This window comes from Lutra lutra, chromosome 5, assembly GCF_902655055.1.
Source record: "Lutra lutra chromosome 5, mLutLut1.2, whole genome shotgun sequence".
Taxonomy (NCBI): Eukaryota; Metazoa; Chordata; class Mammalia; order Carnivora; family Mustelidae; genus Lutra; species Lutra lutra.
Genome location: NC_062282.1, coordinates 151725625 through 151867814, shown reverse-complemented (window position 1 = coordinate 151867814; position 142190 = coordinate 151725625). Strand labels below are relative to the sequence as shown.

Here is a 142190-nt window from a genome sequence, read left to right as displayed (position 1 = left end):
AAAAAGAGAGCAACTCCTTCCAAACCCAAGCCCTCAGGGATGACTATAATTTGTCTGGCTTGGGTTTGGGTCATATATTTGTCAGAGTGGGCTAGACTTTGCCGTGGTAACACGTAAATCCTGAATCTCTTCCTGCTTACTCACATCACACTCCAATGTGTTTGGGACATGGAGGTTTTGCTCCAAGTGGTCACCAAGGTGTCCAGGCCCCTCCCATTCTGTGACTGTCTTCAACGCGAAGCTTCATGGTCATCAGGGCAAGGAAAAAGAACTTTCCACATAGAACCCATGTTAAGTTACAGACCTGAAAGTAACACTACCACTTCTGCCCATATTCCACCAGCCGGACTGGTGCAGAAGAATAAAGTGCTTTGTAAAATTGTAGTATTGTAGCTTGCTGGGATTTTTATGATTCTCTGGGCTAATCACAGAGACCAGGAAGTCTCACTGCTCTGATTGGCGAGGCCTGGGTTGCATGTACACCCCTAAAATGTTGGGGGAGTGGGTCAGCCTTCACCCTTCCTTTGCTTCCTCTGCGAGAGGCCTGCTTCCCTGGGGGGAAACCAGGGTGCTATCACCAGAAGGGGAGGTGGGTGTTGGGCAAGCACAATTAATATCAACCTCTAAGCCCTGGGTATTGCTTCCTGACCCTCCTCCCAGGACCAGCAGATTCTGAGCATTCCTCTGCAGGGCCAGGCTGGCAAAGGGGCCCCAAACAACTTGGATTTTACTTAAATGACTCTCAAATTCTAATTTAGTGAGAATATTCAAGCCTTCTTTTTTTCTAACAGACTCTGGGCAGATAAAAAGATTTAGTAAATACCTAGAGAGTTATATGTATTTTAATACATTTTAGTAACTGATTCTAAAACTTATGCCTATTGCTTGTAGAAAACTTGGAAAATAGGGCACCTGGGTGGCTCAGTGGGTTGGGCCTCTGCCTTCGGCTCAGGTCATGATCTCAGGGTCCTGGGATCGAGCCCCTGCATTGGGCTCTCTGCTCAGCTGGGAGTCTGCTTCCCCCTCTCTCTCTGCCTGCCTCTCTCTGCCTACTTGTGATCTGTCTGTCAAATCAATAAATAAAATCTTAAAAAAAAAAAAAAAAAAAAAAACCCCGAAAAGAAAACTTGGAAAATAAAGAAAAGTACTAGTCAGCTTCCACTGAGCTGTGCTACAAATTATCCCCCCTGGCTTATAGCAACCAAGGTTTATTTCTCTGTCCTGTTTTATGCTGGCCGTGGATCAGCCGGGCTCCCCTCTGTGCCTCCACTCTAAGACACAGGCTGCGGAATCGGCCCCATTGGGATGTGCTATTCTCGAAGCCAGGAAAATGGAACTGCCTGAACTTATGATGGTTTTTATGGCTTCCACTCCAACATCATATATACCACATCTGCCCACATCCTGTTGTCTGAGCACGCCGATGGCCAAGTCCAATGTCAGTGGAACAGGGCGGTATGCTCCTTTCAGAGGGAGGCCCTCCGCGTCACAGGCAAGGGGTAGAGAGGCCTCACAGGACGGGGAGAGCAAAAATGAAAAACAAAACCATACCCATGACAAGGATGAGAGAATAAAATATAATTACCACAATCCCGTCAACAATCCCAGAGATAACCACTGTCACCCCCTCAGGGTATGTTCCTAAGCATGTGTGAACTGACATTCCGGTCTAATCGCTATTTACATGAATCACTCAAAATGGTGAAGCAAAGGTAATCAAACCCAGGTCCTCTAGCAATCGGTACATCAAACCCCAACTGAATGATTCAGTCAGCTTCCCCCAGCCAAACCCAGACTCGCAAACCGAGTGCCCAGCCCGGTTAATTGATTTGGCTGGACAACCCGATTAATTCGCACCACACTGGTGGAGTGCTGACTGTATGCCAGATGTTGGTATTGGTTGACTGAATCATGTTGATTGGATTATGTAAATTTAGCCCAACTGACTCTATATGTGCAATATTGTAACTTACAAGAAATATGAACCATAGAGAACTGGTGGTTACCAGAGGGGAGGTGGGAGGGATGGCTGAACAGGGGATTAAGAGTGGACTTACCATGATGAGCGCAGGGTAACGTTTGGAATTTTTGAATCACTATATTGTACACCTGAAACTAATATAACAGCGTATGGTAACTCTACTGAAATCAAAATTTTTAAAAATTTTTTAAAAAAATAAATATATATTCGGTCATTCAGATGACCAAACTGTATTTGCCCATAGTTCCTGGCTCACAGCTCTCAAAACCCTTGGAAGTTTTTGAGTGATAAGAGCAATGGGAACCTATTTTGTTACACTGGGTCACCTGTCCTCCGTTCTTAAGAACTCTTCACTGCCAGAAAGGTGAAATGGGTATTGTGGTTTCAAGGTCCTTCCCACCACAACTGGGTTTATGTTTATGAGGTGGCTTTGGAAAGCACCAAAGGGTGGGGCTGGTTGCCAAGGGAACCAACCGTGAATAGAAGGTTGGAACTTTCAGTCCCGCCCCCTTGATTTCCACAGAGGAGAGAGGGGCTGGAGGCTGACTAGGTCACCAATGGACAATGATTGAATCAGTTATACATAGGAAATGAAGCCTCCATAAATACCCAGAACATCGGGGTTCGGAGAACTTCCAGGCTGGTAAACCAGAATGCCTCCACGTGCCACCATGCTGGGCCCAAACTCCACGGCAACAGGAGTTTATGGGGGAACCTCACCCTATATATCTACTTCATTTGGCTCTTGGTCCATCTCCTTTAATATCCTTTGGATAAATCAGTAACCTAGGGAGTAAATGACCTTCCTGAGTTCTGTGAGCCACTCTAGCAAATTGATTGAACCCAAGGACTGGGTTGTGGGAATGTCTGATTTATGCCCATTAGAAATCCAGAATCCCTCTACTTGGGACTGGCATCTGCAGTGGAGGGCAGTCTCGTAGGACTGAGCCCTCAACCAGGAGATTCTGATGCTGGCTCCCAAGTCCAGTGTCAGAACTGAATTGTAGGACACCAGCTGGTGTCGAACAGCGTGGTGGTGGGGAAAACACCTGCCCTCCACATGTTGGAAACGGAACCAAATCCTAATATTTAAGTGTGAATTTTTTAAATGAATATCTATTTTCTGTTTTATACTTATTGATTAAAGATTTTTGTGGGTATTGCTAAAATTCTACAAGCATAATTTTAATGACCCCATAAAGGTTGATTGTCTGGCTGTATCATAAATACTCACCCCCAGTCTTGACCATTTTTAATGCTGTTAATTTGTGCTATTTAACTGCTGCAATTTACATACATTCATAAAATAATGTCTCAATACAAAAATAACTCATTTCCATCAAAAGATACAAAGATGTGTAGATAAAGAAAAATTAAATTTTTCCACAATTCTCCTTCCTAGAGATAATCATATGGTTATGCCTAAGTATACACGTTTATTTATAAACAACAGTGGGATCATTTAAAATATATACAGTTGTATGACGTTCTGATTTGTCCTCCTGCTCAAGACTCATAGAAGGGGAATCAACAGGACCAAGGGAATGATCGTGTTTAAGTCTCTTGATACTTTGTGCCATCCGAAAATGTTGTGTTTGTGTGTGCATCCCACCCCACTACAGTAACTGTTGTGATTGTTACTTGCTTCCATCTTGCTGGAAGAGACCTTGGCTTGCATCCCAGGGACATCCCAACTAGACCTTGTGTCTAAGTGGCAGACCAGCCTCCCAAAGGCAGAGTGCTTTGGGACTGTGTCAGCCTCTACCATACTACTCTGTTTTGGAATCATCTCTGACTCAGTTTCCCTTCTCTGAAAGGGCATTGGCGACTCACTGCTGCCACCTTTGATTTTTGCTTTGAGCTACAGCTCACCTCATGAGATGGCTGGACATGAGTGATTGTTCCTAACATATGGAACACGGCAGCGGTGAGGGATAGCGCCTCTGAGCTCAGGCTGAGAGAGACAGTAACTATCTCACTCGCACCCACTCTCTTGCTGGCGCTCTCTCACTTGCTGTCTTTGAGGAAGACAGCTGCTCTGTAGTGAGCGGCTCTATAGAGAGGCCGATGTGCTAGGCAGTTAAGGATGGCTTTGGACCAACGGCCATTGAGGAACAGAAGCCCTCAGTCTAACAGTCCACGAGTTCTGCCAACAGCCATGTGTATGAGCATGGAGGTGGAGCCTTTTCCAGTGGAGCCTTCAGACACCTTGACTGCTGCTTCATAAGGGGTCACCCCCAGCTAAGCTGCACTTGATTCTTGACCCACAATAACTATGGAAAAATAATAGGTGTTGTCTTAAGCCACTGAACTTTGGGCTGATTTGTTACACAGCAACAGATAACTAAGAAGAGCTCCTACTACTCGGTGAGTATAAAATCCTTGTTATTCTTTTTATAATGAAAATACTTTCTAATAGTAAAAGTGTTGAGCTGCCTTGCTCTAGGTGAGAGGTTACAAAATGATAAACTACAAGCTAAAATTAGCTTGAATATTTTGCTTTCTGTCCCCCCCCCCTTTTGTGGGGAGGGGAGGTATCTACACATTGTTTAAAAAAACATTTTGAGGGTGTCTGGGTGGCTCAGTGGGTTAAGCCTCTGCCTTCGGCTCAGGTCATGGTCCTAGGGTCCTGGGATTGAGTCCCCGCATCGGGCTCTCTGCTCAGCGGGGAGCCTGCTTCTCCCTCTCTCTCTGCCTGCCCCTCTGCCTACTTGTGATCTCTCTCTCTGTCAAATAAATAAATAAAATCTTTTTAAAAATTAAAAAAATTTTTGAGTCAGTGTTTAAAACTTGGTAAATTTCACATGCACATCACTGACCTCTCTCAACAGATTGGAAGCTCAGTAGCTGTGCTTCTCAGGGCACGGAGGAGACAGTCATAAAATGTACAACTCCTTACCGTCCCCATTTCTCAGTCCAACTGCCAGCTGTAATTTGCCACTGCGTTTCCACTATTTTTTAAAGATGTTATTTATCTGAGAAGAGAGAGAGAGCATGAGCAGGGAGAGGGGTGGAGGGACAAGCAGACTCCCCCTCGAGCGTGGAGCCTAACACAGGGCTCAGTGCAGGACTTGATCCCAGGATCCGGAGATCAGGAGCCAAGCCAAAGACATAGGTTTAACTGACTGAGCCACCCGGGCGCCCACGCATTTCCACCCTTTCTTATGGTAGAGTAAGAGGAAGTTAAGAGAATGTTAAGACACAGGAAAATGTTGTTCCTACATCTTCATCAAAGGGAAGTCAAGGTGAAGAGGGTCAGCGGTTCAAACCGAGCGCAGCGGACGTCTTGTGTCTCCTCCACGTGACAGCGGCCAACGCCCGATGTCCAGAATGTCTTCTTCTTTCATCTGCTGATGCTGCAGTTAGAATGGTTCCAACAGCCACGGACTTTAGAAGTGTGAGGGCAGCCGAGCCAGACGGCGGGTCAGCGCTCCCGTCCGGGGAACACAGCTTATCACCCCTCAAGGGTGGGCCGGACCGCGGAATTGACTCAACTTGCCCATCAGGTCATGCATGAGTCAGCCCCTTCTTTAGTGTTCCCAGCCAGGGACAGAGCCCAGGCTAATCTGGGATACTCTGGGAGGAGGGCAGCTCTGAAGAAGCCGGGGGCAAATGAATGCTAACTCCAGTTAGGAAGACAAAAAGCAGAACTGAGGGTCAGTGTCAAGCACCTCTCCCCACCCCTACACACACACCGGTCAGGAGGGAGGATGGGTCTGCGGGGAAAAGCCAGCAACAAGCGGGAGCCCTAGAAGTGGTAATGCTGGTCACTACTGCTGACGCCCACTCCACGTGCCAGCCACGGGCAGAAACTTTATATCATTCCTCTCTAAGCTGCTGTTTTGGGGAGGGGGGTCTCAAGACCATCCTCAAGCTGGGTGATTTCACTAGAACTCACAACACTCAATGCCACGTTATATCGACGGCTAAGGTTTGTTATAGGAAAGGGCACAGAGTAAAAGCAACAGGAAAAAGATATGTATTGGGTGAGGTCTGGAAAGGTCAGGCACAGACTGCCAAGTCCTTCCCTCACAGGGGCCACGCAGGACACGCTGTTCTCTGCAGCAGAGAACTACGGGGACACATGCAAAATGTCTGTCCAGGGAAGCCTACCCGAGTCCCAGGATCTCAGGTTCTCCTAGATGGCCGGTCACATAGGCACGTCCTGCAAATCTCGGGATCCCAAGAGTGAAACCAGAACTAGACAGATCAGCAGTCTGGATGTTTGCAGGAAATAATCCTGACAAATCCTGGGAAGCTCCCACTTCTCAGCAATGCCCCACTGACCGGGTGTCATCAATCAGCAACAAAGAGACTCTGGGGGTCACAATCCCAGGAACTGGCCAGGCATCAGTCTTGGTTCTAGGCTCCCTGGGGGAGACATAAACAATGGGGCAACCAGACCAACTATGTTATCTCTTTCCTCCCAGCCTCATAACCAGCTTGCATGTGGCATTGCTAACCTACTCACAGATGAGGAAACCATGGTTCAGGGATACAAAGTGACAGATTGGGGCAGGGACTTGAACCCAGGACTGTGGAGGAAGGAAGCCACACACTGATTAAAACCAAGGACTCCCATGGGTGCCTGGGTGGCTCAGGGGGTTGAGTGTCTGACTCTTGGTTTAGGCTCAAGTCCTGGTCTCAGGGTCGTGTGATCGAGCCCCACGTCAGGCTCCATGCTCAGCGGGGAGTCTGCTTGAGATTCTCTCTCCCTCTCCCCCCTGCCCCTCTTTCTCTCTCTCGAATAAATCTATTCTTTTTAAAAAAAAAAAGAAAAAAGGCAGGGGCGCCTGGGTGGCTCAGTGGGTTAAAGCCTCTGCCTTTGGCTCAGGTCATGATCCGAGGGTCCTGGGATTGAGCCCCACATCTGGCTCTCTGCTCAGCAGGGAGCCTGCTTCCTCCTCTCTCTCTGCTTCTCTGTGATCTCCGTCTGTCAAATAAATTCTTAAAAAAAAAAAAAAAAAGGAAAGAAAAAAGGCAAAGACTCCGAGGCCTGATAGGTCAGTGTCCTAGTGTTGGTTCCGCCACTAAGTTCCAGTATCGTCACAAGCAATTTCACCTGTATAACAAAAATAAAATAATGGTCTCAGAGGACTGTTCCCAAGGAAGACATAAAATAATACGGTGGAAATGAGCTCTCAGAATTTCTGAGGAGGTGGAATGGCTCACCCGATTCCAGCCAGAAGCACAAAAATAGCTCCAGAGAAAAGGGCAAGAGATGCACCTTTACTCCAAGGGGGCTGCCACAGCTCGGCCAGGGGCACCGGGGCCTTTGGGCTCCCCAGAGGGGAGCAGCAGATGGGGACGACCTGGAAAGGTAACCCTCCTCGAGACAAGTGCAGGCTGTGGGGCCCGTCTCCGGCATGCCAGCCTCTGAAAGGGTTCCAGGGGGCATGTTGGAGGGTGAGGGGGAAAACAGCCTGATGGAGCTCAGCCTGCATGTGTAGCATCTAGGTCTGGGGCACCCCCACCCCCAGGGGAACGAACATGTTCTCTGCACAGCATAGGAATCAATCCCCAAGGTCTACAGACTGTTGGGAGGCCCAGGGACCTGAGCTCTGAAAGCCTCCATTGGGGGCAAGACTCTGACAAAGTCCTCCCTGCATCATGCACCTATCCCAGGGGGCAGCAGGTGGTGGCAGCAGCGCAAACCCACCTGGGTGGAGGCCACCATCAAGTCTTCAGGGAGGCAGCTGGTCTGGGGACGGGGTAGTGGTTAGTGGAGAAGGCAAAGCCTGGCTGGCCGTCGCAGGTTCTCACCTGGCTTGGCCCCCTGTGAGAAGTCACTGCAAGTGTCTGGATTTCAGGAGCCTTGTTTGATCAATGGGGCACAGCACGGCAATGAAAGGTCGCGTGACTGAGCGCACACCACAGCCGCCGGAGCCGGTGCCAGCCCACGCCCATGCCAGATGCGTGGGATCGGATCCTCACAGATCGACTCCGCATTTCCAGCTCCTTCCCAGCGTGTTAACATCCGAAGACAGTTCTGCGGAAATCTGAATTTCCAGCTCCTCTTTAAAGCTGGGAGGGGGCAGTGGTCTGCATCCCCCTCCCCCGACACATGACCCACAGCTCCACCCACAGGAGCTGGGCAGCAGCCCCGCGTGTGTTCCTGCGATGGCCTCCCTCCCCTCTCCGGCTGGCCACAGGCCCAGCTACTTGTATCCAGGGGCAGACAGCTGTGTCTGGGCCTGCCGACTTCATGGCACAGGCCTCCGGGGGACGCTGCCCAAAAGTGCCAGGGATGCCCCACCAGACCAGACCAGACCAGACCAATGCGTACTCAGGCTGGGTTCTGAGCTCTAGCCCTGGGCTCCATGTCCCAGCTGTGACTGTCCCCAGTGCTGCACGGAGAAGGCACTCTTCCTGCCATACGGCTGCGGACATGAACAGGATGACTAGGGGTGGGGTGAGGGGTGACAGCAGAATGGGGGCTGCATTCACGGCTGCATGCAGGGCTGGGGGCTCAGCCTCCTCCTTCCAGTCCAGGCACAGAGCCTGAAGCCACATTAGGGCCTGACCCCAGGTGATCAGAGAGATGCTGGCCACCAGCCAGTCACCTGGCTGGGGGAGAAAGTGGCCTGGGTGGGAGCACTTGGAAATTACAGACATGGGGGGAAGGATAGCTGGGGGAGCTCTGAGGGCCTGGAGGTTTTGGGTTGGGACTCCCTTGGAGCTGGGATGCCATGGCAGGCAGGCAGCCCTTTGTAACTGCCAGGACCGCTGGGGCTCAGGGGCCTCCAGGGGCGGGGAAGGGAATTCTCAGAAAGCCCTCTCTGCTATCCCCATGTGTTCTCTTTGCTCTGCGGGGCTGAGGGCGAGAAACCAGGACTTCAGCACTGCTCCAAATCTGTGTGGCTTCCTCCACAGCTCTGGGAGGCAGAATCCAGGAAACCAGGGGCCAGGGGGTCAGCAGTCCTCTCTGGTCCCTGCACTTGGCTTTCCTCCACTAGGCAGCCCTTCCTGGCCTCCCTGCTTTGAGTCCTTTTCCTTAGCTTTCTTTGGCAAGTTACATCAGGACACATTTGCAAAGCTTCCTCCTCCCAGAAATCTTTTTTCTGACCCAGGGCAGAAGAAATCCATCTTCCTGCTGGGTGGCCTCAGGGTCTTGGATTTTGCAGCATTATCCTATTGTGATGGAATAATCACATGGTCATGTCCCCACCAGTCTCCAAGAGCTGGGACCCTGGGCCACTTTCTGTGTTCCTGGTACCCAGGCCAAGGCCCGGCACAGAGAGGTGCCCGGTGCTTCCAGGGTTCATGGGGTGGGCAGGCATGGCCTCTCCATGCAGCCTGTGTGCCTGTGGTCCTTGCGCAAGCCCTAGGCCCAGCCCCAGAAGCGCGTGCCCCATGGCGTCAGGGCCTGTGTGCAGTGGGCCCTGGGGACGGGAGGAGTCTGCATGACCTCAGAGGGGTGTGTTCGGGGACGAGCGTGAAGTCATGCTTGTTTATGAGGCTCTGACACAGGGCTCGTCATTTCCTCTCTGCTGGGCCACGTGGTGTCTTCCCTACTCAGCCAGCCTCTGACTTACCCTTGGGCATCGCACAGCATCACTCCTGCAGCCGTTTCAGCAGGGATGACAGGGTCAGAGCTATTGGTCTGCAGTTTAGATAAGGAGCCTCGGGAAAGCTCTCTGGCCTCGGGGTGACAGGCCCTCCCAGCAGCTGTCTGCTTGGGTGGGCACAGGGCCCCGACCTGTGAGATGCCCCGGGGGCGGGGGCAGCTTGGCATCTCTGTGGGGCCCGGGGAGCCAGCAGAGCTGGGGCCCCAGGTGGGAGCTCCACAGGAACGGAGAAGGGGATGGCCAGCTCTGTGCCCTATCCCAGTCTTTTATGCCCCTGGAGCTCCCAGAAAAGGACCTCTGGGGCCCAGAGATAGGGTCCCGAGAAAAGAGTACTGGGGAAAAGTCATAAGGGTCTCAGAAAGAAGGAGGGAGGGAGGGAAGGCCCCACATGACTCAGGTGGGGACAAAGGGCTGGTGGGGGCCAGCACCGGGGAGAAGGGGCAGCAAGCAGACCCCGGAGTTTCTCTTGAGGATAAGAGGGATCCTCAATTTCACTCCATCCCCCAAGTACTGGTCCCTGAGGCAAATGCCCTCACAGTCCAGACAATGGAAAGAGATACAGATCCTATAGACTAGAGTGCCTGCTCTCACTAAAGGTATTCACATTCATGAAGGTTAGAACACAGGTTTGAGCTGATGGATGCCAAGCGTGCCTTTGTTCGCTGGTATGTGGGTCCAGGTGTGAGGCTGTGAGGACCGGGCTGCCCTTGAGAAGGATTATGAGGGGGTTGGATTGGATAATGCCGAGGGAGGGGATGAAGGGGAAGAGTAATTAGCCCGTCTCCTACCATTTTACACTCCGTTGTCTTGGGACCATCTTATCTCTGTTCTGGAAGCTGTCCACTGTGGCCCTAAGTTACCAATAAAAAAGATTGTTGTTTCTATTTAAAAACAACAACAAGGGGTGCCTGGGTGGCTCAGTGGGTTAAACCTCTGTCTTTGGCTCAGGTCATGATCTCAGGGTCCTGGGATCGAGCCCCACATCGGGCTCTCTGCTCAGCGAGGAGCCTGTTTCCCCCTCTCTCTCTGCCTACTTGTGAGCACTCTCTGTCAAATAAATAAATAAATAATCTTTTAGAAAAATAAAAATATAAAAACAACAACACTTTGCTGATCAAAATGGAAAAACATGCATACACACGCACACACAAGTGCACATACGCACACACGCACAACACACACACACGCACACACACACACACATGCTCTGTCCCATTTGGCACAGCTCGTTACCTGGTGGTTCCTGGCAAGAAGCTGGACAGGTCCTCACAACTTGAGAGTGAGTTCTTCTGTCAGCAAGGGTCAGACTCTAGGTCAAGTCATGCTGAAAAACAAGGACCTTATGGGAAAGAGAGCGTGGGGAAGGGGAGTCTAGATATTCTCTGGCTCCTGATTTCTTCTTATTTCCTTATTGAGGTAGGGTTTCTGTAGAGTAAAATGCACACATCTTAAGTACACAAGTGGTAGTTTTTCATCTGTGCCTCTACCCACATAACCTCCACCCAGATGAACATTAAGAACACTTCCATCCCCCTAGAAAGTCCTCTTGTGCCCCATCCCAGTCAATTAAATCCACAGTTCCCCAGAGACGACCCCTGTTCTGATTTCTATCATTGTACATCACTTTCAACTGCTCTGGAACTTCATTGAATCATACTGTGCAAACCTTCTCTTACAACACTGTGTGAACTTATGGTTTGGTTTCTCTTAGGTAAATGATTTACCTAAGATTGCTGGGTCATAAAGTAGCAGTATGTTCAACTTTATCAGAAACTGCCAAGCCGTTCCAAAGCAGCGGGACCACTTTACTCTCCCACCAGCAATGCGGGTGAATTCCACTCGCCCCTTCTCTTTGTCAACACTTGGTATTATCAGTCTTCTAAATTTTGCCATGCAAGGGGTAGGTAGTAGTACTTTGCTGTGATTTTTGTGTTTTCCTGATGACTAGTGAAGCTAAGCTTCCTTTCCTATGCTTATTGGTCATTTGGATATCTTTTGTGGTTTGCCTTTTGACTTTTTTTCCAGTTTTGGTGTGTGTGCTGTTATCATTTTCTTTTTTGATGAGTAAGAGCTCCTTATATGTTCTAGATATTCTATATATTTCTTTGTCAGGTATTTGTGCTATGAATATTGTCTCCCAGCCTCTAGCTTGCCTTTTTGCTTTCTTGGTGGTGTTTGTGGGTAAACAAAAGTTTTCAATTTTACTGAAGTCAAATTTATCATTTTTTTTCTCTTATGATGAATGGCTTTTTACAACCAGTTTAAAAACTCTTTGTCTATTCTGAGATCACGAAGATATTTTTCTGTTTTCTTCTGGAAATCTTATTGTTTTATCTTTCATATTTAGCTCTAGGATTCATTTCAAATTAATTTTTCTGTATGGTGTAGGTAAGGGATCAAGGTTCCCTGTTTCATATAGATTTCCAGTTGATCCAGCTCCATTTATTGAAAATATCTTCCTTTCTCCACTAAGCTGCACCGGAGACTTCATGGAAAATCATATGACTGCATGTGTGTGAAACTATTTCTGGATTCTAGATTCTTTCCACGGATCTGTGTGTCTGTCCTTATTGTGGCTTTATAATAATCTTGATTCACATGGTGTAAATTCTCCAGCCAAGTTTGTCTTGGCTTTTTATATTTCCATATATATTTTAGAATCAGCTTGTGGACCTCTATAAAGAAAGCTGGCTAGAATTTTCATATAAATAGCATTGAATCTATAGACCAGTTTAAGAGAATTGATATCGTAATCATATTGAGTGTTAACAATCCAATAACATGGTATATCTGCCCATTATTTAGATTTTTATTAATTTCCTTCAGCAATGTTTTATAGTTTGCAGTGTAGAGATCATATAGATCTCTCATTAAAATTAAAATTTTTTATTCTATTGTATATGGTATTTTTTATACCACTTTGGTGTCTTTGTAATGGTAATTCTCATAGGTTCCTCTCTCTCAACTATTGTGTCCATGTTCTCAGTGAGAATTTTGAAAGGAGCCAGTCTGATTGACCTATTCAAAACCACAGTCTTCCTAAGTATAATCTCCTTTGAATCTGAGGACCAACCTGATCCCATTACCAAGCACTGCATACTCCTTTCCTGAACAGAAAATATCAGGTACAATGTTTTTCACAGGAAGGAAGGATCTTGTGTGGGAGGTACTGTGACAGACATGCCACAATTCTGTAGGGGGTTGAGTAGTGCTCCCTCCCACCTCCAAAAGATATCTGCCTGGAACCTTAGAATGTGGCTTTGATTGAAATAAAAGCCTAACATATGTAATTAAGGTAAAGCTCTTGAGATGACATCATCCTGGATTAGGATGGGACCAAAATCCAACTGCAGGGGTCTTTACAAAAGACAGAAAAAGAGAAAGATACCCAGAGAGATACAGAGGGGAGAAGGTGGTGTGAAGATGGAGGCAGAGATTGGAGTGATGAATCCACAAGCCAAACAACACTAAGTGTTGCCCACAGCTACCAGAAGCTGGAAGAGGCATGGGATGGAGTCTCCTTCGCAGCCACCAAAAGGAGCCAACTCTGCTGACACCTTGTTTCAGATTTCTGGCTTCCAGAACCAAGAGAGAATACATTTCTGTTGTTGTAAGTCTTCCAGATTGTGTTAATTTGTTACAACAGTCATAGGAAACTAATATAGATATAGATATGTATTAGCCACCCTAAACTGATGGATGGTTATAGCTAGAGCACCTGCTTGAGTTAAATAGCTGCCCCACAGAGGGTGCACCTCACTCTCACACCACACCCTTTCCCTCCATGTTGTGGGGCCTTTCCCTGAACTGCCATGGGGCCAGCCTCAGGCTGGGATTCCTGTAGTAGAAAATTGGGGGCTTAGCCAGTTCCTTTGCTGCTCTGTGCCATGCGCTTCCAGCCCTTCCAGGGTTGGAGGGGTAGGAGAGGGGAGGGGAGAGGTACTGTTTAAACTTGAGGTTGATTTCTTCTAGATGGGGCAGATATCCAGATGCTCATTCTTTCCCTGGCCAAGCGCTCCTGGGGTTCCTTCAGTAACCACTGACAGGGACCTACTGGCTGCAGTTTCCTTACACTGGCAATGCTTCCTTAGTTAGCTGTGAAAGACCCTTCTGCTCCTGATCTGGAAGTTCACTCTGCAGACGCCCCCCACCCACCTTTGGGTCTTGGCAACTCAAGGCCAGTCACCTTCCAGAGATCCAGTGGCCATGGAAAGCTCACTCATCGGGCTGTGCCAGACTGTAGATACAAGCCATTCCCAACATGTTGTTTTAGTTAAAGAGACTTTAAAATAAGATTTAACATCTGGTAGGTCAATTCCCCCTAACCATTTTCTTTTAATAATTTCCTTGTATACTTTCTCTTTGCTATAAACTTTTAAATCCTTTGTCCAGCTCCCTATCTTTCATCCCATCTCCTTCCCCTCGTTCCCCCAAAGCCAAAACACATTAAATTTATATTCTAACTTGGTGAAAATTACATTTTTATGGCATTACATTTTTCCATCCAAGAATTTAAGTTTTTCTCTATTTGTTAAACATTTTGAGACTTTCCATTCAATTTCATAGGTTTTTCTCAGATAGTTCCGTATTTGTCTTTTAAAAATTATCTCTAAGATTTTATAGTTATGTGAATGCATTCTACTTGTTGTTATTGCTAGCTGTTTTCAAGGAAAACAGATATTTCTTATCTATCACAGTTTCAGTTGCCTTAAATTCTCTTATCAATCCTGGTAGTCTGTTTTCAAGAGTGTCTTGGCTTTTCTGGATATACAATAATTTTATATGCAAATAAAGATAATTTGGTCTTTTTTCTCAGATTTAACCAACTAACCTATTTTTTCTTGCACTATTTTTTTAGCTAGAACCTCTAAAATTGTCTCCACTTTTAATGGTGATGGCAGGCATATACAAATGGTTTCAACCTAGCAGTAATTAGTATATTTACCTTTGATTTTAATACACATGTTTGTCTTAGTTAACATTTTTTCTTCTATTCTTATTTTATTTGGAATTTTTAAAAAAGATTTTATATATTTATTTGGCAGAGTGACAGTGGGAGAGGTAACAAGCAGGGGGAGTGGGAGAGGGAGAAGCAGGCTTCCCACTGAGCAGGGAGCTTGATGTGGTGCTCAATCCCAGGACCCTGGGATCATGACCTGAGCTGAAGGCAGACACTTAATGACTGAGCCACCCAGGTGCCCCACTTGGAATTTTTAATAAGAATGATTACTAAATTGTATCAAATGCCTTGTTACATTTCTTGACACAGCCACATGATTTTTTTTACCTTTATGTAAATGTTCTCTCATTCTTGAATAACTTTCCGTTTTTGGAACAAGCCCTCTTTTATCACCATATATGTATGTGTATGTGTGTGTGTATGTGTGTATGTGTGTGTGTGTGTAATCACTATTATATATAAATCATAATATATAAATCACTTTATATCTATAAATCATGTGTACATATGTAGTTATATATGTATAAATAAATTGGTTTCAATTTTCTATCAACTTGCCATAAATTAAATATAATCATAAAAATTAAGTAAAAAGAAAATAGAAGTATGAATTAAGTTCTATTTGTATACCATTGTCTTTGGAAGGCTATACAGTGCAGTGGTGAGGGCACAGACTTAAATACCAGCTCCACTACCTAATGTGCCGGGATGAGAAGCTACATTTCCCAGCCACACTTGCAGGGGGAGGTGGCCAATGAATTGTAGGTAGAAGTCTGTCTGGGTCTTTGAGAAAGCCTGCCCTTTCATATTTCTGTTCCTTACCTTTCCTCCCCCTTCCTTCTATCTAGACACTGGGTATAATGGCTGGAGGTCCAGCAGCCATCTTGTGACCTTAGGGGTGAATGCTACATGCTGCCAGTGGTGGTGAAGGAAGGTGGAAGGAAGCTGGTGTTGGTGAAGCCTTGGAGCCACCACCCCAGCCGTAGCCTCCATAGGCCCAGACTGCTTGTACATGAGACAGAAACGTACTTCTGCCTTGTTTAAGCCACTGTCATTTCTTTTCTCAGCTGAGAGAAGTAACAAAGCAGCCAGCTCACCTTACTGCAAGAATAGAAGGGGGCTTGTGGAAACTTGTAGGCAAAAAGCTGCCACACCCAGCCCCTCACTGCAGAGGAGTCCTGGGCCTGTGCTATCCAGTCACTTAGCCCACAGGAGAATGAATGAAGACTCAGTCTGCTGCTCCGGGAACCCCCAGGCTGCCCAAGACACCTACTCATCTTTACACCATACACCCCAAACCTAGCCTTCTTGGGACCAAAAAGCCACAGATGTCTTCTAATCCACCAAGACCCAGCTCCTCTGTGCTTTAAGCTCAGCTTTCTAGCCCCTCAGCCAAGACCAGGGGGCAACCTGCAAAGTTGGGCCTCATTTCAAAGATGTTGCTGCCTCCACTGGGGGCACAGTTACCCAGAGTCGGAGGCCTGGCCCTGAGGACACTTGACCATCTGCAGCCAGAGCTGCTGGGCTCATGAAGCTGGGCACGTGTCAGAACAGGGCCTGCTTCGTGTGTGCCCCTCAGATTTCCTAAGTCTAGTGTTTGGTGTTCAGGACCACTGGGCAGACACTTTTTCCCCAACGTCTGAGGCTCTGGGGCTTCTGTATCCTTTTCCAATCCCAGATGCCTCCCAGACACTGTTGGCTGGGAGTTGTCCCAATCTACACTCTAATGAGACACCACCCCCTTTGCATGGGGACACTGACTCTCACCAAAGAGGTGTTTTCTCCCCTGCCTGGTATTCTCCAACAGCACGGGCCTGCCCTCCACTTCTAGAAAGAGCTTCTCTTCCATCCAGCTTCCTGCACACCCCACTTCCCACCATGGCTCATGTTTCCCTCTCCGTTTGGGAGGGTGGAATACTCTCAGGAACATTTGGAAGGTGCATGGCATAAAATCATGTCACACTGACTTAAATAGCAAAATTGATGCTGTGGATTGATACCTGTAAAGTCCAGAAGTGGACCTCAGGTGAGGCTTGCTCTAACCTCACAGACGGCATCACCAAGAACCCAACTCTTCTGTCTCTCTTCTTCCTTCCATGGTGATCACATCCTCCAGACTCTTCTCTCATGTTAACGACACAGCTATGCCAGTTCTAAACGCCTATCCTTTCCCCACAGAGGTCTCTTCTAAAGGTCCCACAATAGAGGAAGGGTTATACTCCAGGAAATCTCAGCCAATAGCTCATATTGCAATTGCCCTGGTAACTCAATGAAATAGTCTTAATAGCACCTTCCTTGGGGTGAAAGTCATCTGGCTTTCCTTCGCTGACCTTACAAACAGAGAAGAGCCAGGGATCTGGGCACCCAGGGTACTCAGCTGCTGTCCCCACTCCAGACTCCAGGTACCCACTCCTGCTCCCTGGCCTCAGGCTGCAAAGGTGGGAGGGCCTTGGGGACATGGAGGTCCATGGCATGGGTGGGTAGGACTGACACTGGAGGGGTGAGGTTCCCACTCATGAGCCTCCCCTGAAGTCTCAAGCTGGTGGCCAAATTGGCCCAAAGAGTCCCGGCCAGGAGAGGAGGATGTGGAGGTACTTATGGGCCCGATGGTCATGGACATGGAGGGCATTCCAAGTAGGCCTTGAAGGAGGGATGAGGGATAAAGTTCTGCACAGAGGGCACAACCTGAAAAGGAGGGATGCAGGGACAGGGTCAAGAAGCAGGGACAAGGCTGCTGGGCCCGTCCAAGGGCCACATATGAAGCAAAAGATAGGGTTGCAGAGAAGGAGTGCTCAGGGAAAGCCTCAGGGCACGGCCCCAGCTCCATTGGACACATCTGGATCTTTATCCATGTCAGGAGGCTGTGTGCTGACCGTGTGGCTCTTCCTGCATCATCTTCCTCCTCCCCAGTGGCCTGTCTCTCCCCCATCCCACCCCCCACCCCTGCCAGCCATCGCTCCCACTGCCCTGCTTGGTCCTGCACTCAGCTGTGCACCAGGAAAGTCTGGAAGTCATTAGTGGAGAGCAGGCCCCTCCTGCTGTCTGCACCCAGCTCGGAAAGCAAACAGAGCTAGGGAATGGGAAGCATGAAAGAGTCTCCCTTCTCGGGCCAGGGTGAAGCCAGAGGGGAATGTTGGATGACGTGCAGATTTGAGGGATGTGGTCATCCTTGCCTAGGAGGGAAAGACCTGAGCCAGCCGCTGCAGGGGTGGGCAGTAGAGCAGGCACTGACAAGGACACCCACAGTCACGTGACCACAGCTCTGTGCAGTAGGCATGGCCATCCTCCTCCTGCGGGGGAGGGCAAAGCCTCAGAGAGGTCAGGGGGCATCCCCAGGGGAACCTGGGAATGGATGGAGCTCCTCTGGCCATTTTGACGCTGAGGTACTTGGGGGAAGTGACCCACTGAGAAGCGGTGGAGAGGTCAGCAGAGGTGGGGTGCGGAGGGCTGGCTGGGTGGGGGCCGGGGTACATCTCAGACCCTCTCACCACCCTGAGAAACAGAACTACTTGAATGAACTTCCTTGCTGCCCGAGAAAGGCAAGTGGTCTGGTTTCCAAACTGAGCTCAGGTGTAAGAAAGTACGCAGGAATGGAGCAGGAGGGAGGCTCTGACCTTGCTGTTAGAGGGCCAGCCCGGGGCAGGTGCCTTTGTGCTCAGGACTTACTGAACTGCCAGCACCACATGGGGTACTGTTAGCCCATTTTACAGATGGAAAGTTGGGAGTAGGGAACCAGGTCACCTGTGCAAGCGCACAAGCTGGGGACTCCAGCAGCAGGCCCCTGAGCCTCAGGCTCCCCAGTCCGGGGAATGAAGGCACAGGTGCGTCCCTGCAGAGCCTCCTCTGAGAACCTGGCTGTGAGGACCCCAGCCTGCAGGGCAGCAGAGTGCATGCCTTTATAGGAAGCCGCACTCCCTTCCACCTCCCCAGCACCCTCAGTGTGCTGGCTGATTTCTCCTGCACATTCTTGTTATCATCTCATTCCCGTCCCTCAGAGACAGACTTTTCCCAGTGCCTTCCTGTTCAAGATCAAGGGCACGGGATGCAGGCTCCCAGTTGAAAGGCGCAGGTGGGCGAACTTGGCTGAACAAAGTTTCTTTTCTTCCTCCAGAAGAAGGGTAAAGCCCAGCCCCTGGGCTCCTCACCAGTGCAGGGAGGGGTTTGGCCCAGCCAAATTCTCAACTGGGCCGGGGGTGGGGTGGGGTGGGGAGAACACCGCATTCTCAGAGGCTGGCCTCCCTTTCAGGGCCTCAGAGGTCTGAGTTTCAAACTCATCTCTGTGTTCAACTGAGAATTTTTGGCAAGGACTGGTGTCAGGTTTTTCAGGACAGGAGGCCTCACACGTGTCACCAAGATAGCTCTAGGATTCTCTGAGTGCCCTGAGGACAGAAACACAGGAAGCAGGAAGGCCTCTGAAAAACAGCTTTTTAAAGTACTTGGTGACTTTCTTCTTTATTGTCTTGTTTTAATTGATGGCAGTGAATCACGCTTTCATAAAATGTAAATGCAACACAGTTATTTTAAAAAGATTAAGTCCCCCATTGGGTTACTTGGAGATTTGCCTGAGATGGAATATGGAGAAACCATTTGGAAGTATCTTCATGTCTAAATGGAATCTGCCCTTTTTTCCATTGTGAGAAAAAAAAAAAGAGGAAAAACTCAGTCCTTGAGAATTCTTCCATCCATGGACGGAGAGCCCGTTACAGATAGACGCAGGGAGAGGAACCATTAGACTTGGCAGATTCTGAAGTCCTGGGTTTGGGTCTCCACCCACTATCCATAGGGCTTGGTCAAGGGAAGCCCTGGGAGCCCCTGTCCTCATTCCATCTTCCCTTCCGTCCACACACGCTGTTCAGTCAACATATTTATTGAACAGCTACTACACGTCAGACACTGTTCTAGAATCTGGGGCCACAGCAGGGGACAAAACAGATAAAATCCCACCTTCCATGGAGCTGAAATTCACGAGGGAGATGGACAAGGCACGCATACACAGGATGTCACCTGACAACAAGAGCTCCACTCTGAAGACAGTCTGAGCCAGAAGAAGGGAAGGAGACCTCCTCAGTACTGAGCAGGGGCATTGCATCAGTAACCATCATGTCCAGGGGAAAGGTCCTTGAGAAAGTGACAGGAAGGGGCGCCTGGGTGGCTCAGTGGGTTAAGCCGCTGCCTTTGGCTCAGGTCATGATCTCAGGGTCCTGGGATCGAGTCCCGTGTTGGGCTCTCTGCTCAGCGGGGAGCCTGCTTCCCTCTCTCTCTCTGCCTGCCTCTCTGTCTACTTGTGATCTCTGTCTGTCAAATAAATAAATAAAATCTAAAAAAAAAAAAAGTGACAGGAAAGCAAAGATCCGAAGAAGGGAGAGAGGAGACAGCAGGATTCCGAGGGAGGAGGGCACTGAGCAGAAAGAACAGAATGCTTCCAGAAACGCTCAGGGAACTGGGCATTCTGTGTGGGGGCCGTGAAGTGGTGGGGGTGGGGAGTGGCAGAAAGTGGAGGGAGGGGGCTAAGAGCAGTGGGGGTATAGAGCCCCCTTGGAGTGGGGTCCCCTCCAAAATAGGCATGTCCCTGTCCCAGGACCTGTGAACGTGACCTTATTTGGAAAAACAGTCTTTGCTGACATGAAGAATTCAGGATTTCAAGGTGAGAATCACAGGGAGGAAGCATAGGAGCCAGCCTGGGACCTGGGTCCGACCGCAGAGGGACCCCTGGGAATGAATGGTCTAAACTGGTATGGATTCTCCCTTGGACAAGGGACAGGCCAGGAATGAGCCCAGTTTTATCGGTTTTGTTTTGTTGTGTTTTTTTGTGGGGAGTTTTTTTTGTTTTTTTTTAGATTTTCAGGTATAGTAAAGTGCACCCATATTTAGTTACAGATTGATTTTGCTTGGCATGGTTTTTAAATCATGTGCACACATGAGTCTGACTTGAATTTTTTAAGACACGGGGAGCATGCAAAGGAATGACCCTGTGGGCTCTCTTGTGTCCCCAAGTTACCGGTGGCCCCGCCGGCTTGGGTGGGGTGGGTCTCTGGCTCAGACCTGGTGTTGGGGGAAAGGGTTTCAGTAATGGAATGGGGGTGGGGCAGCGACTCCCTGGGGAGGTTGCAGGTTCAGAAACTTGCCAGGGGCCCTTTGTAGGAGACCGGAATCCCCAGCCGTGAACTCAGAAGTGCAAGGAATGAATGCCAGTGTGCCTCAAAGAGCCATTCTGCGCCCTGTTTTGTGTCCCAGGGGCCTAACCTGTAGGGTAAATCATAAGCCAACAGGACTTCCCCAGCGAGGAGGTCAAGGTATTTCTTCCCAAGGTCCCCTCCCTGCAGGGTCATCTTGGGCTAGTTCTGTTCCTTTCTCCAGAGGTCACGCACATTCCTGGTTCCTGGTTGGTGGCCCCTCCACGAAGCCCCTTCCTCCCCGGGTTTCTGATGACCACCAAAAGGCAGAAGGTGGTGGTAACCCCTGGTTCTCACCAGCTGGGGCACCGTACCCTGTCCCTCATGGGTTTCTGACCCCCTCTCCACCCCTCCTTTATTAATGTGCTTCAGCACACCTATCCTCGGAATGGTCTCTGGGATTCTGTCATGCAGCTATCTGAGGAACACACAGATCACCCCCTCACACACAGGCCAGGAGAAAAGGGGACACAGGATATCTGCACACAGGGGCATCGTGATTCCCCAAAGGAGAGCCGGTGGTGGTGCGTCCTAATCACAAGGGGTGGTGGGTGCGGCAAGGCATTGGAGTATCAAGTGGTTGTGACACATAGTTGTTATAGCAACCACGGCCCAGGGAACAGTACGGAGTCATCCACCGACCAGTGCCGTCCACGGACTGCTCATTGCGGGTCAGAGACAAGATAAGCTCAGACATTTGGAAGCCTTTGCAGCATCTTGGTCCAGCTCCGACATCCATGTATATGCAAGCGTGTGAGCGGTGTTCTTACTGCACGGGGCAGAAGGACCCGTCGGGGCATTGTCAGAGTCACACCGTGGGTTTCCGTGCTACAAGCGTGTCCTTGACATGTGCAGCACGACGGTGTCTCCAGGTGTGTGGTGTTACGATTTTAGTCTTTGTTCTAACCTGAAAGTATTTAAAATGTGGAATCCATGTCTTTCTTTGAAAGCTAATTTAAGTTCTCTAACCTATAGAATTAAATGTTGGGATGACTACTAATGAGGAATTGGAGATGGACTTTTTAAATTTTTTAATTTAAATTCAATTTAGTTTGCATGTAGTGTATTATTGGTTTCAGAGGTAGAGTCTGGTGATTCATTAGTTGCAGATAACACCCAGTGCTCATCACATCACGTGCCCTCCTGCATGTCCATCATCTAATTACCCCATCCCCCACCCGCCTCCCTCCCAGCAGCCCTGTTTGTTTACTAGAGTTAAGAGTCTCTTATGGTTTGTCTCCCTCTCCGAGTTCATCTTGTTTCATTTTCCCCTCCCTTCCCCGAGGTTCCTCTGTTTTGTTTCTTGAAAACCATCACTTGCTCCACTTCAGCCAAGACTTTAAAATGAGTATCTTGAGACTCATTTTGAAATTTCTACACCCATTTCTGTCAACATACCTCTGCATGAGACTAGTTTCTCTACCATTAAGATTAATGAATTTAAAAGCCCTGGTCAATTCAATTTATCTAATAAATCAACAAGCAAGAAGCCAGTCCATTAAAAGTTTAAAAATGGGGGACGCCTGGGTGGCTCAGTTGGTTAAGCCACTGCCTTCGGCTCAGGTCATGATCCCAGCGTCCTGGGATAGAGTCCCACATCGGGCTCCTTGTTCTGTGGGGAGCCTGCTTCTTCCTCTGCCTCTGCCTGCCACTCTGTCTGCCTGTGCTCGCTCTCTCTCTCTCTCTGACAAATAAATAAAATCTTTAAAAAAAAAAAAAGTTTAAAAATGGGAATCATCATTGTGCTTCTTTTTGTTTCTTTACAGTTGCAGAATGATGAAAAGTTATTACTGTAACTATGATTCTCTTTTAAAAAAAGGTTATTCATTTATTTATTCATTTGAGAGAGAAACCACAAGCAGGGGGAGGGGTACATAAGACTCCCTGCTGAGCTGGGAGCCCAATTCGGGGCTCGATCCCAGGACCTGGAGATCATGCTGAAGGCAGACGCTTAACCATCTGAGCCACCCAGGCGCCCCAGTGATTCTTTTTATTAATCATCTGTATATACTTTCAGTGAAACATACCACTTTTGTCATTTTAATGTTTTTTTCCCATGCCATTTGTTGTAATTATATTTATTGAAAAGTAGTTTTACGTGTATTGAGTCTAATACTTTGTCTTGTTCTTTTCATGTCTTTTTTAAAGCAAACCATTTTATTGTATTTTATGTAAGTACCAATCTGCAGTGGATTGGAAATGCCTTCGAACGCCCTTTCCCCACAGACAGTGTGAGAAGCAACATTGGAGAAAGCATCCCTCCAGCCAGGGAGAACGGCCATCAGGGAATGCAGGTGGAGGCTCCAGAGGCCTTGAAGATTCTTTTCATCTCCCCGGAAGCAGGGCAGATGTGGCGGAAGGCCACACCCCAAGAATAACTGTGTGGGACCCAGAGCTGCAGTGACAGAGGTCCTATCTTGCTGGCGGTGACACACGGTGTGGGCATGGGGAGAGGGGGCTCCTGACACATAAAACACAGACATCAGACAGACACAAATGAGGCAGAATTCTGAATCCCCAAATGCACCTAAACCTCCCTTGATACCAGAGGCGTCCCAACCTGGGAAGTAGACCTCTGGGCACAAAAGCCACTTTTGAACTGTGCCTGGGCGTACCTGTCTCCCCCAGGACCATGAGGTTTAGTCACCGGCCACCACAACCGTTCAGAGAGGTGCAAGGCCCGAGGTTGGAGGGGAGAGCCCTACTGAGACACATTCCTGCCAGAGGGTAGGAGGGAAACCATAGGAAACTCCTGGATCCCCACATCCACAAATTTCCTAAGGGTCCAGAGATCTCAGCTCCAAAGTAGAGGTAAGTTGCTACACCTTATGCCACCTGCCAGGAAAAAGAGAAGCAAAACCATTGGATTTTGGAGCCAACGTATAGCACATTTGAGTTCCTATTCTGACCCACTTCGTGATAACCAGGGTCCCGGAGGAAAGCCATGCCCTCTTCTGCCAATATGATTCTCCACTTGAAAACATGTTCCTAACTTAACAGCTGGGCCCTGGGAGAGCACGCACACCTTGACCTTAGGGTAGCAGGTTGTACTGCCTGACCTGAAAGGTGCATTAGGGGCTCCTTGGGAGATCTGATTCATGACTAGTTAACAGAGTTCAAGGCCCTGCTTCATGCGTGGGTTCCATAGTAAGCCAGCGCCAGTGCCAGAAGTGACTGGTAGCCCCCCTACAGTCCCCTCCCCCTGCTGTCAGAGAAAGAACATCTTCCCCATGGGAAGAACTTCAGGGGACTCACCTGGTTATGCACTACCTGCAAAAGGAAGTATGGCAGAGGCACACTCAGACTCCTGGGCATTGGCTAAAGGGATGGCTGGCTGGAAAGACCTCGAAGAGAAAAGGATTGGAAATGTGGGGGCCAGGTGGTCTGGGTTCTTTGAGACAGGCACAGAGTGTGATGACATGTGCATCTCCTATGAACACCTACCCAAGGGCTTCCACAGTGGAGGCCACGCTCAGTAATCAAACGGACAATTAACCCACCTGTGGCTGTCAGCCAGCATCCCTTCCATCTCTCACATGCTTCTTTGAAAGGCTATGTATTGGGGCCATGGTGAAGGGGATGGAGGTTTTGCATGGGCTCAACAGCACAGACTTTGCTGTCCCGTGGCTGGTCTGGCCACTTCCCTCTTGAGTGGCCAACCTGCCCAGCAGCAGGAGCCAGTGCCAAGCCCCCAGGATGACACCGTTCCTTGGGGGGGATTGGCCGGCCATTTCTTGGCCAGTTCATTACATTGGACCCCTGCCATAATCAAAGAATTGCTCTGTCCTCCCTGGAACGATGCACTCTCCAAATGCATCTTTGCCTTCCCTGCCTGTGGAGCTTCCAGCAGCACTGCCATTGATAGATTCAGAGACCACCGTATCTACCATATCCATGGCCTCCAACCAATGGATACATTTTACACCAAAGGTAGGCCAATGGGCTCCCTCATGCCCCATCACCAAGAAGCAGCTGACTTGTAGGAGTGGTGGCTTCATTAGAGACCCTCTGGAGACAACACCTTTTGAGGCTGGAGTGCTGCCCTACAAAATGTGTGTATGCATCAAACCAATGAACAAATATGGTACCATCTTCCCCACATGCAGAATTCACTGGCCTGAGCACCAGCAGTGGAAATGGGAATGTTCCCCTTTAACCATTTCATGGACATCATTCTAAAGAAGCCTTGCATTCCCTTTCAGTCACCTTAGACCCTGTGGGAGCTTACAGGTCCCAGCCAGGAAGGAATACAATTATGGTTTCTACTACCGGAAGGTGAGAGTGCCCCCTGCCACGTGGGCTCTCCATTCACTGAATCAACAGGCGAATAGAAAGTGTCACGTACTAGGGAGGGAATGGACCCCCATTATGATAAAGAAACTGGATTGTTGTCGGCAGAGGGAGCAAGGAAGACTGTGTGAACCAAGGGTGTACCCTAGGGTGCTTCCTCCTATCCCTGGCTAGTACTAGTCCATGGAAAGCATACAACCAATAAAGATGGGTTCACTAAGAAAGGACTCAGATGCTGTAGGAGTTAAGATCGGGAAAGAATCACCAGATAAAGAACGCTACCTGGTAAAGGCACTGGCAGAGGGTAAGGGGAATGCAGAATGGGCAGTGGAAGAAGGAGCCCCAATTGCCAACACAGATCTCCTGACCAGCACAAAGCAAGGCAATCAGCTTTTTCTCCACTGTCCCAGCACAAACTCGTTTTCCTGTTTTCACACACGAAAAACACTGGTGGTAGTAAACACTTTAGGTTTCAGTAGGACCAGCCAAGGAACGAAATTCACCTGTAATAATGTTATAGCTGAGAGGTTGGGCAATTATGGTCCATGGACCAAATCCATAATGTCCCTGTTTTTGTAAATAAGCTTTTATTGGGGAAGAGCCACATTCATTGTTTATATATCATCTGTGGCTATTACAGCAAAGTCAAATTACAATAAGAACAGGACGGCTCACGGAGCTTAAATATTCACTACCTGATTCTTTATAGAAAAAGTTGGGTGGATGAGGATGTGGAGAAAGAGGAATCCAGTTGCACTGTTGGTGGGAATGGGAATTGGTGCAGCCATTATTGAAAACACTATGGAGCTTCCTCAAAAGATAAAAAATAGAACTACCATATGATCCAACAATTCCACTTTTGAGTAATTATCCAAGGGAAATGAAAACACTGGCTCAAAATGGTACATGCACCCCCATGTTCACTGCAGCATTATTTACAAGATACAGAAACAACCAATGTGTCCATCAGTGGGTGAATGGATAACAATTTGGTATATATACACAATGGAATAGTATTCAGCTCTAATAAAGAAGGAAATCTTGCCACTTGCAACAATATGGGTGGATGTTGAGGGCATTATGCTAAGCGAAATAAGTGAGACAGAGAAAGACAAATACTGTATGAGGTCACCATATGTGGAAACTAAAAACAAAAAACCAAACTCATAGACACAGAGCACAGGTGGATGATTGCCAGAGGTGGGGGTGAGGTGGGAGAAATGTGCAAAGGGATCAAAATGTAGAAACTTCCAGTTATAAAACCAATACGTTCTGGAAATTCAGTGTAGAGCATGGTGACCATAGTTAATGATACTGTACTGCATATGTGACAGTTGCTAAGAGAGTAGGTCTTAAAAGTTTTCATCACAGGAAAAAATTTGTAACACCTGGTGACGTATGTTAACTAGATTTGTTGCAAGCATTATTATGCAATATAGATATATATATTTATTATATATATAATAAATATATATATTTATTATATATATAATAAATATATATATTTATTATATGCAATATATATATAATATATATAATATAATATCATTATATTATACACCTGAAATGTATATAATGTTATATGTCAATTATATCTCAACTAAGAAAAGAAAGAAAAAGTTGGCCAGTCCCTCTATTATTATTGAAAATTATTGGGCCCCCTGTGCAGACACAAAGTTTTCCTTGAGTGAATGGATGCTGAGGGCAAAAAGGGGTGGGATGTTTGAGGCAGCTTCCATTTGCCCCTGCAGACTCACTCTCTACCCACCTCCATCCTTATCCTGTATCTATTGGGGCCACTTCAAGGGCTCTCCGTTCCTCTGACTTCCAGCAATGGGAGGTGTTTAGCAGAAGATTGGAGGCAGAGAAGAGAGGGATATAGGGGTCAGCCTGCCACAGCCAAAGGTCATAGCTCCTCTTGGACGACCTTCACTACATGGCCCTTCCAGTCTCAGAGTTCCAAAAGCTTCTCCCTTCTCTTAACCCTGCCAGGCCCAGGCACAGTAATGGGTCCCTGCTGTAATTAGCAGCAGAGTCCTGCCTGCTGCTTCCCTCCACCCCAACCATGCCTTCACAAAGGATCCTTTTACAAAAATCTTCTCAAACTACCCAATTTGAAGGCAGGAACTCTGACTGATACAAAATATAACTCGGCTTATTTTTTTTTCTATAACTGAACTTAATTTGAATCCACAAAGCTTGGGTTCAATTTTAGTAGATTTTTGGTAATCTCTATTAATTCAAGCTTTCACACTCACTTGCATCACAGACACCTGTCCCTGCCTTCTCTGGGGTTGTGTGGAAATAGAAAGATCCTATAATTGACTTGTGGGGCAGATTGTCCCAAGTCGACAACTGTTGTCTCACATCATTATTAATAGTGCCGCCCTTCATCTTAGAGTCCCAGTTTAGGTAATAAGTGCTTTGGTGACTGTATAGAAGGTTCTGGGTCTGCCTAGGGCACTATTATTCTTTGTCCAGACTCTCCAGCTGGCATCAGCCGCCCTCTGCCTTATCTAGTGTGGTCCTGAGATTTCAATCCTTGTGGTTGCCAGTGACATCCTCCTCCTCCTTCCTGACAGCAGAGCCTTCCCTGTTCTCTTTCTCTCAGTTTCTTCTGCCTCCTATTCTAGGCACTTGGGACTTATCAGTGAACAAAACAGGAAGGGCGGGGGGAAGGCCCTTCCTGTAAGGATTTTTCTTCTTTCTGATATTCCAAATGATGTTTTCAAGGCTATGAACTTTCCTCTGAATACTGCTTTGTACGCACTCCCCAGGTTTTCTTGTGGATGTTCTTAAACAGCTTCAGTTCTAATCCCTCTTCTGCTCTAGGATTCTTTAGAAGGATTTTGTTTTTTATTTTCAAGATTTTTTTTTAACTATCCTTTTGTTGTACTGGTATTCCCTGTGTGTTCCCGATACCTTCTCTTATTTAGTCCTTATAAGAGCTCATCCAGCTAGGGTCCCATTCATATTTCACATATGCAAAAAAAGAAGTCAGTGGAGTGGCCCAGAAAGGGCCAGCAGTTAAGGTCCTTAGGAGTAGAGTAGGAATAGAGTGGGGATTCAACCCTAACCCAACAGGCTGCCGGAAGCACGTGCTCCCCCACCCTGAGAGGAGCAGGCTCTCTGTAGAAAGGGCCTGCTGGACAGGGGTTCTCAGCCATGTAAATGTAAATCCTGAGCTTTACATCTTTTCAGTGGTGACAGCAGAGGGAGGAGGCTGTTCAGCTGGGGATGTGCAGTCTCTCTCTCAGGCTGAGTAGCCACCCTCAGATCCCAGCAGCAGCCCAGGGCCTGCTAGGCCCTCTCTCCAGTGCAGCAGAGGGAGAAAGATCCAAACAGGGACTATCTGTGACCTTGCTCTGTCAGCCCTGTTGTCCCAAAGGCAAGTGGGGAGGGTGACCAAAGCCAGGGAGCACTGGGCAAGTGCTGGGTGTCAGGCAAGCAAGCAGGACCACTAGGTGGACACTTTCAGCAGCGGCAGTGAGGAGAGGAACTTTTTCTGGGGAGTGACATGAGCCAGTCCTGTGTGGCAATCTGGGACTCAGGGAAGGCTTCCAGGCTGAGGGAAGAGCAAGGGCCTGGAAGAGGAGACAAGTGACTTCTTGTGCTCACCAGAGAATGGAGCTCATACCTCTGAGTATGGCCCCCAAAGTCTTTTACATTGTCACCTGGCCTCCTACTTGCTCTTTTTTGATACACATACACACACACACACCCCTGCCTGGAAAATGCTGAGCCCCTAGGAGAGCATCCTGAAGCAACACAGGCCATGTGTAGGTTTGGGGGTTAAGGTAGCCTGTGCTAACCCTGGGAGGTCGCCCCACCTGAAGGTCCCAGCCCCTCCCCCCCCCCCCGGGTGAATGCATGATGCACGGGGCCTCTCTGGGCCCTCTCCCCATCTGGCCAATGGGCAGATGGGCCCAGAGTCCCCATAGCCCACGGGAGTCTGACTCACTCTGCAAACAAGTAACACACAGCTCATTTTCTTCGTCTGCAGGATGACAAGATGATCTAGAAAAATCCTGTTATGCTGGGAGGGGTGACAGAAAGGCCATCTGGGCAACACCCGTCCCTAAGGCCAGTGATCATTCACTTCCCTGTGTTTTTAGGAGAAAATAATTAAGGGTCTGAATGCTGCCAACAGGGTGGCTTTGAGGCTGTCCTTGGCAGTAACCCCATGGCAGAGTGTCCCCCCCACCCCGATTAAACTCCCTCCACCGGGTTGGAGCCCCACCTCCCAGTCCTTGCCATGGCTACTTTACCTCAGCTAACGGGACCCAGAGTCCCTCTATGTGGATAGACACTGCCCCTCCCTGAGCTATGGTTCTCAGACCCTCTGTGGCCTCCCCTGCCTCCCCCATCTCTGCTGTCCTCTGAACACCTAGCCTGTGTTTTGTGGTTTGCAGAGCATCCTGCTCTGTTCTCCTAGCTGCCTGGGAGCTAGGCCTTTTTCAGCCCCATTTCACAGATAAGTCTTCTGGAGGTGAAGGGGCTCGCAGGGTCACAGGCCAGCCGGGGGGGCGGGCACCAGGACTTGGATTCCTCTGTATCTCCATTCCCCCTGCACTTCTTCAGATTTGGGGCTTCAGCTCTAATACCTGCATCCAGGGCAGTCCCTCCCTGAGCTCCAGACTCACATCTGTGGGGTGGACTTGGGAGGGGGCCTGTGTCCATAGGCAGCTCAGATCCAACAGGGCCCAATCAGTCAGCCCCAATCCCCTCAGCCTGCTGCCATTTTGGATCCAAAGACCAGCAAATGGCTCTCCCCTTGCCCTCAGAGCTGGATACTGGAGGCCATGCCGTGGCTCCCTTCCTCCCCACTGCCCCACACTCATAGTCCCAGCCTCTGCCCATGCAACCTCCCAGAGCTCCCTGCTATTGCCAGGCCTGCACCCAAGCCCACCCAACCAGCTTCCTCCTGCTTCAGGGATCTTTTCAGTGAAAGGCCCTCCACGTCACTTCTGTTTAAGGACAACCACAGAACTCGGGTTCTGGCTGGGTGGGCTCCCCACATGCTTCTCTTCAGCTCTATCCCTGTCCAACCCATCCGCAATGGACAGCCCATTACCCATGCCTTTAGTCCAGTAACAGCCCCTCAGGCTTTACTTGGGGATGTCACCCTCAGCCCCATGGGAGTTGTATAACCCAGACCTATGATGACATATACAGTGATTAGCTCAGGGATGCAAGAATCCCTCCCAAGACTTTTGCTGGAAATCTCTGGGGAAGGAACCCCCACTGGAGCTGCTGAGTCAGTAAGACATAAGCCTGGGGCTTCCAGGGGCCAGCAGGGTAAGGGAAGCAGACCTGAAGCCAAAGCAGAGCTAAGAAATGGAACACAGGATCAGAGCACCTGGATCCAGCCATACCTGAACCTACCCCTGCAATCTGGAGTTACATGAACCAGTAAAGTCCCTTTTTTACTTCCACCTGTTTAAAAATTTTTTTTCCTCTTCCAGTTACACACCATCAGATCAGTTCTAGGAAGAGTGGGCGGCTGCCTCCACTTGTTCCCTTTAAGCTGTTTTTCTTTGCAGCACGGTGAAGATTCACATCTGCTTCCCAGCTTCACCGTGAGCTGTCGACAGCAGAGATGGAGCCTGACTCATCACCAGCCCTTGCTGCCAGCACCAGACTGGTGCATGGCCGGTCAAGGAAGTGCCCGAGGGGTAAAGGAGTTCTATCGCCTGGTGGGAGAGGGGTCCATGCAGGAGGTTTTCTGAGCGGAGCCTCATCCTTGTCTTTGGTGTTGCTGCCTTCCCTCTCAATCCTGTCAGGGAAGAGACAAGATTGCTACTGTTGGGGGAAAGAGGAGAAATGAGAAAGGAAGGTTCTGCTTCTGCAGCCTTTCTCAGTCTGAGCCCACCTAGGACCCTCAGACACCCAGTGAATGGTCTTGGACCGCCCAGTATCTTCTCTTTTTCCCATCTGCAGACCCTCCTTTCACCTCTCACTCCAGATGGTTCCAGGGTGAACCCCTGTCCTCAGCTCCCAGGACTGGTCGCTCTGACGGGAGAAGTGAGTTCACTGCTCTACTCTCCCTGGGATGGTTCACTGTATCGATGTGGCCACCAGGCAGGGCATCTGCTGAGCCCCAAGACTACTGGGAGGTGGGGTGAGTTGGGCACAGCACCATGAGGATGCTGTTTGAGTCCCTGGGTATGCTTTTGGGAACAGAATATTTCCTTTCTTTTCTTGTTGAAGTTGATGTCTTAGCTCAGGTGCCATTAAAAAAAAATAATAATAACCAGGTGATTCAAACAAGAGACATTTATTCCTTTATTTTTAATTTTTTAAAATTTATTTGACAGAGAGAGGTGGCAAGAGAAGGAACACAAGCAGGGGGAGTGGGAGAAGGAGAAGCGGGCTTCCCACTGAGCAGGGAACCTGATGTGGGGCTTGATCCCAGGACCCTGGGATCATGACTTGAGCCGAAGGCAGACGCTTAACGACTGAGCCACCCAGGCGCCCCAAGAGACATTTATTTCTTAAATCTGTGGAGGCTTCAGTTCTTCACGTTCTCAGTGAGGGTCCTCTTCCTGGCAGGTAGACAGAGCCTTCTTGCTGTGTCTTCACATGACCTTCCCTCAGCACCTGTGTGTGGAGAGAGAGAGAAATCTCTGTCCCTCTCCTCCTAAGGACACAAATCCCAACAACAGTGTCCCACCCCCATGGCCTCATCTAAATGTAACCACTTCCCAGAGGCCTCACCTCCAAATACCATGATACTGGGAGTCACGGTTTCGACACATGAATTTTGAGGGGATGCAAACAGTCAAACAGCCAGTTTGAGGTGCATTCCTGTTCCCTGAACTGAGCAAAGGCCCAAGGCCAGAACTGTGTGGCCCTCCAGGCCGGCCTTTGGGCTATAAGGTCAGGTTCAGGGGACAGAAGGCAGAAGGTGGGTCTGGTCAGAGTTGTGTGCCCAGTGGAGATCTTGGAAGTCCCATCCCAATGGGGCCGTTGAAGCCCCCATCACAGGATTTCAGGGACATCTTTGACGGCCAGTGAGAGAGCACAATGTCCCATCCAGAATGATCTTCATCAGCCAGCTGTGAAGGTTCCTCACGTACACAGACTTGGCAGCATCCCTAGAACGGGCAGTCACCACGACATGCCTATGTGTTTAGGGTTGGTGGGACTCGAGACAGAGTAAGCATATCCCCTCCCGGAAAGGCTCTGTGCTTGCTCATTATCAGAATTCCTGCCATGACCCCAGCCATGCACACAGACATGCCAGGCTGGAGGGCCAAGAGTCTGGACGTTGGCCTGTTTTCAGCTTTTTTTGCTCTCCAACATCTGCAGAACTGCGAGAAGATCAAAAGCGTTTCACTCCGTAGACCAAGATCGGTCAGCTTCATGACTTGGGACACTTTGCATCCCTAGAGGACACAGAGTGCCTTGTTCTCCCTGCCCTGGCTTCCCCGCCAAGGAGGGAGCCAGCCAGGCGGGCTGCGCCAAGAAACCAGCCCTGAGTGGGCCCCCACAGCCCTTGGCCTCATGGGGCTGGCTGGGACCTGAGTCCTAGGCCTGCCACCCGTCACTTTGCAGGCAGGACAGGAGGCCCTCCCTGTTCTTCCTGGGCTGGGGTGGGCCCTTTTTCTTCCCAGGAGAATGAATGCCCTTTGGACAAGAAGCCTTGGAGGCTCTTGATTTCTTTTTTTAGGGAAATATGATGATCAAACTGGGGTGCCTGGGTGGCTCAGTCAGTTAAATGTCTGCCTTCAGCTCAGGTCACGATCTCAGAGAGCTGGGATAGAGCCCCGCATTGGGCTCCTTGCTCCTTGTTTGTCCCTCTGTCCCTCCCACTGCTTGTGCGTTCTCGCTTTCTCTGACAAACAGAAATCTTAAAAAATCTTAAACAAAAATCTTAAAAAAGGAAAGAAAGAAAGAAAGAAAGAAAGAAAGAAAGAAAGGAAATATCCTTGAATGGATTGTGGTGGGGGTTGTACAACTCCAAGAAGAGACTTAAAACCATTGACTTGTGCTCAGTAAAGGGCTGAATTCTATGGTATTTCACCGAAGCTGTTATCTATTAAACCAAGTGCAATGGGGCATACACAAGACAGCATCTTTGTAGCCCTTTTTTTCTACCAAATAACATAGCCTCTACACACCCCCTGCTTCCCACTGCCCATCCCCCCCCACCCCCCACCCCCAGAGTCTCAGAGTTGCACAACATTTCATAGAGGGTATGTTTCACACTTCCTGACATCAGGCCCCTGTTGATACATATCGCCACACTTCTCTCTGGAAGGATGTACTCACTGGTGCTTTCTCAGACACTAGATAGGATAGCCTGCTCTCCTCCATCTTCTGGAAGAGAAGAACGCTTTGCTCAAAGCCATATACCCCAAGGCTGCAGAGAGCCAGAGTGCAAACCTGACCAGCCCAGCTCCAGGCCAGAGACCTGCTCTCTGGTCTCCACACCTCCTGTCTGCTCTGGGCCCTGAGGCTGCTGCTTTACCAGTGGCACGTGGCCCGCACACAGCCTCCTGCCAGCTCGGAGCCCTGCCTGGTGTAAAAACACTTGCTAATATCAGACCATCGCCCATGGGGGAGGGAGGTTGTGTATGTTTTCACGGATTCTAAATTTAAAAGTCTTAGAGACATACCAGCCAAAGGCAATGGGTAAATGCTGTCGGCATCCCGATTTAAACCCACAAGCCAAAAAATAAAAATAAAAAATAAACCGACAAGCTACATGAAGACATTTTGAGACAATTAAGGAATGTTGAATATACCTCAATGCCTATCAATATTAAAGATGAGGTGAGTGTCAGATAACATTAACATGTTACTATTCATTTTGTTTGGTGTGGTACCGGTATTACAGTCTTAAGGGCCTTAAACGTCATGAGTTATTAAGGAATCAAATCAGATCAGGACTTAGTCCAAAACAAAAGCTGGAGAGATAGTTGAGAAAAAATCAGTTACAGGTGAATAACTAATTGTTGACTCTGGGTGATGAGTAGATAAGGGTTCATGAGACTATTTCTGAAATTTTTCAAAACAAAAGTGTGTGTGTGTGTCTGTGTGTGTGTGTGTGTGTGTGTTTATATACTTGCCAAGAACACAAAGATTTGGGCTCCTGAGAGGTTTAGTTGGTTAAGCAACAGCCTTTGGCTCAGGTCACGATCCTAAAATCCCAGGATCAAGTCCCGCATCAGTCTCCCTGCTCAGCAGGGAGTCTGCTTCTCCCTCAGATCCACCCCCATGACTTTTCTCTCACTCACAAATAAATAAAATCTTTAAAAAAAAAAAGAGCACAAAGATATTTCTAAGGAAGTTGAAAACTCTGGTTGCCATTGACAAGAAAAGAAGGATGGTTTTGGTAGATAGGTCCGATTATTCCCGAAGATGTGGAAAACCCTCATGGGCCCGCAGAATGGGGAAGCCCCATCAGCTGTGAGACCCCCCTACCTCCCCACACTCCATGGAAAGTCAAAGTTATGGTAATGATCAGCTCTCGAGTCACAGAAACTGGTGGTAGCGCTACCCATCTCCCAGGAGAACGTCACAAAGATCAGTGCTTGGAGGACCTGGTCCCAGGAAGGACCCACCTCCACAGCTCACTGGACAGGAAGGTAATGACCTCCAACTCAGTGAGTAGGTAGGGGCTGGGGAGGACAGGGGAGGGCAAATAGTGCATCAGTCCCTGAGGGCAAGGGTCAACCTAACCAGGTAAGCCAGCGTGGTGGGGGGCACCCCAACAAGGACAGAATGCTGGAGAAGTTCAGGCATGCATGCCTTCAGGCAGGGCTTGATCTGCTTTCCTCTGCTTTATCTACACTCTTGAACTCTCCCCATTGGGGTCAAGCTGGCCAAACAACACCCCAGTCCTATATCCTAATTCCTCAGTGACTTCCCTGGAAAGTAAACTCCCTTTTCCCCAATGGGTCCTGCAGTGCTCCTCTGGGATGATACTCACCGGTTCTCATCCATCTGAGTTAGGTCCTTCTGCCAGCCCAGACCCAACCCCTGTATTCCGAGGGTGGTGCCCTCATTGCTAGGCCTGGGCCAGACACCGCGACAGCAGCTGGGAAGGAAGCCAGCCACGCGGGGCCCAGCAGGTTGAGAGGAAAGAAGGGTGATCCCACAGAGGAATCTAAGGTGTCGTCCCCAGAGGAGAGAACAGGCCCCAATGTCCCTTCTGCCCATTGGTCACCCCAGACATCGTGGTGCCCACGTGCCTAGTGAACACCCAGGCAGACCCTCCTCGAAGCCTCCCTTCTGCCCCAGCAGGATCCAGAAGGTTCTCAACAAACATGGAAACCAGGCTGCGCAGGAGGCAAGAATGAGTTTGGGTTTGCTCTGGGACCCAGACACTGTCTGATGCAGGGGGATGCCAGAAGAGTCTCCAACCTTCACCTCTGTCCCTGCCCTAGGCTCCAAGAATCATAGCCCCAGGCCACTGTTAGCCCGGATGAGTCAGAGGGGACATGGGCCACCACCTTCGGAGAGCGCCTCCCTTCCCAGCACCAGAATCTGCAGGACGTGAGCAGTGGTGTGGAATAGTCCACTCAGCTACCTACAGGGCCCTTCCTGATCTCATCTCGGCAGACAGGAGGCAGGGGAAGCAAGAACCCAGTATCAGAATCCCCGCTGAAATCCATGGCAGCCAGAGGGACCAGCAGCCCAGTCTGTCCAGGACCAAGGAAGGGGTTGCTGGGGAGGTGGGAACCTCCTCAGTCCTAAACCCAAGGCGGTCCCAGGAAAAGTCAGACAGCTAGTCACCTTGGGTCACCCCTCAGACGGGATGACAGAGCATTTCCGGAAGGCAGTGTAGAAGGTTAAGGCCATGAGCTGGGCAGGGCCAGTTTAGGGGGTGGGGGCTCATGCTGAGCATAACCACTCAGAGACCTAAAGGGGCAAGATCCAGACAGGGTGGTGCCGGAGAGGCCACCAGACCGAACCTGAGGCCTCAGGGGGCATATTTCCACCCTGACTGCGTCCACTCCCTCTCCAGACCAACCAGAAGCCAGAGGGCCTGAGACCCCCAGGAAGGCCAGTATCCCAGGGCACAGAGCCAGGGGGGAGGGGTAAAGAGTGGATCTGGTGCCTTTTTTTTGTCCCAGAGGAGATGCTTGCCTGAAATAATACACTGCTTACCATCACCAGCCCCTGCGTCTTGGTCGGAGAGGCCCAAGGTACCCCGCTGCTCTCCACTCACCCATATCCAACAGCCAGCGCATGCAATCCCAGAGTTCTGCCCAACCACGTGGACCCCCACCCCCTCCTGGCTGGGCAGAGTCCAGCTTTTCCTGGGTACAATGGCCCCAGAAGTGGATTGACAGCATTGGCATTCCTGGTCCAGATCCGGGCTTCACAGCATGGTTTGAAATCCATCCTTCCTTCCTTGCTTCCTTCCTTTCTTCCTTCCATTTATTTATTTATTTGAAAGAGAGAGCGAGCAAGAGAGCACAGGCAGGGGGTAAAGGGAGAGGGAGAAGCAGGCTCTCCACGGAGCGGAGCAGGGTGCCCCATGCAGGGCTCAATGCCAGGACCCTGGAATCATGACCTGAGCTGAAGGCAGTTGCTTAACCAACTGAGCCACCCAGGCGCCCCAATTTGAAATTCTTTCTCATTAGAAATCGAACTCTGGCTTTAAAGGAGTATTTGTGGCACAACCATATTATTTTTTAAATAATAACTATCGGGGCACCTGGGTGACTCAGTAGGTTGAGCATCAGACTCTTGGTTTTGGCTCAGGTCCTGATCTCAGGGTCATGGGATCGAGCCCCATGTTGGGGTCCACGCTCAGCAGGAAGTCTGCTTGAGACTCCTCTCCCTCTCCCTCTCCCTTTGCCCCTCCCACTCATTTGCGCTCTCTCTCTATCTCTCTCTAAAATAAATAAATAAATCCTTTAAAAAAATATTAACTACCAATGCAAAGAATAATGTTTGGGAGCGTTGTAAAAAGCTGACACGATTAACCCTTAAAAATGTTTTTGTTCTTCATTTCCTAAAATGAAAATGTATCTCTTCCAAGAAAAAAGGACCAGGAGGCAACAGGAAGATCAGGAGGCACAGGTGACTACCCCCGGGGTCCCCTGGCGGGCCCAGCCCAGCTGGGGTAAGTGGAGACTGGCAGGAGGACCCCAATGGCTGTGGATCCCACAGCCCTCCCCAGGCCCCAGTGGAGAAATGTTACAGAAAAAAAGCAGCTGAACAGGGCCTGTGGCCGGAGGAGAACAGGCACATTCTGTGTCTACCAGGAGAGTTGTGGGACTTTTGTGGACAGCATGGGAGGCGCCAGTAGCTCTCTGGGTTGTGTGGGAGAAACCAGTCAATGAACAAATCCCCCAACTTAGAAGTTGACTTAATGTTTGAAAAAAAAAACAGTGTGGGATGTAGGAGCCATGCTGGGGGCAGCTCTCTGCCATCCGAGCACAGGGTCCTACTCTGTGGGCCAGAGGGGTCAAGGTCACTCCTGGAAAGTGGTGATCAGCCAGGTGATCAGCCTGCGTCTGCGGTGATCAGCCAGGCCCCGTGGGCTTTGGGCTCCAGCCACTCAGGCTCACTCTCCCGGGAGCACAGGTATGGGGCCAGACTGGGAGAGGGCGTCTATGCGTGGTCTTCCATCCTCCTTCCTCTGACAGGGGCTAAGCCTGGACCTCCTGATCCCAACCAGCCCCCTACTTCCGAGCTGGGTGACTTCGGGCAGATCGCTTTATTTTACCAAATCCCAGGGGCCTCCTGGGTTGCACCAGGAGAGGTCCCTGTTAAGGCCGAGGGTAGGCAGGGGCTCTAACCAGCAGCACCTTATAGGCTGGGAGCACCAGCTGCCTAACTGCTCCCCTGAACCTCAGATCACAGCTCCTGAAGGTGGAAGGAGTCAGGACTCTATTCGTTGCAAATGACAGAAGTCACTTCAGAGTGCCTCAAGGGAAGATGGGAATTCCAGGGATAAATTCTGGCTTTGGGCCCAGCTAAATCCAGGGGCTCCAAAAAATGTACATCTTCCTCCATTCTAGAGATCTGTTTTGCTCTGGATTGCACTCTCAGACATCCCTTCCCTTCCCCACCCCACCCCAAAGTTGACAAGAGGGTCCCCAGCATCACCCGCCTGCCCGCCAACCAGCTGTGCCACCAGACAGGGAAGAAGCTTATATTTTCTGATTTCCCTCATGTCCCCGAACAGGTTGTCAAGAGCCCAGCATGGGCCACACGCTGCTCCCTGAACCAATGCCAAGGCCAGGGGGACCACATGGCTAGGTGGCTAGGCCCAGGCCACATGACCAGTCCCCAGAGCAGGGAGGATAATGTTAACCACAGTGGGGAGCTATGAATCCCCAAGGAGGCTGGGAGGCAGATCTGGACCCTAGTAGGACCCCAGGGCTCCTGGCATCTTGGGCCTGGGAGAGGGCCTGATGACCTCATGCTGGTCTGGGGTGGAACTCTGGTCCTCAGGAGCAGGACCTTTGCACATGCCTAAACCTCCCTTCTCAAGCCTGCTTGCTTCCTCTGGCCACCTGCCCTGGCTCTGTACTGACCTGCACCAATTCCAGACCCAGCCCAGCCCCAGGCAGAGCCTGGCACCCTCCCCATCAACCCACCCTGCCCACCAACCTGTAATGCCAACCCCACCTGGAATTTTCTCGCTTTCTATGTGAGGGTGCATTAGTGTCTCCCTCCCACCACTCCATAAGTGGCAGGCAGGTGCCCAGGCTGGATTACTCTCACTCATCATGAAGTCCCCTTAAGCATCAGGACAGGCATGAAGCCACTGCTCAGGAATGAATGAATGAATGAATGTACAACCCTGCACAGTGAAGGGTGAGAGGCAGACACAGCTGCTTCAGAGCCGGCTCCATGGACTATTTCCCCGCAGAATGACTCAACCAAACCCCTTCCTTACTGTCGCTGAGCCTCAGTATCCTGAGGGGGCAAATGGGGAAAACAAGGACCTGCAGAACCTTGGTGAAGCTAGAGGGAGATTACATCGGGGGAAAATGCCCCAGACAAGACGCAGAAAGCTTCGTTTTGTTCTCTAACACGACTGGGGAGGATCTGTTTAGAATTTCAAGATTTTTTTTTTTTTTTAAGTAAAATAAAAAACACCAGATGGCTTCAAAGTACGCAAATGTTGGGCCAGTTCTCGTGACCTTCCTCGGGAGACCGAGGCCCGGAGAGCAGAAGGGAGGGGAGGAGACGGCCAGGAACCAGGGCGGATGAACGCGGGTCCCAGTGACTCACGGCGGGGCCGGGTTCGGGCTCCAGGATCGCGGGCGGGCGAAGAAGCCCCTGGCTGGCGCGGGCCAGTGCGCTGAGGACAGACGGGCCAGCGAGGCTCAGGGCGGGGGGCGGCTCCCCGGGTCGCCCCAGCTGCGCTCACGACCTGGCGAATCCCCGCCTTCCAGTTCCATCTCTCCAGTAAATCCTGGGTTCGACTTCTGCCACTGCCAGAAGTTGCCAATTCTGGCCTCCCCGTTAGGGCAAAGTCCCTTTCTACCTCGGAGGAGCCCCAGTTTTTCATCTATCCCGGGGGGCTCTAGAGTTCATGCTTGAAGGCCTCCCGTGCGCCCTGGGAGGAGCCCGGCACAGAGAGGGGCGCACCGGGGAGGCGCAGGGTGTGTGACGTTGTGCTCTGTGCCGTACACAGACTGTCTTAATCCTCACCAGGACCGGGTAGTGAGGGTCCACTGTCATCCCATTTTACAGACGGGGAAACTGAAGCAAGGAGCGACTCAGTCCCCCGCCCAAGGGCCCACGCCTAGATGGTTTTGAGTCTGGATCTGACCTCAGATCGTCTGCCGCCCCCAGTCCATGTCCAGGACCCGACGCCCACGCGCCGGGGGAGCCGGTAACCGCCCCTCACCCGGTTCCCTGCCTCCCCGGGGCCCAGTCCCCGCCGTTGTCACGACAACCGGGGACCAATGGGGAGCAGGCAGGCGGGAGGAGGCCCCGCCCCGGCCCCGCCTCTGGCGGAGGGCTCCGAGCTAAAAGGGCCGGAGGCCGGGCGGCGGGAGCCGAGGCCCGCGGAGTGCCAGGCGCGCACGGAATTCCGAGTGTCCAGAACGTGCAGAGTCCCGGAGCCGCGAAGGGTACGAGCAGCAGTCACGATGTGCGGTGAGTGTGGTGGGCGCGCCTTCCGCGCCCCCTAGCCTCTGGGCGCCTGGAACCGAGAACGGAGCGCTGGGGACCCGGACGTGGTGCGGGACGGGGGCATCGATCTGCCCCGGTCCTAGAACTAGGGGCTATCACCGTCCGGGCCTGTCCCCTCCTGTCCCCCGTCCCCGAGTGGCTGTTCCTGGGAGGTGTGGGAGAGGAGACTGTCCATCCTCGGTCCGGGACTTGGTCAGGACGACCCGGCCCAGCCCTCAACAGAGGAGCCAGAACTGGTCCTGTCCCGGGCCTGGACCTTCACAATACAGAAGTATTCGCACCCCCCACCCCATGTCCAGTACGGAAAGCGCCAAGTCGCCCACAAAGGCGGCCACGCGCAAGCTCACGCATCCCGGGCGCGGGGTGCCTAACCCGGCTCTCAGCCTATCGCGCCCACCGAGGAGAGGCGGCCCCACCTGCACCCTCCCGGCAGCCCGCGGGACTCGCCCCCGTGGCGTCGGGAGCAGCCCTCGTGCGCTCCGGAAGGGCCTGTGCGTTCTCCTCGCGTCCCAAAATGAACCTCTGTCCGTGGAAGGGTTGATTCCGTGTTGCCACCTCTTGGCGGAAAGGGCTCTCGGCGAGGCTTGAGGAAGAGGCAGCCTCGAGCGAAGCTGGGAGAGGGAATCCGGGATGGGGAGCAGGGCTGGGCTCGGGCGTCCTGAACACCGTGGCGACTCGGTGCTGTCCGGGGAGATGGCTGGGCGGTGGGGAGGGCGGCTGCCGCCCTTCGCGCACATCTGCAATTCCTTACTCTCCTGGCTGGGCCGCCTCAGCTGGCTGGGGAGAGGGCTGGCCGGGAACTTCTGCTGGGACAAAAGGTCACTGTGCCTTTTTTTTTTTTTTAAGCTTGAGTAGGATTCAGTTACCCATTCCAGCCTCCTGTGGCTGGAGGACCTGGTGGAACTTTTGAAGCCATGAAAGGCCTCTGTCTGAGTTCGCTGAGGGCTGTGGGGTGGGATGTGCCAGCGGTCAGCCCTGGGCCAAGATCTATACAGGCCTTGTTTCTGAGGCCAGTCGCTGCTGAAAGTGAAAACGAACCAAGGATCCGCAGCCGGCTTTGGGATGCAGCCTCCCCCAGCCCAAGCAGGCATCAATTTAAATTCTTGAACCTTCAGCAAAAATCTCAGGGCTGCAGGGCATCATTAACAATGTATAGGGCGCCTGTGGGTGTTTCTGGGCAGAGAGAGGAGGTAAAAGTGGAGGTTTTGCCAAAGCCCTTTGGGTTCTAAACCCCTCAGTGCGGCATTCAAGGCCCCTGATGGGAGGCCTTAGAGCCAGACTGGTGGACTGACCAAGACATTTGCTCTGGGAGGGTCTGCCCCTCTGGCCGTGGTACCCTCCCTCCTTCCTCTTCTCAGGTGCCCTCCTGCGCCCCACCTCCACCAGCACCCCAGCCTTCTTTCCTGCTTCCTACCTGCATTCAGCTTTCTCTGCAGTGCTTTGAGCCTAGTGGAGAGAGATGGACTCAGACTCTCCTGATCTGGGCTTTTGTTCTGCTTTCTTAAGGGGCTGCACATGTTTTGTCCCCTAAGGAAAAGGTGAGCTCTGGGCTGTAACTACCTAGCTCGCCCCCCACCCCCAAGCAGATCCCACCCTGCACGCCCCGGTGAAGGCAGGGAGCCACGTGCAACTCCCACATGGGAAGGTTGTTTCCTTTTCAAGTAGCCAGGAGAAAGTCTCAGCTGGGTGCTAAGATGTCTTTTACAGCTCTCTTACACTTGCCAGGCACCCCTTGCAAGGAGGACACTGTCCCGAGCTCAGACCTCAACAGCAGCAGCTGGCTAGAATTAAACACGTTATTCTGGTGTTTGTTTTTTGTTTTTTCCCTGGATGATGGCCTGTACATGTATGGCAAGTGATACTGGTTTTCTTTTCATGGCTGTGTCTTTTTGTAGTGCATTTATTTAGGCTTTCAGAAACTTCATCACTTTTCTAGAAAAATACTAAGGAAATGGTTGCATACTGGGTGCAAGGATAGGGTGAAAATTGGAAAGATGCTCCTGGAATGAGCCACTTACCCTTGTCGCTTTCCGTGCGGGGACGCTGAGGCGTGAAGAGGTCTGTGCCCATCTCTGCCCAGGAGGGGTTGTTTTAGGCCTTCTTTCTGGGCTGGCGTTCGCCCCACTGTGATCTGCCACTTGGAAGCCTCCTCAGAGGTGGAGTCTCCAGGGCTGAGGTCCGACAGGGGCCAACGGTTGCTAAGAATGACCAGTCTCCCCTTCATCTTCCCCGGGTCTCCTGCAGAAAGCCGGACCCAGTCCTAGCTGGGCTAAGAGCTGCTCAGAGTTCCAAGCACACTGAGGGCACAGCAGAGGGACACAGACCCTCAGAGGTGATTTTGTTGACATCTGAGAGTTGCTGGCATTTTGCTGATTTTCCTCCTCTCCTTCCTTCTTCAGTCATTCAGTAGTGACTGACCGCTCCTGGAGAGGTCCTGTGTTTGTCAGGACCTGGGGCCTCTGGGGCATGATCCTGCCCTCAGAGAAGGGTCCAGAAGTCAGAGAGGGGATGCAGAGGTAGTCACCAAGCAGGGGTGGGATAACCCATTAGGTAAACGCTGTCAGACGGGGAGAACCCTGGGACCTGTGCCACACAGTGGGTGCCTGTCCTTCTGTGTGGTACCCAGGGCTCAAACTATTTCTTACAGCCACCAAATGACACAATCGGGAGATTTTACATTAGAAGGTGGGATTTTCAGCTTCTCTTGAAAAAAAAAAAAAGAAGAAGAAGAAGAAGGTGAGCACTGCTGAGTGTATCCATCTGCAGAGTACACCATGGCCCTTGGGATGATGGGTGCAGGCTTCCCGGGTTCTCCTGCTCAGGTCCCTTACTCACTGACATTACAGGATGGCCCGTGTGCAGTCTGAGCTTGAGACCCCAGCATCACGGAGGCGGGGAGTCCTGACTTTGCCAGGAACGGGGCCACAAGAGCCTGGCCTCAAGTATGAGCTCCAAAGAGAGAAGTGGAGGCAGGAGGGCCGGGGAGGGACAGGTGCGCCCAGCTGAAGACACAGGCTGTCCAAGAGCACGGTAGCAGGGACCGCACATGTGTGGACACTGGGCAAGGAGGCTTGCACTTCTGGTCGATGAATTCTTCAGGCTTCCCTATCCTTTACGACTTACTGCATTGAGTCATCTATGAGGCGGGGGGTGAAGCTGGCTCTGGAGAAGGAACAGATTCTTGGTTTGTGCTAGAAGTGAAAACCCTCGCTTTGAATGCATTGCCTTTTGTCTTAGTTGGCGTAGTAGTGGCCGCCAGCAAGATATTACCATGAAGTTGCTGGTATAAAACAACATGAATTTATTTTCTCACAGTTTTGAAGACCAGAAGTCCAAAAGTCAGTTTTACCGAGCCGAGATCAAGGTGTCAGAAGGGCCCTCACTTTCTTCTGGATGCCCTACAGAAGAATCTGTTCCTTGTTGCTTCCAGCTTCTGACGGCTGCCAGGATTCCTTGGCTGTGTCTCCTTATTCCGTTATGTGCCTCTGTGGTCCCATCGCCTTCCCCAATTCCATATCAGATCTTCCTCTGCCTCCCTTTTATAACACTTGTGATTGAATCTAGGGCTCACCTGGATAATCCAGGAGAATCTCCCATCTCCAGATTTTCCACTTAACTGCATCTGTAAAGACCTTTTTCCATATACCTATTTTTACAGAATCTAGGGTTAGGACCCGATGTCTTTGAGGGCCATTATGTACCCTGCTATAGTTGGGTTCTGGCTTTTAGGTGTCTTCCCCAAGAATCGCCCAGTGTTGCTAATCCCAGATGTCAGGATATGGCCAAAACGATGTGGAGCTGAGGGCCATCGGTGTCCCCTCTGTGCCCTATGTGCACACCCAAGTCCCTTGGTCCCAGGACTTGCAGACTGGACCCACCACAGTCAGAAGGTGAGTGTAGGCATCAGTTAAAGACTCTCTCCTTCACCGGCATGCACCACATACCCAGTTCGACCAAATAGTTTTCACAGTTTTTCTAGAAGTCAGGTCTTGTATCATGTAAATACAGCACTCACTCCATCTTGCCCTCCCTCCATGTCGATAGTCTTCCCACTCCTCTCTTCCCTGCAAGAAGTAGGCATGGTTTTATCCCTCAAAATCAAGGGGGGCTGGGACACACACGCACACACACGGTCTATTCACTTGCATGGTGGTCTTCACGAAAGCTTGTCATGTGCTTAGGGGGCTTGTCTCTCATTTCAGACATCCAGGGAGATTACATGACATGGGAGAGAACTCATCCTTTTGTCCCAGACTTCTTCCCGCACGGGGAACCCCATCATATTTGACACCCCTTTTCTCCCTACAATGGTTCAGTTCATGGATGGATGCCACAGAAGGGACTAAGCTGGAGTTGATGGGACATAGACTCTGGGGTCAGGTCACTTGCCTTGCTACCTCTCCAAGCCATAAGAACCTTACAAAACAGAGCCCCTGCTTGGGGATGTGCAGATAAATGTTTGACAAGTGGCTTGCCATGGCTAATTTCAGGTCATCAGTGTGAGTGTGAGGTCCCTAAGCATGGAGTTGAGAAGAGATGCATGCGGTTGGCTCTCGGGAGCTCAGATCCTGCCAGCAGGACTCCCCTGGGCATTCAAACAGAGGGCTTCACAGAAACCAGCTGGAAAGGGGCTCAGCACTGATCTCCCCATGTCCCCCTCCTCCTGCCCATTGTCATGCCACTCCTCCCTCAGTCAGTCTTATTCATCGGGGGTTTCCTAAGTTCACAAGAACCTTCTGGAAATTTTGACGTAACACAATTTAGGCAGTACTTTTAAATTGAAAGATTGTTTTTATAGTTCATGAAATTTGCTTATAAAGGAAGATGGACTTGAGGCAACAAACACTCTAAAGAGAAACTTCTGGGAGATTAATCTGATGCAGAAATAAAGAATTTTCATCTGATCATCCGATCATTTTTTTTTATAAAGATTTTATTTATTTGTCAGAGAGAGAGCGCGAGCACAGGCAGACAGAATGGCAGGCAGAGGCAGAGGGAGAAGCGGGCTCCCTGCCGAGCAAGGAGCCTGATGTGGGACTCGATCCCAGGATGCTGGGATCACGACCCAGGCCGAAGTCAGCTGCCCAACCAACTGAGCCACCCAGGCGTCCCCCGATCATTTTTTATAGCCAAATTTTGGCAGGTTAAACAAGACTTACACTTACTTTAAAGTATTTTTTAGTACAATATAGAGTATATGTTGCTTCTCCCTTTGCTCTTCATGAAATCCTAAAATGACAGGGACACCAAGAACTTTTTTTTATTAAAAATAGAAATGCCAACACGTTTACTGCAGGAAGCTGAGTCTCCTGTTATCACAGGGATTCCTGTGGCGGGGTAACTTTAACCCATGGAGTCCCAGTGAGACCAGAGGCAGGGAGAGGCTGTTCTGACCCTGAGCCAGGCCCTCCGATCCCCATGTCTTGGTGTGAGAACCTTGGCATGGGATCTCTGCCTCTGCTCTCACTTCTGTGAGGAGGTGGCCATAATTGTCCCCATTTCATCAAGATGGTGTTGCCCAGAGAGGGCACCGCTCAGTGGGCTTCCCCACCTGGGGCCTCACCCAAGAGAGTAGGCCTGTCCCCCCTTTCCTAGCACACCACATACACATACCCAACCCTCAAACCCTTTCTCACAGCCATACATGCTCACGTTCACACTCATAATCACACGTACCCAACACTCAAACACACACATATCCAATGCTCAAACACATTCACACTCCTACACATCCCCACACCACACGTACTCCTATGTATTCACGCACACCAACGTGCTCACTCACACACACGCCCCTGATACTCAGACACACACACATAGACGTACTCTCACACACACACACACACACACTCAGGAATTTTCTGAGACTGAAGTTCAACCGGCAAGCACGTCTTTTGTCTGGGTGGGGAGTGACCCTACTTGAAAATTGGACTAGAGTCTAATTTGACCTAGGCTCGAGGGCTAAGGAGGTCAGCCCCTTCAATGCTGAGAAGCATGGGATGGTGGTGGAAGGATCACCCTTGGTCTGGGGGGGGGGGTCCCAGTCTGGCTGGGTGGTGATGTGGACCCAGGGTCTGAGGTCTCACCCCGGCGGGGTGCAGGCTGGATCTCTACCCAGGACTATCTCCCCCCACCCCCCATTCACAGTGAGGACAGGGCTTTCATTGTGAAGCTAATGCTCGGAGGGAGGGACAGATTTTCGAAAACTACAGCCACATTTTCAGAATACAGATCCCAGCCTGCCCACTGTGAATTTGACCTCTTCTCCTGTCCTCTAGGCCTCAGACAGCCCCTGCTCCCCTCTCCACCACCCCAGGCATTCCAGGGGTTAGAAAGATTCCAGGAGTTCACTGCTTCTAGTTCTGGCCCTGTGTCCGGGGATTATCTGTCACTTGGAGGCTGAGCGTCACTTGTGTGTGTGGAAGGGCCTCGTCTTGGTGCCTTTGGCCATGAGTCACCTGCACGATCACTCAAGCCCTTTTGCAGAGGGAGTGCTAGAACCCCCCAGACCCCCAAGATGAGCCAGGCAGAAAGGGCCACAGTGCCCTTTCAAAGGGCTAGTCTCCATCCTGCATCACATCTGGAGCCTTTTCTGGAGTTTTTCTCGACTTTTCTCCCTCTAGACATTTTGCTCCCTCACTTCCCCCTCAGATTTAAGAGTAGGGCCCTGAAAAGCTCTTTGGAAACTCTGGATGCCGGGGTGGGGTGTGGGCATGGGACATGTGCTGAGCTGGGCTGGTTAGGCCACAGCAGTCTCTGTCCCAAGGCAAGACATTTCTGGGATTTCATCATCCTGCCTGTGCAAGGGAGGGAGGGATATGGGGAGCAGGGGGGCAGACTTGCTGTCGTTGCCACGGCCTAGATGGGCAGAGAAAGTGGAGTTGGAATCAGCAATGTCTGGTGGGGGCCAAGAGGAGCTTCCTGATGTCACCATGACCCCGGGCCCTATGGTGGGGGGAGGGCAGTCAGAGGTCTTCCCATCAGGGGTGAGGTGGGCGTCTGTCCATAGATGTGAGCAGTCTCTCTCTATGTGAGGTATTTCTCACCCCTTGGAGTAGGATTGTAAGGCAAGGTTTACACTGATTTGGGGTGGGGCAACAGGGAGACACCCTGCAATCACTCAGATAGACCCGGCTGTGTCTTACTCGGGTCTTTGGCCTTGGAGCCAGACAGGGGCCCTGTCTGTTCTCAGGAACCGCAGCCTTGGCCCCGGACCCGGGGAGGATCTGATGAGATAAGGTTCTGAAAGAACTGGCTTTCTGGGTGCCACGTGCACCTGCTGCTTGGTGTCTTCCACACCCCAGGAGCGGGAGGACCCTTGGGGGACCTTGGGCCCGTCCTTTTACGTGCTGGAAGGGGAGCTCAGATATGGCTTTCTCCTTCTTGTGGCCCCTGGTTCTTCTGGGTGAGTGGGGTCTGGAGCCATGGAGAAGTCAGGGAAGTCAGACTGCTCTCAATAACAATCCCATGCCTACCAATGTTTAACATGTGCAGCAGCACATGCTAAGGTAGTGTATATGGGCACGTGGCAAAATATTGTGACCATACAAAGTGCACACGTGCACTTGAAAGGGATTTCTGCTCCGTATCCAGTACCCTCCTCCGAGGCAATCACTGCACCCTCATCCCACCCCGGGGTCTTGGATGCCCTTCCAGAAATACTGTCTGTGTCTCCCCACCCCTCCCTGCATAATTTAGCCATGTTCTGCAAGCTGCTTTTTCCCCTTGGAGAAAAATCTTGGAGCTTGTTTGCCAAGAGAACGCAGAGCCTCACCTTGTTCTCTGTGGAAGGGTGGTCCCACGGTGGCCCCGCCACGTGGCTGTGGTGCTGTCACTTACCTGGTTCCTGCCAAGCCTCAGGCTGTCCCCCATCTTCAAGGACCACAAACAGCACCGAGCTGAGCTACCGTCCTCGCGCACGCACACACGCCCCTCTGCAGGGATAGTGGTTGGATCCATGCCTAGCAACCGCTCTGGTCCACAGATGTGTACATTTTTAATTCTGAAAGCTTGTCCAATTGCCTTCTAGAAGGGGTACGCAAATTTAAACTCTCGCTGGATCGTCGAACTGTTTGATCTTTCCTGATCTCATAGGTAAAAAATGGAGTCTTGGGGGTAGCTTTTGTTACTGATGGTAGGGATTCCAGAAGGGAATTCTGATGTGAATGATGAGAGAAAGGCCCGGGAGAGCAGTTTTACTCCATTTCTTTATTTTTCTAAAATGTAAGAGCCTGGTGTAGATGCTGAGGTTTTGCTTCCCCACCCCACCCCCCTCATCTCCAGAGAGTGCAGGGGAAAGCCTGCCAAGAAAGAGCTGGAGAGGAGAGGGATGCCGCTTAGTTAATGAAAGAGCTTACTTGAATAGATGTCCGCATGCAGGAGATTTTATGCTGAAATTAGATTCATGCTTTCTTGCGCAAAGACCTTGAAAACCACTCCTTGGCAGCCCCCCCTCACCACAGGGTTCTCCCAGACTGTGCAAGAGCGGCTGGGAGCCTCCTGGCTGGGTGCGGACACAGCTGGTGGTCCTGAGGACAAGGACACTTTAACCAGCACCCCGCCTCCCCACCAAGAAGACTGCTGTCAGGATCTGAGAGCCAGAGGCACCTCCAGCAGCATCCATGCCTGACAGAAGGATTTCATAAGTGCACTTTGGCCCAGAGGAAGGGGACTCGCAGGGGAGAATCAGAAGCAGAGCCTTGGAGCACTCTCATGAATGCATTTCAGATTGCAAACCTCTCCCGAGTTGGTATCTGGGCCTTTGAGTCATCTGCAGTGTCTGCTCCCCTGTGTGAGGTGCAGCTGTAATTCTAGAAGGATTCTGGGATGCCAGGGAAGACTCCAAAAATGAGCTGTGAGGGGCTCCCCCCTTCACCCAGTGATCTCCCATGCCTACGTGGCATTTAGGGTGCCCGGAATTCACCTGCGTCCTCCCAGGGAACTTTCTGATATTTTTGTGGAATAATTAACGTTATGAAAATTTCACCCAAACATTAGATTGTAGTGGTGGTCGGAGTTGACCTTGAACGATGGGGGGGTGTTAGGGATGCCAGCACCCCATGCCACTGAAAATTCGCGTGTAACTCTGATTCCCCCAAAACTTAGCTACCGTTGAGTGGAAGCCTCACCCAGAAGCATTAATACATAGACTGTGTGTTAATGGACCATATACTGTATTCTCATATTAAGTAAGCTAGAGAAAAGCCAATGTTATTAAGAAAATCGTAAGGAAGAGGAGTGCCTGGGTGGCTCAGTTGGTTGGGCGGCTGTCTTCAGCTCTGGTCATGATCCCAGGGTCCTGGGATCAAGCTCCTCATTGGGCTCCCTGCTCAGCGGGGAGCCGCTTCTCCCTCTCCCTCTGCCTGCCGCCCCTCCCTTGCTTGCGTTCTCTTTCTGTGTCAAATAAATAAACAAACAAATCTTAAAAAGAAAGGAAGGAGGAAGGAAAGAAAGAGAGAGAGGAAGGGAGGAAATAAGGAAGAGAAAATATATTTACAGTACAGTACTGTAGTTATTTCAAAAAAAAAAAAAAAGGTGGTCCTGGGCAGTTCACTCCCGTGTTCTTCAAGGGCCGACTGTCCTGAAAACCATCGAATTATACACTTTAAATGGGGAAATATTACAGTATGGGACTTATATCCCAATAGAGCTGCTCAAAATTGTTTAATGTTTCCATTAGAAGGTAAATATTGGTTTTTTTGGTTTTGGTGGGGTTTTTTTAGTGAGTAGGGTGACAAAAATATGTCCTCTGCCCAGACGTGTTGCGGTCCGAAGGGTAGGGTATGGTGTGAGCTCCTGTGTGACATAGACACTCAGCTCCTTCACCCAAGGGGGGCGAGGGGGGTATGCCTAAATTGCACATGGGACCTCAGACTCAGTGGCTCTCACCTGACCTCGAGTCAGCCAGGAACACAAAAATAGCTGACCACCAAAATTATCCTCAGCCGTGTTAAAAAGAAAGCATCTGTCCCGGGTCAGAAAGCACAGGGTGCATGTTTTTATATAGAGATTCTGCACTTTCATACTTGAGTGCAAATATAGCCCATGTACAGTAACACATACAGGACATAAGCATGCACAATGTCATTTTTAGCGGTGTTTAATTTTATCGCCTTGCTTTCGACTACTTCTAGAATGAATTCTAGCCAGCTTAACATTCGTCTGCTGTGACCATGATCACATCTCTTTAAGTGACGTCGAATCACTCATTCAGAAACATTGTATTGGCTTGAATCTAATCTTTTTTATGACTGGAGTTTTACAGGAGGTTTTGTGTATAATTGTGCTCAGCCTTCAGTTTCCCTTAGAAAGGTTGTCCTCTCTGAGGTTCCTCTCTGGCATTCGCCCCCTCCCAGTTTTATTGAGATAGAATAGATGTGTATCATCGCATACGTTTCGGGTGTACCAAGTGATTTGGTATATGTGTGTATCGTGAAGCAATTGCCACAGTAAGATTAGTAAACATTGGGGGTGGGTGGGAGGGATGGGGTGGCTGGGAGACAGACATTGGGGACAGTGACGGACAGTGTGTTGCGGTGAGAGCTATGTATTGTGTAAGACTAATGAATCACAGACCTGCACTCCTGAAACAAATAATACATTATATGTCAATTTAAAAAAATAAAATAAAACAAATCCCCAGGGGAAAAAAAAAAAGATTAGTGAACATTCATCCCCTCACATAGTTAACACTTTTTCCTTGTGAGGAGAACTTTGAAGAGCTACTCTCTTAGCAACTTTCAGATATACAATAGAGCATTATTAACTGAAGTCACCACACCATCCATTACATCTCCAGGACTTACTTACCTTATAGCTGGAAGTTTGTATGCTTTGACCATCTTTACCAGGGTCCCCCATCTCCTGCTCCATGCCGCCTCCCCCCACCCTGGCCTCTGCCAACCACCAATCTGATCTCTGTATCTATGAGTTTGAGGTTTTTTTTAGACTCCTCATATGAGATAATACAGTATTGGTCTTGCTCTGTCTGACTTACTTCGCTTAGCCTAATGCCCTCCAGTTCCATCCGTGTTGCTGCAAATGGCAGGATTTCCTTCTTTTTTATGGACGGGGAATAGTCCATTGTAAATATATACCGTAATTTTTCGATCCATTCATCTACAGTTGGACACTTTGCTCGTTTCCATGCCTTGGCTATGGCAAATAATGGTGCAGTGAACGTGAAGGTGCAGATACCTGGCAAAGTTTTAATCTTGGTCAGACCTTTCTGTCATCCCAGGAAAACAGTGGGAAAATTTTAAATTAAAGTTAAATGATTAAAATTGGGGAAATAGGCCTTTTCATCCCATTCATCCCTGAGGCAACACTGCCCAGTGGTTAGGAGCATTTTAAGACCTGAGGTCAAGTCACAGCCTCGCAGGCTCCTGGTCCAGAAAGGGACTGATGGGAGCTTTGATTGACATCCGTGTGAGAACGCTTGGCCCAGTGCCTGGCACGTAGTGAGTCCTCAGTAAGATGAGTTACTATGAATATTCCTGAAGGCCAGAATTCTTCACGATCTATATTCTTGCTTCCCTGAATAAAGTAGATTTACAGTCACTCTACTCCACATACATTTATTGAACAAGGACGGTGTGCCAAGACATAGTGAGAAGTATAAAGATAGACGTGCCAGCCTGTGTTCTTACCGGGGGATGAAGGTGTTCCAAGATGCACGGGCACAGGGGTGGCTCAGAGAAGGGAGCACACCCGGTGGGGGCCTGGGAGGGATGAGCCAGCCCTGGGAGGTGGTGGGAGCTGAGCTTTGAGGAGGTCAGATTCCCCCCAATGGGGCAGGGTGGACAAAAGGAAAGAGGGATGCCAGGATAAGGAGCTTGCAGGGTGGGACAGAGACAGACCAGGGGTCCACAGTCTCAGGGCAAAGGAGTTTGGGGAGAACACCAACAGGGCGACTGTTCCTTCCTTTTTGGGAAAATAGTATTTTGAAATACAAATACAGAAAATATAGCCACATAAAGTCTTCTGGGCATGCAGATCTATCTTGAAGGTAGGGATTCTCTGCGGGCCAAGAGGTGGTTTTATTTTTGCTACTGTAAAAGCAACATTTATTGATGCTAAAGCTCCAGGCTATAGGGGCGAGTGGGAAAAAGGAGTCGAGGTCTCAGTCCCTGTTTCACCTGCTGTAGGAGGACTCTTCCCAGGCCTGTTCTGTGCAGATCAAGGGGTCCACATAGACAAGGACTCCAGATGTTCCCAAGTGGCCCCCAAAACTCCCAAGGCAGTTTTGCTGATCTTTGGTATTATATATTTTTTTTAAGATTTTATTTATTTATTTGTGAGAAAGGGAGAGAGAGAGAGAGAGCACACACAAGCAGAGGGAGCAGCCGAAGGAAAGGGAGAAGCAGGCTCCCTGTGGATCAGGGAGCCTGATAAAGGACTTGATCCAGGACCCTGAGATCATGACCTGAGCCGAAAGCAAGTGCTTAACCTACTGATCTTTGCTATTCTAAATGAAAGCCGTGTCACGAAGTACAGTTGTAGCAGAAGTTGTCTGCAGGGGAGCTGTCAGGCCACGGTGTCTGATACGTTCTTCACATGCCTCCTGAGACTTCTTGTCATGGGCTGGGCTGTGGGCCAGGTGCGTCCCGAAGTAGGAGGGGAGCATGGCTCTTGGGTATGTCAGGGGAAGGCCACGCGTGCAGCCCAGAAGCTGTCAGGCCATGCCACCCGTGCCTGGGTCCCCAGAACTGTTTTTTTCCCAAACACTGACCAGGTGATTGACAGACGTGTGGTTCCCCTCTCTTTTCACAGGAATCTTCGCATACATGAACTACAGAGTGCCCCGGACGAGGAAGGAGATTTTTGAGACCCTCATTAAGGGCCTGCAGAGGCTTGAGTACAGAGGCTACGACTCCGCGGGTAGGTCCTACGGGCTGTCACGGTGTACACAGCGCATTTGTTCATTTAATTTGAAAACTAGAGAAAAGTAGAAAGAAGAAATAAGGGTGGAAAAAAAAAAAGAAAACTCCACCCAAAGCCCTCCCGTCAATATCTTTGCATCCCTGTCCTGGTCACTGCTGAGCCTGTTAGGTTAGGGTGGTCTCTGGGGGGCGGGCAGGGGTTGTCGTGCATAGGTATTTTTTGTTTTTACCTGATTATTGTTATAGAATTATAACTTGATGTCCTGTTTTCATCTCTCTACTGCATTGTCCGTTATCCCAAACTTTTCCGGTGGTCTTTTTTTTTTTTTTAATTAACATATAAGGTATTATTTGCCCCAGGGGTACAGGTCTGTGAATTGTCAGGCTTACACACTTCACAGCACTCACCATAGCACATACCCTCCCCAATGTCCATAACCCCACCCCCCTCTCCCTACCCACCTCCCCCCAGCAACCCTCAGTTTGTTTTGTGAGATTAAGAGTCTTTTATGGTTTGTCTCCCTCCCGATCCCATCTTGTTTCATTTTTTCCTTCCTTAACCCCAAACCCCCTGCCTGCCTCTCAACTTCCTCATATCAGTGAGATCATACGATAGTTGTCTTTCTCTGATTGACTTTATTTCGCTCAGCATAATACCCTCTAGTTCCATCCATGTCGTCGCAAATGGCAAGATTTCATTTCTTTTGATGGCTGCATAGTATTCCATTGTATATATATACCACATCTTCTTTATCCATTCATCTGTTGATGGACATCTAGGTTCTTTCCATAGTTTGGCTGTTGTGGACATTGCTGCTATAAATATTGGGTGGCCTGATGGTCTTTCTCAGTGGCTGCACACTTCTGTGAGGATAGTTAGTCTGCTTTCCATTTTCAATTAAGCAGCCTAGGGAGAAAGGGGAGCCAGATAATTTTATGCCTCTGTTCATTCCTAATGGAAAGTGAGTCAAATTAAGGATTGTAGGAATGCTGATGCAAGAGGGACACCAGCCAAAGCCCAGGGCCCAGTGCACAGCACAATGAAGGCCCTCATGCGAGCCCACTGCCTTCGGTGGTGGGCCTGGAGGTGCCTCCCTCACAGGCGGCCCTCTGGGGCTACACCCTGGTTAGACCCGGGCTAGGTTACCACAGCCTCTTCTCTGCAAGTCAACGTCCTCAACACTGTCTAGTTCTCTTCCAGGCCACCCGCCTGGCAAACAAGAAATGATAAGTCCACAGAGCTCTGCAACCCTCTCCTGGGGTCGTACTCTGTAATGAGGTGTGGGAGACACGACTTCAATGCCAATACCAAAATAAAAAAGAAAGAAATTGTGTGTATACCACAGGTGTGGCCATCGATGGACATAATAACGAAGTCAAAGAAAGACATATCCAGCTGGTCAAGAAAAGAGGGAATGTCAAGGCGCTGGATGAGGAACTTTATAGTAAGTGGACCACAGGCCTGGTCAGAGCGATAAAGGCCTTATGGGTCAGTTAAAAACCTTTTATGCCAGCAATACCCGAGACTAAAAATAGGAGCTCATCCAAGTGCAGGTAAACAGAAAGGGGGTTCAGCCCACATGGTAAAACTGTGTTTCTCAGGGTGTGGGATGGGTATTTTTTTTTTAGGAGGTGGGGCATGAGCATTTAAAAAAAATTCAGCACTTACATACTTGTTTTCATCTTTCTGGCAGATGATATTGCTATTCCATTGATCGTGGCGACCCATAATTTTTTTTTTTTTTTCCCAAGAAGATCATTTTGGTTAGTGAGTTAGGTTACTGGTAAGAACTGAGTAAACCGCAGCAGGGATCTGGCGGAAATCCCCAGAGTGGGGCCCTCGCAGTGGAAGGTGGGACGAGTAGCTTTCGATGTAGCTGAGGCGCGTGCGTACGATGACGTCACCTCCCCCTAACGGTACTGTGTCAACGCTTACTTTCCCTTGATCTAGAACAAGACAGCATGGACTTAAAGGTGGAGTTTGAGACCCACTTCGGCATGGCCCACACACGCTGGGCCACTCACGGGGTCCCCAACGCTGTCAACAGCCATCCACAACGCTCAGACAAAGGCAACGGTATGTAACATTTCCTTGCCCACCCCCCCAGTCCAGAAGGTTCTGTGTGGCCCTTGATCCAACCCCACTCCCAGCTGGCTTGCTTCTCTCCCAGCCCTGTCTTCCCTGAGGAACCCATCCCCCAGGGGGTGGCGGCCAGCCCCAGACAGGAGGCAGACTCAGCCTCGCTCCTGGGTGGTGCTGACCTCCCCAGGAAAACAGCGGCACTTCCAGGGACTGCTGCTGGCTCCTGAGACCCAGCCTGAGTGGGACTTGGCAGCAGAGGGGTCGAAGAGTCTGGGCACTGTTCTTCAACAAGGGACTGCGGTGTTCTGGAGGGCTGGGAGCCCTCAGGGAGGGGTGGGTTTCCTTCCCTCCTAAAGAGAGCGGTTTGCGCCAGGGCGGCGGCAGTGCTGATTCTGGTTCATGTCGGAGGTGCCCGCTCCAATCCTGGGCCCTGTGGTGACACCTTGGCTGCCACAAGCTTGTGATCTGGACAAGCAGCCCAGGGGCTCCCTCTAAGCACCAGAGCACTCCACGTGGCTCGCTGCAGGGTTTTTAGACCTGAGAATGATCATACCTGGAAGTCGAGACTTCTGGCATCCCTTGAAAAACTAGAAGGTGTGGTACCTGGGCTCGGGGTACCTTAGAGTTCCACTGACAAGCAGCGATCCGCGGTCACAAAGTGGGGACATGGAAACTGCTCAGGACTGTCCCAAGGATACCGGGCCCTCTCTGGTAGGCTACAGGCTCCTCAGTTCTCCCAGCCACCCCCTTGGGGCAGCCCCAGCTCATGGATCCACATCCTATGCCTGGGCCCCCCTGGAAAGTTCTGCATGTCATCGTCTTAATGCCCCCCAGTCCCTCTCATTGGGGATGTCCTGGTAGGTCTGGAAATCCCGGTGGGTCTCCTTCCTAGGTTAGACCTGGTCAAGCCAGAAGGCCCCACTAACCCACACCTGGGCACGGTGGGGGAGGGTATCCAGCAGAGAGAATGCTCTCTGGCGTCAGCTGGGACCCCCACCTGAAGACATCTCTTGGCATCATGCAAGTCCTCGCCAAGCCCCATATTAGAGTAGAAATCAGAGACGTTAGAGTCATTGAGGCTCTGAGTGCTAATGGATAGGCACTTAGCTACGCACTTGGCAAGCCTCACTGCCGTTCATCGTCATGGAGTTTGGGGCACAGGAGAGACTCTGACGCCTCCCAGCTCAGTGTCCTTTATCCCTAGGAACGGTGGCTCATCCTGCCGAATTCGGAAGGCTGAGCCCTAAATGCCCTGCTCGGCAGAACAGCTGGGGTCGCAGGTAGTGAGTTTTTGCTAGGGATTGACCCTTGGATCTGGTCCATGCCCTGAACCATCCAGCGTCCCTGTGCTGGGGCAGGTGCCCTACATCCAGGAGGCAGACAGCAGACCCCATCGTCATGAGGATCTAGAATGTGCATCCACCAAATCCCAAGCCAGATACAGAGGCTAATCCCCAGACCATGTATGCTGAGATGTCACCCCAGGTGATAAGGCGAACCCCCACTTCAGTGTAGACGATGACTCTGTGTCCCCCTGAAGCAGGGAGGCTCCAAGCACATCCCCCCCACCACACACACCCAAACTGGAAAATGCCTGCCCTGACTCAGGATGAGTAATTGCAAATGACATGAGAAATAAGCAAAGATTCGTAGAATTTCTTTAGCAACTCATCAGGGATGACTGAAAAGCATATTTTGAAGAAAAGCTTACAGCCAGCAACAGCATTACACAAGGAAATTACAGAGTTCTCACAAAGAAAACACGGATTCTGGGAAACAAACTACCAATGAGAAGTTGAGACAATCGACTGAAATGAAAAAAAATGGGACAGGGTTCGGAAAGTAGACTGAAGACACCGTGTCGGAGTCAGTAGGAAAAATAAGAAGGGGATGGATATGAACACAGTTAATAGAGATCCAAAAGGTGCATTATGGGTGTCCCCAAGAAGAGAACAGAGCAAATAAAGTAAAAAAACAACAAAACAAAACAAAAGGAAAACAAAAACATAAGGCCGTAATAGAGTTCAGCTGTGCCTAGTGCATTTGCCAAAATGGCTTTTCTATCTGAGTCCTCCCAGTTTTTGTGTGAGCTCCCCAAAGTAAACAATAGAATGTAAAAAAAAAAAATAGTAATGCGGAAATGATAAAAATAATGAAAATGAGTAAAGGACTATCCTGTACTGAAAAAAAAAAAAACAATACCCTGAAGACCCAAAGTTTCACTGAAGGATAGGAAATCTCAAGGTCAATAAAGGGTCTTCCTATCATCTGTGCTCAGGAGGAATGGGGGTTACTTACCCAGAAACAAAAAAATCTCAGGCTGGTTTTAGACCTTCAAGTTACTCGTCAGCCGTTGATTGAGAAAACGCAGTGGTGACTGAGCAGATGTATCCCTCACTTTGCCAGCATTGACCAGGGGGTCCCCCATGCAGGGAGTAGCTGGACATGAGCAGGGTTTGCTGCTGGTGCTTGGGGAGGTGGGAGAAGCCACAGCAGGCAGATCCCACAGAGAGAAGTGCTTGTGGCCACACAGGAATGTGGGTGAGCCCAAGGATGCCAGATTTTTCCTCCCGTGAGAAATCAGGATTTTTAATTTAATTTAATTTAATGTTAAGATATTATTTATCTGAGAGTGAGAGAGAGAGGATGAGTGGGGGAGCAGCAGCGGGAGAGAGAGAAGCAGACTCCCCATTGAGCAGGAAACCCGAAGCAGGGCTTGATCCCGGGACTCCAGGATCATGATCTGAACTGAAGGCAGACACGAACCCACTGAGCCACCCGGGTTCCCCTAGGGTTTTTAAAAAACAGATTTTATTTCTTCGGTAGCAAGAGAGAGAGCCTGAATGCACAGTGGGAAAGGGCAGAGGGAGAAGCAAACTCCCTGCTGAGCAGGGAGCCTGATGTGGGCTTGATCCCAGGATCCCGGAATCATGCATGACCTGAGCCGAAGGCAGATACTTAACCCAATGAGCCACCCAGGTGCCCCGAGAAAAATCAGGATTTTTAAGTGAAACTTCAAAATTTTTAAACTTAAATCTTTTTACAATGCAGTGTGGGTCAAACAAAGCACCCATGTGGACTGCCAGCTTGTGGCCTCCTTGAGCCTAAAGCAGGTTGGGACTGCCTGGGCTAGTTTCTAGATTCCGAAAATTTCATCCTGCCCCATTTTACCTAAATACCAAAGTGTGTTTGGGGATGCTGTAGGCCACAGGTCAGAACCCTGTGCGAGGTCAGGCAGGCAGGTGCTCTTTACCCGAAGAGAACTGTGCATTTCCTCGGGGTTGAACTGAGGTGGTGGTAGATGGTAGTCATCAGCTCTCATCAGCCTCAGTGATGTTTGCTACACAGCGGACCTAGTGGTAGCTGAGCTGCCGAGTTTCAAGCTGTCACATCACTGTCCTTCATTTCTGGCTTGAACATCACTTTCTCATAGCATTTCTGTCTTCGCCATACTTCTCTTCCAGAATTCGTAGTCATCCATAACGGGATCATCACAAATTACAAAGACCTGAGGAAGTTTCTGGTAAGATCCTTCCCCTGGGTTGACGTGGAAGTCAAGTGGTCTTCCCTGGGAACTTTCCAACCAGCTCGTTTCCCACCGGAAACAGAGGCGGGAGCTGAGTGAGACCCACTCTCAGTCACATGTGAGCTTTGGATAAACGTCGTCCCGGTTTGGCCGAGCTCCCCATGTCTTGCTGGAGAAGATAACCGGGCCTTTGCACGTACCTCCAGTGTATTGCAGATTCCCATAAGCCAAATAACACGGACTTCCTTTTATTAAGGTGTTTGCACTTTCATAAAGTGTTGACATAACACATCAACTCATACACCAAATGGAATGTGGGGTGGGAAGACAGACGGCGAGTGTTTAACGTATGAAGAGGTTGTGGTGTGGGCTGGGATGTGGGTGGATTTGACTCAACATCTTTGATAATTTCGCCTGCTGTTTTTTTGCAATGTCCAGATTAACGGCAGAGACAGGCTTCTGAGGCAGGATGATCTCAGGGAATAACTGGAATGACTCAGCTGTGCTGGTCTCTGTGCTTCTGGCAGACATTTCCAATCCCCGTTTTCCTTGTTCTTATCTGAAGTCGCTGCCAGGGTGGGTCATAAGGGAGGAGAGGGAGCGGCGTTGCGCAATGCTGGTTATCTGACACTGTCCCACGAAATATTCCAGGAAAGCAAAGGGTACGAGTTTGAGTCAGAAACAGATACCGAGACCATCGCCAAGCTAATTAAGTATGTGTTTGACAACAGAGAAACTGAGGACATTACATTTTCAACACTGGTCGAAAGAGTCATTCAGCAGCTGGTGAGTTAGGAGAACCAGACCTGTTCTGGTCTGCATGACGTAAGATGCTAAAAAAGCACAGGGGCGCTTGGGTGGCTCTGTGGGTTAAGCATCTGCCTTCAGCTCAGGTCATGATCCCTGAGTCCTGGGATCGAGTCCTACACCCGGCTCCCTGCTCCTCTCCCACTGCTGCCACGCTCCCTGCTTATGCTCTGTCTCTCTCTGTCAAATAAATAAATAAAATCTTTAAAAAAAAAAAAAAAAGCTTAAATTTTTTTAAAAAAAGTTAAAGTACAGAGGGCTTTGGTTCCTCACGGTACTGGCTGTTTTCCCTTTCTCCTCCTGTCATCATGCTGCACGAACTGTCCTGCCCTCAGCCCCCTGAGGGAGTGACCCCAGGACCCACACAGCAGGAGGAGTGGCCCTTGTCTGGGGCAGTGGGCCAGACTGGCGGGGCCAGAGTGCATCGTTCCTCACTCTAGTTTGCTGTGTTCACAGGAAGGGGCATTTGCATTGGTTTTCAAGAGCATCCACTACCCGGGAGAAGCCGTTGCCACCAGGTGAGGCTCAACACAGTGACATTTCAAAAATAAATAAATAACGTGCAATTGCTTAGCTTGCTGCCCAGGGGAGTAGTGGGGTGTCTGACAAACTGGAAGGCAGTCTCTAAGGGACAGCTGTGGCTTCGGTACCTCCACCAGCTCTGTGGTCACAGCTTCTGATTATTACAAGAGAAACCAGAAAGTTGGATTTTTATTTGGAAGCTCTAGATTTTCAGAAGTTGACAACAAATTTAAAGTAAAAGTAAAATTGTATGTAGCGAGGGGCAGATCCATGTTCCAGGCCAGTACTCGAGATTCTCTTTAGAAAATGTATTCAGTGCAGGGCGCCTGGGTGGCTCAGTGGGTTAAGCCTCTGCCTTCAGATCGGGTCATGATCTCAGGGTCCTGAGATCGAGCCCCACATTGGGCTCTCTGCTCAGCGGGGAGCCTGCTTCCCCCTCTCTCTCTGCCTGCCTCTCTACCTACTTGTGATCTCTGTCTGTCAAATAAATAAATAGATTCTTTAAAAAAAAAAAAAAAAGAAAAGAAAAAAGAAAATGTATGCAATGGGGCCCCTATGAGGTTAAGTGTCTGCCTTTGGCTCAGGTCATGATCCCAGGGTCCTGGAATCGAGTCCCACCCTGCCGCTCCCCCTGCTTGTGCTCTGTCTCTCTCAGTCTGGCAAATAAATAAATAAAATCTTAAACACACACACACACACCAAGAAAATGTAAGCAAAACTATGAGCATGAAACTAGGAACAAAGGAACATTAATTGTTGCCGAGGCCTTGAAAGCCCCGAGCTAGAGGTTCATCACCTTCACAGCATGGGTGTTCTAGAAATCAGCTGAGAGGGCCTGGGTCAGCCCTCGTGGCCCCCTGTTAGGGCCCAAGGCCCCCAGCGCTGTGTGAATTCACTCAAGTGGGGGAGTGAGTGCTGTCCTGTTCTTTTATATTCAGATGAGTTAATTATCCACCAGACCATCAGTCTGACCATCCATCCACACATCTATCTGTCCATCTGCATATCCCTCCCTCCATCCATCCAACTAATATTCTTTGAGCATTTACTCTACACTGGGTCCTGGGGACCTAGTGACACCCAATCTGGTCCTGCCCTTAAGGACTGGACATCTGTGTAAAAGAACACAGTAGGGCAGAATGTCTTGGTGCTCTATGTTGGGGATTGTGGGGGACAATGCCATGAGGGCAGGTGTCAGCCTAGGGGAGTCCGGCAGAAGGAGCCGGGTGAGCAAAAAAGCAAGGGTCCCAGAGTGAGCTCAGCGCTGCAGGGATCTGTAGGCAGGCCAGGAAGTTGGGAGGTGGGGGGCCGGTGGTGGGACTTTCTGCTGTTCCATTGTGTAATTGCTGACACCTGCTGTGTGCCGGGCATGGGAGACAGCCTGGAGCAAGGTCACGAGCACGGTGCCCCTTGAACTTCAAGGGCTGGCGGGGGGTGAGGATGTGGGCAGAGGCCCAGCTCTGCAGTGCCCCGGGTGCCCTATGGGCTGCAGGCTTCACTCTGAAGGTTCTGAGAAGCCATCAGGAATGCCCCAGTGGCCCTGGGAGATGCCCAGTGACAAGACAAGGCTGTCTCACACTGACTTCTAGGCCAGAAGTGATGTGAAAGTACCACGATTCAGTTTTTTCCTAGGCTAGGACCTAATGTACAGCAGTTACCTCCTTCAGTCGTAGAATTGTAAGAGACTCCTAGGTCCCTATCAAATTTAGAAATCCGGTGTTATCCTGGTATTGCCATTTTAAATGAACGGAGAAGGTGGCAGCGTGAAGAACTTAATGTTTCTAAGTTGGCTTCAGCCTGGGTTACAGATTGTAACCCCCAGAGCAATCTTTGGGATGTCTTGGGAGCATTCTTGGTGTCAAGGCTGGGAGAAACCACAGAGCTCAATCTACAACAATAAAATCTGGGAGAGACTTTTGCCAAGAAAATTAGGTAACCACAGTATCTTCTCATTGTCAGTATTATAAAGGCTGTTTAAGTTGGATCCCCATTGGACCCAGAATCGTGTCTCCTCTTTGCTTTAGATTTGTTTATTTATTTATTAGAGAGAGAGTGTGTGCGCGCGCATGCAGGAGTGGGGGGAGGGGCAGAGAGAGAGAGGGAGAGAATCCCAAGCAGACTCCATGCTGAGCGCAGAGCCCAATGTGCAGCTCAGTCTCAGGACCCCTAGATCATGACCTGAGCCAGAACCCAGAGTCAGATGCTTAATCCACTGTGCCACCCAGGCGCCCCTATCTCTTTATATTTTATATTTTTTAAAGGTATATTATATCTTTAGATATAATAAAAGAAGGTCCAAAATACTCAAGGGGCTCACAGCACTTTCTTTATTTTTTTTTTTTTTAAGATTTTATTTATTTATTTGACAGACAGAGATCACAAGCAGGCAGAGAGGCAGGCAGAGAGAGAGAGGAAGGAAGCAGGCTCCCTGCGGAGCAGAGAGCCCGATGTGGGGCTCGATCCCAGGACCCTGGGATCATGACCTGAGCTGAAGGCAGAGGCTTTAACCCACTGAGCCATCCAGGCGCCCCACAGCACTTTCTTTAAAGCCACAGATCTTGTGCCCTCACTTGGAGAAACCAGAGGGGGACTGGGAAAGGAAACCTGGGTTCGAGGTACTCACTCGGGTCAGCTGTAGGAATTCCCCAAGTCTCTGTCCCCTTTGCAATGGAGTCCACCCTTCCGCAGGTCAGAGGTTTGAAACTGTGCCCCATGAAGTATCACTCAGGGCAGCAAAACCCCCCTTGAAGGCATGTTCAGTGGCCCCCAAAGTTGGGCAGACCCAAAGCCAGTCATTATGATGCCCCCAAAGCCGGAGAACAACTGAGGCAGGCAAAAGCGTTGGGAGCGGGGACAGGCCGGGAGGCAGGGAGTGGGGAGAGAATCTTGGGGCAGATCCTAGGCCTTGGGGAACGCCACTTTTTAGAGATGGCAGCAAATAGAAGCCAGCTGGAGACACTGAATGTTCCTGCAGCTGCCCGGACCTACTAATGTCTCAGCCTCTGTGACCTAACCCGGTGTGGGTTACCTGGGCAGGTGGGTGGCACCATGGAAACCAGCTGGAATTCTCCTGCTGGCCTTTTGGTCCCGGCTCTGAGCCCAGGAGTATCTTCCAGGGGTGGAGGACGCTATCCTGTGGCATCTCAACAGGACACTTGACCCGGGGGGTGGGGGGCGGCTGGATGCAGGGAACCCTCCTCAGTGCTCAGACGCCACCTAGCCCTTCCCCGGGGTTGGGGGGAGGCAACAAGTCCCTTGACTGCCTCTTGTCTCTGCAGGAGAGGCAGCCCCCTGCTCATCGGAGTGCGGAGCAAATACAAACTCTCCACGGAACAGATCCCCATCTTGTATAGGACGCGTAAGTGTTTAGAGAAGGGCTTGACTAGGGCCACGGGGCTCCAGTGCAGGCAGCCCCCCTCGGAGACAGCCCATTTTTCCTCCGCTGGGGCCAGCCTGCCCCTGGGGCTCCAGGCTGGAGAGGGTTTCCTGCCGCGGAGACTGGGCGCTGCTGTTTTTTGCAAAAGCTCTTTATCCTGGATATTTTCAAAGACGCACAAGTCCGGGGAACGGCACGCGGCTGCAGCCTGCAGAGGCCTCTGTGCTCCAGGGTGCGTGCTGACTTAGTTCGGTTTGGTTTGCAGCCGTTGAAATGCTCTTGCAGCGGTTCTGCGCTATTTGGGGATCATCAGCACGATTTGGCTGACGCAGCCAGAGCTAAAAATTGCAAACGTCTCCCACACATATTCAGAGGGGAAGCTGGAGCCTTGCTTCATGTTATTCAAACAAAGCCATCTAATGGGGCTTGCGATCCTTTCCGTCATCCACCAGGCAATTTCGAGAATGTGAAGAACATCTGCAAAACGAGGATGAAGAGGCTGGACAGCTCAACCTGCCTTCATGCCGTCGGCGATAAGGCTGTGGAATTCTTCTTCGCTTCTGATGCAAGGTAGCTGAACCATGCAGCCTTTCTTCCCCGGGGCTGACATAATCAAACGGGAAGGGCTAAACACCACCGCTCCTAATGCAGCCCCTCATTTCAGCTGTTTTCTCAGGGCAAGGGGGGCAGGGAGGATGGCAGATTTCAGATCTCTGGGACCCTTCCTCTGGGACCATTCAGAGGCTGCTCCCTTTAGGTGAGACGGGTGTCCCCACCTGCCTCTGCCCACGTGTGACTGCTCATAAAAGACAGACCCAAGACTTACGGGTTTGGTCCCACTGATTTCAAAGTCCATGTTGTCATTAAAACAAACAAAGCAAATGATTCTGAAATTCGAACAAGTCTGCTTCATACTCATTTCAGCACAAGAAATTTATACACACACATACACACGTACTCAGAAAAGACCGACACACTTTCCTGGTCTTTGAAGGAGAAAAGTGCCATAAACACCACCACTGCTTCCCCTTCTCGTGCCTCTTTCCTACCAGCCTCCTGGAGGGTCTTCCCACACCAGGGAGGAAGCATGGAGGACATCAGACAAGATCTCCCAGAACACACGGAGTCATAGGAACCTAGAGCCCTTGGCTGTCAAGTCTGGTTCTGTCCACAGCCAGCATTGTACTCCATACAGATGGGGAAAGGCAGCATTTCCCAAACTGTGTTCCTTAGAGCACCATTTCAGTGCCAAGCTAACCCTCTTTCGATGATTCTAAGACACACAATTGTCTTATAGATTTTTAGCATCTGTCCGTGGCATCTTGCAATTACAGTTTGCTGCAGTTTCGGTGTCTTGGAAGTGTATCAGAGAATTGTGGGCCCTAAGATCACCGTTAGCTTATATTCAAAAAAATATGCTAAATGTTTCTTTTTCTTTTTTTTTTTTTAAAGATTTTATTTATTTATTTGACAGACAGAGATCACAAGTAGGTAGAGAGGCAGGCAGAGAGAGAGGAAGGGAAGCAGGCTCCCTGCTGAGCAGAGAGCCCTATGCGGGACTCGATCCCAGGACCCTGAGATCATGACCTGAGCCGAAGGCAGCGGCTTAACCCACTGAGCCACCCAGGCGCCCTAAATGTTTCTAAAAAAAGGAAAAGAAAAGAAAAGAACAAAAGCATGAATGCCTGCAAAGGAGATGAAATAATTATGCGTAGGCAATAGAACCATATGCTTTTAAAATCCAACTGAAAGCCTATTAGAACTAATCCTCAGAGGCTGGTCAGAGAACAGAGGTGTGGAAATCTGACCTCCCAGCAGTAAACTATCCTCTGGAAAGAGCAGTGGGACCATATCCGCCCCATTTCCTTCTGTCCCTCCTCACGTGAACTCTCAGCAAAACTTTCCTGAACAACAACAACAAAAGGCATCTATTTACCAGAACTGGAAAAGCTTTTTTTAATCCCTTAAAATGAATTTTAACAAAATTTGTCCAGAATCCCTTTGGAGAAGACTATAAAAGTTCACCAGGAGAAACAAGAACAGATTTGAATAGAGAGAGTCCCCCCACCTGGGTAAAAAGGCTGAATATTATTTTTAAAAGTTAATTGGCTTAAAATCATTTGAATAATTAGAAACGATTTTTTTTTTAAAGAATTTGTTTGTTTATTTGTCAGAGAGAGTGAGCACAGGCAGACAGAGTGGCAGGCAGAGGCAGAGGGAAAAGCAGGCTCCCTGCTGAGCGAGGAGCCCGATGTGGGACTCGATCCCAGGACGCTGGGATCATGATCTGAGCCAAAGGCAGCCGCTTAACCAACTGAGCCATCCATGTGTCCCTAGAAACTATTTTTTAAAGACACTGACTCTCCTTAAATTAACCTGTAAATTCAATGCTAATGATTAAAATCCTCAGGATTCCTTTGTTTAGGTTTGGGGAACCTGACAAGGTGATTCTGCAGGGTGTGGTGCATAGACCAGAAAGCCAACAGTTGTTGCAAAGTGAGAATGAGAGAGGTCTCCCTCCCAGATAGGAAGGCACCGGGTGGAGCCTTAGGGACAACACAGTACCCAGTGTGGGGGGCGAGGTGGGGGGCGGTACTTTGTCAGGATGATCTCATTAAGAGGCAGAAATGAGGATTCCATGTTGGGTCTGTCTAGCTCCTGGGCCAATAGTCTTTTTCCCCCCCTTAAATTTTATTATTGATTGATTGATTGATTGATGGTTTATTCTTTTTTTTAAATTTAATTTTATTTTTTTCAGTGTTCCAAGATTCATTGTTTATGCACCACACCCAGTGCTCCATGTGATACATGCCCTCCTTAATATCCACCACCAGGCTCACCCAACCCCCCACCGCCCACCCCTCCAAAACCCTCAAATACAATTTAACCCCAATTACAGAAGATTTTGGCTATGTAATATACTATATATCCTAGATGGTTCTCTAGAGAAAAAATGAGAAAGATAAACCAAAGATGTTAATAATGTTATTGTTACATAATAAAAATGTCATTATTCTAATTAAGATCAATAATATCAATAGGGTGATGATTTAGAATTTCATCACATAGCATATAATAATAACAAAAATACAGATGAATTTGAGACCAACATACTAACATAAAATATTATAAAGAACATATGGAAGAATACCCAAAACGTAAAAGGAAAATAGAAATATTAGACTTTTCAAAATGCAAGAACTCTATATCTATTAAGTAATATACATTTAAACAACATATTTCTCCTGACACTTATATTTATAATACTAAGAAGTGTGGGTGAAAATCTCCTAAATATCCACGTTTGTAAAGAGGTTACATATATCACCATATATCCACTTAGGAACGAGACCATTTAGAATTATGATTCCATTAAAATTAGTTACATGGGAAATGTTGGTGAAAATACAGGATACCAAGACATCTATGCTCTATGATCTGAGCTCTATAGAAACATGCATTAACAAACCAGATAATTATGTGAACCAACATTTTTACCCTTTAGCAAAGACATCCATTTATTTTCTAATTTTTGCATTTTATTTCATGAATTTTCTATCATATATATTCTTTTATAGTATGAGAATCGTTAAAGAGAAATGTAAAGGTCTTTTTGGCCTCTCAGTCATCCTGGGTCAATAGTATCAAAAAGGGATTATGCTACCATGCATTTCGCAAATAAAAACGATTCTATTTCAACGTACGGCCGTCCATGCACACATCGATGCCTGTTTTAAACTCTGCGTGGAGGGCAGGGCTTTGTAACCAGTGCTTATCTCTTGGAGATGGGCTCAGGCCATCATCTCCCTCTCACTCTGTGTTTTTGACTTTTTACACAATGGGTATATATTGTGTAAAGTGTTTTTCTCCGGGGCAGTGGCTTTCCATCCTGCCTTGTCTTTCTTCCTAATCATCTGTCTGGAGACACGTCTCTCAGGGTCTTAGAACATGATCGTTTCTCTCTTTAACTTTGCATCAGGAGTTACAAAGTTCATGTTCCTGCACGGGACATGTGTGGGTGTGGCACTGGGTAGGATGAGGGTTTTTTCCTTTCCAGAGTCCTATAAACACCACCTTTGTGCATTTTTTTTTATACTGCTTGTGTTGTTGATTACTTTTTCTTTTTCACCTACCAACTTTTCTAAGTCAGTTTATTTTCTGTTAAGATTCTATTTATTTATTTGACAGAGAGAGAGTGAGCCCAAGCAGGGGGAGTGCCAGAGGGAGAGAGAAAAGCAGGCTTCCCAATGAGCAAGGAGCCTGATGCGGGGCTCGATCCCAGGACCCCTGGGATCATGACCTGACCCAAAGGCAGATGCTTAACCAACTGAGCCACTCAGGCACCCCAAACTCAATTTATTTTTAAAAGAAACTTTGTATTGCCATTTTGCAAGATAAAAATCATTATTATTTTCCATGCAGAGAAAACTTTTATAAAAGGAAGTACAGTGACCCCACATTTCATCGGTGGACATATTTTGTACTTTACTCTCAAACCACCCTTTTATCCTTAGAGGGTGTGTGTGTGTGTGTATGCGCGCGCGCGCGCGCACGCTCATGCACCTGTGTTAAGAAACTGAGTCACTTGTCCTGATGACTTTCCCGCTATCAGGATTTTGCTGAGTGAAGCCCCGGTGGTGTCATTTCACATGTTCCCCTGCCCATCATACTTCTGTGCTTTGGTGTTCACAGGTGTCTAGAAACTCGATCTCCTTCGGGTTTGAGTTTTTTTGGCAAAACTGCTTCCTAGGCGGTGGTGTGTCCTTTCATCTGGAGGCATATGTGTATCATCATCTGTCTTTTTGTGCTGTTAAGATCAATTGAAGGGTTCAAATGTCAGACGGCGTCACCCATCCATTATAAAGCTGCTCTCTGCTTTTCACCTCTTGGTTTCAGCTGCCATTGACAGCCCTTGCCCAGAAAGATTAATAATTAGGAGTTCAGGGCACCTGGGTGGCTCAGTCGCTTAATCATCTTCCTTCAGCTCAGAACGTGATCTTGGGGTCCTTGGATCGAGCCCCTTGTCAGGCTCCCTGCCCAGCAGAGACCCTGCTCCTCCCTCTTCCTCTGTCACTACCCCCTGCTCATGCACTCCTTCTCTCTCTCAAATAAATAAATAAAATCTTTTAAAAAATAAAAATAAAATAATTAGGAGTTCTCAAATTGACTCTTCTAATGCTGTCATTCCTTCCTTACCAGCTATATTCCTTCTAGAAAGAGAAACTTGCTTCCATAAACAATGGCTTATTCTGAGAGCCAGATCATTTTGAAAGCACAAGATAAATGTTTCATTCTTTCCCATTCCGATTCAGAATAATGTGTTGGTTCCCAAGCAGTTCTCCAAAGGTGACACCGTCTGGATCTTGATTTGAAGAAAGCAGTCCTAAAAGGACATCTATGAGATTACTGGGGAAATTTGAACAGACTGGATTTTTGATGAGATGAAGGAATAACTTACTGATTTTAGATGTGATCGTGGTATCCGAGGTTAAAAAATGATCCTTTGCTTTTAGAGAAACGAGCTTCCGTGTTTACAGATGAAATGATAGGATGTGTGGGACGGGCTTCACATAATTCTGGGGGGAGGGAAGGAGGTATGATTTAAGGTTTATAGGGTGATGTCCCTCTTCCTCCTAAAATGCCCTCCAATGCTACTGATGTGGACCCACACTTGGGAGGCAGGGACTGCCATCTCCTCACGGTCAAGCACAGATGCCATCTGTGACGCCTGTGTTTCTCTCGCTCCAGTGCCATCATTGAACACACCAACCGCGTCATCTTCCTTGAGGATGACGACATTGCCGCTGTGGCTGATGGGAAACTCTCCATTCATCGGGTCAAGCGTTCGGCCAGTGATGACCCATCCCGAGCCATCCAGACCTTGCAGATGGAACTGCAGCAAATCATGAAAGGCAGGTGTCCTCTGAGGGTCTGTGTGCAGTGGCCTTGGGGAGGAGGGGTTGCTCCATGGGGGAGCTCCTGACTAAAACCAGGCAGCAGGTCTCCCTGCTTGATCTGACCAGTCCATCCACCACCTCTCTTTACCGACTCTCTGGGACACATTCCGACACCCAGACGTTATTTCTTCCCTGGGGCAGAGGGCTGCAGTAACAAGCATTACTTCCTCCTTCCAAGGAGAGCCTGTCTCCCCACACCCCTTTCTCCACCGGGCAGCCCGAGTAAACATTTAGGAATGTGAGTCAGACCTTCTTATCCTGCTGCTTAAAGCCCTCCAGTGGCTTCCCACTGTTCTTAGGAGAAAATCCACACTTCCTGCCACAGCCACAATGCCCCACGCCCAGACTAGCCCCACCTCACTGTACCCTTTTCACACTACACCCCACCCACCTCTCAGGCCACCTCAAGGTGACATCAGCCAGCCAACAGCTTGCTCACCTAGGGGTCATTACCCCTGACTGGCTCCTTCTGATTCTCTACCCTGAAACATCAGCCCCTCAGAGAGCTCTTCCCTGACCTTCCTCACTTGTCTTCTTTGCTTCTTGGTGCCCATCCTCAGCTGAAGGTGGCAGAGAGGGCACATGGCCATGTGTGGCATCACATGTGTGTGTATCCCAGAGAACGTTCCCACCCTGTCTGTGGACACCTCCAAAGCTTCAGGTGCAGCACTTGTCAGGGGCCTTAACCCACTGTGGCCAGATCATCCCTTTGACGTCATCCACTTCTGTTCAGATCAGAGCCCTAGAAATACATGGGTGGCAGAAAGGCTTATCTTTTCTTTCTTTTTTTTTTTTTCTTAAGGTTTCATTTATTTATTTGAGAGGGAGGGAGAACATGAGCAAGAGAAGCAGGAGAGGGAGAAGCAGGCTAAGCAGGGAGCCTGATGTGGGGCTTGATCCCAGGACCCCAGGATCACAGCCTGAGCCAAAGGCAGATGCTTAACAGACCGAGCCACCCGGAGCCCCAGAAGACATTTCCCTTTAATACAGAAGCTAGGAAAGTATTTGTTCAAAAGATAGTTGCCTATTTCTCTGGGCTTACTTCATTTGTACACCCCTAAACAGGTTGGTTTTTGGAAGCAAAGCGTTTTCCTTTCCTCTGGCCTTGCTAAGGGAAGCCACACACTTGTTGCTTATAGCCCTTGCTCCTTCCAGCTGCATGGTCCAATATGTCAACTGATGGTAGTCATCTCATCTGACCTGCCTCCCTCTCTCTTGTCACTGTGAGCATTAGGGGCCACAGTCCCTGGAAGGCCCCCGAGAATCTACAGTGACCTCCACATCTCTAAGTAACTGCTTAATGGCTTTGTACCCCGATTGCAAGTTAAGCAGTGGTCATGCAAGTCGCTTAAAACTGACCTATTTTGCTGATGTCTATCTGACCAGGTAACTTCAGTGCGTTTATGCAAAAGGAGATCTTCGAACAGCCGGAGTCTGTTTTCAACACTATGAGAGGCCGGGTGAATTTTGAGACCAACACAGGTAATCCCTCGTCTGTGCCCTGGGCCAGGGCGCCTCCCTGGTTGGGGTCAGCATTAATGGTCTGTGTGCGCCCCTCAGTGCTCCTGGGAGGCCTGAAGGACCACTTGAAGGAAATTCGGCGATGCCGCCGGCTGATCGTGATTGGCTGTGGAACCAGTTACCACGCGGCCGTGGCTGTAAGTGCCTGGTTCTGGGTCCTTGATGGTGCTGGGGAGAGAGTGGTGGCTGAGGACAAGATGAGTCTTAGATGCTACGGTGTGTCTGACCTCCCAAATCTGGTGCCCGTGAACCAGCCTGAGAGTTGGCACAAGAGACTGTCTCCGGGCCATGCCTGGAAATTCCCTTACCTTCTGAACCCAGCCACTTCATAAACCGTCCCCAGGAGCCCAGCTGCCTGTGTCTCTGTAGCATCTGTGACTGATTTTGGTCCCCATTCCTGTTGACTTCAGACACGGCAAGTTTTGGAGGAGCTGACGGAGCTCCCTGTGATGGTTGAACTTGCAAGCGATTTTCTGGACAGGAACACACCAGTGTTCAGGGATGACGTTTGCTTTTTCATCAGCCAGTCAGGTAAGGAAGATAGGTTTGGACTTAAGGGACCACTCACCAAAGTGCTTATGTATGTGGGGGGTGGATTTAGAGAGGAGAAAGTTCTTCCAAATTCTGCTGGTTGAGAGTCACTTCAAGGACTATGTGCGTGCTTTGCAGTTCCCTTGCTGCCCAGCAGGGGGAGGCAGAGAGAGAGAGAGAGAGAGCGCGCAAGCAAGCGAGCGCTCAGGTGTAGGGCTCACTGCATCTTAGCCAGGCTGGGCAGAGAGTCAGGGAGGTGATTCATAGCCATATGCTTGGACTCTCCACAACCTTTAGAAGGATTTTTAAAAACATTTTAATTATGGAAAATTCCAAATCTCTGTAAAGGTGGAGTTTCACGTAAGGAGTCGCCTGTCCTTGGCAATGATTAGCTCAGCAGAGCTGTGCCATCCAGATCCGTATGAACCTGTCCCCACTTATTTTGAAGTCAATCCCAGACATCGTGTTGTTTCATAAATATCTCACGATGGATCTCTAAGTGGTAAAAGAAAAAAAAAACACATAACCAAAAACAAAACAAAACAACAAAAAAACACATAACCACGTTCACCATGAACATTAACAGCATTGCCCTAATAGCCTACTTTTGAACTCTGCCCCCAATTTGAATTTTTAAGACCCTTTCCATTTCAATGACAAACTCAGAAAAACAAATACAGGCACACCCACCATCTGGCTGCCAGGAGCTGCCCCATGACTTCAGATGCCAATGTTAGAGGCTCAGAATATTTCATGAATTGGGTGGGAGCTGTCAGCCAAAGAGAAGAGGCGGATTTAATGGAAAAGCAACGCATGTCTACCCAGAAAGGATTTTGTTTCGTTTTGTTCTGCCCTTCTCATTAAATTAAAAAAAAAAAAAAAAGCGCTGGGGAGTGGGGTTGATGAAGAGAGAGCCATCAGGCTCCCTGCATCATAGCCCTGAGCCCTGGTGCTGAAGACGGGCAGTGCCCTAGACACGTCTGAAGACAAAAAGGAGACGGGGACACACGGGTACAGCTGAAAAGCCGTAGCCACGTGGATGTCAGTGGGTTTAATTTTATGATGATTGGATCATATTTCTTTTAGTTTGAGCTTTCAGGACTTAAAAATACAGGGTTCCTGGGCTGTCTTATTTGCGAACCTTTTTAAGTAGCTTTACTGTGAAGGTAATTTTGAATTCAAACTAGCAGGCGGCAAGGTGTTCTGCTTTAGAACAAGATCTATTTGAGGGGCACCTGGTGGCTCAGCCATTAAGCGTCTGCCTTCAGCTCAGATCATGATCTCAGGGTCCTGGGATTGAGCCCTACATTGGGCTCCCCACTCGGCAGGAAGCATGCTTCTCCCTTTCCCACTCCCCCTGCTGTGTTCCTTCTGTGGCTGTCTCTCTGTCAAATAAATACATACAATCTTTTAAAAAAAATAAAACAAGTTGTATTTGAGAAATGCCATTCTGGGGCATGCGTGCATTTTAAATGTTAAATCTCAGCACGTTCTGAGTAAGGCAGCTTAAAGTCCTAGCAAGGACACTGGGAGCCAGGTGCACATGGGTTGGCTCGTCTGTCACCCACAGCTGCGTGGCCCCGAGGGAACAAGGCAGTACTGGTTCCCTCCATCTCTGAGGACCTTGTCCTCAAGGGGGACGATGACTCACGTGGGGCTGCCATGGAAGTTCAGTGAAACCATGACTGATGAGAACGTGCTTGCTGTGTAAGGAGTAGCCAAATCTTGAATCTGAGAATCAACTGGAAAAATTGCCGAGTATGGATTTTCCTTTCTGAGAACGTGCCAGCTGTGCCTGGGCCCTGATCGCTGCATAAGAGTAAGAGTACATGAGTTGGGGGGCCGGGGGGCTTGAGCTGGCAGAGCCACGGTCCTGGAAACACATGGCTGAAAGGGGGGATCCATGTGGCAGGTGAGACTGCAGACACCCTCCTGGCATTGCGCTACTGTAAGGACCGCCGGGCCCTGACCGTGGGCGTCACCAACACCGTGGGCAGCTCCATCTCCCGAGAGACAGACTGCGGTGTCCACATCAATGCGGGGCCGGAGATCGGCGTGGCCAGTACCAAGGTCAGCACCTCCCACCTGTGCCCTGGGGGAGGGCCTTGGCCAGATGGGTGGGGAGGGGGCAATGGTGTGTTGGGGGTGGGGTGGGCTGTGATGTGCTTCTTCCCATGTGGTCCACAAGCACACGTTTGCCCCTGCTCTGCCTGAGTCACCATTTTATCCACAGGCTTATACCAGTCAGTTCATCTCCCTGGTGATGTTCGGTTTGATGATGTCTGAAGACCGAATTTCACTACAAAACAGAAGGCGAGAGATCATCTGTGGTTTACGGTCTTTACCTGGTATGTTCTAGAACTAAAGTTTCCTTATCGTCTCTCATAAACAGTGCTGTTAATCAGTTCTTCCTCCTGAAAACTTCCTGGTTACCACTAGATGCCTCCAGAAGCTCCCCCTGGGCTGAGATTAAAGTCCACACTGCCCACCAGGCCTTAGAATCCTGCACACTGGGCCCCTGACAACTCTGACCTCCATTCTACTTCCTCCCTCCCTCCCTGGGCTGCCTCATGACCTTCTTCTTTTTATTTTTCTTAAGATTTTATTTATTTATTTGACACAGAGGGAAAGATCACAAGTAGGCAGAGAGAGGGGGAGAAACAGGCTCCCCGCTGAGCAGAGAGCCCGATGCAGGGCTCGATCCCAGGACCCTGAGATCATGACCTGAGCCGAAGGCAGAGGCTTAACCCTCTGAGCCACCCAGGCACCCCACCTCTTGACCTTCTGATGCTCAGCAGTGCCAAGGTCTTTCCACCACAGGGCCTTTGCACTGGCCCTGTCCTCTACAGAAACCCTCTTCCTCTGGCTCTCCACACAGCTGATGGCTTCTCATCATTTGAGTCTGAGTTCAAATGTCTCCCCCTGGGACCCTTCCTGGCCATGCTAACTAATCCCCTGTCCCAGCTACAAAATGTTAGCCCATTTCTTTTCTTTAGAGCACATGGCATGATCTGAAATTACCTGTTTTCCCACGTACTTGCTTGTCTCCCAACTGATGTGTCTGCCCCGCGAGCATACCACCCTATCCATCAGCATCACTGCTGGATGCCTGGTGTGAAGGCAGAACAGGTGCTCAGCAAATATCTGAGAAGGAACAAAGGACCTTGAGTCTTTTCCTGTCCCAGGCTGTTCCTTCAGTCTCACCCAACTCCCCTCTTTTGCTAGGTCCCATCTGTTGTAGTCTGTGAGATCCTGTGTCTATGACCCGGAATCTCAAACTCTTTGGGAAGACCATGGTTTCTGCAGTCATTCACCACACAGGGATCAGGGCCCAGTGGAGTTTCCTGCCCCGTGTGCTATCTTGGGAGTGCCTCTCCTTTGGACACTTGTGCTCCAGGGATGCAGAAAGACCTAGTGTGTGTTCTTTGTGCAGCCCTGGGAGTGTGAAATGAAACAGACCTCGCCCCTGGGCTGATAAGGAGAAGCCTAGACAGGCTGGTTATGAGGCTGGAAGGCAGCTCCTCCCAGAGACAGGGAAGAACTGGGTCCTCCCTGGGAGCCAGGGGCAAATCCCAGAAAGCATGGTGAAGGAAAATCACCATCTAACCTTACAAAGCCCAACGATTTAAATCTGGCCAACTCAACAGGCTGAAAATATGGATGAGAAAATTCTTCTTCACTTTAAGCCAGATACAAATGGTGCAAAAACAGTACTCGACCCTGATGTCTAAGTCAGCAGTTCCTAAGATGTGGTCTGCAGGTCCTAGCGCTAATCTCACCGTAAACCCTATTTATAATAAAAATATTTATTATATTTATGTATATTACATATGTTTATTATATTTATATAAATATATATCCATTATATATTTATATATTTGTATATTTATTGCATATGTATTATATATTTATTATATTTACATTTGCTTTTTTTGCTGTGTGGACATTTGCAAAGGCAGTGGTGGCCACCGTTGGCACCGTAGCACACCCCACCATGCACCAAGCTTGGCTCACAGAGATGTCCTTCATGCTGCAGGAAAATGCACTAATCTTAGTAAATTGCAAAATTTTATATGTTCTCTTCGACAAAATGGGAAGTGTGCATAAAGCACCCTGGAGAGTGTGATGGTTGTTTCCAAGACAAGCACCCTGAGATTGTTAGAGTACCAACTTGAGTATGTTACAGACGTTTTCTCAAAAAAGAGCAAAGTTAGCCTGACACTTCAAGAAGAAAAACTGACAGTATCTCTTGACAGTGATAAACTTCAGGCTTTCTAGTGAAATTCAGGATCTGGAAAAACTTGTAGCTGGTGAGTGTGAACTTAACCCCTTCCCACCACTTAAAGGCATCTCTGATCAGGCCGTGGTGATTTGAACACATGTCATTTCTTAAAAAAACATTTTATGATGAAATGTGTCCATTTTTAGAAAATTTGCATAACACAGTGAACCTACATTTTCCAAATGGCCAATGTGTGATGTTACAAAAGTATACATGTGTAAAACCTCCCTTTAGATAAGTGCAAGATAGACTGATATTTTATTTTTAAAGTCTCTTTTATTTATTTCACAGAGAGAGAGATCACAAGTAGGCAGAGAGGCAGGCAGAGAGAGAGGGAAGCAGGCTCCCTGCTGAGCAGAGAGCCTGATTTGGGGCTCGATCCCAGGACCCTGAGATCCCAGGACCCTGAGATCCTGACCTGAGCTGAAGGCAGAGGTTTAACCCACTGAGCCACCCAGGGGCCCTAGACTGATATTTTAATGTCACAAGGTAGGAAATGTTTATGGATGTGATTTCAGAGTCTACATTGGCTACTACTCTTTTAAGAAATTACTGTTTCTTGTGGCACCTGGATGGCTCAGTGAATAGTGAAATGTGACTCATTTCAGTGACTCGAGTTCAAGCCCAAGTTGGGTGCAGAGATTACTTAAGTAAATTAATTAAAAAGAAAAGACATTACCATTTCTTGAGTCTGATGTAATATCAGAGAAACACATACACGAATATCTGAAAAAGTTATTTAAATGCTTCTTCCTTCTCCAAGTATAAAACTCTGTGAGGTTGAATTTTCTTCCTATACTTCAACCAAAAGAGTGTATCACAACAGGTTGAATGAGGGAAAAGATGTGAGGATCTAATGTCTTTATTACAGAGTCAGGCATTTTTAAAGATTTATAAAATTATAAACCAGTGGGGTGCCTGGGTGGCTCAGTGGGTTAAGCCTCTGCCTTCAGCTCGGGTCATGATCTCAGGGTCCTGGGATCGAGCCCCGCATCCGGCTCTCTGCTCAGCAAGGAGCCTGCTTTCTTCTCTCTTTCCCTCTGCCTGCCTCTCTGCCTACTCTCTCTCTGTCAAATAAATAAATAGAATCTAAAAAAAAATAAAAAAAATATATAAACCAGCACCATACTCTAACTTTTAAAAGTGTATAATGGGTTTATTGTGATTTTTAAATGAATGAATAAAAATATCTTTAATTTTCTCAGTTTCTAATCTGATAAGTACTGATAGAACCAACAGAAACTGAGTGTCTTATGGATTCACAATCATTTTTAAGAGTGCAAAGAGGTCTTGAGACCAAAAAGTTTGGGAAACTTTGGTCCAACCTACACTGGTGTTGTCTCTAGCAGGTGGGCTGAGTGGGGACATGGGACATTAATTTGGGGTGTCAGCCCTGAGCCTCAGTTGCCTCACCTGTAAAATGGAGCTAGAAATAATACCTCCCTGCTCACCTTAAAAGCTTAAGAAAGTATGAACATAAACATAATCCTGGCTAATCACCAAGTTATTTCCCCATAATCTACATTTAAAATCCTTTGGAACTAATGTGAAGAAGCCAAGTGCATCAAGTGGTGGGAGTTCCTAAACTCTGTCTTACACGCCATGATTTTTCTGTGTGAATCTTGCTAAGAAATCTGTATGACTGGCATCACCTCTGCTGTATTTGTTGCTATTTAGGGCTGATCAAGGAAGTGCTGTCGCTGGATGAGAAGATTCATGACCTGGCCCTGGAGCTGTACACACAGAGGTCACTCCTGGTCATGGGACGGGGCTATAACTATGCCACGTGCCTGGAAGGAGCTTTGGTGAGCCTCCCGTGCTCCATCACCGCCCACCAGCCCCTGCATGAGGGCTCTCTGCAGAGTATCCCTGTTAGCCCTCAAACTTCCAAAGGGAGCTAGAGATCCTAACAGAATGAGCTTTGAAAGCCAGCCTGCTTTCTTTTTTTTTTTTTAATTGGTAACTGGCTATTTGGTGGCAATAAAGATCCCAACCCAAGCCCGAGAGCTGATGGAGCGTGGGCAGGTGCCAGGATGGCGGGGCTACGGAGGGGGTGGGGCGGTGCTGTCCAGGGGCTGAGTCTAGTCTCTGCTTGCTGCTCATGGATGGGAGTGCCCAACCAGAGTAGATGGGAGACAGCGTCACTGGTGAGATGGCACTCGGGACCCAAGCCATGGGCATCATCCCTGGCTCAGCTTGGTTCCCCTCCTCTTCCTAGGGAGCAAGTCCCTGATCCTTCCCCGTCACCTGCATCTGAGAGTTTTACAAGCGGTAGGGGTGAGTGGGAGGCAAGGTGCATGAGCTGGAGTTGCCCCAGTGGCAGTGAGCTCCAAATTCCACAGGCTTCCTGGGCAGGCTCTGATCCCTGGCAAAGCAAGTGAAGGGCTGGGCATGCTGCTTGTGGGGTCAGTGGGGGGGGGGGGGCACAACAGGAGCAAGGCCTGGGTGGAGTCTACTTGCCTCTCCCCCATGCCTCTGTCGCCTGGTGTGGGAGAAGGGGGGGCTCAGCTGCAGTGCCCCAGTGTCCTGGTAAAAGATGCATATTCAGCTGTATCTCCGAGTCAGTCTTCACGGGAAGAAAGAAGCTTTTACTCCGGGGTTGGGGCACATCAATGGCCCTTTTGTGGTCTCCTGGGGGCTGGCACTCCAGCTGTCTACAGCATTCCCATCCCCAGTGGAGCTATACTCCCCACAGTGCCCCCCCCCGCCAAAATAAATAGTTGTAGGGGAGTTGAGAAATGTTTCTTTTGACACTCACCCATTCAGTGGCATAGGTTTAATGGTAACTGAATAGAAATGGGTCTCCCTAAACATTGGGGAAAATTCCAATAACAGCCCAGTGTGTAAGATTTTTCCTGGTGAGTAAGTTGGAAGAACCCTTTTGAAGTTATTAATGGTCTAGAATTGGGGGGAACAACCCATCAGATAATTGAAGGAAGGTATATCTAGACAGAATGCAATGCCGTCATTACAAATTATGACTGTGGGGAAGCCATGGGGCCCGGACAGAGAGTGGAAGGGGAGAGCCAAATTGGCATTGACTTGTCCATCCAAGATGGCGTCTATGCTGGGGGTGGTCTGGGACACAGGCTGTGTGCTGGGCTCTGTGCATGCTGTGGCCCCAGGCCCCCAGCTGTTGGCCACTTCACCCATTCATCTGCCCTGCAGCCCTCAGCTCCCTGCCTTCTGGAGTCCTCCCTCCCCTAGCTCCCCTTCCTCCCCTCTGGCCATCTGCTCCAGCCCTCCCCTCCCCACCCCGCCCCGTCTGCCTGGTGTCACACAGACCCCAACTTGTTTTTCCCCAGAAAATTAAGGAGATAACCTATATGCACTCGGAAGGCATCCTGGCTGGGGAGCTGAAGCATGGACCCCTGGCGCTGATCGATAAGCAGATGCCAGTCATCATGGTCATCATGAAGGACCCTTGCTTTGCCAAATGCCAGAACGCCCTGCAGCAGGTCACGGCCCGCCAGGTAAGGGGTCTCAGCTGGGCTGGGGTCCCTTTTCTCGTGTCTTCTTCCATACATGGATTATGAGCGGGCCTGACGCTGAGCAGGCTTGACCACACTACCCCTCGTGAGTGGAACACACATCACACATTCAGAAATGACTGGCCAGCCTGGGGCCATGAGCACGACGGCTCCTCAGGAACACCTTGTGACCCAGATTGGCCCGAGCTGTCCCGGAGCCCCAGCATGGAGCCGCCTGGAGCGGGGAGGGTGCACAGAGCTCCCAAGGGTTCCATTCTGGGAGGGTTCATGAAGGTACAGGGAGGTAAAATATCCAACAATACCCTTCAGCTAGCTGCCACCATGCCTGGCTCAGCACAGTGGCCAGACAGAAGCTGTAAAACACAAATGGCTTTACTTCTTTGCTTAAAACCCTCTGGTGGCTTCCCATAAAACGAGAGCGACCACAAGCCTGCACCCCCTGGCCCCTTCCTTCTGTTTCGCCCTCATGCCAAGCTGATCTCTGCTTCCATGACTTGGCGCTGGCTGTTCCTCCCCTGTGTCTTCTGATCATATTACCGTGTTTTGTTGCCTCTGCGGTGCTTATCTAGAATTCATCATTAGTTATTGATTGGCTGGTTTATGGTTTTTTCTCTACCCCTTGCCCTTTGCAAGGCACATGGAAGCCACTCAACAGGTGGGTGCTGAATGAATCCCACAGGCTGGCGATCACCCTACTGGGGAAGGGAGAGAAACTCACCCAACGGCATCCAACACTCTGTCCTTTGCGCCAGCTCTGTGCATCACCTCCCCCGTAACTGCAACAAAAGCAAGAGATCGCTGTGATCATGGCCATGAGGTTGATCTCAGAAACGCCGCTGTAGGTGAGGGGTGGTTCCTTCAGAGACCATCTGCGTGTTGTGATTCTATTTCTCGGCTGTAGGGTCGCCCGATTATCCTGTGCTCCAGAGACGACACTGAGAGTTCCAAGTTCGCGTACAAGACGATCGAACTGCCCCACACGGTCGACTGCCTCCAGGGTATCCTGAGTGTGATCCCGCTGCAGCTGCTGTCCTTCCATCTGGCTGTTCTCCGAGGCTATGACGTATGTCTGAAACTGTGCCGAACGCACCCCCCAAAGGGGAAAAAGCATAACCCCAGAGTTTGATTCCATTCTTAAGTGCTTTTTGGTGTAAATATTCATAGGAGAAATTTTTTCATTTATTTTATTTTATTTTTTAAGATTTTTTTTTTTTTTTTGACAGATAGATCATGAGTAGGCAGAGAGGCAGGCAGAGAGAGAGAGGAGGAGGAGGCAGGCTCCCTGCTGAGCAGAGAGCCCGATGTGGGACTCGATCCCAGGACCCTGAGATCATGACCTGAGCCGAAGGCAGAGGCTTTAACCACTGAGCCACCCAGGCGCCCCAAATTTTTTCATTTAAAACAACTTTCTTTTTAAAGTAATTTATACCCCTTGAAAACAAGTTGCAAGGTTGTGAAGGCTATAGTAGCCTATTTATGCATCACCCAGAGGGTCAATGTTAATTAGCAAGTTCAGTAATTTATTCCAGTCACACGCCTTGTGCATGTGAATTTTTGAACACTTTTTGAGATTATATTGAGGATGACATTTTACATCTTCCCTTTAAATATATTTACAAGTATTTTCTTACATCTTGCACTTATTGAAGCAACATTTACAGTATTCCAAATATAATAACTTCCACAAGCAACATGTACAATATTCCAACACAGTCTTGTGGCATGGATTGTAGCAATGACTTAGGCAGTCTTCTGTTATTTAAACTGTTGCTAATTTGGGGGGAAATGGCTACATAAATCAAAACTGAAGTGAACATCTTTGTACATGTATCTTTCTCCCCCATGTAAGACTTGTCCTCAGTCTAGCAAATGACTCAACATTTTGAGACTCCTAACATGTATTGTCAATTTATGTTCCAGAAAAGAGCCCATTTACCATCCCACCAACAAAAGTGTAAAAGAGCATACAACTCACTGTGTAAAGAAACAGAAGTTTTATTACAATTTTATTTTGAGAAGCTTTTAAAGATGCATAACCTTGCAAAAACACCAACAACAATGTAACAGATAACCTAATGGTATACAAATCCAGAACTGCCATTGGCTAACATTCTGTCATATTTACTTCTTTAAAGAAAAAAAATGATTGTGAGCAAAAGAAGACATTGTAGATAAAAATTGAAGCCTGCTTTATCAAAAACCCCAGTCACATTTTCTTCCCAACCCCCACCACGGACTAGTAAGTCTCGTGAATTGAATGTGTGATCCTTCCAAGAAAAGTGAATATTTAACAGGACACACTGAGCTCACTGGTTTTAATAGCACGAATCAGATCCTTTTAATAGTGGGAACACAGCATGACATGAAGCAGGTGCCCACTACATGTCTATTGAATGAACTCAACATTATGTAGTTGAGTGATGTTTCTGGAATAAGGAACTGCTTCCAAGACTTCCAAGATGCAGGTCTCCAGGAACTAGCTCATGGCCCAAGATGACCAGAACACCCATCTCCTTGTCTTCGGATACTCTAATGATAGGCTTTGTGACACGGAACGTTGCTGAGCTCAATGGGGTCCTGAGCGGCTACTTTCTCTCGTTTTAGGTCGACTTCCCCAGAAATCTGGCCAAGTCTGTGACCGTGGAATAGAGAACAAGAAAGAGCCTGAGGAGGCCATTGCCACCTGTAGTGTGTGATTCGAGGCCCGTCCCAGGGAGGCCCAAGTGGGAAGAACAGCGGGCATTCTGTGTGTTCTGAGTAGAGCCCAGTAGAGCTTGACAGCTGCCACGTGCCTTGTACCCAAGTGCTTTGCTTACAGCAGATACTGTTTCTCTGTGTCCTGAACTTGTCAGAGGTTTATACATGGGAATCAGAGCGGACTTTTCCACTACTGTGCAATAGAGACACAGCTCTCTTCAGAGTTAACTGTGAACCTTTTTTTTAACCAACACTAGTTAGTTTTAAAAGACAAAATATTTATAATGATGATTGTATAGCTTTTAAGTTATTTTTCTAGTATGTGGCTTTCAGAAGCCAAGGTAACTCCCAGATCATGTACCCACCAGCCTCCTGGCAGGGGGGCATTCATCTCAGATTTGAGCACAAGGCATTGCCCCTCTGGACTCCTTTCTCCTTTCCTGTCCTCTCTGGGCTGCCCCTGAATCCCGTCCCCTGACACCAGGGAAGCCTTCCCCCACCACCATCATCTTCCTGCGCCTCCTATAAAGCCCTTCAAAATTTCGATGTCCTTCCAACGGTTTGTTTGCCTATAAATCCCTCCAGCTCTCCAACTTCGGCTCAACCTGATTGTAGTTCTTTTTAAGCCCAGGCAGTATTTTGGTCCCTGCTCCTACCTATAGTAAAACGCTTGAACTATCCCATGCAAGAGAGTAGTTTCAAGTGGGCGACCTTGCCCTCTATTTAAAAGCGTGCACAATCGAAATACTATGCAATTTTAAGACAATAAAGACAGTACAATTCTTTTTTGGCTTGTGGGTTTGGATTTCTGGTAATCTCATTCTTTTTTATGTACTCGGATGTTGAGGGCTCCTTAAAACAGGAAATCAGTGGGGTCCTATGGGAGTGAGCCCCATTTCTTGGTAGCCAATGGCATGGTGCCTGCACCTGTGATGGGCATCGTGAACATGAGGATTATTTCCTTTCCAGGGGGAACAAACTGTAGGATACTGGGGACTCTAGGTAGAGTCTGCTGAACGGCTGTTGGAGGGGGTTGGAGCACCTAATGCTGTTTAAGGTTGCCTGGAACCCGAAGGCAGCATGCAGGGGTGAAACTCTCAAGTTCACAATTTTTTTTTTTTTTTTTAAGATTTTGTTTATTTGAGAGAGAGGTGTGGGGAGAGCAGGGGGGAGAGAGAGAGAAGCAGGCTCCCTGCTTGATCCCTGGACTCCGGGTTCATGACCTGAGGCAAAGGGAGATGTTTAACTGACTGAGCCACCCGGGCGACACATAAATCTGTACTTTTTATTTCCATCATCACCAATTTTATTAATAGTCAGGCAGGAAGATAAGGAGCCAGGGACAGAGTTTTGAAGTCTTGTGGGGTCGGCATTTAGGCTCTGGAAGAAAGTGGCTATCCCAGATGGCTTGAAATGTGTCTTCACGACCACTAACTGGTGTGAGTGACTCTAGGACAATCAGACCCTTGCTCAGGATTAACTGTGGGCTACTCATCAACTCATTTTCCATCCTTTTCTAAGCCTTTCCAGTGTCATGGGGCTTGGCAACCTGGGAATTACTCTTCTTTTCTTTTTTATTGTGTTATGTTAGTCACCATACAGTAGGGAATTCCATTTCCAAGTTAAAATTCCACCAGTGAGAAGCATCATGGAAGATGTGGAAGGCAGTTTAGAAATCCTATTATTTATTGAGGAATCATGTTACTCACTTCTCCTCTGGCAGAAGCAGACAGAGCATGGCTTTGGCAGAGAGGACATCCTGCCCCCCTTAGCCCCAAAGTGCACATACTACGGCAGTGCTCCCTAAAACTCACCCACCACCAGGTGCTCCCGGCAATGGCAGAGGTTTCTTGCTGCCCTTCCAGAATCCCACTTCTGAAGGGCTGACAGGATCCCAGGAGCCATGGAGGCATCCTCTGAGCCCCACCCTCCCCCTCTCCCCACAGATTCACCAGGGTGTGAGTCAAGCCGGGAACCATGGCCTCATCCCTGACTCCCCCTCCTCCCTCACCCCCCACATCCCACCTCTAAGACTGACCATTCTACAGCTTCAATGGACCTCTTTTCTTTACATCAAGCTTTTTAGTATAATTTACATACATCAAAGGTCACCCTTTTTTTAGATGCCCACTTCTGAAATTGGATAAACATACAGTGATATGTTCACCATTTTAATTAAAATATAGAGTATACCCTTCATCCCCCCAAATTCCCTCCTGGCCCCCACTGATCATCCCTGCCCACCCCACCCCCACTTTGATCTTTGGCAACCACTGAACTAATTTTGCCTTTTCCAGAATGTTCTATAAACAGAATCATAGAGGTTGTAGCCTTGTTGACTTCTTCCACTTAGCATGAGGTTTGGGGGCACTTTTCCACGCCATGCATTTGTCAGGTAGCATTCCTCTGTAGGCATGCACCACGGTTTGCTTACCCAACGAGCTACATATGGGCTTGGGTTGTTTCTAATCTTTAACCATTTGGAATAACACTGCTATCTTTATGTCCGGTTCTTTGTGTGGACATGTTTTTATATCTCTCAGATACATATCCGGGAACAGGGCTGCTGGCTGGAATGACAGAAGTATGTCTGATGTTACCAGAAATTGCCAAACTGTTTTTACAAAGTGGGCATGCCCACTCCACTTTCCCACCAGCCGCGGATGAGAGTTCCAATGGCTCCACATGGTCAGCACCGATGTTCTCTTTTTTACTGCAGCCATCCTCGTGGCTGTGTAGTGGCAGCTGTGCCTCTTCATGTCCCTCAAGTCTTGAAACAGTTTCAAATCAGTTCCTTCTTCTTGACACCTGCCCCAGACCAGGCCTCACCTTCTCTTAGAAGGGCCTTTGCAATAGCTCCCTCACTGGTCTTATGGACACAAGCCCCCCATCTCCGAAACTCCATGGGCTCTAGTGATCTTTCCAAAATAAATACCTAAGCACATCGTTCACTTCCTTTCTTAACACCCCTCAGCAGCGCCCTTTCCCTCCACAGATGGGACCCCTACGCCATAATGCCCCAAGGGCCAGCAGGTAAGGGCTAATAAAGTCATGGCCAGAGATGTGTTGTAAGGAGTGGTGGGACTCTGGTGAGCTAGGGGCCTCCCCTCAAGGGGCAGCTGCCACTCAGTTCCAGCCCGCTACTGCCTTCTGTGAATGCAGGTCCCATGGTGGCAGAGCTGCTAACCAAGAGAAACCAGCAATTGAGATTTTTCAAGTGAAAGCTCCCAATTTTCAAATGTTGGCAACCAAGCCAATTTAAAGACAAACAAAAAAAAAACTGGGTTAAACAAGGCATACTGGTGAATTGAAGCGAGCCCATGGATCTCCAGTCTACAGTGCCCGTCCAGCTCAAGGCCCTACTAACCCACCAGTCCACCTCTCCCATCTCCAGCAAGACCAGGTGACCTTGGATTTCCTGAACACAGCATGCAGGTGCTTACTTCTGAATCTTTGGGTCCTGGTGCCCTTTCCGCCTAAACCACATTCCTGCTAGCTTTCCAGCCTCAGTTGGGGATTCCGCCTATCCAGGAGGACTACCTCAACTCTTTCTCCACACCCGGCAGGCTAGGTCGGCCGCCAGTCCTGCTCATGTGTACCACACCCTCCCCACCACTCATCTCACGTGGCCTCCGCCAAAATTCTGTGCATTTTTCCAAGCATGGACTAGACTCTTCCCACCTCATCACCTCAGCTCTGTGTCCATAAATGTTCCCTGTATTTCATAAACCAGAAAAGGGGAATTTAAGGGGAAGCACCCACGAGTGCCCCTTAGTGAAATGACAGCTCTGACAGCCAGGCTTTACTAGTCTCCCATAATCCTTGATGATGGCAATTTTTGGCTCCCTGTTTTCTCTCGTGCACCTGGGGCAGGTGGTCAGCGAGGCTGATGTGAGGACCAAGGTGGGCCCCCCTCTTAGTTCAGATCACACTCAGGAGCTACAATTTCAAGCAAGGATGGGCCACACTCTGTTTCAGAAAACTCCCTCTGGTGGCCAAGGTAGGGGGTGGCCTAAGGGAGGACCCCATGGAAGGATCGGTTCTTCCACGGTACTCCTCTTCTGAGGCCCTGGTGCCCTCAGCCTGGCCCTGCGTCGCAGGCCTGCCATCCTCCCCAAATTCTGCCACTACCCTCCATGCCCCCAAGCCCCTTGGCCTCCGCCCCGCAGAGCGCTGCTTCTTCCTCCCAATTTGTCCCCTGCCCTGATGACCCAGAGGTCTCTGGCGTTCTGTGCAGGCCGCTCCTCCTCCACAGTCCCCCACTCTACCGGTCCCCAAAGCGTGCACCGCCCCCCACCTATCCACGGAACTCTGATCCTTTTTCAGTGTGTCCAGCCTTCCTGCCTCATTCTCCGCTCTGCTTGTTCAAACGCAAATCTCGCAAGAGGCAATGCCCCGGCCTCTCCCGTCATTTCACACGACCCAGGGCCGCTGGAAACCGAGCGAGGAGCCACAGGGTTGCAGGAGTGGGCTCAAAAGAAGGTGAGTGTCAGGGCACCCCAGGTCCTTGGGGGACCTCGGCACTGCGCTCCCTTCCTCCCCATTTTCGACCTTGCCTTTCTCTGAGTCAGAGGTTTGACCCCCGCCCCGAGTACACCAGCCCGTCCCCTCCTGCATTCCGTCACGGACCCGCGGGGAACCCAGTCTGCACGCGGCCACCTCCTCGCTCTCCGCTCCCCGACTCTAGTCGCTCAGAGAAGGCCGCAGAGTCCACGACCCCTGCCTCTCCTCCCCACTCCTCACCGCCTGGGCCTCCACGTCCTCCCGGGCGCCACCCCGCGCCGGGTTTCTGGACGCCAGCCGCCAAGGCCCCGGCCTCCCCTCGTGCTCGCCCTGAGCTCTCCCGCAAACGGCCGGCTCGGTTCCCCGACAGGCCGCCTCACCGCGGCCACCCTGCACCTGCCGCCCGGAGCGCCCGGCTCTCTGTCCGTCCGTAGGCCCTCTCCGCCGCCTCCCGGCTCCCGCGTGCGCGGTGGTGGGGATGGCTGAGTCCGCGCGCGGTCGGACCCAAAAGGTGCCCCGCACAGGCCAGAGCAGCTGCGCGGCCGCCGCGCGCCGAACGCCGCCGAGCCGCGCCGAGCCCCGCACGGAGAGTCCGGCTCCGCCCTTCGCCCTGCCCACGCCGCCCGTCACGACCCGCCCCCCAGCGCGATTGGCCGCGCCTGCCCGGCTCTCCGCGCGCTGATTGGTGAGCGCGCGGGTCGGTCAGGCCGGGCGCCGCGGCGGCGGCGGCGGCGGCGGAGGAGAAGAGAGCCGTACCGGAAGGGTCGAAGCGCCCCGGCGCCCCTCACACCCACTGCGGCGGCGGCGGCGGCGGCGGCGGGGCGGGGCGGAGCGGGGCGGGGCGGCTGGCTGGCCGAGCCCCCGGCAGCGGAGCCGCGAGCGGCCAGTGCGCAGCGCCGCCAGTCCGCCCGCCCGCCCTCTCCCCCTGGCGCGGCGGCTGGGAGACGAGGTGAGCCCGGCGGACGGGCGGGAGAGGCCTGGCGGGGGCTGCTCGAGCGGGCCCCGCGGGGAAGGGGCGGTGGGAGGGCCGCGCGGCCGCAGTCTGCAGGGCTGGGGGGCGCGGGGGCGCGGGGCTGGGGGTTGCGGAGCTGGCCGGGCTCTGTGGGGGCGCAGGCGGCCCTGGCCGCCGCCCCTGCCCTCCCGGCTGCCGCAGTCGCCCCCTCCCGTCCGGCTGTCAGCAGCCAGGGGCTGCGGGCCCGCTCCCTGGCCTGGCTCGGGCAGACGTGCGGCGGGGTCCGTGGACGCCATCCCTCCGGACTGAGGGGCGCGCAGTGGCATACCCGCGCGGGGATGCTCAGGACCCCGAGTCTGGTTCCCGCGACCTTGGCCAAGGCACTGACCCTCGAGGTTCTTCTGCTTTCCCCTAGGGAAGGTGGGGAAATGTCTCCCGTTCTGGACAGGGTTGTTGTCCGGCTGTGTCAATGTGTGTGAAAGCGCTTGGGCGGGAGCCCGGGCTCGTCTGCGGGAAATTGGGCGGGATCCTGCCCCATGCTGGTGTGAGTAGGGCAGGAACCCTGTCCCCTTCCGCCCAGAGACCCCCATCCCCGCGCTCCTCCAGTGCCTAGTCATTGCACCTTCAGTGCCTAGCAGTGCCAGAGCGGGCCCTGCCCACCTCCCCACCACTCCCACCACCCAGAACACTGCCCTCCAGTCCCACCCATCGTCTCTCCTACCTTGACGGCGCAGCCCTGTTTACCCCAGGACCTTTGCACTTCCGTTTCCAACGCTTGGAGCTGTCTCCGTATCTTTGCACAACTGGCTCCTTCTGGTCGGATGTCTCATTTTCCAGGAGGCCTTCCTTGACCGCTCTCTTTCTCCCCTTAGTCATTCTCATTATTTTGTTCAGTTTTCTGCCTAGCGTTGCCTCTGGGTTGAAACGGCTGTGTCTGTCTGTTGATTTTGTTTCCCCTACTAGGATGTAGCTTTTTGAAAACAGGTAGTTGTCTGATTTGTCCCCTGCGTTGTCCCCGGTGCTTAGAAGGCACACAGTGAGAATTCAGTGATACCAATTCAGTGAACGAATGAATGACCCTGCCTGCTGTTGCTTCTGCTTTGTCAGTTTATTTAGTGACTTGACTAACTTGTGAAATATGTAAGCAGATGGAAGCTTGTTCTCGTTTTGCACAACATCTTAATGTCCTTGACCCCTTTCTTTGGTAACTGTCAGAACAAGCTGTGATATGAAATTTTACATTTTTGTGATATTTTAGCTCTAATTTCCTGCCACACGTTCGGGAGGCAGTTACCGAACTCTGCATTATCTAGGTCAGGCTTTCTGCTCGGCCCTGGGGACACAAAGGCAATAGCAACAGGGTCCCTTCCTCCAGAGAGCCCAGTAGAGGCGGCAGATACATGGACAGGTTAGTGCCAGGACAGTGTGATGGAGTGTAGTGGAGGGGCTCCTCTGTGGAAATGTGGAGGAGGTGACAGGTGGTGCTAGAGTTGGGCCCTGAAGAGAAATTTGCCAAGCAGGGAGAGGCACAGAAGGGGGGAAAGGGCAGGGTGGAGGAAGGACATTAGGCCAGTCTGGGCTCAGGAATTAGCCTGCAGGGTGGTGTGGACACTGGAAAACCAGACCTCACCGGGCAATCTTAAGAAAGAAGTCGGAACTCTACCTTGTATTCCTATGCTCCTGATTCTCAAGTGTTGGCAGTAGCTAATTTAAAAAAAATTTCAGTGCTCTGAGCCATGCAAAATCCATTTAGCTTGGTTGCAAGACTGTTGGATCTCCAGGGCAGGGTGTGTAGGAGGGCAGAGCGGGAAGGGTAGCCCAAGGCCAGGGGAGTGGGGCCCTGTTTGTTTATTCGGGTACTCTCACTTAATTGTCTCTGGTGACCCCCTGAGTAGCAGCTGTGAAACCCATTTCTGCAGAGGCGGACATGGAGGCTCACAGAGTTCCAGCAGTGAGCTTCACAGCACGCAGCTTGGAAAGTGAAATTTGAACCCAGGCCTCTCCCCAGAAAAGCATCCTTTCCTGGGTTCCTCACTCTCCCTGTTCTCTTTTGGCTTTTAATTTGTTCTGAAAGAACAACATCCAATCTAGGTGTTTGCCTCCATTTAATCCTCCCCCTCTTTTTTTTTTTTTTTTTTTTTTTTTTTCCAAAAGGATCCTGCAGGGTTAAAGATAATCCTGTTTTGGCATAGTCTTCTCTGGAGAGCTTTGATATTCCTGAGGATTTCATGTTTGCTACGCCAGGATTAAAATGTGTTTGAAATAAGTGTTGGAGGGCATATTCAATTTGTCTATTTAAAATAAAATGTTCTTAATTTTCTGGATAAAGAAAAGTGCCAGATGAAGCAATTAACAGCGAGTGAAGCAGTTGTTTTCGTGATGCATGAGGTAAAACAGAAACCACATTTTCTTAACACTTGATTTGGCAGTCGGGGCAGCTATTTGTGGTTTAAGCATGTAGCTAGACTTCTCCTCGGATTAAGATGACTTTTTTTGTTACATCATTTTCTTGAAAATAATTAAGTTTGTACTTGGCCTTTTGTGATTGCGTCAACTAGTTTCAAGGCCCGTCTTTATTTTAACTGTTTATTATGAGAACTTGCAAACACAGACCAAAATTAAACGATAGTAACCCGCTTCCACAGTTACCAACTCCTGGCCCATCTTCTCTCACCAGCACCCCCCATACCATTCTCAAGAGAAACCTAAATGTCATGTCATTTCATCCATGAATGTTCGAGTATATATCTTTAGAAGATAAGGACTCTTTCAAACTTGGAATCACAGTAATGCCTTAATATACTCAAATAACCAGTCAATGTTCACATTTCCAGTTGCCCCATAAGTTTTATGGTTCTTTAACAGTTTGTTCATTAGAATCAGGATCTAGACGAGGTCCATCCATTGTGATTGGTTGGTACATCTCTTAAGTTTCTTTTAACCTGTGGATTGCCCCTCTATTTCTTTTTGTTTGTTCATTTTTCCTGGGAGTTGATTTGTTGAAGCAGTTGGTAGTTCTGTCGCATTTCCATCAGTTGCGTTTTATGCACTGCATTTCTGCAGTGTAATTTATCATGTTTCTCTGTCTTTCCTGAAAATTCGTAGTTGTATCTAGATGTGGCTTGTTCAGATTTAGGATGTCCCAGGTGGGGTGCTCTCTTTGATCTAGAGGCAGATGCTCAGTGCCTAGACCCATTGATTCATTAAGGGTTGTATTATTTGAGAGGAAAGTTTATATATATTTTGCACAACAAAGGCTCATTGTTTCAGATTTTTATATTGGCCTTTGAGTTACCACCTAAAATATTTGTAATGGATGCCTCAAATCCTCTTTGGTAAACGCTGGGGTATAAATTAATAGAAAAATAATGAGTAAGAGTAATCACCATTTTAACATAGGACTTTTTATAGTTAAAGAAGTTTACTAAATATTTGAAGGTGAAATTCAACAAATTTGATTTTATTTAATGTATTTGAGATTTTTTATATGTCTGTTTGTTTCTTTGGTCCCATAAACTACTTCACCACCCCTGCCCTCAGCTAATTTTACTTCACAAGGATTACACACTCTAAAACGTTTCAGAGATAGTAAAACTGGATTCCTAGGACACATGGGTAACAAATGAGATAGTTCTCTTTTTCTTAGAAATGAGCCATTAATGTTAACTGCCATTATGTTAAATGGGTTCTTGCCTATTCTGAAGCTGTAATTTGAAGTGTTTCTATAAATGAATTGTTTTGGCTATGAGGAGAAAGAACAGAGTGAACACTTTTTAGTATATGCCCGAAGTTTGTCTTTCCATAGGCTGGGATAGGAAAAACTTGGGGATTTGTTTAAAAAACCATTTTATCCTCCCTCCCCCACAATGATGCTAAGAATGATTGAGAAAGAATGAACGCTTTTAAAAGAACTTCCTTTAAAAAACACTATATATGTGTGCGTATGTATTTGTATTTGTACAGATCTGTAAGTGATTTAATTCATTGGACATTTTAAGTATTGTGTAGCTCAACCAATGCTGCTGTTAGCTTGATTTTAACATATCTGGGCTGAGGGTGCAACCCAAGTAATAAATCCACCAACTCCGATACTGAAATCGAAATCTGTTTCACCAACTCCTAACTAGACTCTCAGAAACACACACCTCTTAGGAAGCAGGTGTCTTCAGCAAATGTCCTGAGATGTCCCCTGCCAGGCACAACCTCTGCACAACCCGGTAATGACCATGTCATCAGCTTTCCCCCTTAGCAGATTTTAGTTCACATTTTCAGAATGCAGACTTGGTGGGGTGCGGGGGAGCAGTAAACAGAACGGGTGTGGTAATCTCTGTCCTAATGTCAGCTGACTTTGAGACCTTGCCCTGTGCTGGGTTCTGTGATCACTGTCCCCTGAGGTTGATTCAGTGCTCATCCCTGTTTTACAGATGAGTGTAGTCCAGGATCGTCCAGCCATGTGGCAGGCCTGTTGCCCTCTGACCCCAGAGTCCCAATCATTTTTTAAATAGGTATCTTTATTGTGCTATTACATGTTACAGTTTATTATCTAAAGAGAAAATCTAGAAACCCTATTCCAGACAGCTATTTTGACAATTCTTATAAGAAATATTTACTCTAAGTCTTAAGTCTGTATACTACAATTTAGAAGAGAGTAATATGTGTTTTTTTCTTTTTACTTTTTTGCCCCCTTCCCATTTCTCCTACCTAACCCTACCTCTAGCAACCACCAATCTATTCTCTTTATAAGGTTGGTCGTTTTCATTTTGTTTTTTTTTTTTTTTTTTTTTAAGATCCTTCATATAAGAGAGATCATACAATATTTGTCTTTTTTTTTTTTAAGATTTTATTTATTTGAGAGAGAGCATGAACAGGGGAAGGGCCAGAAGGAGGCAAAGCCAACTCCTCACTGAGCAGGGAGCTGACCATGGGCTTGATCCCAGGACCGTGGAATCATGACCCCAGCTGAAGGCAGGCATTTAACCGACTGAGCTGCTTAGGTGCCCCAATATTTGTCTTTCTCTGTCTGACTTCTTTCACTTAGCACAATACCCTTGAGTTCTGTCCATATTGTCATAAATGGCAAATTTCGTTCTTTTATGTAATATTCGATGGGTATATAAACCACATCTTCTTTATCCACTCACCCACTGATGGACACTAGGTTGTTTCCATATCTTGGCTGTTGTAAATAATGCTGCAGTGAACATGGGGGTGTGTATATGTTTTCAAGTTAGTGTTTTTGTTTTCTTTGGATAAATATCCAGAAGTGGAATTGCTGGATCAAATGGTCGTTCTATTTTTTAATGTTTTGAGGAGCTTCCGAACTGTTTTCCGTAGGAGCTGCCCCAGTTAATATTCCCCCCAACAGAGACAAGGGTTTCATTTTCTCCACATCCTTTCCAGCACTTGTCATTTCTTGTCTTTTTGATATTATCCATTCTCATGGACCTGAGGTGATCTTGCACTGTGGTTTTGATTTACATTTCCCTAATGATTAATGCTTTTGAGCATCTTTTTACATACCTGCTGGCCATCTCTATGTCTTCTTTGGAAAACTGTTCAGATATTCTGCCCATTCTTTAAGGCAGATTATTCGTGGGGTGTGTGTGTGTGTGTGTGTGTTTAAGATTTTAGAGAGAGAGCGTGCGTGAGCAAGGGTGGGAGGGAGGAGTGGAGAGAAAGGGAGAGCAAGGGAGAGGGAAGGAATCTTAAGCAGACTCCTGGCTGAGTGTGGAGCCCCACGCAGGGCTTGATCTCATGACCCGGAGATTAGGACTTGAGCCAAAACCAAGAGTTGGACATTCAGTGCACTTAGTCAACCGGGTGCCTTGGTTGTTTTGTGTTTTCTGCCATTGACCTGTTTGGGCTTCTTATATATTTTGGATATTAACCCCTTATCAGCTATATGATTTGCAATTTTTTCCCCATTCTGTAGGTTGCCTTTTATTTTGCTGATGGTTTTCTTTGCTGTGCAGAAGCTTTCTAGTTTGATATAGTTCTACTTGTTTATATTTGTCTTTGTTGCTCCTGCTTTTGGTGCCAGTTTTTAAAAAAAAAAAATCATTGTCAAGACCGCTGTCTGGGAGCTTACTGCCTGTTTTTCCTGCTAGGTATTTTATGGTTGCACTCAAGTCTTTAATCCGCCTTACGTTAATTTTTGTGTGTAGTGTAAGAGTGTTTGAGTTTCATTCTTCTGCATGTGGCTGTCTGGTTTTTCCAGTACCATTTATGGAAGAGACTGTCCTTTCCCTGTTGTATATCATCAGCTCCTTTTGTCATAAATTAATCAACCATGTATGTGTGGGCTTTTTGTTCTGTTCCATTGATACATGTGTCTCTTTTGTTTTGTTTTTTAAAGATTTTATTTATTTGAGAGAGAGAGAGAGCATGAAAAGGGCGAGGGGCAGAGAGAGAAGCCAGCTCCCTGATGAGCAGAGGGCCTGAGGTGGGACTTGATCCTGGGACTCCAGGATCATGACCTGAGCTGAAGGCAGTTGCTTAACCAACTGAGCCACCCAGGTGCCCACATGTGTCTGTTTTTATGCCCATACCATACTGTCTTAATTACTATAGCTTTATAATACTTAATTACTATAGCTTGGAAATCAGGGAGCATTATGCCTCCAGCTTTGTTCTTCTTTCTTAAAATTGCTCTGGCTATTCAGTGTCTTGCGTAGTTCCATACAAATTTTAGGATTATTTGTTCTAGTTCTGCGGAAAGTGCCACTGGAATTTTGATAGGAATTGTACTGAAGCTCTAAATTGCTTATGAAGTATGGACATTTTAACAATACTGGTTTTTCCAGTCCATGAACACAGAATATCTTTCATTCATTTGTGTCTTTAATTTTTTCCATTAATGTCTTCAAGTTTTCCGTATAGAGGTCTGTCACCTCCTTGTTTAAAGTTATTCTATTCTTTCTGATGCAGTTGTGAAAGCATCATTTAATTTCTCTTTCTGAGAGTTCACCAGCACATAGAGACGCAAAAGATGTTTGTGTGTTGAGTGTGTATCCTGCATCTTTTTTTTTTTTAAGATTATATTTATTTGACAGACAGCGATCACAAGTAGGCAGAGAGGTAGGCAGAGAGAGAGGAGGAAGCAGGCTCCCTGCCGAGCAGAGAGCCTGATGCGGGGCTCCATCCCAGGACCCTGAGATCATGACCTGAGCGGAAGGCAGAGGCCCAACCCACTGAGCCACCCAGGCACCCTGTGTATCCTGCATCTTGACAGAATTTGTTCCGTTCTAACAGTTTTTTGGTGGAGCCTGCCCTCCGACTCCAGAGCACTGATGCTAACCATACCACCTCACTGCCCCACCGGATTTCTTCTCCCACTTAGCTTTGCCTTTAACAGACATTTACTGGGCACCCAGGATGTAATTAGTAGAGGATTAGGAAGTGAATCAGACACATTTTCTGCCCTGGAGGAGCTCACGGAGCAGAAGTGGAGGTAGATGTGCAGTGCAATAGAAGAGGAACATAGGTTGTGGTGCCAAACACGGGGGCATGCCCAGCACCGTTAGAAGAGAGAGGCTGCCGAGGACAGCGTGGGAGAGAAACAGGCGTGTGCACTAGACTTTGAAGGAGGATGAAGGTTGGCCAGGAGGACAGAATGGGGAGGGAAGTCACTGCAGGCAGATGAAACAGCTCAGGAAGAGGCCCGCAGGTGCACGGGGGCCGGGGCATCAGCCAGCATCTCCGGTGGTTCCCTATTGCCTGAGAGTGGGCCACTGTGAGAGGAGGGCCCTGTGAGCTCCTCCGCTGCACTAGGGATTGGAATGTACTCTCCAGGCAGTCGGTCACCATCAAAGGAATGTAAGCCAGAGAGCAGTATGACCACTGCACATGTTCAGCAAATCTCTCTTTCTCTGTCTCTCTCTCCCTCTCTTAACTCCTTATTTTGAAATCTAGGTTCATAAGAAGTTGTAAAAATAGTACAGAGTTCCCGTGCATCCTCCACCCAGCTTTCCCCATTGGCTGCATGTTTACATAACTGCAGCATAAGACCAAAGCCAGGAACGTGGCACTGGTAGTGTGTGCACACGGTTCTGGGGTATTCTGTCACACACAGAGGTCGGTATAAACATCCCCACCACAGTCAAGATACAGAACAGTTTCCTCATCCCAGAGATCTCCCCTGTGCTACCCCCCCACACACACACACATCCCCACCATTCATAACCCTGGCAACCACTAATCTGGTGTACAGCTCTGTAATTCTGTCATTTCAAGAATGTTGTGTGAATGGAATTATACTGTGTGGCCCTTTGGAGATGGGCTTTTTCCCTTAAGGATAATGCCCTTAAGGTCACCCAGGTTGCTGAGGGTATCAGTGGTTGGTTCGTTTCTCTTGCTGACTGTGTTCTCTTGTGTTCCGTAGCATGGATGGACAGCACTTTGCTTAACCATTCACCCACTCAAGGACACCTGGGTTGTTTTCAGTGTTGAAATGTGGGTGTTAGTGTTTTAAAATGTTAAAGTATAGGTGCTGTGAAATCTGTGTACAGTTTTTTTTCTTTTAAGATTTTATTTATTTGTTTGAGAGAGAGAGAGCATGACCAGGTGGGGGGCAGAGGGAGAGAGAGAAGCAGGCTCTCCGCTGAGCAGGGAGCCTGATGAGGGACTCGATCCCAGGACCCTGGGATCATGACCTGAGCCGAAGGCAGATGCCTAAGCAACTGAGCCACCCAGGTGCCCCATGTAGTTTTTTATGCAGGCAGATCTCCCTTTCTAAATGGCATGTGTACAGTGGTTTGGAGGTAGCAGGAATGGAGGCGGGGAAGGCACTTGGGTGGTTGCCATGGTGAGGGAGAACTGAGAATGCCCTAATCAGAGCGCAGGGAGTTGGGGCCTGGGAGGGGAAAAAGACAGGCCCTGGTACCTGCAGGGGGCCTGTGGGGAGGAGACCTCAACAGACCCTTCCTTCAGGGATGCTGTGATCACCAAACATGAGTGTCGTCCTTTATCATAATTTGTAGTATGTTTTAAGAACTGATATCCAGAACGATGACTCTGAGATGCTGCAAGGCTCCTGATTATCAAAGAAAGTGAAGTTGTTGCACTTGCCGTTTTGGTTAAGAATTAAGGAGGAAAAAAGAATAGTTTGGTTGAAAACTTCAATAGCAAGTATTGAAACCAAGAGGGTGATTGTGAAAATCTGCTTTTAACTGCAGTAGTTGGTTAATTTAGATCTTCCATGTTGTGGGTGTCCTGAACCATTTGTGTGGTTGAAGGTTGGCCTGAGTGTGAGGGCGACTGACTCGTCGTCATCATCAGAAGAAAGTGTCTTGGTGGAACGAAGCCAGCAGGATGCGACATAAAGGGCTGTGTTTTTTCCTGGCCTGGTCCTGACCAGCCCTTGGTCACTTCACTTTACTTTCTAAATACAGCGAGAGAGATATTAATTAGAACAGGGTATTGGGAAGGACAGAAATAGTGTCATCAGACACACCTAAATTGAGACCCAGGCTGTGCCACTGTCCAGCTGGGGATCTGGGCTGCTTCCTCACTGTCTCCTAGCTCTTGCCCTCATCTACAGAGTAGGGGCGGTACTGCTCCCCCAGTGGTTGCAGAGAGGGGCAGAGGGCAGGGGGTTGTTTATAACCTATAGTTCACAGCCTGGCCCACTCTCCTGCCTCTGGCCTCAGCTGCCCCAAACCAACCCTACATTTAGGTCTCAGCTTTTCATTTAAAAGGGTTTAATTTGTTTATTTGTTTTAATGTGAAATATGTGCAGACTAAAATAAAAAAAATTTAAAAACCCACAGAAAGTTACCGTGGGAAGAGCGAGTCTCATTTCCCCCTTCATCTCTGCACTTGCTCATGTATTGTGTGTGTGCGAGCGCATGCATGGGAACCTTCCCACAGACTGGCATTTACTACGTGCATTCTTCAACTTTGTTGCCTTAAGGTTTCTTAGACATCATTCCTTTTCAGTACACAAAGTCCCTGCATTATTTTTAATCACTTTATTGTGCTTTCATGCCATAATTTAGTCACTCATTCCAAGTGTACCTTTGAGGTTATTTCTCCCTTTTTTTGCCAGTTATAGGAAGTGCCACAAACATTCTTGAACAAGTATCTTTGAGCTTTTGTACATACATTTTTGTCCAATACATGTATAGGACAGTAGTTGCCAGGTTAGGAGTCACATGCCTTTAAATTTTTCGTTAGATAGTATGTCTTCTCCTCACCAAAAGTGTTTCGCCAACTTACAGTGCTTGCAAGCACGATGGAGAAGGCCTGTTCCTGCAACCCTGGGTTGATACTGTGAACAGACTTGCGCTCGTCTTGACTCCTCCTGGAAACCTTCTTTGACAGCCATGTCTCACTCGCACACGCTCTCTGCTCGTTCCCTAGCTGCCCCGCAACACACCACTGTGCTGGGCCCCTGCCCTTGGGCCCACTTCTACCCCTAGGTTACTTCCTAGGTGGTGTGATGATTATGCTCTTGGCCATTCGAGGAAAGGGACAGTCTGGCTAGTGCCCTCTTAATAACCTTTACCTTTTCCTTGGTGCACAGGAGGCCCCCATGAAGTGTGGGGAGGTCTCAGTGAATGGTAGCTGATGTCCCCATAGGACTCAGACATTAATATCGTATTACAGTAGTTGAATTGCATGTACCTAGAGGAATACTAGTGAATTTTTTTAAAGCATTTCTTATTCTAGGCTCTAAACAAGTTAGGAATGTTCCTCCTACCCCACATTTATCTGTAGAGTGGGTCGATTTTACTCCAGAATTCCTAGAGGGGATTCTGCAAGAGTCCTCAGTCTTAGACCAATAGGGATTTTAGATGAGAGCATTTCGTTCAACAAGGATTCATTGAAGCAGCGTGGTGAAGGGAGAAGGGCATGGACATGAACCAGACGCCTTTAGCAAAGGCTGGGCCAACTCCATCCCTTGAGCTGTCCACCCAGCACGCACAGGTCTGAAGAACCCAGGGAGCAGGGTGTGTCCCCCATGTCCCCCAAGGAGCAGAGTGTGTCCCTTGTGTCCCCAAGGAGCTTTTTCAGTGGATCATGGTAGACACCGGACACTTCCTTAAATTTCTCAATGTTTGAGAGGGAAGACAGACCTTTCCTGTTTTAGAGGTACTCCCTGGCTGGGGGAGGGAGACACAGGCAGACCTGCTGAAACCGAGTGACCATGCAGAAGCAGCGTGGGCGGGGACTGGGTCCTACTGCGGGAGCCCACGGGAGGAACCAGCGCCCACCAGCAAGGGAAGTGAAGGCAGTGACTGCACCTTCAGTGTGTTGATAATGTGGTTGTATGAAGAACTCGTACACTTCCCAATTTGTAAACTGTCTTCTAAAACCCGGGTGATGTCCATTTTGTTGAAATAGAATCTCAACAGAGTTGATTTCATTAACAACTAAATTACCAGCTGTCTCGGCTTGCCGCGAGGGGCTTTCTCATGCTCACGGAGCCCAAGGTTGACAGAGAAGGTGGCTCTGACAGCTTCTCTCTTCTGTTTGTGTGGGGTTTTTTTGTTTGTTTTTGTCTACTAAGCGCAACATCCTTTAATTTAAAAATTATTTTAAATCTTGAGATGAAAATCTATCCATCCTCAAACCTGATGATGTAATGTTCTCCCCAAATCCACAAAAGCTAACCCAAGAGCGTGGCAGGCAGAACACAGGTCCCAGCAACTATAGCAGAGAAGAGAGAGCTCGGGATTGCTCATCGAGGGTGGAGGGGGACGTTTGTGCCAGCCTCCGAGCCGGCAGGTGGGCCATGGTGGGGGGCGGCTCCGTGCTGCAAGGTCATTCGGGACTCTGGCTGGTGGGTGGCTCTGCCCTCTAAGGCACATGACTTCCATGTCTGGGTCGATGACAGCTGTTCCCCCTACCAGCAGTGGCGGAGAAAGATATGTTGGATAGCAGGCAGCTTTCTTTAAGAAGGAAGAAAGAAAAGAAAAATGCTGTCGCTCTGCTCACCCCTCAGGTGCCAAAAGCTGGTCATCTGGCCACACCTGGCTGCCAGGAACGCAGCCAGATGTCATGGCTAGTTGGGTGGCCATCTGTCCAGCTGGAACAGGGAGGCTTTAGTCCTAGAATGAAGGACGGAGGAGGGGTCCTAGAGATCTGCAGCAGCTTGTGGCTGTCCTGCTGCTCATCACTCTGGCACTGTGGTTTACCTGTCCGAAGCCAGACTCGTAGACCGCTTACACGCCCGGCCTCCCTCCAGCGGCTTCGCCTGATTTCCCCTCTTCTCCAGGTCTTGTACATGCTTCCTCCAAGACGTGTGCTCCCTTCTCGTCCACACCGGCCACAACCCTGTCCTGTTTTGCCAGGTCTCCCTGTCTTCAGTCCTGCCCACTCCAAGCCATCCCTCTCTCAGCTTCCCAAATGACCACTCTGAAAAGCAGGTCAGGACCCATGTCTCTCTGCCTCTATGGCTCCGTGGCGCAGAGGCCTGGAGCCCAGATGGCTCAGCCACTGCCCTGAGAATTGGTATTTAAAAAAAAAAAAAAAAAAAAAAAAAGCTGGGAAACAGGAGTGAAGGAGTGGTCAGCTGGAGAAACTGTTCACTCAATTTAAATTCTTTATTTAGGCTTGTTATCAATCAGCTTATTTCCATGTTTAATGGAAATTCCAGGCATCGCTGTATCAAAATACAAATTATCACGCCAGTGAGTCAGTGGGTCTCCATCAAATATTAGATGGTAGAACAAACAGGAAAATTGCTGGAGCTGGGCAATAAAATTTTAAGTTCCCAGTTTTTAAAACTGTATAGAACGTTTACCTCTAGGACTCACTTGTTGACTTTTTAATTTTTTTGTTTTTTAAAAAAGGGAAAAATAAATAGCTTGCTGACTTTTAAATAAATGTCTTCAGATAAGAGCCAGGGAACCCTGTCCGTGTAGCTGCCTGCTGATTTCGGTTTGCTTGTCTTCTGTATTTAAAATCACACAGGCTCCTGCAGGGTAGGGATCTCGGCCTATTGCCTAAACCACCAAAAGGCCGCCTTGAGACTGTCAGTTTGGACTAATGTATCACAAATAAATGTCAGAGCACCCAGGTCATTGACTGCAGGTTACCAGTTCTCCGTCTAGAGCATGTGGGTATTGAGCCTGTGAGGGATGTGGGGTTTGGGGAACAAGGGCCAGTTCCAGGACACGCACAGGCACACACACCCACATCACCAGGGCCCAGCACCCTGTTGTTCTGTAACTTCCCCTGTTTGCAGTCACTTTGGCCCAGGACTTATTCTGTGTTTCATCACTTCACCTGAACTTGTGGACTCAGCCCTTTTGCAGTGTTTATAGGAATTGTAGACAGGATCCCTTTGAAACCTCTCCTGAGTACCTTCATCCCTGAGCCAGCCCGGCATATGCTGGTCCCACAGGAGGCAAGCTGAGGAGGGTCACACGGTGACATAATCTTGTCCTGGCTGGCTAACTGTACAGATACAAGAAAGGCTATTATTTCCTAGACCACTCCCTTAAAACGTGGTCATGCCGGGCCTCAGCATTCCGTCCTTCCATGGTGGGCTCAGTACCTCGGCAGTGTTGTTGCATTTTTTGTTTTGGGGGGGGGGGCGGTTTGGGGTTTTTTGTTTTGTTTTGTTTGCATGTTGTTGAAGTTCTTGGTGCAACCGAGTTTATCCGCTTACAGCCCCCTTGTCTCAGAGGCCAGTAAATTTGCTACACTCTTGGGGCATCTGGGTGGCTCAGTGGGTTAAGCCCCTGCCCTTGGCTCAGGTTGTTATCCCAGGGTCCTGGGATCAAGCCCCACATCAGACTCTCTGCACAGCAGGGAGCCTGCTTCCTCCTCTCTCTGTCTGCCTCTCTGCCTACTTGTGATCTCTTTCTCTCTGTCAAATAAGTAAATAAAATCTTTTGAAAATTTTGCATGCGTGAATTGTGCATGTGTAATCTCAGAATGCATGTTCATTCTGTTTTTCTTTCAAGGAACCCAACAACCATACCAACTCTTTGGAATATTCTATGATACTACATCATGAGTGACAGTAAATGTGACAGTCAGTTTTACAGTGTGCAAGTGGCAGACTCAACCTTCACGGTCCTCAAACGTTACCAGCAGTTAAAGCCAATCGGCTCCGGAGCCCAAGGAATTGTTTGGTAAGTAGGGTTTGTTTCAATAGCGTGGACCCAGTTTTTATCGTATTAAGAACTAAATTGTCAGAACTTAGAAACACGGTTGATTTAAAAAAAAAAAAAAAAACAAAAAACTACTCTTTTCTTTGCAATAGGTTTTTGAACTAAATTGAGTCAACCTCTTGCTCTAGTTATATGTAGTCCTATTGTAGGATACAAACCTAAATTCTTAGAATGCTGCATAAATGTAAATAGTAGCAGTTTTTCTTCCTTTCTTTCTTTCTTTTTTTTTTTTTTTTTTTTGCTTTGTGTCTTTTTTCTTTTCTTTGTTTTTGTTTTTTTCCCTTTTCCATTTCCCCTCCTGTCATTAGATACTAGAGTAATAGGTATGACAGTGAGTTGTCACAGAAATTTGGAGTTTTATTCATTTCTTCATCCTGGCCACCTTTCCCCCTTCCCCTTTTACCCCCAAATCACTCCTATTCATTTCTAGGCGCCGTCACTGCAGTGCCTTGTCCTTCATTGGCAAGATGAGGCCAAGCAGTGTCATTATCACCCCATGGATTAACCAGGAAGGGCTGCTGTGTGAGGGGTTGGGCTGGCCGTCTCTTCCTTGGTGTCTCACTTCAGCCATGTGTCCAGCCTGTCAGAACCATTGGTCTGACCCTGAGCCTTAGTGTCTTGCATGGTAAGACAGTCAGCTGCCGCGCCATCACCGGCCAGCTCAAGGTAAACTCTTTCACGTGTTTTCTAGACTACAGTTATCAGCACTTCCCAGAGTTTTTCTCCTGTAGTCTCCCCGGGCAAGACTTTCTTTCTTTCTTTTTTCTTTTTGGGGTCAGTAAAAACAAGATGGTCTCTGCCTCTGAAGGAAACTGTGATAAAGCTAGATAGCCCATGTTTAGCCCTTGTAGGCAGAGGGGATTCAAAGTAAGAGAGACCTCTTCCAGATATTCTGGGTAGGGGAGTTGATGTTTGTGATAGAGGCTCTGTACTGGTGGTTTGAAGTGATCCCCAGGTTTGGAGACCTGCCGTCAGGGAATCAAGTATTTCCTTTAGCCTAGGTAGTTGGAGGCCCCAGGAGCTAAGAGGAGATGGCAGTGTAGAGCTTTGCAGAAGGACTAATGCAGGAGAAGGGCTGCATGGAAGGAATGCCAGGCGTGTGTCTAAAATAATAGTGATCTCAGTTTCCAAGTGATGGCACGCTATATCGGTGCTTAAATCCAGGGTACCAAGAGAAGTTTGGATGGCCCGAATGAAGACACTTCAATACGTCTAAAAAGTTCCAGACAATAAAACATTCTTCTCATTTGGAATTGGGGGGTCATTTGATACAGGTAATTTGGCAAGACTGTTACCAAGGATGTTTAATGTAGTAACTGCAGGGAGAGGCTGACTGGATGTTCATAAGTCACTGTAAAACGGAAGGTTTTATAAACTGTTGGCAGTTAAAATTAATGACTTCATTACAGCATGGTAAATAACAGTAAAATCACATGCTACTTGATAAAATACTGTTTGCAGAGGTTTTGACTTCCAGGTTGCATATGCTCCTTTTCATCTTTATTTATTTATTTTTAAAGATTTTATTTATTTATTTGTCAGAGAGAGTGAGCACAGGCAGTCAGAGTGGCAGGCAGAGGCAGAGGGAGAAGCAGGCTCCCCACTGAGCAAGGAGCCCGATGTGGGACTCGATCCCAGGACACTGGGATCATGACCTGAGCCGAAGGCAGCCGCTCAACCAACTGAGCCACCCAGGTGTCCCTCATCTTTATTTTTTAAAGACATGTGTAATAATGACATTATTCGTTATAGAAGTGTATTTTTCATTAAAAAAAATTTTAGTTTTGAAACAAAAGTTCCTAATATGCCATTATAAGCTAGACTTCCTCAGGGAAAAGTAGTGGCAGACTTATAGGATGGAAAATTCTGAATAAAAATTTAAAAACTCAAAGTCCAGAAATACCCATATATTATGTTGGTGGATGGTAGAACAAACAGTTTGTTTTTGGAAAAGCGTGCCAAGGTTATTCAATGGGGAAAGAACAGTCTCTTCAACAAACAGTGCTGGGACAGCTGGATATCCCCTGCAGAAGGGTGAAGTTAGACCCTTACTTTCACATAATTTAAGAAGTTACCTCAGACTAGATCGTTGACATAAATATAACTGCTGTAAGCATTAAACTCTTGGAAGAAAACGGGGGGAAGCTTCATGACTGTGGATTCTTAGAAATGACACCAAAAGCATGGGCAACAAAATCAAAAATTGGACTCCATCAAAATTAAAAACTTTGGTGCATCAAAAGACACTGTCAAGAGAGTGAAAAAAACCCTGCAAAATGGGGAAGTGTTTTCAAATCATTTATCAGGTAAGAGCCTAGTGTCTAGAATGTATAAAGAACTCTTACAACTGTTTAAAAAAAAAAAAACAATTTAAAACAAAACAAAAAAAACAAAGGACTTGAACAGATGTTTCCTCAAAGAAGATATGTAAACAGGTGATAAGCACATGGAAAGTTGCTTATCGTTCGGCATTAGGGAAATGAAAGTCAGAACTGCAGTGAGATCCTGCTTCACACCCACTGGGTGGGATATCCACAGTTAGCATAACGGGAGGTAACTGATGTCGTCAAGGATGCGAAGGAATTAGACCCTCACACATTGCTGGTGAGAATGTAAGGTGGCATGCCACTTGGGGAAAACGGTTTGATGGTTCCTCCACATATAACTACTGAAAGACCCGGGAAGTACTCCTAGAATTAAAGACAGGTGTTCAAACAGAGAGCCGTACACAGATGTTGGTCGCAGCAGCCGAAAGGTGCAAACAGCCCACACGTCCATCTGTGGATGAAGAGATGCCGAGTTGTATGTGTGCGTCCACAGGGTGTTCCTCACAGAAAGGAACGGAGCACTGGCGCGTGGACAACGTGGTTGGTCCCCAAGAACATGCTGCGTGGAAGGAGCCAGAGACTCAGGGGAAATACCCCAAGTAGATAAATCCACCGAGGCAGAGGCGAGGGGATGGGGGAACACTGCTTTGTTTGTGGTGAGGAAAGTCTTTCGGAATGATCTAGATACAGAGGTGGTGACTGCACAACATTGTGGATGAACCAATGCCACTGAATTGTTCCCTTTCAGATGGTTAATTTTATGTGTATGTGAGTCTCACCTCAAAAATGTGTTTTAGAAGAGCAAACTGGACAGCGCCTTAAACCAAGGCTCTTTGTCATTCGTAATGGCTATTTAACTCCTGATACCATAGTATCATATATAATGACATTTTTGTGCTATATTATTACAAAGTATGTTGTCACTTCCTGTAATAGCTTAATTTACATATTCACAGAATCTTAACAGTAATGTCACTTAACTCTTAGTATTTTCCTTTACATGATTTTATGACAATTTTATTGCTATTTGTTAGAGCAGCTTTTCTCTCACATGCAGAAAGGTGGGAAGAAAGTTGTATGTTATGGCTAAAATTTTTTTTTTAAGATTTTATTTATTAGGGAGACCAGAAGCAAGGGGAGCAGCAGAGGGAGAGGGAGAAGCAGGCTCCCTGCTAAGCAGGGAGCCCGATGCTGGGCTCAATCTGAGGACCTTGGGATCATGACCTGACCTGAAGGCAGACGTTTAACCAGCTGAGCCACCCAGGTGTCCCTGTCATGGCTAAAATTTTAGCACCATTCTAAATCTCATCTCCTTGATTCTAAGGAAAGGTTAAAGACTGGGTTTCTGTTCTTTTCTACTCAAGGAAGAAGTCATTACTTAGAATTGATTAAGCTTAATTAATTAATTAAAACTTAATGAGCCCATGCACAGCCAACAGTTTATTTCACCATCTTAGATGTCACTATTCACTTACCTTTGTAACCCAGCCATTCATCATTACCAAATGAAAGCCTGTTAGCTGGGTTAACTTTGCTGGATGCATGGAAAAGGGGGTTAGTTAACTTGACTCAGAGTATTGATGTTTTCTTTTGAAAATGTTTGTGCAGTTATAAAGATCATGCTTAGACTTCTGGGCTGTGTCATCTTTCGGCCTTAGAAGAAGTGCCATCCCAGGAGTTGGGGGGGCTGCATGCCTGGAGACCTCGTTCCTGTGATTACTTCCTCGCTCCTCTGTCCTGGAGCTGGTACGACTTGCTGTCAGCCAGGTGCTCCTCACCTTCTTGCTGGGCTTGAGGCTTTGTGGTCCCGCTGAGCTGCGGCAGTGGTGACCGCAGATGGAGAGGAGAGCACTTTCTCCATGAGACTTCCCCGACGTCTTCTGAGGACCTTTTCCTGGTTCAGTTTTGCACAGCATCTTCGATATTGGCATTTTGCTTTAAGGACCTCAGAAGAAAACTGTCCTGTACATGTACAAGAAGAGGGTCTTACCCCATTCAGTTGTTGGAATAGAGCAAGAAACTACTAATGGTGCCTGTCAGACCCCTTTCTCCCTGTCAGTGACAGAAGGGGCTGAGTACTTCCTTCTGCGTATCCAGTTCTCTCCAGTGCTCCTTTCCCTGCAAACACAACAGGTTCGTTCCCATGGCCGTCACTTTTGTCCCTACTGCGTGTCCCAGTTGGATTGTCCTCAGAGGCACACCAGTCTTCCAAGAGGCTATCCCTGGTCTTTTAAGACTGATCTCATCTATGAAACATCCCCAGGTAACCACAGTTCACATTTAGAATGGAGCCTCCCGGGTGCCTGGGTGGCTCAGTCGGTTAAGCATCTGCCTTTGGCTCCAGTCATGATTCTGGAGTCCCGGGATCAAGTCAAGTCAGGCTCCCTGCTCAGTGGGGAGTCTGCTTCTCTCTCTCCTTCTGCCTCTCCCATCACTTGTGCTTTCTCTTACTTACTCTCTCTAAAATAAATAAATAAAATCTTATTTAAAAAATAGAATAGAGCCTCCCCTCTGATTGAACCAAGTGCTTAATTGATGTGCCCATGTGTGCGCACACACGCACACACAAACATGCTCTCTCTCTCTCCAGAACTGTAAAATAGTAAATCTGGGTCTTAGACTCCTAAATTTGTGGTAATTTCTTATAATAGCAATAGGAAACTAACATAGAGGGCATGCGTGTTTTTACATTTTGAGAAATAAAATATCATAGTAGCAGTTGTGCATGGCTTATAAAACTTGTTCATTGTCTGTTTAAACTAGAGCTTTATAAAGGGACCTAGGGCCTGGGGTGTGGGCAAGAAAGGTGCCAGTATTGACGCAGGATTAAATGGAAGAGCTGGGACCCAAGTAAAATATTCTGACTCTTTAATTTTTCATTGTTTTTGCATTTGTCTCTGATTTGTTTCTTTGTTTATTGTTCATTAAAAATATTAGTAAAATTAGGAAGTAAGTTTTGAAATATTTATCTCTGGATTATTCATAAATATCAACTAAGTTGTTTTGTAAAATGAAGTCATTATAAGATTTTGAAGCTGTCGTGGAAATGTGTATACATTTCTTTCATATCTCTTCAATTTTTTCTTTCTCCTTCTAAACTCTTAAGTTGTTTAGCCAAAGAATTGTTTGTTTTATGGATAGTATTGGACCTGCAGCCCCTAGAAGTGACCGTTAACAACCTGAGCTTGAAGTGCTTAGTCTAGCTCTTACTTCTTTTCCTCTCTATAGTTCCGGGCACCCCCAAATGCTGGCCTGCTCTTACACCATTTTGTTTTCTCTCTAGTGGTGTAAGTAAGCTTAGAATGTGTGTAACAGCATTTCTGCAGTGAAGGAGGTCTGTAGCATAAAACTCAGGAAGGCCGTGACTCGGGGGGACTGAGTTCCAAGGCTGGCCGTGATGCACATTGCAGTTTTCTGTGGCCTTGGGCGAATCTGTGTGTCTTTGTGGTTCTTGATAGTTTCATATCTAAAACAAGTGGCTTAGAGCTTCTAGATCAGATACCTAACCAAGAACAGGAGGCAGTAGTCCGTGCAGGAGAGCTTTTAACAAGGTTCCTCCCTAAGGTAAAAAGTAATTGGAAACTTGATGCAGATAAACGGAGCAGAGGAAGTGAGACTAAGTAGATGAGACATCTGCAGCAAGGAAGAGAACCTGTCTATAGTAAAACCCCAAAGAGGCTGTGGGATAGAGAGGACAAATACAGAAAATGAAGATGACACAAGTGGCTAGAAATAGGTGTGTTAATTAGGAAACAATTGAACCAGTTGGCTCTCAGCATTCCCGCCCTCACCCCCATGCTCAGAATTTGCACCTAGAGCGCACGTAGGTGAGTGAAGGCTTACATAGGCCAGGATCTGGGGAAGGACAGAAGCCTAGTGAGGGGAGCCCAGGATTTGGAGCTCTTTCCCCTGAGGACATCTGACAGTTCTAGAGTGGGCAGCTGAGAGATTGAATCATACTTTGGATTGCCTTGGGGGACTGGCAGACAGGGATTGGAGCCCTGGGCCCTGTGGGGGGCCTGGTGAACTTGCTTCGCCTTGAGCTCAGTCCAGTAAAGGATTACCTCCAAGAGGGAGACTGAACCAGAAAGAAACAGACCCTTGCAGGCACTGCCACTCAGCTTCAGTTCATCTCAATTTGCTGAACTTGAACTGAGTTGAACCCAGATTGCTAATGCCCCCCACACACACCAGGTACCTAGCAGAAGTGAATTTAAATTCTCCCTGGAGGAAGGCCGCATCATACTGGGTATCAGATTATTTCCAGACAACAAGGAGTCTTGCAAGTGCCAGGTCCCACACGTAATCACTAATAACTAGTCCAACGGGAGATTAGACAACATGCACATAGCCCAGCACAAACAGACAAAAGAAACAGATCCACAGGGGAAATGGGCATTCTTGGATCCAGACTTCTAAATAGCTATGATGCTAAGTTCAGGATGGTTAAAGGGAAGATGAAAAATGAGAACTTAGAAAGAAAAAAGAACTAAGTAGAAACTCTAGAACTGTAAGATACAGAAATCAAATTGTGAAGTTAATGGATGGGTTTGATGGTATATTAGATATAACTGAAGAGAGATTTAGCAATTTGTAAGATGGGTCAGGAAAAAAATTCAGGAAGAGGCCTGAAGAGACAGAAGTGTAGAAATAGTACAGGAGAGAGGGTGTATTAGTTTTCTATTGCTGCATAACAAATTACCCCAGACTTGGTGTTTTAAAAACAAACAAGCACCCATTCATAGTTTCATGGTTCTGTAGGTCAAAAGTCTGCACAGGCTTGCCTGGGTTCTTGCCCAACATCTCATCAAGCTGAAATTAAGATGTTGGCCAGATGGTGTTCTCTTATCTGGAGGCTCTGGGAAAGAATGTGCTTCCAAGCAGCTGCAGGACCCAGTCCCCTGCAGCCATAGGTCTGAGGTCCCTATCCCTTGCTCTCTGTCAGCCAAGGGCCACTGTTCCCCTCGAGCCTCCCACAGGCCTTCTCACATGTCCCCTTCCATCCTGAAGGCAGCAGTGGTACGTCTGATCCTTCTCAGGGTAAAAATCTCTCAGACTTTCACCTCTTCCCCCCAGCCAGAGCAAACTCTGCTTCTGAAGGGCTTTGTGATTATATTACCCCTCAGCTCCTGTTTGTTAGACACTGGGTCCAAGATACATAAAAATCAAATGCCTAGAAATTGGTAGAACAAACTACTTTGACAGTGGTTTGACATTATCTGCTAAGTATGTGCATCCCTAATCTTAGCTATCTACTCATCAGAAATGTGTGCAGAGGGGATGCTGAGAATATCTCTCCCCGTACAAGAACGTTTATGACTGTTTTTTTGTAATCACTTCCAAACTGAGAACAACCAAAGTACCTGTCAACGTTCTGTCACATAGTCATGCAAAGGAATAATATAGCAGTGACCCAGAATGAATTACAGCTACACACAACAGCAGAAGAGTCTCACCAGTGTAACACTGAGCAGAAGTCAGACACAGCTGATTTTAAAAACCAGACAAAAAGAAACCATGGGTTGGGGCGCTTGGGTGGCTTAGTGGATTAAAGCCTCTGCCTTCAGCTCAGGTCATGATCCCGGGTCCTGGGATCAAGCCCCACATCAGGCTCTCTGCTCAGTGGGGAGCCTGCTTCCCCTTCTCTCTCTGCCTGCCTCTCTGCCTACTTGTGATCTCTGTCAAATAAATAAATGAATAATCTTTAAAAAAAAAAAAAAAAGAAGAAGAAGAAGAAGAAGAAGAAGCCATGGGGGCTATGGGGAGGGAGCTTGAAAATTCTTGTTCCTCTGGTAACAGCAAGGAAGTGATTATCCTAAGAGTCAAAAGTAGTTATCATCTTTGAGGGACAGGAGGGATAGTGATTAGTAGTAGATGTTGGGGGGTGGGGGGAATGCTGACAAAACATGGCTCTTTGTGATCAATCATGGAGCTGAGGAATAGGAAGGGAAGTCAAGGAATGAATATCAGACAGGCATCGCCTTCTCACCAATACTCAATGTTGGAAATCCATGGAGTTCAGAGAGAAAATTGAGTTTGAAGTCAGAAGACCAACAATCAAGGCCAAGGGCAGAATAAGGTCATTTATCTTGCACACATTTTTTTCTGAGGAAATTTCTTGAGAATGTACTCCACCAAGAGAGAGAATTCAAGAACATGTACAACCAGAAACATGGAGGCCAGTGAAAAGAAACCCCAGGGTGGTAGCTATGCCACCAGCCTTGAAAGGAACTCCAAGAAAAAATGCTGTCAAAAAGAATGGAATAGACTCCAAACAATAATGGGAAAGGCTGCAGAAAGGGATACTTTTCTTCTTAAGAGAAATTTGTGGTGGAAAAACCTAGAAAAAGTCATGGTCTAAGGTCAAACAGCTTTCAAAAGACATGATGTTTGAGCAATTGATGGATTGTAAGAAAAGAAAATCCATTGGACTTCGACACCACAAATCTCATTTTCTTATGAGTGGTGACAAGGGTCATGTGTTCTTTAGAAAATGAAATGTCACCCTGCCCCTGCAGTTAGGAACACTGACATGTGCCCATGTGCACGCTCTCTATGTCTTGGTTCTCAATGTTTAGACACGTCTGAAAGAGGACACACAGAAGACTTAGCTGTAGAGACCAAATAGATATGTCATTTGAGACAGAGTTTGGAGGAAAGGAAAGAGAGTAGAGCACTGGAGGCCAGAGAGATGGAATGTGGTGGTCTTGTCTTACACGCTGAGAGTCTAGAGGGTCCCTTCCTCCAAAGATGATGGAACAAGAAGTTTAGGCACGTTGTTTAAGTAACTAAGGTGACCAAAGGGAAAGTTTAGAATAACATGAGAGCAAAAAACTGGGAGGTGTGGGGCTGTCAAGTAAAGGGACTAAATCTTCAGCTTTAGGGGAGTAGTTCGACAACTTCTGAAGTCGATAAATGAAAAGTATATTCTTTGGATGGGACACCTGGGTGGCTCAGTTGGTTAAGCGGCTGCCTTCAGCTCAGGTCATGATCCCAGCGTCCTGGGATCAAGTCCTGCATCGGGCTCCTTGTTCAGCAGGGAGCCTGCTTCTCCCTCTGCCTCTGCTGCCCCTCTGCCTGCCTGTGCGCTTTCTCTCTCTCTGACAAATAACTAAATAAATAAAATCTTTAAAAAAAAAAAAAAAGTATATTCTTTGGAGTTGAGAAGGGACCACAAGAATTAAAACCAGAAATAATGGAAGGTGGTCTCTCCAAGCGTTGGAACTAGGAATGGAAGTGTGTGTCTGCTCAGAGGCTCAGAATTTAAGTCCATTTGGCTCATTTTGGGCAAAAACTTTTCAGATCAAAAAAGAGTGTCTGTTTTCAAATTAAGACTGAAATATAGTAGATACAAATACAAGTGTGTACATTTGTTGTACAAATAGATTTATCTGTAACATTTTATAATTCATGTGAATGTTACATTTGTATATGGGCATGTGGATTGACCTATGTGTACACATGTACACTTAATGTGACCTGAATTGACGAGAAATAATTACAAAGTAACATGGAATTTCTAGCCTTCAATTTAAAAATTTAAAACAGATGGAATTAAGTGAGGGTCGTTGGCAAAACAAACAAACAAAGATGAATAGGGTGAATACGTGGAAAACGGTGTTACAAACTGCATAGAATAAATACATAGAAACAATATTTTAGATGGTGCTTGGATTCTCACATGGTCCTTAGCAGCTCTTAACCTCTGGTGAGGAGCCCAAGGGCAAGAATAGCACGAGCAGTGTCATTAGTATCGTCTATACCAAGTGCCCAAACAGCCTACGCAATTTTTCCTATTTTCTGGAAGTAAAAAGGAACCATGACTTTCGGCTGGGAACTTGAGATGCCAGAAATGCAGCCTCTGCAAGATTTCATTTTTACTATAATAGCACAAGGAGTTATTTCTAGTCAAATTTTATATAGCCATTGCTTACATTAGGGCTTTTGTATCTTGGGGATTTACCGTGAGCTGAGATCTTGGCTTCTGTTTCCTTTTTTCTGATTCTTTTGTCTGGGAAAAACACAATCAGAGCTTGTATTTATTACATCCTTCTCATGAGCTCAACCATTTCCTCCACTGCCATATGCCAGATTATACCTATATTGTATTCTGTGATAACCAGTGACTTTTTTTTTTTTTTCCAACTTATTGGCATATTCAAACTGAAGAGTTCACTTCTTGGCTGGTCTTACACACTTTGTATTAAATTACTTGGTTCTGAATATAATAATCTCAACTCATATAAGGAGAAGTCCAGGTGTGTGTCCTAACTGCAGCTGCCAAGTTCGTGCCTCTGCAAAGGAGTTAGTCCATCCCACATTCATAGCCAACTTGCCTTGTTCTTTATGTGTAGAAGTACCTTGAGTGGAAGCAAGCAGAAAGACATTTCCTTATTTGTTACTTATTTTTAAGGGGAATGCATTGAATGGGCATTGTGCATTGTAGTCTTTTCCAGAATCATCCTAATGGGTCCCTTATTATATTTCCTGATTATAGTGCTGCTTTTGATACAGTTCTTGGGATAAATGTTGCAGTCAAGAAACTAAGCCGTCCTTTTCAGAATCAAACTCATGCAAAGAGAGCTTACCGTGAACTCGTCCTCTTAAAATGTGTCAATCATAAAAATGTAAGTTATGTCTACATTTCCTCTGTATAATGTTGTCCATGATATGATCATCTTGGAGGGTCTTTGGAAATACATTGAGTTCAGACCTTGGGTAAAATAGTCCTAACAGGAACTATTTAAGGGGTTCTATTTTCTTGACAAAATTCTTAATCAGCGTTGGGGAAATTAAAGTCAACAAGAAGCATCATGGTCCTGTCTAGGTATGACAGCAAGATCAGTTAACCTGTAATCATTTGATTTTCACTATTTCTGTTTCTATAAAATGGCAACAGTATTGACCTACGAAACTGAGAAACAACTAGCTAATTTTTTTTAGAAAAACATTGTTCCATAAGGTAGCTTTTTACCTCGTATGACAGACATTTCAGTTCTAAATAAATGTGAGTAGATGGTGTGATACTCAAGGTGTCTGTGCTTTGACATTTCCACCAAAATCAAAGCACTGTGAATTTCAAGGAGAAATTGTGTTTCTCCAGAAAATGAGGTACACAGGCCCATTGTATGTCCACAGCTGGTCTCTGAGCATTATCGTGAGGATGATTTGGTAACTTTGCCGTGTTATAAAAAAATTGTAAAGTGTTATGTCTGGAATGGGCTTTGCAGATCAGCTCTTGTGACCCCTTATTTTGTGGCAGAGGAGGAGTGTTAAAGACTACACTCAATGCTACATGCCTCCCTTCGCTTTAGCATTGATGCTGGATCATTCTGGCATACGGACATTACATACAAAACGAAGACAAGTTTATTCTTTTGAGTCTGTGGTTTGAGTTTGTTTTTAATTTCTCCAACATGTGCTTTGTTTTACTTATACATTTAAAATTTTTTTCAGGTTATGCACAAGTATGGTTATTGTTTTTTTTTTTTAATTCATACAGTATAAACAAGAAGGCAAAAGTCATCGAATCCCTCAGATCATTATCATTAACATTTTGGTGAGCATTCTTACACGTGCACCTACATATTACATGAACACGATCAGCTGTGTTATGGTGCATCCTGCCTTTTCCCTCGTGTAATACTCTTGGGCTTCAGATACATTACGTAGTACACATGTACAATAATTTATTTAACCGGTCACCTGTTACTGGATATTTGGATTGCTTCCAGTTTTTGCTATTATAACCAGTGCTGGAACAAACCTCCCTGTACCTGCCTCTTTGCCCACCTGTCCAGGTGAACTTCTTAGTCAAAGTGTGTACTGCACACTTCTGATTTTAGTATGTGCTGACAAATTGACCTCAAGGAAGACTGTCAGTCTTACACTTTCATTGAGACTGTCGAGGGGGGAAAAAAAGATTAAGAACGTGTTTTATTTCAGAATCCCCCAGCACTATGTACATATTGTTGATTTTTTTGTTGTTGTACTTTGCCCGTCTGAGAGATGACAAGTGATATCTTATTCTTACTTCTGCAGTTCAATTCTTTCCATACTTTATCTCTATTGGCCATTTATTTTTAAAGAATCTGTTTCAAAAAAAAAAAAAAGAATCTGTTTCCTGTGGCCTCTGACCATTTTTCTCTTGGGCTGTTGGTCTCTTAGGTTGCTTTTGCTATATTAGTTTTTTGGTGGTTTTTGTTTTTTGTGGTTTTTTTTTTGGTTTGTTGACCTTGGTTTGGGTTTAATATGACACATGTTCTAGGTTTCCTGTCATGTTTAGAAAAGGCTTTTCTATGCCAGGATTACAAATGTTTATCCACATTTTAGTGTTCTGTGGTTTCATGGTTTACATTTAAATCTTCGTTCCATGTGGAGTTGATGTGAAGTTTCAGTATGGATCTGGTTTTATTTTGCCCTCGGTTAGCCGGCCACCCTAATCCTATATATTCTCAGTCATTTGTCTTTCCTTGGTCATTTGAAATGATTGAGGATGTGTGTTTGATACTTAAGCGGTGGGACTCCTAGAGGCCTTTCCACAACCTTCTTTAAGTAAATACATAACACTGTGAGGGGTTCACCTTTATCATCCTAAAAATACAGGTTTCACCTTCATATTTCAAAACTTCAGAAATTCATAGAGCATATTTCAGTTTTCAGAGTCAACATATTGCTTTGGTGTTTTTCTACCCATAATGTCTACCTGTATATGTTCAGAACCCGAAAGACATTATGTGTTAAAACTCTGTCATAATGAGTTACTAGAGACACATCAAATGTGATTTGATTAAAAGTATATCGTCTTTCCAAGGTGAGAATCCTAATCATTTAACTTTTCTCAAATACCATGTAATAGAATATTTTGGTAAAACTAATAAAAATAATAAATATTGAGCTCTGCTATGATTTTTCAGTTTTAATACATTTTTAATGTTAAAGTTAATTTTGATAATTAAGTGAAGTTACCTGACATGCTGAGGAATAATAAATCTTCTCTTTCCAGATAATTAGTTTGTTAAATGTGTTTACACCACAAAAGACTCTAGAAGAATTTCAAGATGTGTAAGTATCATTTTTACTCAGTAACGCACCATGCATCAAAGACTAAAAATTTAGAAAAGAAAGTAATTGCTTTTCTTACTTCAGAAATGTAGGTAGCAATATATTTAGCCACTTTTTTCTGTGGAGGAGAAATGTTTGTTTGTTTGTTTGTTTGTTTTTTAAGATTTTATTGGTTTATTTGACAGAGATCACAAGTAGGCAGAGAGGCAGGCAGAGAGAGAGAGAGGGAAGCAGACTCCCTGCTGAGCAGAGAGCCCGATTCGGGACTTGATCCCAGAACCCTGAGATCATGACCTGAGCTGAAGGCAGAGGCTTTAACCCACTGAGCCACCCAGGTGTCCCATGTGGAGGAGAAATGTTAAGAAAGATAATAATATTCAACTATTTGTGCCTATATATTTTCATCTCCATAACGGACAGGATGACTGGAAATAATTCTTCGGAGCAGACAGTGACCATTAATGCTGTTGATTTGCTTTGCTGAAATATAAAATGTTTTTCTCCAGTGCCCCCAAAAGCCAGGATGACAGGGTTCAAGGCTTTATAATTGTTATTTGAAATCATTATATCACTAAACACCATGCAACTCCAAAATCCAAAATAGAATTATCTTACAAACAGTAAAATATTAATTTATCGTATTGAAATAGAATGTCTAACTCATCCTAAATTGAGTGGTGCGTTCATTCAACAAATAATCTGATTGCCACTTGTGTGCTAGGCACTCTCTCGGACTTGGCATACTTCAGTGACCCAAACAGGCCAAGATCCCTTTTATGATTAAGAATTGCAGGCCGTCATACTCGCTCTTAGAGTTTTGTGAAAGCCAGAGAAGATACGCAGTCAACGTAAGTAAGGAAGTGCCGCCATCTTAAGGGTGTCACAAGTGTTCTGGAAGAAATGAGCTGGATTAGGGAATCAGAAGTGCGGGGGTTTAGGAGTCAAGGAACATCCTAAGCAGAGGAGGAGAAAGACCTCACTGGACTGGGGATAAAGAAACCCGTAAAGGAGGCTTGGGATTAGTCCTACAGATATTTGAGGGAAGGTGAGATCAAGATAGAAGGAACAGGTGTATAAAGGAGTGGAAGTGGGGCCATACCCACTGTGCTCTGAGAGCCACAGGTGGCCATTGTGGCTGGAGCAGAGTTGGAGTGGGGCAGGGAGGGGCAGAGGAAAGAAGAGGGTGAGCTCTCAGAGAAGTGATGGGGCCAGACCCTCCTGGGCATCGAGGCCACTTACTTCAAGTCAAGGCAGTAAGACCCAGCAGAGGAGTGAGCTTCCCTGATTTACATTGTCAAAGAATAACTTTAGTGTCTTTGTTGGGACCAGCAGGGGTGGGGACACAGAAGCCCCACAGCAATGTAGGGGATGGATGATGGTGGTTGCATTTAGGCCAGAGGGTACTAGGTAAAGGGGACAGACTGGAGGCTGAAACTGTCCCAAAAGGGGAGCCACTGTAGAGGACTGCAGTGTGAGGAAGGGGAAGCTGAGGGTGATGCCTGGTGCTGGCCTGAGCCCCTTGCAGGTGCTCCCAGCTGAGACAGGAGGGCAACAGGCAGAGCCAACTGGTGGGGGAGGTAGAACTGGGGGCTCAGTTTTGGACATGGGCCTCGAGATGCCTCTTGGATACCCAAGTAGGCCTGGGACATGGACAGTTAGATACATAAGCCTGGCATTCAGGAGAGAGGTCTGGGCAGAAGGTACGAACTTGAGAGTCGACGGTCTGCAGATGGTGTTTAAAGTGTTCAGACCAGCGACCAGAGGAGATCACCAAGACAGTGATAGTCAGAGAAGAGGAGGAGGCCAAGGCGTGAGCAGTGGCACCCCCAACAGTAAGAAGTTGGGAAGGGGAGCAGGGCACGGCCAGCTGGACTGTAGGACAGGCCATCAGATTTAGCGACATGCAAGTCATTAAGGGTCTTGGCAAGGACACTTGCAGCAGGGTGGTGGGTCACATACCCCATGGAAGTGGGCTTCAGAACAAATGGGAGAAGAATGGGAGATGACAAGTATAGACACCTCTTGGGGGAGTTTTGCTTGCAGAGAGCAAGAATATGGGGTATAGCTGGTGGGGGCAGAAGGTCAAGCATTCTCTTAACATGAGAGAAGTAACAGCATGGTTTCTCTACTGGTAAGTATGATCCAATAGCAAAAAAAAAAACAAACACATAAATAAAGATTTGGGAGAATTTGAATATTTGAGATTCTATTGTCTATGATTTAAAAATTGTTTTAATGTGAAATACATCATGTTGATAGTTTTTTTGGAAAACTTCTGCTAAGTTCCATTATATGTTTGCTTTTTTTTTTTAAACATGATACCTTATAAATATTTAGAGAAAACAAGTTATCTTTTTTTTTTTTTTTTTCAAAATTTTAGCTAGTGCAGTAACTAAGTAGTAAGTTATTACTGTTTCATATAAATATAGTTTAGGACCATAAAAGAATTTTGGGTGATTTTTATGTGTACATGGCTGATCTTTTTTCCCCCAGGTATTTGGTTATGGAATTAATGGATGCTAACTTATGTCAGGTTATTCACATGGAGCTGGACCATGAAAGGATGTCCTACCTTCTTTACCAGATGCTCTGTGGTATTAAACATCTGCATTCAGCTGGTATCATTCATAGAGTAAGTAGTGACACCACGTTAGTTTTATTTTTAAAGTCACAACGTTTTCCAGTCATGATTCTCCAGGCACAAAAGAACTTAATATTTTTTTAAAAGTTGCCAGTTAAAACTGCTTGGTTTGATGCTGCAGAAGAAAACTTACCTTTTTTTTTTTTTAACCTTTCATTTTGAAGTAACTTAAAGTTTAAAAGTTATAAGAATAGAACAGAGAACTCCCCAATGTTATTTACCCAGAACCATCTGTTTGTTCATTGTTAATATATTTGCCGTATTTGAAATCCCATTTTTAATGAGGCAGGAGTTTAGATTTGGGGTGGGGAACAGTTAGAGGCTAAGTAGTAAATGATACCGTTGCTTGAGAAATCATACATAAATTATAGCCCAAATACCCATTTCTTAGAGTCGTAAAGCTTTGCCACTGCAGTATCCTGTCCCCTCTGTGGGAACTTCTGGAATGGCCCAGGATGGGTGTCCTGAGCCCCTAAACTGGGATTTGAAGGACAGCTGGCTGTACTCTGTCAGGAAGTAGCATTTAAAAACCAGTGGATACAGTGTACTTCTGTAAGCTGCTCTTAGGAGTTTTTGTTTCTTTTTTGACTTGTATCACTGTGCAAGCACAACATCAGGATAGAATTTTCTTTGACAATAAAATGTTGAGTGAGACTACAGGCAGAGATAATAGAATTGTGTTGGAAACATTCTTAGCATTCCCTAAATTATTACCGTACTAATTCTGTCGACAGATTGTTTTTAGATATTATATTCCAACATCAAGAAGTTGTCATTTCTCTGAACCACAATCTGTGTGGGGAGAAAGATAGTGAGACCGGAACAAAGAAGCCTATTCATAAAGGAAAGAATAGAGAGATTTTCAATGGTGTGGTAGATCTGTTAGGCACCAGGAAATATTGGCCGCAACTGCACAGCCCACCAATCCACAGAGGACCCGACTGCCCTTACCCCTAGCCACGAGCCTCAGATCTGGGACCCCAAAGCCCGCGGGCCTGGGCGGCATACCTGGTCCCCAGCCAGGGCCCTCTGTGGGGCCTCACACACACTGGGCTCCTGACTGGGTGATGTTATTTAAAATATGGCCTTTGCTGCCACCAAGTGTCCAGTTAAAATAATATAAATTCTGTTGACAAATTTTCTTTTAAAGTAATATTATTCATTTTTTCTTTTGTTTTTATTTAATTCCAGTTAGTTAACTTACAGTGTAATATTAGTTCCAGGTGTACAATATCATGATTCATCACTTTGATATACCCAGTGCTCATCACAGCAAGGGCCCTCCTTCTTCCCCATCACCTGTTTCCCACATCCCCCTACCTTCCCCCTTCTGGTGACCAGTACTTTATGCTCTTATAGTGAGGAGTCTGTTTTTTGGTTTATCTCACTCTCTTTTTTTTCCCTGTTTGCTCATTTGTTTCTTAAATTCCACAGAAGAATAAAATCATATGATATTTGTCTTTCTCCAACCGACATCTTTCACTTAGCATAATAATGCTCATTTTTTAAATTAAAAATAAACATTTCCCAACATACTATTCTCTCTTGCTTCCTAAAATTTTTACAGTCCATTATATAAATTAAGACACTCTTCCTAGCTCTTAACCACATTTTGTGTTACATTGACGCTTTAAAATAAGTTTCCAGCCTTACTCTGTTAAGCCTTATCAGTTTTGTAAAGGAAAATGGTTTGCCTTACTTGTTCCTCCCTTCCCGGGCCCAGAGATTTGTGGGGAAGCAGTATCCTAGGGACCTTTCCAGGGCTGCAGCACACATGCCCATGTTAGGGAATGTTCGGTCCCTGAAGCTTGGTCCCACTCCTGATGACCAGAATATCAAAGAGTGTCCAAAGGGGTGTCTACTTTGCCCAGCACAGTGTTTAGAAACCCGAGAACACTCGAGCAGATGATCCCACCAAGCCCTTTTCCATCCTGTCCACCACCCCACCAGGACTTGCCACTCCGCCTGCTTGTCTTCTACCTGTTCACACATTCACAGATCTGCTGGACTTTGTGGTTGCTCGTGAAAGAACCACGTGCTGGTAGTGGGAAAGGGAGATAGAGCAAATAGTGAGAAGCTCCCAGTGGCCCACCCCGCCCACCCGGCCAGGACCCAAGAGGTGATGAAAAGCCTGTTAGTGGGTTGACGGTTGTCCATGAGCCTTTCTGGTCCTTTCTCTCATACACAGTGCCATGCACAAAATACACATTTTCAGTTTTGCTTATTAAAATGCTTTTATACTAAATATAAAATTTAATTATTTGAAAAATAAAACATTGATAGCCTCACCACTTTTTACCTTGTATGATTCAAAAACCTAAAAGAAGGGAAAGTCCTCCAGCTCTCTGCTGTTGAATGGGGGTGGCTGGTGATAGCAGCTGGGTGTTTGCTCCCAAACTTTAGAGTGACTACCTTACTACCAATGTATCTGTGTGTACTGATGTCCTTTTCAGTTTATACTTTTCAAATGGGATCGCCTTGTTTGTAATTATTCTACAACTCTCTGAACAAGTTGGTTGATTTGTTCCTTATTTTAATCAGGGGTCAAATAGTTCTACAAATATTTATTTTAAAAAAAAAAACAGAGTCCCCACTTCCTCCTTCTAATTTCTTGCTCCCCAGAAGCAAACTCCGTTCTCTTAGCTGTTATTTTGGTGTTTATCCCCATCCCTTCCCTTTGGGGCATAAGGAATCACTTTAGCTCCCTCTCCCTGACCCAAAGCTTCCCCTTCCCTTCGGCTACCTTTCCCGTGGCCTGACCTCCCTGGTGTTGGCGGTGTTGTCAGGTTTGGACCAGTATGGGTGGTGTGTTGTCTATCACTCTGACCACTTAAATGCCCCCTGCCCCCCGCAGTCTTCTGTTTACACTGCGATAGAATTTCTTTTCCTTTCAACTTTTCGCCCCCAGAGTTAAGGACACTTGTGGTCTTTGTTCTTTTGCTTTTCAAGGAGCAAGTAGTTTGCTCTGCTCTCCTTGCTAAGTTAACACAAAGCCTTCTGCCAAGCATCTGGGTTTCCTCTCAGTGTGTTCAGGTGATGTGCTGTTTCATTGCGGGTGGACCCTCACTCTCAGAGCCTCAGCGCTGTTCCCACCTTGACTGGCTGCCCCCCACCCCCGTACCTGATGCGGTGGCGAGGGGGGTCATCCTGGCCCTGGCCCTAGCATTTCCCTGGGGCTTTCCTTAACCTGCTTCCTGACCCCTTTCTGTCTTTCTCAGTTTATTCCCTTATTTTGGTGGAACACATCCTCCAATAGCTTCCGCAGAAGTGGTGCATGGGAGGTAAACGTTCTTGCGGCCTCAGATGCTTAAAACTCTTCATTCTGCCCTGCCTGTCATGTGATTCGTACTTTGGCTGGATATAGAATTCTTAGTTACAAATCAGTGGCCCTCCGAGTTGTAAATGCAGGACCCTGTTTTAGTGTGGTGTAGTTTGGCTTTTGAGCTTTCTAATACCATTCTTACTCCAGATCATTTGCAAGTGCCCTGTTGTGTTTTTCTCTCTGGATCCTCTAAAAATGTTTCTTCATTTCTTGGATTCTGAAACGTTATGATGATATGCCTTGATACAGAAATTTTTTCACTCCTTGTGGTGGGCACTTGATGGCCTTCAGTCTGGAAGGCTATGCCCTAGAGTTCTGGAAAATTTGTAGTATTTCTTTCAGAATGCCCAGAATGCCTGGTGTCAGAAGCTGGGTGGGGTGGGGCTGGGTCAGGTTGCAGACCTCCACTACACCCATGCCCTCCCTGTGCCTCCCACCAGCATATCTGTTGCTGTTGTGCCGAGGCCCAAGTCTAGAATCTCGGTTTCAGTTTTTCTAGGTTATGGGGCCATAGGGGTGAAGAAGGAGCCTGGGCCTCTCTTCTGGGATGGAGCTGGGGAGATCTGGAAAGCCCTGACCCTTTCCTGGGCATTGTGGTCCCCCTTGTGGTGCTCAGGCTGCTCACTGAGTTTGGAATGTACCACACTCAGCCAAGTCATTTCCTGCCTCTCCGCCACGCTTTGTCCCCAGAGAGCATGTGGGGTTTTTCATGGACAGCATGGCCTGCCAGGATGGGACTGGACCTGCGAGACTTGTACTAGGTGAAGGCCTGTGAGGAAGAGCTGGGGAGTGGGCTGCAGGGATTGAAGAGGCGGGCGGAAGGCAGCCCAGGGCTGAGCTGTTGGAGGGGCTGAGGGCAGGGCTGCAGGCTGCAACTATAGCCCTCAGAAAGCTTCCCCCACCGCAGTCCCCAAGCCGCCTGCTGGAGTCTGGTGTCTCCGAAATGGGCTCCTGCCCCACACTGTCACAGGCCAGGAGCCACACAGGTCAGGAGGAGCTCTGTGGTGCTCCCCATGGGTCTCTCTTCCTGAGGGGAGCTTGAGAATAAGGTAGCTCCTGTCCCAGCAGTTGCTCTCTGGGCCACAACAGATGTACACTTTCCCATCTCCACTCTCTCTTCCCTCGGCTGTCGCCTTGCCAAGTCTCCGTGGCTTGCCTGCATGTGACCCAGACCTTCATATCTGAGGGGTCTGACTCTGGTGGCTCAGAACAAGCTACTGGGCCCGTGGATGCAGCCAGCAGTCCCCTCCCCAGTCCTGAAATTGTATGATCGGAACAGATACACTGGGCAGTTGGAGTGACCCCCTCGCTAGTTCCTTGGCCTGCAAGGTAAGAGGTGTCATGATGGCAAAGGCCAAATGGACACATGAGACTGTCCCACCAGGATAAGTCAAAAACATGTTTGATCTCCGGGGTCGGCATAGATAGAGGAGATTAGGGCCACCACTGAAACTCAAGGAACTCAAGGACGGCACTCCATGTCACAGCCCTGTTTGAGTCCCCAGTCTGGCCCTGGAGGAAACTCAGTGGTCCCGGAGAATGTTCGCCGCCAAGGCCTATGCAGCTAGGTAGTGCTGGTTGCAGCTGCGGTGCCGGCCACCATAGAACCGATTAATAAGGCTTTAGTACAGCGTGAAGCCACTGACAGGGCAAATGCATTCTTCTGTGCTGATTGGGAGAGAGGGTCAGAAACTGTTCACACACAGGTGGGACAGACAGCAGTGTCCTTCCGTAGTGTGCACAGGTCTGTGTCGTCACCTAGCTGGAACCATGGTGCTTTGGGTCATTGCCTTTCAGGGTCCACTCAGAGCTCGTGTCCCACAGTCCTCCAGATGACTGCTTAGCCTCCTGTCCCAGGGTTCAGTCATCCCGGTGAGTGGCTGCAGGTACCTCTAGGGAAGAACCGGGGAAATCAAGGCAGCGGACCCTTGTCACCATGTGCAGGGCCCTCCTTCCTAGGACACCGCTCTGGTCATTGGGTACTGATCTGAGAACTGACCGGGAAAAATGGTGCCTTATAGGGTGACGCCCTCGGCCCCCTTCTCTGCTCTGGCCCTTCTGTGACTATAGTTGTTTCACGCGTTCTTATTGTCTGTCCCAGGGATGCTGTGCTCTCGTGGCCATCCCCACATCTGTGGGCCAAGCCCCAAGTTCATGTGTCCTTTGTATCTTAATGTGTGTTTCTTTTTTTCCCTGTTTGGGGTGGTTTTCAAGCTTTGAAGGGGCTGAACTGTCTTTCTCTACAACCTTGAAGCCCTCAGTCAGGTTTGGTTTGGAAAGCTGCCACTGGTTATGTGTGGAGGCTGAGGAGAGAGTGCCATGGAAGTGGGGGGGGGCATCAGGAGCCCCGAGACCTTTTCCAGCCACTCCTGTGGCAGGCATCCCCAGGCTAGCACCTTTCAGGCCTGCCAGGACATCACAGACAGTGGCTTTGCATTTTGTTATCCCAGTTTTCCAGCAGATGGCAGTAAAGGGTGTCCTTCCAACCAAATCCGCTCGAGGGGAGAATTTTCTGACAGCTTGGAAGGGGCTGGAGACCGGCAAGTTTTCTACCTCATTCTGCGGTTCACTGAGTGGTGGACGGCAAGCTGCTCTACTAACCCTTTTCCCTATGGCTTTGCTTTAGATCAAGGCTGGGGTGGATTCCAGAGGAAGAAATCAGCTTCCTCTAAAGAAAGCACCTTTTGACATCCCAACCAACAGCATCAGGAAGGCTATGTGTTGGCCAGCTCTGGATGTTGTCATTCCTTTCCAAAGAGTCCAAAAATAGTTCCTTGTCATTTGGACATTTAAAAAAATGTTTGCTTCACAAAGTTGAGCATTATCTCACCTGTTAGCAGGTGAGATACCTGTTCTTGCCATAATCTTGGTCTAAAAAAAAAAAAAAAAGAAGCTAGAGATAAATTGGTTCTTTGCCTTAGCTGTATGACTGCCTCCTCACAAGGCACGCTGGTGTGCATGAGGGGCTCACAGAGGGATGGGGGAGCTCCCACGGGCTCCCCCACATCAGGACACATGGATGAGAGGATGAGAGGGTGGTGGCCAGTGACACCAGGGCTTCTGCATGGGAATCGTGGGAATTTTCATTGCGTTTTCAAATATTACATATTTCTACTGAATCCAAGAAGTTGAGAACATTCAATGGTAATGAAACATAATTTTATCTGATGGAGTTTTTAACTGTCTCAAGGCACACCTGCGTGCACCCATCTGTGCATGTTCCTTGGAAGGCATTAGTCAGGTGCTGGGCCTGACCCCTCACACTGAGTCTTCCCAGGTCCTCCCATGCTTGGTGTGACTAGAGAGGACAGCTGACAGGGGTAGCTGAGAAGGCACAGTTTCTAGGGCGGATGTGCAGGCTGCCACCCCAGCCAGAAGTCAGATCCCTGGGGCCTGAGGAAGGATCTGGGGGTGAGAGGGTCCTCGTGAAGAAAGGCCCGGGGTGGAACTCATGTTCATGTGTCCAGGGTATGGGGTCAAGGGGAGGGTGACACATGTGTTCACACAGCGAGCAACTTTGGTGCATCCGCTGGATGAGGCTAGGCTCTGAGAGCTGACAGCACAGCCCGGGTGTCCAGTCATAGAACTGGCTCTGGCAGGGGGAGATGAGGGTGCCTTCTGGGTGGTGTGTGCCGTGGGGCGGGCTTGGGGACCATGGAATTCTTTGTCTGAGAGAAGAAGTCTCCATTCAAAGATTGTGGAGTTAGAGAATTCTAGCCCCGTGCTGAGTAGTGTGGCAGCCACGAGCCACTTAGGGCTGTCAAGCACTCAGAATGTGGTGTCATTGTTAACATGCAGTGGATTTCAAGAACAGTACCAAAAAAGGAATATGAACTGTCTCATTAATCATTTCTGTATGTTGCTTCACATATTAAAGTGATAATGTTAATGGGTATATTGGGTTACATAAGGTACCTTACTACAATTCATTTTATATGTTTGTATTCATCCTTCCTAAGGTGGCTACTAGAAAATGTGAATTCCATGTGGCCTGCATTATATTTCTGTGGGACAGCTGGGGACTGAAGGAGGAGCAGGTGTGGAGGAGGGAAAGCTGGGTTCTGTGGGAGCTCCAAGGAGGTTTTAAGCAAAGAGATGTCGTGACGTTTCCCACATAGGGACGAGGGCGACCATCTGACTTCTTGAAGTGAATTTGTATTTGTTTCAATTTGAGAGAGTTGGGTTTTCCCAAATTCCAGTTTTCAGTTCTAACCCTCCTTGGTGTCCCAGAACTCCCAGCCTCACGAATCCCTGCAGTGCGAGGTTGGCGGTGTAGTGTGCTCTGGGTCGTCATGCTCACCTCAGCCGTCTCTGCCCTAGGACTTGAAGCCTAGCAACATCGTAGTAAAATCAGACTGCACGCTCAAGATCCTTGACTTTGGCCTGGCCCGGACGGCGTGTACCAACTTCATGATGACTCCATACGTGGTGACGCGTTATTACCGGGCACCTGAAGTCATCCTGGGCATGGGCTACAAAGAGAACGGTGAGTGCAGGCGGCGCCCCTGTGTGGCCGAGGCTCACCACTAGCAGTGTCCCCCCTGGGCCACAGGAAACACCCTGGGCGGGCCCACAGGTGCAAAGTCATTAATCTCCTGTATCCAGTGGCTGAAATCACCCACTTATACAAATTTACTTTTGAAACGAGTACTTTTTTACCATCTCCAACTTTAACATGCTTAGTTAGGACACATGTGCAGGCCCACCACACCAGCAGTACCTGAAGACCTCCCCGGGCCCCCTCCAGGCCTCAGCCCCCATAGGGAGCTGTTACCCTGGTTTCCAGTGCCAAAGCCTGGTTTTTCCTTATTTTTTGAGCTTAGTACAAATGGAGTGATACATGCTGTTTTTTGTGTAAAACTGGTTTTTTAACATCAACACTTAACTTACTCGAACAATATCAGAGCCCTTTGTAACTTAGCTCTCGACAAATTTGTCAAAAAGAACTCAATCACAGTTACTCGCTAAGAGTCTGAAACTTAAATTTTTCAATGTTAAGCATAAAAAAAATAAAAATAAAAATATCAAATTGCTGATTAAAAAAAAAAAGAGTCTGAAACTTCGTGCTGGTGATCTGGATGGTCACCAGTGTCCCCCGCTCCCCCAAGAGATGTCTCTCTATGGCTTCCTGGTGGCCCCGTTGGCTCCTCCCATAGTGCTAAGCAGGGCCACCAAGTAGCCCTCTGTCTGGCCCTCAGGCCCCAGGGAAGCCCAGACCAGCGCACCTGCTCCCGGGAGGTCCTGCAGGCATGACAGGGTAGCAGAGGGTCGCACAGTGGGCGTGGTGTCCATACTTGACGACAGCCGGGCTTGTCTTTGTTGGGAGGGTGTCTTGAGAAAGCTGCATGGGGGTCTCGGGCTGGTTTTAATCACCTGGTGTTTGGTAGTGGACATCTGGTCTGTCGGGTGCATCATGGCAGAAATGGTCCTCCATAAAGTCCTGTTCCCAGGAAGAGACTGTATCCTTCACAGGGAGAGACCCAAAACGGGCCGTGGGGGCGGGCGGGCGCCTGCCTGCACACAGCTCTGGGGGCACAGCCACCTCTTCTGTCAGCGGGTCTGTTTGTTTCCCATGCTGTAAAGTGCTGGACCCTCAGGCACTACAGCCCAGACTGCCGGAAGCCGAAGGCCACAGCGGAGGCCGGCAATCATTCGCACCATGGGGACAGCTCACCCTTAGCTAGCCATTTATTTTTCCATATTTGTGTGTTTAGTACACTGTTAGAATTCCTTTTCCTCACCTTTGTTTTGTTCATGGCACTTCATAATTTTATCATTTCATTTTATTTTCAGTTGATATCTGGTCAGTGGGTTGCATCATGGGAGAGCTGGTGAAAGGTTGTGTGATTTTCCAAGGCACTGATCGTATCCTTCCCGGGACCTTCCTGGCCATGCTTTCCATAAATGGCGAGGCCAGCAGGAGCTCGAAAGGAAAATGTTGTACTTGTAGACTGTATCCTGGGGGGCGTCTTTATTATGTTTGTTAAATTAGCGTCACAAACCAAGTGGTTCAGTTTTATGTTTTCTTTTTCACTTGACTACCTGTAATGACTTTATTGAGGCTTAGAGTTACATTAAACCAATTATGTTAGTTTTAATTTTATCAAAAATAGCTTAGGAATTGATTTATTCTGTCAGACATATTTTGATATTTAAATGAAAAATACTGTTTATTTAGATCATTCAGTTGTTTTAATGAGGAAGGTTGCTGTCTAAGTTAAACAGGCCAGTATTATTGTGTCATTCAATTATTAGTATACCATTTTGCTAGTTATTAGTATGGACTAAAATATTTTCCCCCAAAGTAAGAACTGAAGCACACTACATAAGACTGAAGTAAAAGAGATCAAAAGGAAGTTTGGTGAGGAACAGTATGTGTTAATTTTCTTGCCTGTTACTCTGCTGACATTTTGTAGAAATTTTTAAAAGATCCATCTAGAAGGTTCTTTTGTGACACACCTGGAGAAGTCTGAGTAAATATACTATGCAGAAGATTAACTTATACTGTGGTCAGCAAATCACATTAATAACACAGCATAAAGCAGACGAGACAACATGCTCGTTAGAGTAGCTTTCCTTGATCACGCTCCTCACATTCTCCCATCTTTAATATTTTTCACTCAGACATGCTCCCTTTTTCATTTGCGTTCTAACCACTTACGATTTCCATTAGTCTTTGATTTTGTTTTTGCCTTATGAAACCTTAAAGTGGTCTCTGTCCATTGGCAGATTGATGGTTATTTTTAAAGGAGATGGAGCTGTGTAGTCAGTGTTTTGTATGTATTTTATTAAAGTTATTTTAGTTTTTTATAATTTTATGAGGGTGACTTTCATGTAATATAAATTCTTTACAACACAAATGTGGAATGAAAAGATTTGTTCCTATCATTTTATTTGCCTTCCTTGACATTTTTCACATCACAGATTTTATGTGAAGTTAAATACAGCATTTTATTTTGTTCTAATAAATTTTCTGGCAGTTTTCCATTGCCTTTCCTTTGATTCACTTGTTCCAAACTATAAATAAGGAGGTCTTTATCTTGCAAACAGACTCAGCTTAAAAGGGAAAAGTTGATGTATTCTGAAGATAAATAATTTAGAAGGATCTACTTAACATTTCATTGGTCTCAATTCTTGTTCATTTTGTGCCCTTCCTTTTTTGAATTAAGAATGTTTTCTTCAGAAAGTATAAAAACTGTGGATACTTTCTGGTGCACTACAAAGTTAATTTGAAGTTCCTCCCTTAAGTATTAACATCTTGCCATGTCAGTAACTAATATTTTTATGTATCAGGCCACCTGATGTCATTCTCAAAATATATATACAGGGTTAACATCATTTTCCAAAGGCAATTTTTGCCCACTATTTCAAACATTAGATTAAAAATTACTAGAATGGGAAAAGATTCTGGCATCTAGACTGCAGTGCTCTGAGATGTGCTTCAGATCCATGACCTGGAGTAGAAGAGGACCTCCTGTGCCACAGTAGCCCATCAGAGACAGGGAGCTGCCACCCTCAGGCGTACAGGAGTCCCGGCCTCCCTCAGCCTCGATCCCCCTTCAGCATAATGAGAGGTCCATGGGAGCCAAGGGATAGTAGTGCACGCACACACGCAGAAGGCCCACCAGGCTTGTTGGGGGTGATGTTTCCCTTCCCACCTTTTCCCTTCTCCCCGTTAGTCTACAGAAATGATCCTTGATCATGAGCACACTAAACATTTACTCAGCGCCTGCCCTTTTCTAGGCTCCAACTTGACTTATGTTGGAAAAGGTTGTTCCAGAGGCTGGGCTGAAGGCAGACAGACTCACGGACAAGAGCAGGAGCAGGGAGACGAGGGATGTTTCAGAGGATCAGTGGAAAGTGAAGGTGGTGAGAAGGGCTTGAGGGCTTCCCCATCCAGCTCCGGCAGCACATAGGAACACAGGAGTGAGGGAGGAGAATATGCTAGTGACTCCAGTGGCCAGAGCCCATCCCCCAAGCCTGTTCAGCTCCCCGGCTTCTTCCACAAAAATGTGATTGCATTTTTCTAAGACAAACCTCCATTCCTTTTTTTTTTTTAAACAACTTTTAAAAATGGGTTTTTAAACATTGCTGTTTACATGACTTTTTTTTTCTTGGCCTACATTCTCTGTTATCATTGTTTACAGTCTCAGAATCACTTTCCAGCTCATAATGCCCATTATTCCAAGCCCCCTATGAACTAGGCAAAGCTGGTATTTTCTGCATTTAACAAACAAGCAAGTTGGGCGCCAAGGGAGACTGAGTGTCCAGCACCTGGCACATGGTTAGAGCACAGTGGAGTCCGAAACCCAGGTCATGTGCTCTGAAAGGAAGTAAGATCCACTCCAGGGTACTGCAGTGATGGTCAGGGTCAGTGCCAGAGGAATGAGAATGACCTCACAGAGCTGTCCATCTAAGCCCAGTCCTAGGCAGGCCCGTGGTTCCATGGGAAAGGACAGGGCCTGGGCTCGAGAGCCCCAAGGCCCGGCTCATGCACCATCCTCCGTGGGGCCTCTGCTTTCCCAGCTGTGACCCCGGGACCCAGGTCTGTCTACTTCAGCGAGCTTTCGAATCTAAGTACCCTCGGTGTGAAAACTGATTTCGGTTTGCTGAAGTCCTATTTATCTAACTTCATCTTTCATCACCTCTGTCATGGGTATCCTTCAGTTACAAGATAACTGTTACTTGGTCTAGAAGGGGAAGGCATACGTCCCATGGTGGGTCAGTCTAATATACTGTGACCAGAGTTTAGAAAGGCGCAGAGGTTTTAAAACTAGTCTCCACTTTGGAAACCCACACCGTATTTGCATATTGTATCAAAACACCTGTGAGATGGCCTCACTCATTACCTGTCAGTAGGTCAAAAGAGGGTTTTCGTGTTTCTTTGAATAATGCTACTTCATGTGACGTGACCATAAGGCCCTTCAGTTGTATTTTCCTCAAGAGACTCCTTAGATATTGATCAGTGGAATAAAGTCATTGAGCAACTAGGAACACCGTCTGCGGATTTTATGAAGAAACTGCAGCCAACCGTGAGGAATTACGTAGAAAACAGACCGAAGTACCCCGGCATCAAATTCGAAGAGCTCTTTCCAGATTGGATATTCCCATCCGAATCCGAACGAGACAAAATTAAAAGTAAGAGGCCCTTTGTTTCCCTCATCCCTGTTTCCACAGTCTGGGCACCGCTCTCGGCCTCTTTGGGTTTCCTCGTTCCGACGCCTCTGGATGTGGGGAGATAAAATAGTGGAAGCCCTCGAATAAAGTGAGGTACAGGGCAGCCTGAAGGCTTAGAGACCTGAAAGTTCTGTCCTCTACAGAATGGCCACGCTGAAACCTTTGGTCAAAATGAAAAGGTTCGAGTCCCTCTGAACCAGTCGTATGTTAATTGTAGCAATTGAAAATCACAGTCTTTGGGTACAAGGAACCCTCGAGTTAAGATTCTAGCCCATAGTAGGATAAAATAAAGCTCCTCCTCCCCTTCTCCCGTGCCCGTCACTAAAGCTGTGATTTAAGGGAAAGGATAGATTTCTTTCCACCTCAGGGTAAACTGTGCCTCCGTCAGAAAAGCCCCATCTCTCCTTTGCCTACTGATGTGACCTTTAATTGCCAAAACTTAAGTGAGTTACTGAGCATGTTGGGTTTTTTCTAACAAGTAATCTCTAGATTTTTTTTTTAAGTGTATGTTGCCAACGTTAACATGCAGTTGGGTATAGGGGAGGCATCCATGAAGTATTCGATCATGGGCAAACATGAGATCATTGTATGGCTTCAGAGGTCTGTTGTGATCCGTCTGGAGGGGACATGAAGAGAAGAGCCTGCCGGTGCTCCATGCCGCATGTCAAGCAGTGCAGCCCTTAGCTGGGCCCCTGGCCCTCCCTAGTGGCAGCTCTCCCCAGGCACCATTTCGGCCTCCTGTTGGCCTGTGTCCCCTTGGTGCCCTGTCCCTCCCTCCCCTCCCAGATCCAGAGCCAAGAAATGGAGGTCAAAAACCTGATGGTATTGAAAGTAGCTTCTTGGCTTAATTGTAAAGAAAAAGCCTTGATTGATCTGGAACCTGCCAAAAAATTTCTCAAGGCGAATACATCTCTATTCTGTCTGCACTGTCACTGTGATGTTTCCTCTGTGATGTTCTGTGTCTCGGCATTCGTGTATTCATCTAATCATTTGTTTCCACCCTAGCAAGTCAAGCCAGAGATTTGTTATCGAAAATGTTGGTGATTGATCCCGACAAGCGAATCTCCGTGGACGAAGCTTTACGTCACCCTTATATTACCGTTTGGTACGACCCTGCTGAAGCCGAAGCGGTAAGCCTGTGTTCCAGAGGGACTTGTAGGGGAGGGCAAGGCGTATGTTTCCTCAGATCTTCCATGGCTCAGTCCGAACGGCTGCATGAAGATAGCAAGTTCTAGATTTCATTTTTTTTAAAAGATTTTATTTATTCATCCGACAGAGAGCACAAGCAGGGGGAGCAGCAGAGTCTCCGCTGAATAGGGATTCTGATGTGGGGCTCGATCCCAGGATCCTGGGATCGTGACCTGAGCCAAAGGCAGACGCTTAACCCACTGAGCCACCCAGGTGCCCACAAGTTCTAGATTTCAGAGGACTCCTGACTACAAAGAGGCCAGGGGTCGTCCAAGACCTGAGTCCCTTTTGGGACCCTTGCTCCTGGGGCCGTTGCTCCATGTAGCTCAGGACTGGACGGGCCTATACTATGGTGACACGTTGTCTTCCTTTTATACACAAGCTGGCATGGGATCGTAATGCAACCACTTACGAAGCCCCCAGCATGTGCCTGGCAGGGTGCCGCGTGCTTTGCTTATAACAGCTTGTTTAGGCCACCCGGTCAGAGAGGCTAAGAAACTTGCTAAAAATCCCCGGGTTATCTGTCCTTCCCCAGAGGCACCCGCCAGAAGGTTCCCAGGGTAGTTCCACTTGCGATTGTGGGCTCAGGGCCATTCTGCCTTAGCAGCAGTGGCCTGAACGCTCTCTGGCTCTAAGACGTAACTCATGGGGGCAGGCTCGCTTTAGGGCTGGCCTGTGGGCTTCACCACCACAGTGAACAGTGTTTTAAGGAGCCCCGTTTATCGACATGTGCTTTTGAAGCAGGTCTTTGGAACAGTCCTGTGCGAGTCGGGGATTGGGTAAGGGGGCTCTGACGTGAAGAACTGCAAACCTGAGCCGGCACAGTCCTCATCCAGGGCAGGTCACTAGGAAGCAGCTCATGATTACTGCTTCATAAGTACATTTGGGCAGATGCCGTGAGAGTGTTTAGAGATCATGTCATTATTAAGAGGACCACAATAGCTCCTTTTTTTTCTTGGTTAATTTCTCCCTAATTATTTTGATTCGCAAAGTGACGTAACATCGCACTTCTGAAGAAACCTTTAAGGAGCCAGGTATTGAATGAAAGCCACGTGATAAATAGATGAGAATCTCCCCAGCGATTTTACCATCTTCATGCCTCGTTACATTTATAACTGTTGACTTCACGTGTCATTTAATTTTCAGCCACCACCTCAGATTTACGACGCCCAGCTGGAAGAACGAGAGCATGCAATTGAAGAGTGGAAAGGTAAAGGCAGATGGGACTTTGCCCCTCGCTCGCCTGTGCAGTCACTTGTCAGCAGGAGCCCTTCTAGGGAAGCGGAAGAGGCCCTGCAGCCCCTCTTAGTCCAGGTCTTCCCACCCCCTAGTAGAGCAGGAACTTGCAGTTAACAAAGAAGAGCCGGTATCAGCTGCATACTGTGGCTTCTGAAGACTGTGAGATTCACCAAACAGCCCATGGGCAACTAAGCTCGTAACCAGGAGGTCGAAGAGCAATTCCCCATTAAAAAGCAGAATCAGTAGGAATTGAGAACCTGGTTCAGTGCAGGTCAAACATGGCAACGTGCTCTGCCCAAGCGGATTACATCTGCCCTCCCCGGGGTGACTGGAGAGCCGGGACCTGCATGAACATGCGCTCGGCAGAGCGACACACACAGCCACACTCCGTGCTAGGGAGATGCTCAAGGCATTCTCTCGGCTCACAAATGCCGAAACTCTAGGAATCCTTGATGCTTCCCTGGTAGGTTGTTTGCTTCACTTACAAGTCAGAATCAAGGAAACTAAGGGTGAAGCCAAGAAATGACTGATGAGTTTGGATAAATTTCTGGCCAGGCTGGAGGGGCTTCTCCCCCACAGCTGGATACCGGTTCCATTTGGAGAACCCCGAGTAATGAGAGAAATGCTTGCAAATGGCGCGAAAGCGTGTGGTACTTTCAAATGTTCCACGAGAACCACTTTGCTAGTCCCCCGCCCCTTGTAGAGCCCCTTTGGGTACAGAACCGCCTTCAGTCAGGTTGAGAAGAGGTAATGTATCGAAACGTGGGTGTTTTGGTCTAGGTAGACAGTATTATTGAGTTAACCGTATATCACTGTTAAAAATAAGGCATCGCGTTGCCCTTGGAGTGGCCCCGATTGATTAGGAAGCAGGGTTCAGAGATGCAGAGGAACTGATGGAGGCTTCTCCCTTGTGTGTCTGTTTGAAGAGCTGATTTACAAGGAAGTGCTGGACTGGGAAGAGAGGAGCAAGAACGGCGTGGTCAAAGATCAGCCTTCAGGTTAGTGATTGCTTTGATAGCTTGAGGCCAGTCTCCTTTTCCCCGTCCAGCTTTCCTAAATGGTAGCGGTGCGTGAGACGGCAGCTCACCCGGCCCTGGGTCCGAAAGCTCCTGATGGGAGGTCAGCTGCCTTTCTGGGGTGTCGCAGTGGCAGCAGCTGCCAGGATCCTGCTTGAGGGGGTTAGAACTGGGTTAGAACCGGCCTGCTTCCATGCTGGCCTCTGCTTCTGCCAGCTCCACCTATAGATGAGGGAGCTGAATTTCAAATGTCACCACAGTGCATGACCCTCTCTGGGCAGGCCCCACCCGGCTCCAGAAGAAAATCCATGTAAATCTAAGTAAAATGCAGTCTGGTTCCCTTGTGAGAAAGCTGTTCATCTAATTCTCCTGTATTTGTACTTGGCCTCCCTGGTGGCCGATTCCCCGTGGAACTGTCGGAGATAGAACACGTGTGGTGTTTGCTCAGGGTCGTAGGGTCCCACCTGCTTCCTGAGTGAGATCCTTCCACGTTATAATTATTCTTTCACTCGTCCCCCCGCCCAGAAGCCCGCACTCATGCACATGGAGACACAGACTCTCTCTTGAATTTTCTGTTCAGCATGACGTACGTGTCAAGTATCTGGAGATTACGTAACTTCAGCACAGAATTAGGTGCCTGTGGTTAACAAGGCACAAATTGAAGACTGCAGGCCCTGGCCTCTGAGAGCTCAAATGTTTTATTTTTTGCTCGCACCAGACTAAAATACAGGCCCTAGGAAATAGCATAGTTTCATGTACCTTAAAGACTCAAAATGTCAATTTTCAGGGTATATAAAACAAAAATAAAATGAGTAGGAGGCCACTAATTTTTTCCTTTTTGTTTGTATATAGTTTTTATTTTAGCACAGTTTTCATAATTTAAAAAGCCAACATGTAGTACATCATTAGTTTCAGATGTAGTGTTCAATAATTCATCAGTTGCATAGAACACCAGTGCTGATCACATCACGTGCCTTCCTAATGCCCATCCCCCAGTTACCCCATCCCTCCACCTCCCTCCCCTCCAGCCATCCTCAGTTTGTTCCCTAGACTTAAGAGTCTCTCAAGGTGTGTCTCCCCATCTGATTTTTTTCCATTGCGTTTTTATTACAAAAGAATTGTTCCAAGGTTACTGCTTTTTTCCTCGGACAAAGTATTGATGACTGTAGCTGAAACGTCTGATGACCCTCGAGCCCTTATTTGGGCTTCAGCCTTTTGTTACACTGAGAGTTGTAGGATAAATTCACCAACTTTCTATGAATATCTTTTTTTAAAGAGGCAGGTGTTTTTCAGCATGATTATACGCAGGCATGGATATGATTTTCAGTGCCCGGGAAGAAAGGGAGGATGTTTGGGATCCTGGGCCCAGAGAAGGACTCCAGGAAAAGCTGGGCACAGGCAGCTGGCTCACCACTTGTCCACACTGGCAGTGAGGCCTGGAGCCACGCCAGTGGGGGGGACGGCCCCAAGGCTCCACTGCCCAGACCCGCAGCAATGTCGTGCATCAGATTTTATTCTCCTTGGTTTTCTTAGCACAGATGCAGCAGTAAGCAGCAACGCCACTCCGTCCCGGTCGTCGTCCATCAATGACATCTCGTCCATGTCCACTGAGCAGACACTGGCCTCAGACACAGACAGCAGCCTCGACGCCTCCACGGGACCCCTCGAAGGTTGCCGGTGATAAGGCACGACCCGCAAGCTCGTCCTCAGTGAAGGAATTCTCGCTTCCATGGGCCTGAAATGCTTGGGGGTTGATGGAACCAAATAGAAAAACTCCATGTTCTGCATGTAAGGAACACGATGCCTTGCCCCTGCTCAGTTCCAGTAGGATTGCCTGCCTAGATTTCACAGTGAAGCAGACTGTGTCTGAAGAACACAAGTGCGAGCCACACTTGTAGAGAAGTTGTGCAAGGTCATTTCAGGTGAGCAATTAGAGTAGATGATTTTGTTTTACTTTTTTTTAAAGTTGTACGGTAATAGTGACAGTTTCTCATCCTCTGTAACCGTTGGGACTTATATGCATGTGACCACGTGTGCTTGCTCAGGCTTGCCCTCTAGCACTTTGGAAATCAGTATTTAAATGCCAAATAATCTTCCAGGTAGTGCTGCTTCTAGAATTCTCTCTTAATCCTCTTGAGTAATTTGGTGTCTGTCCAGGAAAAAAATAGGTTTATGTGTATTAATTGGCCACCATCATATTATCATATCTTACCTTCTTTTACGGTATGATTTATTCTATCTTTTGTATTTCAGAAGGAATATAATTAAATCTATTTAATAAATAAAAAAAATACAACTTTTCTTAAATCTGTCATGTTTTGGGCTGAGAATTATCACTGCTAAAACCAAGACACCTCTGTGGACACTGTTTCCTCTAAATTGTCTTAGTCTGGGATGACTGTACCTTTAGCTTTATTGCAAGATAAAATTTTCCGTTTTGTGCTGCTTAAGACATATATGCCTTTACAATCCTAATCTACCCTCGCTCCTTTCTCCTGGTCTTCTGGACTCGTTAATTTAAACTGCCACCTAAAACTTCGCCTTCTTTGTTAGACGCCTAACACTCCATGTCAATAACATGACGGCAGATTCTCAAATCCATTAGTGGCGAGAGTAGAATTTGACAAAATGGCCACTGAAGATGACTGCAGCAGTGACTTCCTGAACACTTGCTCCCTCCGAGACTGGTCAGGGTCCTTCCCCGAGAGAGGCACCATCTCCCAGGAGAGAGTTTTCGGTTTCCAACCTAATGCTCTTACACAATTTTCTTTTTTTGCTGAAAGAAACCCTGTAAACCGCCCCCCCCCACTCCACCCCCCAGCTTGGATCTGTTTTAGGAAGCAAGGCGATTCAGAATGCCTCCGGGATGGTGGTGTTTTCCAGTTCATGGAACATTTCCTTTTCCTAAAGGGAAACCCAGGGATCTTCTGGGAAACCCCCTCATGGGGTTGTGGAGGAAACACCCTTAGGAGTAGTGATTAACTCTTGAGTATTTTCTGATTTAAAACCGCTCACCTGAAATTGATGCTTTCAGACTTTCTGATGTGGATATCACTCGGAGTTCCCTAAGCTAGAGTACTGGATTATCACGGCGGAACTGGGCTTACCATGGTCACATTTTGGCCCCCTGTGCTCACTGTGCTTATCCCTTGAGCTTTTTCTGTTACAAATTCATATCCCATGTTTAACTCTTTGGGAAACTATTGGGTCAACATTCTATAGAATGTGTTCTGAGAAGGAACTTGGATAAGAAAGTTTATTATAAATGTTATCTAAAACATAGGATTCTCTCCGTCACTTGCATCTCATTGGTTGGTCTTATCTGTGGAGACTGGAGCCCTTGATGAACAAAATTCATGTTGAAGTAACAGTTTTATGTTGTGAGGTTTAGACGTATTCAAATACAAGATGGAAAAGCTGACTTGGATTGAAGCAGAAATACCTATGATGTGGCTTAGGATGGCTTTGGTTTCGGAGGCCTGATGGTACAGTGAAGAAAGTTATCGTTATCCAAATATAAACATCTTAAAACGGCCTTCTCTCTAATATATGTTCTTTAAAAAGACTTCACTCAGTCCGTCTTTAAAAAAGAAAAACAGAGAGAGAGGAGCATTTAAAAAATGTGTATCTGGGGCACCTGGGTGGTTCAGTTGGTTGGACAACTGCTTTTGGCTCGGGTCATGATCCTGGAGTCCTGAGATCAAGTCCCACATCGAGCTCCCTGATCAGTGGGGAGTCTGCTTCTCCCTCTGACCCTCTCCCCTCTCGCCTCTCATGCTTTCCCTCTCTCTCCCAAGTAAATAAATAAAATCTTAAAAAAAAAAAAAAAATGTGTAACTGCCCTAGGCCTCTGTGAACGCAGCATGGGGATGCTGAGGGCACACAGGGCTCCTGCTTCTGAGGGCCCCTTTGTGAGTAGAGCTGGGTGCCCCTGCAGACTGGCTTTCTGCTCACTTCCCTCTCCGTGCATTCACAGGGGAAGCCTGTGTCCCTGTGGACGGGCTTCCTGCCATGCCCACCTTCAGTAGAAATACCTCGCCCCACGTCAGGGTTCTCCCTCCTGAGCCAAGATGTGCCGGGGTCCTGGTGCAGTATAGACAGTTTCAAACTGCTCTAGAGGGATGAGGGCCGACATTGGAAAAAGAACTAAAATGTGCTCAACTTTCTGGTCTTTTCTATTTCATTTTTGTAATTTATAGTGTACATAACCCTGGAAGTAACTACTTTGGACACATATTTTTATAAACCAGGAAATTTATCATTAGCCTGGGACTTGGACTAGGTTTATTTTATCTGTTGGCTTCATTTTCAGTCAAAAAGGAAATGACTGCCTCCCTTCGGTCGGGTCTTGACCTCCAGTGCAGGTTTCTGAGAGTAGATGGGGTCTCTCAGAGCAGGAGAACATTCTAGAAACACAGACTGCCCAGTATTGATCAGTCGGGATCATGGAAGCGGCAGTGAGGCTCTGTTCTGTCTGGGACCCAAAACCCAGAGCCTCCGAGCGGGTAGGAGAAAACCCTTGGCGGGGCCCCCGCTGATGCCCAGAGGCCCTGGCTGGACTGCTGGCTGAGACACGGGTTTAATCCAGATGCAATGCCCTGTCTGTCATGGTGACTATGTGTGAGTTCGATGGATTTCTAACGTCGTCCTCCGGTGTTCCATGCTGGCAGCCAGTACAGGCGTGACCTTCAGGCTGCAGCTCTCAGAAGTAATGTTGCCTAATGTCTTATAATAAAATACATCGTGTGTGTCTTGATTGGTGGAAATAATACAGATATATTTTAAAAGAAGAAGTGTAAAGCATGTCCGGTTTTTGTGTGGTTTTAAGTGACACTTGGCTGTATTTTCTACATCACCATCTCTGATGACAGATTTGACATGAACTCGGGTCGGTGTTGGTGTATCATCTCCACCAATGTCAAGCAAGTGTTGTTAATTGGCAGGCAAACGATTTCTTTTACGTCTCTGACTGAAAAGATGTTTCTGCAAACTCTGCATCTCAGTTTTCAGAAATATGCAAGTATACACAATCGAATATCCTGAGTACTGGCGCAAGCATTTTCCTCACAGGGCGTGGCCAGTGGGTCCCCACCTGTCGTGCTTAGAATCATTCCCAGTGCCTGTCTGCTTGTGGTTTTGTACACAGGATGAGCCACTTGGATTTTGCTTCTGGGTTTGAGGCGCTTTAAGATGTCCACTCCTCAGGAATGCCCGGGTGGCTCAGTCAGTCGGGCATCCGACTCTTGATCTCAGCTCAGGGCTTGACCTCAGGGTCAGGAGTTCAAGCCCCAGGTTAGGCTCCACACCCAGTACACTACTTAAAACCACAGGACTAACAGGGCCCTCAATGGCTTTCTCTTCTCTGCCTAAAAGAGCTAGAATCATTCCAGATAGAGGAGTATCGGACTGATTTGTAAAGTTCCCTAGAGAAGGAAAACATTTCTCTTAATATGGGTCTGGGCCCCATTCTCTCTCTTACCCCCTTCAGACTTTCAATGCAGACGGTAAAAAAAAAATCCTTTTTATTTATTAACTGTAATGGTTAAGTGTAGTCGTGAGGGGGTTTTTGGTAGGGGGAAGGGTAATCTTTCAAAATAACCTAACGTTGTCCCGTTGCTCCTATGGCTCTTCGTATGAATTTAAGCGTAAGGTTACCTCTGGCAATAAGGCAGTCACAATATTTTGTTTTCAGACCAGGAAAACTGGTAACAAACGGAGAGTGGCCAGTCATGTCTTGTTGAGACCATCTGTGACCAGGATTTAGGAAGGATGTGCCTGTCACAGCCATGGGGAATTTGTCCTTCACGGAGTTCTCAAGGCCCTGGGCCACACTCCTTCACGCTTTGAAAGAGCCAGGCTTTGTGGGCCCAGAGTCCTTGTGAGCAAGGGTGTTTGCTACCACCCCCTCTCTGCGGGCACTTGAAAGTTGGAAGGGAAGTTGGAGTGAGTTCTCTAACACAGCCCCAGGCCCAGGGAGGAGCAGGGAGGAAACACGGGCTTGCCGGTCTACACACTGCCTTGTGTCCTGCAGGTGCACAACTCATTCTTCTTTTAGCCATAAGCCCTGTTGAGGGGTCTGAGGGAAACGGTGTCCCTCCCCCAAGAAAAATGCCATGAACACCAAATTCTGCCACACTTTCTGAGGAGTCCTGGGCCCTGGTGGATACCATGTGAAGAGCCCCATTCTGCATTCTCCAGGAGCAGCTTCTGGAGGCTTCCTGTGCATGGAGGGAAGCAGAGCCTACAGGGGAAGGCCCTTCCACTCTCACCAGCCGGGACACTTTCACACAGATTTTGGGGATGTCTTTACTCTGAGCCCCGGCACTAGTTGGTAGTCTCAAAAAGAGGACATAAGGGTTCAGGTCCAGTGAAATGCATCATTTCTGTGATTCATTCCATGTGAAATTTAAGGGCAAGACTGAGAGGAACTCTAGGTTTATAAGACAGACTTCATGGAGACACAGATAAAATTAAATCCATCTCTTCCAGGAAGTAGTTTGCGCTGTGCTTTGAAATAAACTGAACTTGCTCCCGAAATCCCTATTTAAGTTGTCGGTTCTCCAGTAATAGTTTCTGCCCTTCTCCCAAAACTCCCCTGACTCTTAGATTCCTATAAGTGTGCTTTCCCCTTCATTTCATTTGCTCACTTGGCTTTCATAAAGCCTGACCATGGGAGGAGAGACCTTCCAGTCTACCCCTTGTTCAGGGCGGGAAGGCACCTGAGGCCACCCAGCCTCTGCTCAGAGGGCTTTAACGAAGGGAAGTCCCTCCCTGCAGAATTCTGTGTGGTTTTGGCCATCAGGAAGTTCTTTTTTAAACGGAACTGAAACCTATTCCCAAGGCTTCCATGCCTGAAACCCCAGGCCTTTCCCTTGGGTGAGATAGAGGGAGTCCTCCGCTGGTTGAAAAGGTAGGCCACAAGTCTTCCTTCCTCTGACTTCAACTCTAAGTTCCTCCAACCCTCTCCCTTTGGCCCCCAGAGCCTCATCACGTTGGTGCACCCTACAGATGTGGGCCCCAAGTGAACAGAATATTCCAGATATAGCCTGAGCAGCGAGCGTGCTCGGCAAGCAAGTCCTCCCCAGCCAAGTAACACCATCGCAGAGGGCCTGAACCTTCCCAGCCATGTCACCCCCGACCCCTACAATCTGTCAGAGTCCCTGGATTCCTGCCATGACTGTTAGTCCCGATTCTGTCAGACTTCATGAGCCTTCCGTCTGCCAGCCAGTGACATCTGTCAGTTTTAGGAGCATGAATGTGCCTTCTGAAAATTCATCCAGGTGGTGACTAACACCACTGAGCGGGAGGACAGAGCCTCGAGGTGGACCCCAGCAGTCACAGAGAGGGACCCATGTGGCCGGCACATTGTGCCCTCCTCAGCGGGGTCCCTCTGCCAACAAGGTCGGGAAGAAGCATCTCAGTGGGACTCCACAGAGAAATCCCGAGAGCACTTCATCACATCTTGAGAAAATGAGTCTGTCACACACCCTGGTGCTCAGCGTTCTTGCTTTGGTTTTCTCTTGGGAGGAGCAGGCAGGAGACCCCGGCTTCCCCTTCTAGATCTGCACTCTAGACAGCCGTTGGCCACTCAGAAGACAAGAGCAGTCATTGTCCCACATCCACAGGTCAGGGAGTGGGTAGAGGAGCAGGGTTAGGGTTAGGGCCCAGCCCTCTGCCTGACCCTCGCTCCCATGGGAGGTTGATGCCGTGTGGCCTCTCTCCATCCCTCTGCTCCCTTCCCTGCCTCCAGCTCACTCATGTTAGCGAGCTCACAACCCAACATCACCCTCAAATCGCTCCCCCTTGCAACAGAAATCAAGAGTTGTCTGTATTCACTTTCTCCACCTCCTTGCCTCCCATCTGCTCCTTATTTTAAAAAATGCAAAATACATATATTCTCTCTCTCTCTCCCTGTATGTGTATATATATATATTAGAAAGTATAATCAAGGATGAGAAACTAAACATACGTATTCCCACATTCAGAGATGATCACTGTTAATAACCTTACTGTGTGGTTTTCTGTGGACATATGCACGTCTAGATGGTTGGTTTGTTGGTTTGTCTTTGCCCAAATGAGGTCATACATACATGCTTTTTATAACATGCATGCTTCATTTACCGATCTCCAGCTGCCCGTGTCTGTAAGTCCTCATCTGGCCTAATACCTAGGCATTGGGATTTCCCCAGTCTCCCCAAAGTCTTTTACTAGTGTATCTGGCCCTTGCATTCCTGGTGCCTAGTTTCTGCCTGTCATGTCCTTAAGAAACTGTTGATCCCCCCACCCCCACGACACCAGCCCGTGGTCGCCGGCATGCTGTCCCGTCGATGAGGGCTCCCTCTAGCCCCATGTGGCTGCTTCCACGGGGGTACACAGACCATGCTCCCCACCTCCAGCATTTTCTGGATCTACAGGCTTTATCTAAAGGTTCAACCGATACACGTGCATCTTTTAGTTATAACACACCTGAGTGATACTGTGTCCTTTGTCCAAGCTCCTATCTGAAGACACTTCCTTCTTTTTAACCCACCATCAGTGATGCTAAAATTGCCCTCTGGGTTTGGGGTGTCTCCGGCCCAGTCCTGCATCATTACAACTGCATACACTCACAGCCTCTCCCCCTCTGACCAGAAAGTCGGGCATGTGGGTTCACTTTCAGGGTGCCCCATCCAACACATACCATAGGTGGCTGACCCCAGGTGGTAGTCTTGCCACGAGCAGGAGTCTCATGGGAGCTCTTGACCTCAAGAAGGATTTTGATGCCACCGTTCCCCCGACACCGTTTCTGGGACTCTGCTGTCAGGGGAGCCTCATGGCATCCGCTGGGGCTGCTTGATGGCCCCCAGTTGAGGCCAGGCTGAAGGGCGGGCTCCAAGCC

The 142190-nt window shown here is 48.0% G+C and overlaps 2 protein-coding genes and 2 long non-coding RNA genes across 8 annotated transcripts; 2 read left to right on the top strand and 2 right to left on the bottom strand.

The window, feature by feature from the left end:
• Positions 1-39929: 39929 nt before the first annotated feature.
• Positions 39930-82545, top strand: GFPT2 (glutamine-fructose-6-phosphate transaminase 2). The gene is made up of 19 exons (XM_047729062.1): positions 39930-40050; positions 52858-52965; positions 54314-54412; positions 54919-55044; positions 58515-58573; positions 59228-59362; positions 59840-59901; positions 63184-63263; positions 63734-63851; positions 69030-69193; positions 70625-70720; positions 70799-70896; positions 71170-71290; positions 73203-73360; positions 73524-73638; positions 77250-77377; positions 78878-79045; positions 79965-80126; positions 81668-82545. The coding sequence occupies exons 1-19, from the start codon at positions 40044-40046 to the stop codon at positions 81710-81712; spliced, it is 2049 nt and encodes a 682-aa protein (XP_047585018.1). The 5' UTR covers positions 39930-40043; the 3' UTR covers positions 81713-82545.
• Positions 71588-73629, bottom strand: LOC125099733 (uncharacterized). The gene is made up of 3 exons (XR_007127334.1): positions 73510-73629; positions 72942-73099; positions 71588-71785 (listed from the first exon to the last, which is right to left on the bottom strand). It is a non-coding gene; the product is annotated as an uncharacterized LOC125099733 (long non-coding RNA).
• Positions 82546-83031: 486 nt separating the features above from the next.
• LOC125099734 (uncharacterized) lies at positions 83032-83978 on the bottom strand. The gene is made up of 2 exons (XR_007127335.1): positions 83550-83978; positions 83032-83229 (listed from the first exon to the last, which is right to left on the bottom strand). It is a non-coding gene; the product is annotated as an uncharacterized LOC125099734 (long non-coding RNA).
• Positions 83979-86985: 3007 nt separating this feature from the next.
• MAPK9 (mitogen-activated protein kinase 9) lies at positions 86986-135619 on the top strand. Of its 5 annotated transcripts, none has more exons than XM_047729065.1 (12): positions 86986-87212; positions 101129-101299; positions 112163-112292; positions 114671-114729; positions 117223-117361; positions 125013-125178; positions 126080-126151; positions 129648-129830; positions 130875-130999; positions 132204-132267; positions 133223-133294; positions 134851-135619. In XM_047729065.1, exons 2-12 carry the CDS (start codon positions 101178-101180, stop codon positions 134991-134993), a joined length of 1275 nt encoding a protein of 424 aa, XP_047585021.1. In that variant the 5' UTR covers positions 86986-87212; positions 101129-101177; the 3' UTR covers positions 134994-135619. The 5 variants fall into 5 exon arrangements, with proteins under 5 accessions (XP_047585021.1, XP_047585024.1, XP_047585023.1 ...); XM_047729067.1 differs by lacking the exon at positions 126080-126151 and adding an exon at positions 126486-126557 and having other exon boundaries at positions 86987-87212; positions 134846-135000; XM_047729064.1 differs by lacking the exon at positions 126080-126151 and adding an exon at positions 126486-126557 and having other exon boundaries at positions 86988-87212.
• Positions 135620-142190: the final 6571 nt, after the last annotated feature.

Bases quoted from the DNA above. Each gene is read 5' to 3' on its own strand.
- MAPK9 (XM_047729065.1), top strand. From the start codon at position 101,178: ATGAGTGACAGTAAATGTGACAGTCAGTTTTACAGTGTGCAAGTGGCA. The intron at 129,831-130,874 runs GTAAGAGGCCCT...TTTCCACCCTAG, and splicing joins CGAACGAGACAAAATTAAAA to CAAGTCAAGCCAGAGATTTG. The intron at 131,000-132,203 runs GTAAGCCTGTGT...TTTAATTTTCAG, and splicing joins ACCCTGCTGAAGCCGAAGCG to CCACCACCTCAGATTTACGA.
- GFPT2 (XM_047729062.1), top strand. The intron at 54,413-54,918 runs GTAAGTGGACCA...CCCTTGATCTAG, and splicing joins GCTGGATGAGGAACTTTATA to AACAAGACAGCATGGACTTA. The intron at 77,378-78,877 runs GTGAGCCTCCCG...GTTTTTCCCCAG, and splicing joins CGTGCCTGGAAGGAGCTTTG to AAAATTAAGGAGATAACCTA.